Genomic DNA, 128,577 nt, shown 5'->3' with positions numbered 1-128,577 from the left:
CAGCAGCCCCAGAAAATGAATACAGGTGCTTTTTCTAAGGCATTTCAGGGGGCAGGGAAGCCTTTTTATAAAATTCTACAGAAGTTTCTGTAGAGCTAGCAGTGCCTGAGTCCCATTATGTGACCCCTGCCCACCTCTATGGTCACTGCCTGGCATTCTCTCTCTTCGCCCCCATTCTCTTGGCTAGGTCCTGTTTGCCAGGGACTTAACCTTCAAAATTCAGCTCAGGAAACTCCTCCTTTGGGAAGCGTTCTCTGAGTGCCATTTTCCTACCTCTAGTTACACTTCCCCCTGAGTACCTCCAGGTCGCGTCTGTTCCGTCATCTACTTGCAATATCACGTTGGGTTCTCTGTTTACCTGGCTTGCTCCTCCTGCCGTCTATGAGCTCCTTATGGACAGTGTGGATGCTCTTGGAGCTCTAGCACCTGGCAAAGCTCTTGCCTCATGGTAGGCACTTCCATGTTGATGGAACCAATGGAAGAAAGATTGGGTGGCAGGGCTACCAGGATTGTGAGTTGAGCATTGGCGAGAGCAACTCCAGCATGTGTTCTTGTCTTTCCACACCACCAAGCGATTCTCCACGTCTCAGCAGACACTGACCAGGTGTCCCACGAATTTAACTCAAGTCCGATACTATCTACCTGGAAATGGTATTGGGTCTCATAGGTTAAAGGCTTAGTCTCACAAGACTGCTGTCACTTCAGATGCCTGTCACCAGTCCAGTTGTTTGTGACCTGTGCTTCTGACCGACTGGCTGTAAATCCACGACCCCTTCCCTGAATTCATTAATTTGCCAGTGTAGCTCACAGAACTCAGGAAAACAGTGTATTTACTACATTACCAGCTTACTAGGATATAGGTCAGGAACCACCAGATGCAAAAGCTGCAGAGGGCAGGGTATGTGGGGAGAGGCACGGAGCTCCCATGACTTCTCTGAGAGCACCCCTCTCCCCAAATCTCCATGTGTTCACCAGTTGAGAAGCTCCCCAAACCAGGTACTTTGGGGATTTTTATGGAGGCTTCATCATGGAGGCATGATGGCTCATTAGCTTGATTCGCAGCCCCTCTGTAGAGAATGGGGGCGTGCAGCTGAAAGTTCCAAGCTTTTGATCATGGCTTGGTCTTTCTGGGTAACCGGCTCTACATACAGGAGCCCGACCGAAGTCGCCTCACTAGAACAAAAGATAGTCCTATCATCCTGGAAATTCCAGGGAATTTAAGAGTTCCTCATTAGGGATCAGGATCAAAGACCAGAATTAGAACAAAAGATGTTCCTGGTATTCTTTTCACTTATGAAATTACAAGGGTTTTAGAAGCTCTGTGCCAGGAGCTGGGGGCAGAGACCAATACATATGTTTTCTATTATTTCACAGCAACAGAGGCTAAGCCATGAGATGCATCTGTCCAGTGGAAGGAGTGTCTTTTTCTAGTTCACTATGGAAGGTGCCTGTGGGCTAGAGATGGGCACATGGTGAATGGAGGATTGATTTATTTGGGGTAGTAGCAATGCTGTGGCTCCAGAATTTTTTTTTTCCTGTTAGTAAACTATCCTGGATAATTCACCAAGCAAAGATAGGACCCTTTAGGAAATTTATAGACTAAAAGTGTGGTTCCAACTTCAGTAAGTATGGAGATTTTCCTCAGTAGTAAACATTCGTGGAGTATTTCTAACAAACAGGAAGTTAGGAGGTCAGAAGTTCTGTAGAAGGAGAAAGGAATGATAAGACTTGTTTTACTTCCAGGCTGCTTAACTAAATGTTTCCTACCAGCACTTTTCCCCAGTGAGCAGGTAGGGTTCTGATGTTGCCAATCCTTTCCTATTCATCTCCAAATTCTTTAAATTAAATTAATGTTGTGTATTTAAACAGTACTTATAACCTTATTCTTCAGTTAACTTTGTAATGATTTCATCCCCATCATTGTGGCAAGAAACACAGGTCGTCACCCTAAAAATATGGGCTCTAAGTCAAACTACCTGGGTTTGAATTCTACCTTTGCCACTTACCATCTGTGGTGGCTTATATTTTCCCAGATGGCCACAACAGTTCTTCTGTCCCTTATGCTCATCTTAGAAGGAGATATCAACACGTCTTAGAAGGAGATCTCAACACGACTCTCATCAAGGTTGGGCGGGGTGGGGGAGGGGGCAGGCAGGGGGCGAGGGGGGAGATTTCTCCCCTTGAATCGGGACAGGACTGTAATTATTATAGAAGTGAAATTGTATGGCTTCCAAGATGAGGCCTTAAAAGGCACACATGGACTATTACTCAGCAGTAAAAGGAACCATCAGCCCTAACTATTGATGTGTGCACAGTTGGCTGGATCTAAAGGGCAGTATATGTACTGAAAGAAGTCAGTCTCAAGAGGTTACATACTATCTAATTTCATTGAGGTAACATTCTTAAAGTGATAAAACTATAGAGATGGAGAATGGGTGGTTGCCAGGGGACAACTATGGGGCTGGAGAGAGGTAGGAGAAACTATAAAGGGATACATGGGGGAGTACTTTGGTGGAACAGTTTTTTAGGTTGACTGTGGTGATTATATACATTGTAACATGAAATCAAATTGCACAGAACACAGATATACACACATGTACACATGAGTACACGTAAAAACTGGTAAAACAGAGTAAGATCATAATCTAATTAATAGCATTGGGCAAATGTCAATTTCTGGGTTATGATACTGGTCCACAGTTAAAGAAAATCTCACTACTGGGGGAAACTGAGTGAAGGATTCATAGGACTCTATATTTGCAGCTTCCTGTTAATCTATAATAACTGAAAAAAATTTAAAGGCAGTACAGCTTAAAATTTTTTTTTCTTAACATTTATTCAGTTTTGAGAGGTGGGGGGCACAGAATGCTAGCAGGGGCGGGGCAGAGAGAGGGGAGACACAGAAACCGAAGCAGGCTCCAGGGTCCGAGCTGTCAACACAGAGCCCAATGTGGGGCTCGAACTCCCAAACTATGAGATCATGACCTGAGCTGAAGTCAGCGCTTAACCCCCTGAATCACCCAGGCACCCCAAGGCAGTACGGCTTTTACCTGTCCTCTAGAGACCCTTGCTTTTAAAGCCCAGCTGGGATGCAATAGGGGAAGTCCAGGCAAAGTGGAAAGGTCATGTGTGGGGTTCTTGATGATGACCTCATCTTAGGTCCTAGCCACCAGACACACGAGTGCGGGAACACGACAAGAAACAACTTCAGCCACAGCCACTGTCTGACTGCAACTGCACAGCAGACCCCAAGCAAGAATCCCTAAGTGAGAGCTGCCTAGCTGAGTCCAGTCGAGCTTTAGAACCAGGAGAGGTAACAATGAAGTAACTAATGTGGTCTTTACAAAAATGTTTCTTTATTCTGAGAGAGAGAGAATGCGGCGCGCGCACATGTGAGTAGGGAAGGCGCAGAGAGAAAGGGAGAGAATCCCAAGCTAACAGCACGAAGCCCTACTCGGCCTACAGGGGACTCACAAACTGCAAGATCATGACCTGAGCTAAAGTCAAGAGTCAGACGCTTAACTGACTGAGCCACCCAGGCGCCTCTAATCAATGTGGTTTTAGACCACTGTGTTTTGAGATAATTCACCATGCAACAAAAAGATGAGCAGAATACCATCAGTGTGATCCAGGCACGTCTGTGCCTCAGTTTCTTTATTTCTGAAATGAAGAAAATAGTAGTACCTGCACCACAGGGCTATCGCAAACATGAAACAAGTAAGACTTGAAGGCAGTGTTTAGTGAGATTGATAAATATTAGCTATGGTTATTATTACTGTGGATCCAAATTATAACAAAAGGGCAAGCAAGATATGAAATAGCCCATTTCACTCTGGGTCAGCTCCAGAATGACACTAAATGACTCGTCCTCTCTTATCCCCAGAGATTGAGAGTGAACAGCAAGAACTTGGCAATAGAGTGGCTTCTATCTTGAGCACATCCTTAGATGACCTCTATCCTCTGGTTTGCCTGGGGGATAAATATAAATATAAATGATGGTTTTATTAAGTTATCCCTTCCCCCTCAGCCTCAGAGGAAGTAACTTTTTTTCTTCTATATGGATAGAAACCTTTAGAGCTAAAAGTGTTTGTGGGTGCTAATCTGCTCCTTGCGGTCAAGGGATGTTCTTTTATGGAAAATATCTGCTGCTTGAACAACACTTGAACTATTTGGTAATACACAGCATTATGAAAGGCCTTACTAGCCGTTTGCCCGATATGTCATTTTGGTTAGAGAAGGAGGGAGCCAAAACATAAGAGACTCCTAAAAACTGAGAACAAACTGAGGGTTTATGGGGGGTGGGGGGTGGGCGTTGAGGAGGGCACCTGTTGGGATGAGCACTGGGTGTTGCAGGGAAACCAATTTGACAATAAATTTCATATTAAAAAAAAAAAAAGAAAGGCCTTACTTCTCTTGTTTTCCAAGTTGAGCACAGGGTGTGCTAAATAAGATTATCTTTAAGGCACCCTCTTCACTATACCATTTATTTTAAAAGAATTACAATTCCCACCCTACCCTTATCTCCTGGTTACATAGTTCCTGCCAGTTTCCCTATGGGTCAGGCCAGCAGACAGACAACTTTGGAGAGAAGAATCCGCAAAAAAGGGAGGCAGGATTGATTACAAGGAGCCCGGAGCCCGGGGTCCTGAGACCACCCTACCTAGGGAATCTGAATTTCCTTTCCAGGGCTAATGTCTGGTCAGAAAGTAAGGAGGGGCAGTTTCACCCAAGGGTGCTGCCTTGGTGCAGACCAAGAGTGAGATACTCAACCAACCGAGCCACCCAGGTGCTCCCCAAAGTGGCTTTAAATGCAAATGTGCATTTTATCCAGGAGATTTGGGGGCGGGGGGGGGGGGGCGGGATATCATAGAGTTGCCTGCAAATGAGGACAAATATCCCAACAGCTAGAGAATCAAGAACTCCTGACTTACAAATGACCCTGCTTTACAAAGGACCACAGCTGGCCCTGCCAGGAATGACAGTGACACCAAATCCACTTTATTATTTGAGAGAGTTTCTGGGTCCAGAAGTGGAAGAAAAGAAAGAAGTTGAAAACAGTTTGGAAAGTGGACCTTAGAGAATCTCCCACAAACAAAAGCTGCCGATGCCAGCAAGGGGGGGGGGGGCGGTAAATAATACACCTTAAATCAGATCCATCAGGAATTACTAATCATCATCATCATCCTCTTTTTAGAAAGAATGCTATTAGCCAACCAAAACCTTGTGTAAATTTACTCTAGCTGGTGGCCTTTTCCTAAACCCTTTCCATAGTTCTCAAATTTTCCCATTCATAACAATCACCTAAGATGTTTGTTAACCTGGAGATTCCTGGAGTGCTGCCTTCAGAGGCTGGTTCACTAGGTGGAGCCCAGGAATCTGCATTTGTATATCCCATTGGGAGTCTCCAATTAAATTCTCCAATTGAGTGTTCTGCCCATCCTGGTGAGTCCTCTACGGGCCTTTGGTTCATAATTTGGGAAACATTTTATCTAGATGCACAGAGAAAATGGTAGTTTGGCTTGTATTCTGCTACTTACTAGCTAACCCTGGGCGCCTAAATTACTTTTATTCTCTGGGCTTCAGTTTCCTCCTGAGTAAAATGCAGTGAAAGATTGTGGCGGGAATGAATTAAAAATGCATGCAGCAGACCACACACACAAATGTGAATTCCCTCAACCTTTACCCCAGCTACAGACTGAAGATTTACTCCACTGCTTCTGCAAGAAATGGTGTTCTAGGGCCAAACAACTGATTTATCCAAACTTTTGAAACGTGGTCTGATTGCAAGCTTGCTTCTTGAACCTGGGACAAGGTTAACCTTATTTATGGAATCCCATGTGTCCAGAAACAACTTACTTTCTCTTTTTTTTTTTTTAAATGTTTATGTATGTATGTATGTATAAATGTATTTATTTATTTATAGAGAGAGTGAGCAAGTGAGCAAGCAGGGGGTGGGGCAGAGAAAGAGAAGAGAGAGAATTCCAAGCGGGCTCTTTGCCTGTCAGTGCAGAGCCCGACACGGGGTTTGATCTCATCAACTGTGAGATCAGGACCTGAGCCGAAACCAAGAATCACCCAAAACACTGAGCCACCTAGGCACCCTGAAACAACTTATTTTCTAATGCTACAGATTGTCAGCATAAATGCTGAGGACAATTATTTTGCAAAGAACTGTCTCTCTACTGCTTTTCCATAACTCGTTTCCATGGGGTATTTCCAATTATGCCTCCCCACCACTCCCACATGCCTGGAGTTTGTCACCCTCTCCCCCTCTCAGAACTCTGTAGGGATTCACTCTTTTCTTTGTATTTCTTTCCTAGTCCACCCTATCTCCCAAAATATTAACTGATTTATTTTCCATAAGGTTAACACATATACTTAAGACATAATCATGCCAATTGAGACTAAAAGTTCAAAAGTGCCTTGTCACTTTGTAGCCCACTGCCTAGGCCGGTGCCTGGCACACAGTGGGCCCTCAGATAGTTTTGTCTAATGAATGCATAAGTTTAGAGTTTCAGTAGGAGCCGAGGTTCTCTTAAGAGCTTTATTCACTTGCTCAGGTGATGCCCTTTACTTTGTTCCCACGCCGATAATGATTTATTTCACTGCCTTTGTTCAAGGTCATTCCTAATCAGAGATGGCAGAGAACGTCAGTTCTGAAGATGAGAATGTTGTAAGCTTCATACACATGAGTGAAACATTTATTTAAAAACCTTGGGATGAGGGATACAGGAGTACTGATGCATAGGGGCACTTGCACCCCAATGTTTATAGCAGCACTCTCAACAATAGCCAAATTATGGAAAGAGCCTAAATGTCCATCAACTGATGAATGGATAAAGAAATTGTGGTTTATATACACAATGCAATACTACTTGGCAGTGAGAAAGAACGAAATATGGCCCTTTGTAGCAACGTGGATGGAACTGGAGAGTGTGATGCTAAGTGAAATAAGCCATACAGAGAAAGACAGATACCATATGGTTTCACTCTTATGTGGATCCTGAGAAACTTAACGGAAACCCATGGGGGAGGGGAAGGAAAAAAAAAAAAGACGTTAGAGTGGGAGAGAGCCAAAGCATAAGAGACTGTTAAAAACTGAGAACAAACTGAGGGTTGATGGGGGGTGGGAGGGAGGGGAGGGTGGGGGATGGGTATTGAGGAGGGCACCTTTTGGGATGAGCACTGGGTGTTGTATGGAAACCAATTTGACACTAAATTTCATATATTGAAAAAATAAAATAAAATAAAATGTTATTCAATTGCAAAAAAATAAAATAAAATAAAATAAAAACCTTGGGATGATCAAGAGTTGCCAGTGATTTTTTTTTTTTTAGTTTATGTTCACCTTGATCTCTAACATCTGAGTGCCTACCCCTTTCTGTGTGAATTAGCTGTTCCCTTGACTTTGACACTGACCTACCCTGTCTTTCAGATTGTTCCTTCTTTGTCCTTCACAGATTTTTCTTCTGGCTTCCTAAACGTGGCCAGCCAGTGACCATCTATTGTTGTCCTTTTGCCCCTTTTTTCCTACAGTGGATCTGTTTGCAAGACTTCAACTATTGTCTGCGCCTCTGGCCCTGACTTCAATCCTTCCTCAGATGCTGCTTGAAACTCCCCCGCTGGGTGTCCTGTCTCCAATTCACTGTCCATGACTGAGCTCGTCTTTGGTTTGGAAGCAGCCATCTTCTTGAGACTTCTCTTTTTTGACGGTGGTCCCTTAAGTGACTCACTCATCCAGCCTCAGAAAAACAGATCTTTAAAATGCATTTTCTTCTTTTTATTTTGAAGACTATCAGTGAAATCTCTGACTGCTGATTAGATAATGTAGAATCTAATATACTGCCACTCCAAAGACATGTAAAGCAGCTTCTACCAAGATAGAAGATGTACTGAATGTTGTATATTAACTCTAAAAACACAGTTGAGGGACGCCTGGGGAGTTCAGTCGGTTAAACACCCAACTTCAGCTCAGCTATGATCTCATGGTTTGTGGGTTCGAGCCCCACATCGGGCTCTGTGCTGACAGCTCAGGGCCTGGAGCCTGCTTAGGATTCTGTGTCTTCCCCTCTCTCTCTGCTGCTCCCCTGCTTGCACTCTGTCTCTTTCTCTCTCTCAAAAATAAATAAACATTAAAAGAAAAAAGATTAAAAACAAAGTTGATAAAGAGATTAAACAAAATGGTTCAGAGCTCTAGACTATATAATACTTCTTCCTAATATGTTTACAATAGACATAAACTAAATAAGATAGATGCTGGATGTTTCATTGGGATATATCCATTGGCAGGTTTTTAGGCTGAACAGATTCTGGTAGCAAAGAAGGGAGTTCAACAGTAATCCAACTACCCTCAGAAATCATTCCAATTGGAACTCATTCCTACATATAGATTCAACTATTCTCAAGTGTATCAGGGCTATTTGAATATATCCATCCACTGCCTTCCAGGCTCCATGACTTCCGATGAGAAATCAGCTGTTCATCTTGTTGAGGATCCCTTCCTTATGCATGACAAGTAGCTTCTCTCTTGCTTTCAAGATTTTCTCCTTGTCACTGACTTTTGATAGGTTCTTCTTAACGGGCTGTGGTTATAGCTATTGCAGGACCAGATGACCTCACAGTTATTGATTGCAGTGGCCTTTTATCTTTAATCCGTGGCTTTGAACCATATGAGGTTTACATCAGAAAAAGCACACGGTATTAGCTGCATAAAAGATAACCCACTGCCCGGATCCTCCTATGCTATTTACAAGCAAAATAGTTAGTGGCCTGCTATACCTCAAAGGTGACTGACACTTCATGTAATTAAAATAACCACCTGCAAACTATTTCAAGTGGAAAGGCTTACGTCTTCCGACTCTGAGAAGGTATCCCATGCGGGTCTTTGTTTCTTATGCAAGCACTAAAAGCATTCCAAATGTACTGAGAATCCAAACGGGTTACTGTCTCATGTACAATGCAAGCAGTAAGATTCAAATGCCACATCTGTATATAAAATCACTAGTGAGTCCACTGCTGGAGACTTTGAGAAAGCTGTGGCCTGCAACCATTTCCCAAAATTGGAGAATTGGACTAGGAGTAAATGTGTGGGCAGGGAAATTCCATCCTTTGTCTCAAATCTCCTCCCATGTTCAGCTTCGAGTTTATGAAGCAATTGCATCAGGCCTGACACTTTTCCAGCAACTGACTGAAGAAGTGAAGCATCACCAAACCAGGTGAGTTAGTCACAGCTGTGCTAAAGGGCAAGGATTACAGCACTCATAGTCCAGATAAAGATATTGCTTGTCCTGCCATAGCTTTAGGAAATCTGGAGAATATATTCATGGAAAATGAGACCCAAGTTAACTCCAAATAAATTCTAAAAGTCATCCCCATTTTAGTAGTAGAGAATCTTACTAAGACACTGTAACAAAGTCAGTGACTCAAAACCCAAACTGCTTGGCTCCTAGAACTAGGACAATGTGAGTACCTCGTATAGCCTGACCTGGAGGGAAGTACCCCCATCTAGAGGTTGTGGGTCTTTGGAGACACTGGTACACGAGAGATTGTCAGGATTAGAAGACATACTCCAGTCTGTTTGTTGGGTGAATTGTGTTCAAAGATATAAGAAAAAAAAAGGCATATAAAGAATTTGATCCAGATGCCAGAACCAGATGAACAACTTTGGCTGAGATCTAAGTTGTAAGTCTGTATGGAATAGTATAAGTAACTAATTTGCAGCAATGTGTAGGCTGCCCCAAACAATAAAAAGAGCCACATGATTGAAAAAAATAAAGTCACTGAGTAATTCTAGCAAATGGGGTGACTGCAACCAGAAAATACGGCACATTTTAAATGGGTGAAAGTAGCTCTACGGTATTAGAATCAGAGTTCAGAGTGAAGGTTAAATGTTTAGTTTCTATTGTACGATGTAAACATTTCAAGGTTTACTTGGGAAGATCACAGTATTAAAACCCTGTGGGACATGCCTGAGAGGCTCTTGAAGTAGGAAGGAAAGTAGGAGAAAAAAATTTCTAGGGATTTGAAAATAGGAAAGTAGGATTCAGTTAGAAAATGTCTCTAAGCTTAGTCTCTGAACATGTAAATAGTGCACAAGCACCTTGCAAAAACAGAGCAAGGCCCACCGGCAAGAGAATTCTTAAAAAAAAAACAAAAACATTTATTTATTGTTGAGAGACAGAGCATGAGCAGGGGAGGGGCAGAGAGAGAGAGAGAGAGAGAGAGAGAGAGAGAGAGAATCTGAAGCAGGCTCCAGGATCTGAGCTGTCAGCACAGAGCCCAAAGCAGGGCTTGAACCCACCAACCACAAGACCATGACCTGAGCCAAAGTCAGATGCTTAACAGAATGAGCCACCCAGGTGCCTCTAGGGTGAGGTGAATTCTTATGCAGAGATCAAATGAGCGCTTTACACCCAAATACTCCTAATAAGAAAGTGTCATGGATTCATCAAGGTGAAGGAGGGTCCAAAGAAGGAGGGTCCAAAAAGCCAACTAAGGATCCTCACACATATCTGCTCTTCTTAGTGTGTGATCCAGGTGAAATTACAGGGAAAGAGCACCTTCTTAGAGAGACACCTCATAGCTTATGTTTGAAAAGGTTAGAGACGGTGTGACCAGCATATGTCACTCAGAGGCAAACCAGAGGCTTTGACAGGAGGGTAAGTGGACACTGGAGAAAAAGTTCTTGATTTGCCCCAGGAGAATGTGGCCCTGTGCAATTTGTCCAAGAGATTCAGAACAGGTTTCCTAATATATTTGTTAACCTTTTTATTGTGAAATAAAGTTGATAGAGTTAACCACATAAAGCAAATAGGCACAAGGCACTCTTGTAATTATCACCCATGTCAAGAAACAGACACTGGAAGAACCCTTCAAGCTCTCCAAGTGCCTGTCACAATCATACTCTGCCCTTGCCCCCATTAATTATTACCCAAGTAATAATTATATTATAGGTGCATCCCACACCCTATAGCCTTGATAACAGAATTTAAAAACATACCCATCTCCCCAAAGGATCCAGGAATTAGTGACCCTAGCACTCTACTGCCTTCATTTGCTTCTAACCCGCACCTGTCCGTTAATGCTAGCCTTAAATTGTGAAATAGGTCTCTAGCATCCAGAGAGCCATTTTGAAAATGACAGTATTCCAACACATTCTACAGAGCCAGTGGGGGTGGGGGTGCTGTGGGGTCGGGGGTAATGGAAAGGAAGGAAAGGACCAATACATTCTATTGGTAGAAAAGGAAGATCACATCTAAAGGCCCATCTCAGAGACAGTCTCACGAGAAGTCTTCATACTGCATAGCGAGCCATATCAAACAGTGTCTTTCTCTACTCAAGTGAATTGCTTGCAAAATGCTGTTACAATGCCAACAGGACCTGGTTTGATGAGATTGCCAATGGCCAAATCTGAGGCAATTTAAATATCAAAATATATTATGATAGTGTTAGATTATAACCCATTGAATAACATTTTATTTATTTATGGGCTCATTAGCCCATATTGATATGACTGAATGAAAAAATAAGTGGGGATGTCTGTGTGTGCCTGGGTCGCTCAGTTGGTTAAACATCTGACTCTAGATCTTGGCTCAGGTCATAACCTCATAGTTTTGAGATCAAGCCCTGCATCAGGCTCTGTGCTGACAACATGGAGCCTGCTTGGGATTCTCTCTCCCTCTCTGCCCTCCCCCTGCTTGCATGCACGCTCGCTCTCTCAAAATAAATAAACCTAAAAAAATAAGTGGGAAGAAGGGACAATTGCTCTTTACAGTCAAATGTAATATTTATAATATATATGACAATTACAGAACATACGATGGAGTTATAAAATCATCAATGGACGTTAAACTATGGGCACACTGTGAGAATGAACAGTATAGTTACATAGCATCTCCCTACATGTAACTTCTGCTCAAGAAGGGGAAAATAGTAAATTCACAGTGGAGAAGGCCAATGACTACCTTATCCTAATGAGCAAAGCCAGCTTCACCAATATTGGGACAAACTAATATATGTCCTTCTCCCTTTTTCCCACTGTAGTCCACTGTGGATACTATTATCACTTCAATGGTATTTCTGCCAGAAATGCAGAACTTGAATCTAATTACAAGGCAACATCAGATAAACCCAAATTGAGGGACATTCTACAAAATAACTAGGCTGTACTCTTCAAAAATGTCAAGGTCTAGAAAGACAAAGGACGGCTTGGGAACTGTCATAGGCAAAAGGAGGCTTAAGAGATGACAACTAAATGATATGATCCTGGATTGGGCCTTCAAAGGAAACCTGTAAAGATTATTGGAGCAGTTGCTGAGATTTGAATAGGGACTGTATCGTGTTATATTAATGTTACATTTCCGGACTTTGATAATCCTATTGTGGTCACATTAAGAGAATGGCCTTGTTCTTAGGAAATACACACTGGATTATCTAAGGGTAAAGGGGCACAATGTCTTCAAATCCCTCTGAAATGGTTCAGGAAAAAAATGTGTGTGTGTGTGTGTGTGTGTGTGTGTGTGTGTGTGTGTAGGAAGATGAGAAACAGAATAACAAATGGTGCAAAAGTAAAAAATAGGCAAGAGATTATGGGACTTCCTCATACTATGTTTCTGTAAGTGTGAAATAATATCAAAATGAAAAGTTACAAACAATGCTATGCTGTCTACATACATTGAGTCTGAGATACCATCCAGAGTTATTCAAGTTTCTTGTTCCAGAGGAATTAGCAGTTTGGATGCTGTCTCCCTAATATTAAGAACAGGGACTATGAAATAAAATTTGATAGTAGACAGGTAATAAAGGTACAAAATTTTTATCAGTATTTGTATAAACACTCAAAGTCATTCTTAATATTTTTTATATTAGTTTCCTATCTTACCTCCTGAACGGAACAGACAAGACACTTAATTTGGAGGAACTTTTCATGATAGAAATATTCAAGTGCAGGATGGGAAACCACTCGTCAGGAGTGACTTAGGAGGACTGTATGTATCCGGGAAAAGTACAGGGGAGCTGTGATTCTAACTGTGAAGATTAATTTTTAAGTATTTTCAGTTAAAATTCTACTTAAGAAACAGTGCTTGCAATTTAGGGAGTTTCAAAGTCTGGAACCCCTGCCTTCTGTCCCTGGATCCTGCCGCCTTCAGTGTTCTGCAAAGCCAACAGTCATTTTCCAGGTCAACAGTTCTGATCCTGATGTTGTTACAAAATAAACCATCAGCCTCTGGATGTATTGGTCAGCAGCTGTTCATTTGCTAATTATTTTAGGACATTAACTGGTTCATGGCCAAATACAGATCCTGATAGACATGGGGGCGGGGTTTGCAGCCATGATCACTCATCTGATCAACTTCAGGATGTTTGTGAGTGCTGGAGGGACTCATCCAATCCAATGTCATCACTCTGTTCCATGTGATGCTTTCTTCCTCCATCTAAACCTGCAAAAGGGCAGATCTAGGAGAAAGAGCCCGAGCTTTGCTACAAGGATTCCTGGCTTCCAGGCCAAAATGGCCATTGATGTATCGTGTAAGCCTGATCAAAGCGCCTCTGGAGGCCTGTTTCCTTCCCCATAGTACATGGGTAATGCTGGGATGCTGACCAGCCTTTCTCCAGGTGGGAAACCTCCTTCCCCTCGTCCCCTGGGACCCACCAATCCCCATCCATTCTTTCCTCTTCTTGGAGACCCTGCTCCCTCCACCCAGTGCCATTGCCCCAGTTCAGAACCTCATCATTTCCCACCTGAAATATTACAATACCCTTACAACTGGCCTTCCTTCCTTGATTGTGGCCACCACTCCCTCCTCCACTACTATCCGTTCTTCATAAAAGCTGTGCTATTTTTTTAATTAAAATATGATCATGTCCCTCTCTGTCTTCCTATTAACTTACATGATCATACCTATACTCCTTACCATGTGCCCAGACTTGATTCCCTAATATTCCAGTTACCCCTTTGTTCTGTCTTTGGTCTTCTTTCCCCTTCACTGTAGGATCTACCTCTTACTGTTCACATACCCATTTCCCCCACAGTAAACTCCTTCAGGGCAGAGACTTTTTAAGATCGAATTCCTGTGCCTAGGACTTAGCACGGTGCCTGGTACCTAAAATATACTCGATAAATAAAAACCCAAGACTAGTCGTTAGCACTTGATTTTAATTAACATTAACAGTTCAGATGAAGAACAGACTAGAATAGTGTTTAATAATCAACTTCTGAAAAATCACATTTTATAGAAGGGAAATAAAACAGGCCAACAGAAGTCCAAAAAAGGTACAGCTTGCATTATTGCACTTGGAAGAAATACGCTGCTCAGGGTAGCAGAATACTCAGGCCACACAAGGCTGGGAGGATGAGACAAACACAGGGGACAACCCCCAGGTAGTATTTATTTTGGATTACAAATGCTCCGGTGGCCTCAAAAATATTTAGCTTTTTCCAAACATTCAAGAAGAGCTCATTACAAAAGTGACTGCGGCATCTCCAACACGTTTTAGTCACACCTATGCTCTTCGTCCCAAATTACAGGCAAGTTTAACATAACAGCTCTACCTCCCGTAATGGGACATCTGATACACCAAAACCACCCAGCGCCCGGGCCACGGAGAGTGGGGAAGGGAGTGAATTTTTACTTCACATATGTTTTAGGGAACGATACTGTGACTAGAGGTTACCCTTTCAAGCACTCTTCATTTTGGTCATTTGTATGGGAACATGAGAAAAAGTGACAATGAGTACAAATGAGTATTAAAGTAATTCCTAGGCTACTAGTAGAAAATAAAATAAAATTTTAAAAAGTCCCCTGCCACGTTCACGAGGGTGGCCTAACCATATGTGTAAGAAAAAGGCTGTAAACTTATAGAAAAGATACACTCTGGCTTCTAAACAAATTACAAAATTGATTTTACCTTTACCCTTGAGTGTTATACAGGAAAATGTAAACCAGTGGACCTAGTTACCAAAAAAACACATATCCTCCTTAGGTGAGGGACGGCCTTAAAGTTTGGCCTGAGCTAGTTTTATATTCAAGTTTTCTCCGAGTTTGTCCATGAACTCAAACGTATTCAAGTAGTCAGAACGCTGCACGCTAATAAAGGAGGAAAAAGAAAAGAAGGTTAATTAGTTGGTCTGTGATCTGGGAGCAAGCAGAGGAAAAGTCCTAGAAATGCTACGTAGGTGACATTTTATTTATGTCTAGAAGAAAACTATTTAATGTTAACAAGCTATAAATGTATGGCTGATGACTGTGCCCAAGGCAGATGGGGCTGACCCAGGCTATAGACAGCAGGCCCGCACGCACCTTCATAGGATGTCTCTTGCCCTGAGTCTTTGGGGGTGAAACTATCAGAGAGGTTCAGTTCAGACTAATGCTTGGGAGACCGAAATCATCCCATTTGTTATTCCTCTTCTTAAAAATAACAAAACCACTGGCCGCAGTCACTTACTGGATAAGGCATGAGCCTCCTTAAAAAGAATAAAATCTATTCAGCGTACAGCCATGCTTTTATCTACATTCCCACAAATTGTTACATGTCCTGAAAAAAGGTTTAACGCTCTTATTTTTATCATTGTCTTACTTAAAAACAATGTATATATAAGGGACTGGCTAACAAAACCATGCTGATAGGTGCCTATTTGAATAGGCTACAAAGATGGGGCGCCCGCGTGGCTCAGTCAGTTAAGCATCTGACTTCGGCTTAGGTCATGAACTCGCGGTTCGTGAGTTCGAGGCCTGTCTCGAGCCCTGTGCTGACAGCTCAGAGCCGGAGTCTGCTTTGGATTCTGTGTCTCCCTCTCTCTCTGTTCCTCCCCCAGCTCGCACTTTCTCTATCCCTCTCTCAAAAATAAAGATTAAAAAAAATTTTTTTTCAAGTAGGCTACAAAGGTAACAAACTGATAAGAACATTTGGAACACTGTCTTCCTGCTAGAAATTTAGGAAAGAAGTAGTGACTGAGTGAATCTCCATCACTGAGGTATACTGACCTGAACTGAGATCTCTGAGCATGCATGCTGGGGACATGAAATGGGTGCTAAATTTTAGTAGGGTTTCTTGAAGTGAGTCATAGTGAGCAACTCTGAGGGAGAGGTTTCTCTGATTAGCAGCCAATCCAGCAGGGATATGGGTTACCATGTTCTCAGAAAAATCCTGGGCAATACATAGACCTTGAATATCTGACTGTCGGTTATAGATAATTATGAAAGGGACTATGACCAGTGGGCATCTAATTCTTGTGCTGTTACTTTTCTTATCTGTAAACTGAAGAAAACAATAGCCTTGGAGGTCCCTTTCTTTCAACCGCCTATACTTTCTTGTTAAATAAAAACGGAACCTTGTCATCCAATAACTGTCAACTAGATCAGAGGTCAGCAAACTGCAGTTTGGCTCATGGACTCAATCCAGGATACAGCCTGGTTTTGTACATAGTTTAATTGGAACACTGCCACATCCATTAGCTTCTGTGTCATTGGTGACTGTTTTCCTTCCACAGTGGCAAAGTTCAATAGCTGTATAGTTTTGAAAAGGCTCTATGTTCCACAAAGTTTGAAATGCTTATGGTAGACACTTTACATATAGTTTCTGTTGACCTCTGAACTAGGTAGTAAATAACAATTTGTATATTTCTGAAAAGCACTGATGTTTTTGAGCCCAATAAAGATAAGTGGTAATTTGGCCACGGGGCTCAGGGAATCTCATACTTACTTGGGCAAACCTTTAATACAAGCAGCCAAGTCCTTGGTCATGAAGCCAGCCTCAATGGTCTCAATACAGACTTCTTCCAAAGCCTTTGCAAAGAAGCTGAGCTCTTTATTGTTATCAAGCTTAGCTCTGTGGGCTAATCCTCTGGTCCAGGCAAAAATGGAAGCTAAAAAGGCAAAACAAAACAGCACTCAGACCAGACCAAGAGGGATTCCCAAATGTTTCACAGTTTTCAAAAACAGAACAATTATTTTTTCTTTTTGTTTAGGTGACTGATTCCATTAGATGTTATCCACATAGGCTATAAGTTTTATAAGAATTGGAAATATTTTGGGGTGCCTGGGCGGCTCAGTCGGTTAAGCACCCAACCTCAGCTTAGGTAATGATCTTGTGGTTCATGATTTTGAGGCCTGCGTTGGGCTGAGAGACTTGGAGCCTGCTTCGGATTCTGTGTCTCCCTCTCTCTCTGCCCTCCCCGGCTCGTGCTCAGTCTCCCCATCTTTCTCAAAAATAAGCATTAAAAAAAAAAAGAATTGGAAATATTTTACTGAATAGAAACTTTAAAAAATGCCTTTTTGTAGAGGAGATGTCTTGGGTTTTGTTAGAGCCTTAAAGCACATTTTCACAGTGTGCTTGTAGCACTTGAAGCTTAAGGGATTTACTAATTTGGAATAGGTCACAATCTCTTCTCTCTCTTGTCTATGTTGGCCTCCCTTCCTCTTTCCAAACTGTAATCTCTTTTTAAAGTGCCGCCCTTGAAACCCAGTTAGAAGGATCTATCTGTGTGGCTTTTAGATTCTTAGCCATCTGGGACGTTTCGCTGTACCAAAGGAAAAGGAAAATGCTTGCTGACAACATTCTTCTCTGTAATGTACATTCTACCACAAAACGGAAAAGCATATACTACATTGTGTATATTTCAAGAAGCACATTCATGGGAGCCTGGGTGACTCAGTCGGTTAAGTGCCCAGCTCTTGATTTGGCTCAGGTCAGGTTTGTGAGATTGAGCCCCGTACCGGGCTCTGTCCTGACAGTGTGGATCCTGCTTAGGGTTCTCTTCCCCACCCCCACCTCCCTGCCTCTCTCTCAAAATAAATAAATAAATTAAAAAAAAAAATAGTACATTCAAACAGCTCTTATTAGAACAGACCCGATGCTTGGTGAGGACTTTATATACAAAGCATTGGGTAGCCAGAGGAACATGTCTGATTTCCTTCAGAGATCTCCACTCGCTGGCTGGAAATCAACGTAGCAGAAAACACTATCTTACCAATGGGATTGGTGGACGTCTCTTGTCCTTTCTGATACATGCGGTAGTGACGTGTTACAGTCCCATGGGCAGCCTCCGCTTCCACTGTCTTGCCGTCTGGACAAACCAGCACGCTGGTCATCATGCCAAGGGAGCCATAACCTGTATGCGGCAGAGCGTGAAGTACTGGGTACAAGTGTGAGAAGAACACTGGGTCTCTCGGAGAGGAGAGGTCTCAGCAAACCAAATAAACATAAGCATGTGTAGTCATCACCGATCCTTCTGCCTTTCAGAAAGACGGTCTCTGCTCCACACCCCAGGATCAGGGAGTCTGGAGGGGCTGCATTTCTTCCTCACTTATCTATCTCAGAAGCACCTGCCCCATGATGGAGAGCTCAGGGTCCACCTGCTTATACTGCACCCTAGTGCTGGGACTTCCTCGCTACTGGGGCTTGATTTTCTTATCTGTAAAATGGGAATAAAAGCACCTCCTTCATCGGGTTGTTGTGAGAATTAGATGAATATACATATATTTGTGAATATATGTGAAAGGACTATATATTAACATTCCTTAGAATAGTACCTGCCACAGAGTAAGAGCTCTCAGTATATTGCTGCTATTCGTATGTGCAGATGCTCTGCCGTTCTGGGAAAATAAAGATTAATGGGATGTGTGTCCTGCCATCTTTCTGCTCAGATTCACTGAGGCTGGAAAGAACAGCAGGTTGAAAACAGGATGAGATGATCCAAGCACATCCCTCTTGCCCTTGCTGTCTGTAACAGCCCCACGAACAGTCCTATTCTGTCAGAGAAGGACATTGCCACTTTTAAGTCCAGAAAATTGATTTTCCATCTTTTATTCATTTTTTTTTACCTTTGAATTCAAAGAATATTTTCCTCCATTTTTGCTACCTCCCAATAGCCTCTGTAGAGTTAATAATGCAAATGTATCATAGGCTGTTACTTCTGTTTTCTGGCTTGACAGTACATAAATAAACAGTGGTTTTGTTTGCTTGTTTGTTTTCTTTTAAACTCATCTTTGAGTATCGTTAAAACTTCTGCAAGGGATTAGTAGCTCCTTTCATATCATTGTGTTGGTCTGAGGCTTTAGTAGACTCTCAAATGTTTATTGGTTGGAGAAGGTCAGGAACCATATCCATAGTGAGTGTGTCGATCTTTAATACTAGGAGACACTCAGTACCACTGTCAAAACTGGGGACAAGAAATGGTGTGAGTCCAAAGTAGTTCATACTCTAGAAAAGAATGCACGTGAGGACGGCCTTGCTGCCTTTTGACTGTTCAGCTGCACTGAGGTCTCATTTATCTATAGGCTCTGCTCCAGGTATCTCATCAGTGCATTAATGGACAATACACTTCAGAAGTCCTATTCCAAAGTCCTTTGAAATATCTTGACAACATCCCTCCAGAGACACTCTTCGCTGCTACAAGGACATTTAGAAACAGTGGAGAGATTTGGGTCCCTTTCCAAGAAATCCAAAAAAACAAGGAACAGTTTCCTTTATCCACCGTGGAAGCCTCGTAAAGCACCACTCCTTCCTCTATGTACTCAGCACAAAGGATTAGGAGGATGTGGAGAAACAGAAGGAGAGTAAAGAGAGTCGTCTAAGTCATTTATCGGACATCAAACTTCTCTTTAACTGGGTTCATCTACTGATTTTCAAACTGGTAGGAGATACTTAACTTTTCATAAGAGAAAAGAAAAAGTAGCACTTCCTGGGGAAAAGCAAACATAATTAAGGTTAACACACCATTTATCAGGGAAGATTCGAGTTTGCCATGGGTAACTGAAATTGAAGGGCAACTTGGTACTGAAGCAATCGGGGCAGAGAGAGTTTCTGCCGATCTGGCCCTTCCCTCTGGCATGGAGCCCCCGGTTCTTGGAATTTCTGTGAACAGCCCGGGGGCTTCTCTGCTCAATTCCTTGTGTCAGCTGAGAAGATGGAATAGAATGGCCTGCACTGCTGACACTTTGTGATTTTACAAACAATGGGCTGCGAACTAGAGAGCTATCCCGCATGACCAACGTGATGCAGGCTGAGTTCCACCTCTACTTGGTCCCTCAGCTCCTTACCTTGGGCCACGGAGTCCGACTGCACATCGCCGTCATAGTTCTTACAGGCCCAGATGAAGCCCCCCTCGGATTTCATAGCTTGGGCCACCATGTCATCAATGAGCCTATGCTCATACCAAATATTTTGGGCTTCGAATTGGGATTTGTACTGCCTAAGAAGCAAGAGAGAAAAGGGAATTAAAAAGGAACTGGTTTTGGTAGGGACAGCACCTGCTTCTCCGAAGGGGGTGGGGATGGGGCTAGAAGCAGCATTTTTTAGTGGCAGCAGCACAGACTTGAGAAGCTGATAGACCTAAGCTCAAATCCTGCCCATTTTCTAGCTGTCATCCCCCAAGTCCCCTGCCTGTCAGAGCAATTTCACCTCCTTTGCAGAGATGTGAGAATGTCCCCAGCATTATTTTTAGTTTTCACTACACTGCTGATCAGATTCTAGAGACATAGCTTACTTTAAGAATGTAATAATGTATCTCTTGGGAAACTAGGACAGCTCCTGGAGTTGGTATGGATGGGTAGCAGAAGAGGAATTAAGATGTCTTAAGAAAGATACCTAAAATCCAAGCCCTGGCCTTAACACGTGCACCTGAAAGGGAGTTGTGCCATCTTAAAAGTTAACACATGCTCCCGTGTTGTTGAACCTGAAGCTGTTATAAAAATAGACTTGAGTTCAAATAGCCCCCGCAGAGTTCTAAATCACAACAGGCTTCAGAAAGAGTGAAAATGTGCCCAACTTAGAAACTCATATATTTGAAAAATCAGAATTTTCTTTCTTTCTTTTTTTTAAAGATTTTATTTTTGAGTAATCTCTACACCCAACATGGAGATTGAACTCAATCCCGAGTTCAAGAGTTGCAGGCTCCACCAACTGAGCCAGCCAGGTGCCCCGAAAAATTAGAACTTTCTATCAGTCACAGGGCACCTGCATTCAAATATTAAACAATTCTGGCTCTGAAAAAAATAAATGTGGGACCCTTATTTGAAAACATTTACCTTGTAAAAGCAACTCAGAAGTGCTTTTGTTTCATGTCTGTTAAATCTTAGTTTTGCCCTTAACTTTATGAGACAGAGATGGTTTTCATTCCATTTGTCCCAGAATCAAAGGGATAAGGATGCAAATTCTGTACTACAAATGCCAGCTTATTGTAGAAAAAGGAAAAAAGGAAAGAACTGTAGTTACTTGTCATATATTTCCTGAAAGATGTCTTTAAAACGTCCATCATATTTCTTCAGAATAGTGTTTTTGGTGCTCAGATACAAAGGCCAACTCTTAGACAGAGCCATCTGGAAAGAACTGTGTGCAAAATCTTCAATCGACTTATCTTGATTGTACATCCCCATGGCAACACCACCACCTTCTGTTGGGGGGACACCAATGAGAGGAGAAAGGAGAAGGGTAAATGGGGTAGAGTTGTAACAAGTCCAAATCCACCTACCACCACCCAAGCACCCAATCCCCAGCTCCCGTGTCCGGGCCCAGGCTTCCAAAAGTCCCAGCCAGGCTTCAAACGTGAATATTCCATGAGTTCCTGGGGCAAGTGATTGGAACAAAGTCACCTCTCAGTAAGGACATTCTAACTTGTTTTGAAAGGGCAATAGAAGAGAGAAAAACATGGTCTATAGGATCCTGAAGATACCAAGATACGAAAAACTACTGATATGAACCAGAAATACACTCAAGAGGGGGTGAATATCTAGGCTGTCTTTCACACTTTTATTATTTTTTTAAGTTTATTTATTTTGAGAGAGAGAGAGAGAGAGGGAGCATGAGCAGGGGAGGGGCAGAGAGAGAGAGAGAGAGAGAGAGAGAGAGAGAATCCCAAGCACTGACAGTGCAGAGCCTGATGTAGGGCTGAAACTCACGAACCGTGAGATCATGACCTGGGCCGAAATCAAGGGTCAGATGCTTAACTGACTGAGCCATCCAGGTGCCCCTGCGTTTCACACTTTTAAAATTTCATGTGTTTTAAACTCTAAGTGTGTGCTCCATCCTCAGCCATTGAAAAAAATTTGCATTTCAAATACTGAATGAGAATTCTCCTAATTTCCTGGAGGACACTGAAGATTCATACCCCACTGGCAGAAATAATTATGTTACATGTAACCACTAGTGTTTCACAACTCTTTATTAGTTGAACTCTGTAATTACCGGAAATTTAGAACTTGAATCTGTGCCACTGCCCAAGGCCAATTTAGCCTCAAAATGTGCAAGGCCAAATCCTGCAGGACTAGATTCTATTAAAATGATATTATTTAGAGGAGGCAACAAGAACACAGGCTAAGTAGGCTTTGAGCTTTTGTTTGTGTGAGTGCTTTCAACAACTTCAATAGTGGATAAAGAGGTTTCTCTGTTCTTTCAGCAAACTTTGGGTGGCATTTGCCATAACGAACCTTTGAGACAGCAGGTGGGCAAGAAAAGGCAAAAGACAAACGTTCACTTAAACCGGATAACTACTCGGACCAAGAAGAAAATTCAGCACATCTATAACGCAACCATTTTCAATACAAACCCTACCAGAGCAAACAGGCAGATTACATGATAGGTGACATGGGATTATTAATGTCTGATTCATACAATTTATGCACAACAGATTCCTGCCAACCTTCCCTCCATGTTTTAAGAGAAGTGCAAGTATCTACCTGTCTTTGCCCACATGCGTTTCCAATTAAGTGGCTAGTCTCTCTTGTGTCTTTATTCCACACCGTGGGAAGGCACGGAAGTCAATTACTTCTCCATGCTAGATTTTGGGTCCTATAGAAATGTTGTAGATTCCAGGTTGTATTTTTGGCAGCCACATAACTAAGTTTTAAGGAACAGCAATGACATTGTCTGAATGATCTGTAAAAAATTAAAAGAGGGAGCTCGCTACGGACCTACCTTCAAAGTTATGTACCAGGTATGTCATTTTTTTGGATCCATCACTTGACGTGTAGGTTATCTCTACTTTTCCAGGCCCAGGAACGACAAAATCAGTGGCTCTATACTGTGAAGGGGGTGGAAAAGGTATAAAGAAAATAAAATAGCATTTCAAGAATTGTAAGAAAAACAAAAATCACAGAATACAGAGCTGGAAGATACCTGGGCAAAAAGGGCAGTGTGGCTCAACCTTCATATATTTGAGAGATGGGGAAAAAAAGGTCCAGAGCTTTCCCAAAGCAAGTTAATCCTAGCGTACGTTGAAAACCAGTATTTACTGGCTGCCTACCATGTACAGGGCAGTTTTCTGAGCATTGATAAAAAGAGAATAACATCAAGCAGTTTCTCTTAGGAAGCTTATAACCCAACAAAGACATACGAAAGTGAGAAGCAACATAAGAGCTTTCAAATGGCAGAAAAGGGACTTAGATAAGAAATGCAACATGATGACAGAGAGAGAGAAATGACCATGACCTGGAGGTCAGGGAAGTCTTCCCACAGGGGGGGTGACAGCACACTAGCTACAACATTGATGGTGGTGAGACACAGCTAATGCTTTGTCCTCACTATACGACAGGCGCTTTAAGTGACTGACTACAATCATCTCATTTCATCTGAGTATTACATTGGTCCTACAAGGAAGGAACTGTGATATGGTAGAGAGAACACATCTAACACATCTAGGGTCTAAAGACTTGGGATCCGATTCTTAGACCCACAGGACTCAGTCTACTATAATTCATGGTTGTTATTACTACCAACACCAGTCCAGGATTTATCCAAAAGCAGCAGTGATTGCGGAAGTAGCTGTGACACTTTGGTGGCCCTTAGGAAAGGACCTTACGAGGACAGTCATCTTGCTCACCAGAGTGAGCTACTCTAGGGAAACACGTGCCCAGCCCATACTGGGCATCTGTCAACTTTTGCTGCACTGTACCCTCTTTGATGATTTAAATTAGAATAGTTTCACAGTCAGGTACCAGTCAACCCTACTTACTTATGTTTGTATAGAGTAACACTGACAACAGCTGGTAGAAGAGCTGTAAATATCTTTTCTACCGAGAGTGTGTTTCTGCCATGTAAAGTCCTTCCCTATGGGTGGTCATTTATTCCCATTTCTCAAAAGGAAGACATGGAGGCACCAAAGCACCACGGATACTTTGTAGAGGTTTATGTACAGTTAAATGATTAGGGTTGAATCAACCTGAGGCTTAGAATTTTCAATCTGGACTTTAATAGAGAATGACCATTCTTCCAAGTGACTGATACCAAAACAATTCAGACAGGCGGGAGGAGGGGGATGGGGGAGATGAAAAAGACACCACTGCGCTCAGAAGAACTTAAAAGCAGTATTCCCAGGATTGGTGAGTTTGTAGCGCTGCGGTCTACATTTTCTCTCCGGGGTCTCCAGAGGGACCTGTGAAAGGTGTGGCCAGGACGAAGGGGTAGTTTGAACCACAGGGTGGAGCAGAGTGAACTGACCCTCAAGGACTGACCCAGTGACTCTGTCCCCAGGAACAGAGTGGTCAGCCCTGGCCACACTGCTTTTGAGAATGGCTATGTCGAAGCCTCTGGATCTCAGTGTTAGAGGTTCTTGTTTGAAAGGCTCTTTCAAGACATAAGCTGTGCCTGTTTCGGCAGTATGTATACTAAAATTGGAACGATACGGAGAAGATTAGCCTGGCCCCTGCACGAGGATGACGCACAAATTCGTGAAGCTTCCATATTTTTACAGAGGGTTTCTGGAGGGGAATGGGCTAAATGGGTAAGGGGCACTAAGGAATCGACTCCTGAAATCATTGTTGCACGATATGCTAACTAATTGGATGTAAATTTAAAACAACAACAACAACAACATAAATAAATAAAGCTAAAAAAAAAAAAGACATTAAGCTGCTTTTTATGAAAGACTGAAACCTCTCTTTCAGCACCGTGTTTGTTCAGTTGGCAATTTTTCTGTTTAACTTGGCAATGAGCCGACTTGTGTGAAAGTACAGAAACTATACTTTTTTTTGTCCCCCCTGTAGGAAAAGGAATATTTTAAAGAGAATGCTTTCAACTACTGCATCAGTTTTCTTTTTATGTATAAAGTCATGTTCAGTACAATCTTTGGTGGTTCTCAACCCTGCCTGCCTTCTGGAATCGCCTGGGAGCTTTAAAATGCCTGAAGCCCATGGAATTCTGATTCAGTTGGTGTAGGGTAAAACTCATGCACTGGAATTAAAACAAAAAAACCACATTTGTTTAAAAAGCAAAACAAAACGAAAACTGAAAAACCCAGAAAGGGATCTTATTGCATAGCAGGGCGAAGGACGACTGAACTGGTTGAACCATGGGAAAGGACACAAAAATGGCAATATAATACAGTTTAAGTGCAAAAACAGATACAGGAAGAAAAAAACCCATCTGAAAAAAAATCACTTGTGTTGACACAGGTACCTATCTGTAAGTTTATCTATATTTAGGTATACCTAAATGTGCCTAAATATACAGATATACACATACACATTTCTCAATTTGGCATCTCGCTTAAAGGGAGTAGACACCAAAAGAATAAAACAGAAAACCAGAACTTCTAGGCAGCCACAGGTCAGGAAAAAAAAAAGCATGGAAAACCAAATCATGCCAACATGACTTACTTGATCCCCATAAGCATGACGACCTATGATGATAGGTTTTACCCAACCGCTCACAAGACGGGGGATATTTTTGCAGATGATAGCTTCCCTGAAGACAGTGCCGCCCAGAATATTTCGGATGGTGCCATTTGGTGACTTCCACATTTGCTTCAACTTGAACTCCTCAACCCTCTTCTCATCGGGGGTGATGGTAGCACATTTGACCCCAACGTTGTACTTCTTTATAGCTTCTGCAGCATCCTTGGTGACCTGGTCACCGGTGGCATCGCGATTCTCTATGCCTAAATCATAGCTGGGAGGGAAAAACCGTGAAGTATAACTCTCCAGGCAAACTGATGAGTGATGGAGGTACTATGGTCTACGGTAACTCATTAGTTACCATTCTACCACCACGCACCATTCTATGCATGGTGATGGCACGCGGAGCCTGCCCCGCAGAACGTGATGGCTCAAAACACACCCAAATCTGCCGACTTTTGGGTCAGTGCACCCTGGACACAGAAGATGGTTGTCAACCAAACAAAGCACAAAGAGAGGCTAAGACTCTGGGCCTCACCTGCCTGTGGTGTGGGAAGACGTCTAGAAGGCACCTGAATAGAAACCATTGTGCTCTGGCCTTTTGTGTGCTCTTTACCATAAAGAGGCAATAATAGCACAGGAGCAGACTTCCATAAAATTAGCATAAAAACAGAAGCCTAAGCACCTTATTTTTTCCTTGGTAAATATTGTGTGTAAAAATAAAGGGGTCAGAGGGTTTAAAGGGTTTTTTGTATTCAAGTGCTGGGAGCTATACATGTGACAGCTCACTCAGAGAGTTATAGCTTAATATACACCAACTCCCAGGCCGCAGGTTATTCAGAACTGGAAAGAGTGCTGATTGTTCATCAGGCACAGAGAACAATCAAAGGCTTATCTAAAGTATGAAACAGTTTGTCAAAAACAGGAGAGACAAAACGGTGACATGACATAACAATTCGTGTTGTTTTCTGAGGCTTTAAAAACGTTTTTCAGCTTTCAGAACTTGTGAAACCATTAACACTTTGTTTTTCAGTTCCTTTTAGTTTTTGTTTTCCTTTCCTTAGCTATCCCAACTTACAGTGTAAACGCCAAGGTAGCAATCTTAAGGTATTTCCAAATAAAAATTATTCCAAACTGCTTTGACCTTGGGTAATTCACGGAAGTCTAACAAATCCATGGACTCTCTTATCTTCTGGCATAGGAAATGCTGAATGTTTACAAATGTCTAATCCTAACTCAACTAGGGACTGCAGTCAGCACTTTTCATGTTCGTAGGAACCATTTTTCATCAGCAGCATCTACCAGCAAAATAGTGGAATTTTTGTTTCTCTTTTAATATTTCTAACAGAAAAGAATGAGTAAGTGGTCTGGACCCCTGTATAGCCTGCAGAAAACAAAACAAACAAATCACTCCACTCCCCTCAAAAAGAACCCATGATGTAATAATAGCAATTTTGAAACAACTTAAAACTTGTTTGAGCCTCCCCAAATTCTTTACTCTGCAGCTAGTCACTGTTTTCCTTCTAGGCATAATGACTGTCCTCAAAAAAACTTTTTTATAACGTTTATTCATTTTTGAGAGATGGAGAGAGACAGAGTATGAGTGGGGGAGGAGCAGAGAGAGAGAGGGAGACATAGAATTCGAAGCAGGTTCCAGGCTCTGAGCTGTCAGCAGAGAGCCTGATGCAGGGCTCGAACCCACGAATCGCTAGATCTGAGCCGAAGTCGGATGCTTAACCAACTGAGCCACCCAGGCACCCCATAATGACTGTCCTTTAAAAGTCCTTATGCCCCTAAGGCTAATGAGGCTTAAAGCTTCTTTGCAGCTATTATACAATTTGCAAGAACTCTGCAAATTCACTTATTGCCATGTCAAGTCCTGAAACAGGAGAGTGCTCATAAAATGCTTCTTTAACCCACTTGGATGATGTTTTTTATGCTTCATTTCCTGTATGCTTGGTGGACCTCTGCAGGTATTTGCTTCTTCGCATGGTTGCAATATAGACCTTATCAACTCCTGAGGCTTAGAATAATTAAAAAGGGTGTCTAGTGACACCACGTGAATGAAGTATCTACACCTAAGCAAACAACAGGTCCTCAGGATACAGTCTTATGAATAATTCCGGGTCAATGCAAACACACTTAGAGGTGCCAGTAGTCCGTCTGAACTGTGTCGGTCAACATTTTGCCATGCCAGGCTTCAGCCACGGCCCCGTTGGAAAAATTCTGTCTCTACCTTGTTCAAATGCACACAGAGCATGAGCAAGGTTATGAAAATCACAGGGAACAAAGCAGAAAGAATTCCACAGAGACTTTCATGCCTATTTCCAAACATGGTAAAGACAGGGCAAAGGCTCAAATCTTTAGAACACGAAAGGTTTAAGGGATTGTCTACTGAAAGGTGGGGGTTGTGTTAGATAATTTCAAGTGTTCTTTCTGTGCTACAGTTGTGTGAAAAGGGCAAGAGCCAAGGAATGAACAGGCAGAGAGGTCCACTGACTAGTTAAGCAGAGTGATGGAAAACAGCGATAGAAAGGACAAAACTGTGTGAACTACATTTACTTTACTGTTCGGTAGAGAATGTACCTCTATTATTTTCCCTTCCACTGATACCTTGTGCTACTCTTAACCACGGATTTATATAAATAGAAGAGGCTTAGAAAGAGCTGAGAATCTTTGTTCCCACCACAATTCTCTTCTGTGGAACAATGACAAGTCCAGTTTTTCTAGCAATATGTTAAAATTAAAACAGAAGATTCATGCATAGGCATCCCTCCCTCAAAAGTTTTATTCCTAAGATACAGCGCTAGCTCTGTGAAACAGCTAGTTATATCCTGAAATCACTTAGATTATGCTTTCTGAGCTTGCTGCTTGGAAGACTGATTCATTTACCTGTGTAGGTCCAGTTCCACGTAGGGAAAAATGAGTTTTTCTTTAATCAACTCCCAAATGATTCGTGTCATTTCATCTCCTTGCATCTCTACCACAGAACCGCCACGGATTTTTTGAGACATTTTGACTTCAAGAAAACTCTCAGAAGAACAAAAGAGAGGACACAGGTCTTCTCGTTTATTTCACTATAGTATAAAAACAAATTCAAACATTTTGGTGACTCCTAAACACGAAACTGCATAAGAAACTGTAACAATATATTTACCATTAGAATTCAGCACGTTCTCTGTAAAAAGCACTGTTATGTGCTTCATGTGTGGTTTTTGAGCCAGCCCTCACAACCCTGTAAGCTGGAAATTATTTTCCCAATTTACTTTGACAGAAGGAAAAGAACTTTCTCAAGGCTGTCCCATTAGAGCGTGGGGGAACCAGATTCTAACATGTCCTTAATGATGTAATCACCACTCCTGATGGGTCATCTTATAAAATGAGATTATTTCTGCAATACCATGTCTAGTTGAATCCTTCTATCCAACTTCTCATCTTACTGTACCCTCAAAATGAGCAAAATGATAGGTGCCAGTATTTCCCCTCCTTTAAGAGGTTGTTTTATTTTAAAACAAAACAAAACAAAACAAAACAAAAGAGCGTCTGACTCTTGATTTTGGCTCAGGTCATGATCTCATAGTTTGTGGGATCAAGCCCCATGTCGGGCTCTGTGTTGACAGTGCAGAACCTGCTTGGGATTCTCTCTCTCGCTCTCTCTCTCTCTCTGCCCCTCCCCTGCTCATGCTCTCTCTTGCTCTCAAATAAATACACATTAAAACAAACCAACCAAAATAAAACAACTATGATTGAAGGGATTCAATGAGTTCTTATAAACCACGTTTAAGACTAAAAGTAAAATATGAAAAATTTCTGGTGGAATTATGTTTTCCTAGAGACAAAATGGATATTGGGGATGTCACACTAAATATAGAAGTGATTTCTCAATTTAGAAAAATCTGTATATAGAAGGGCTGCTGCCCAGGACCTAAGCATGTCCTGTCCTGTTCCTCAGTATCCTAACTCCTGGACTGTTCCTGGGCAAATGTAAGCTGCCAGAAGGTAGGACAGAGAAATGGAAATTTTCCAGGAAGAGAGGTCTTCCTGGGATGTGAGGGTAGCAAATGCAAATTAATCTGATTCCCAGAAGGAACAGGGTACACCCTCTGGAAGAAGTCAAACTATGAGGCTTAACGGAAAACCGTGTCCTGGGTGTGTTTCCAGAGAGGAGGAGGGGCCCTGAGTCCACTGCAGGTAGGTATCTGTTCCCTTTCATGAGGCTCTAATGGAAACTCTTTCCCCAGGACAATATAACTGAAAATTGCTTTTATCCTCTGAAGTTATCAATAAGACTGAGGCCTGAGAACTGATTTAAGCAACTATTAGGTAAGGGGCTTATAAGCAGTATCACTTGACAAAGTTGAACTGAAGTAATTTGACCTTTTTTTTTTTTTTTTTTAAGTTTCTTTATTTTTGAGAGAAAGAAAGCACAAGTGGGGGAGGGGCAGAGAGAGAGAGAGAGAGAGAGAGAGAGAGAGAGAGAATATCCCAAGAAGGCTCCACATTGCCAGCATGTAATTTACAAGTGTAATTTACAGTGGAGCTTTATATGATTCAGTCATGCTGAGCCCACTGTCACATCTGTCCTTGTATTTAAAACAAAACAAAACAAAACAAGAGGCAGCAAACTTATCTTAGTCTTGATACAGTTCCATGGCCACATTCCTACATAATATTATATAAGAGTTATGACTTGGCTATTTTTCCTTAATGGCAAATACAATTGATAGGTCATATAGCATCCTTGAAATTTTGATACTGAGTAATTGCATTTTTAAAACTACTTCCTTCTCAGTCAAAACAAACATTTACTGCAGTAATTTTTCTGTATCTTATAATGCATAACTGAAACATTTCAGGAGTTCCTCACATTATCCATTAAAATTTTACCACGTCCTAACTAAAAAAGTAAAGTCTTTTTGGGGTGCCTGCGTGGCTCAGTAGGTTAAGTGTCCAACTCTTGATTTCAGCCCAGGTCATGATCTCATGGTTTGTGAGTTCCAGTCCCACATCAGGCTCTGCACTGACTGTGTGGAGCCTGCTTGGGGTTCTCTCTTTCTCTCTCTCAAAATAAATACATAAACTTAAAAAAAAAAAAAAAGATAAAGTTTTTTTTGTAGACCATTGTTTCTTTCAAGGTCGGATATTATTTCTTTTAGACTTAAATTCCATGGGGGTAGGCTTCAGGCCCCACTGGATTCATTTCTCTAACCCTTGCTCCCCAGATTCTCCCTCTCCACCCAAACCCTGACTTCAGAAGGAAGGACTTTTCCAACAGGCCAGTTTAGTGACTCTGAAAGCAGGTGAATTCCCATCTCCTGACACACTTGTGTAATTGCACAAGATACACCTGGACTAATACAGAGTAGTTTAAGGAGAAAGTTGCTTGAGCTTAATTTTCTTTTCATCAACCCCAAATTTTTAGCCACATGTTTTTTAAAAAGCAGAGTTCATGAACTACAATAATTTCTCGGCCAAAAATGGTCTCTTGCAGAGAAGAGCTGTGCTGAAAGAAACAAGGAAGCAGTTGCAGTTTGTTGTTGGAAATATCCCTGACTCATTCCCTTGCAGTGCCTCCACCTACTCAAGACCTCCAGGACCAATTAAATGCAGCATTGCCACATCAAGAAGTACAGAAGGGGAGAAAGTACTAATTCTCACCTTTACAACTTCTAATCACCCCAACTTCCTTCAATCTTGCAGACTCAGATGAGTGCAGTTAATTTCCTAAAACAAAACAAAAGAGGAATAGAAAAACTTAACGATCAAAATACGCCTGTCAGGAGGACTTAGCTGTTTTTAATACCGGCCAGACAGCCCAGTTTATCTGGTTTAAAGTACAGAGCTGAGTGTACCCAGTGGAACAAAGGCCAGTTTTAGGTGCGCGGGCACCTACCAAATAAAGGTTAAGAGCGCACAAATATCTCTGCCTGCCCACACACTGGAGGGCACGTCAGTGGGCGCGTCCCGGGTTCGTCGTCCGTTAGCTGGTCTTGGGGTTTGCACGTCCTTAGGTGACGCTGTGACCAGCGGGCTCTAGGCCTGCATGCGTCCTTGTGGCCGTTGTGCAAGAGGGCTGCAACCACGCTCGCTCCGCTCCTCTCTCCAGGTCTGCAAGCCCACCCCTTCCTTCTGCTGCGCAGGAACCTTTAAACCTCTGGCGCCAGTAGCATGCCGGGGGAACTGGAGATCCGCTTGGGGGCGGAGGGGTCTCCTCCACCTCCTCTCCTCCACCTCCACTCCACCCCCTCCACGCCCCCGAGAGGACGCTTCCACTCTACCGCACTGCTAGTTCCAGCCACCTGAGTTCGCTGCACACGCCCAAGTCCATGGCTTCCACCTTTCTTTGCATGCAGCTCCCCACTGCCGCACGTTTTCTTCTCCCTAAACCCAAAACTTAGTCTTCCACTCATACAGGCATTCTCCCACCTCTCGATTTTCCTTTCTGCATGCAAACCCGGCCTTCTTTGTGTCACTGCAAACAACTCTGTGCCGCTCAATTTCACCTTTCCGAGACCAAGAGCGGGCCTTCTCCACATTCTGGCATCTAGGACCTTCTTCCCCACGTCTCTTTCCCATACACAGGGATCCAGCACCTTCCTCCTCCCCACGTCTCTTTCCCACTCCCAGCCTGGATTTTCCCCGCTTCCTTTCGACCAGGGCTCGCCGCTAAATTTCTCCCTCCAGACCCAAGATCTGAGCTTTCTTCCTTTTTTCCCCACTCCAGCCATTGGCGGGCTCTCAGAGCCTCCCCGCAAAAGCCAGGGGCCCGAGCTGCCCCTCGAAGTCTGCGGTTACCTGCAGGAGAAGGTACGCGGGAGATTAGCCGGGGGCGCCACAGCCACTCACACGTTGAAGCTCACAAGGGTCTACACTGGTAATGCCAGCTGGGCCCCAGCTGTTTCGGCTTCTGACACCGCCTCCGCACCAACCCAGGAGGCGGCCGACAGGGCGGAGCCTTGGCACCAACACGCTTTTGTCCCCTCCCAGGCCCGCCCCCTCAGCCCACCCTCCCGGAGCCCCGCCCCCTCCACACCGCCAATCATCGCGCGCCGATCGCTCTGGGTGGGCAGGGCCGGGTCCCGGAACTTCTGGGCGAGATCTGCTGCTGCCTTCTCTAGGATCGCGGTGTGGGAAGGGGTCGCAGCGCCCCCTAGACTCGGCCCCGGAACCCGGCCGCGGAAGGACGTGAATGACATTTGCAGTCCTGCGACCAGGGAGCGCCAGGGCTGTAGTCTAAGACCCACGCCGCCTAGGGCCTTGCGGAGTGAGTTTCCAGGTTCTCAGTGACTGCAAAGGAAAGACTTCCGGCGCTACTTCGGTGTGCGGTAGACCGGAACGAGCCTTTGGCAGAAGGAGGAGTGTGGGCGGGGGTAGGCAGTATGGGGTCGCTTTGGGGGCTTCTCGGAGCAACTAGAATGCAAAGAATTAAATACACAGGTAGGCATGCCACGGTAAATTTCCGCTACTACGTCTTCAGAACTTCTGTACCTATATTTCTAATTACTGCTAAGTACATACTATCAATAAGCCCAGGTGTCATTTGCATTAGAAGATAAATATAGGAGATTATTGTCTGGATTCCAGTGAAGTTGGAATAAAGATGTGAAGCCTTAGGAAACACTGGAATAAAAAGATTCTGTCAGCTACAGGAATTATTTTTGTGTATTCCTTACTCTTGAAAACATGGGGGAGGGGCATTTTAGACAGTGGCTTGTAGTGGTTGTAATGCTTGTATATTACTGCCCAGGATTCAGTGTCCCAAAACTTATTTTAAAAAATTTTCTCGGGGCGCCTGGGTGGCTCAGTCGATTTAAACAGCCCACTTTGGCTCAGGCTCAGATCATGATCTTGGGGTCGTGGTCCTTGGGTTCCAGCCCTGCGCTGGGTTCTGTGCAGACAGCTCTCTGCCCCTGCGTCGTTCTCTCTCTCTCTCTCAAAAATGAATAAGCATTAAAAAATAAATAAATAATAAAACATTTTTTTCTCTAATATCGGATTACAATTACTCTGAAGATAAACCGGTATGAAGGTCATTGCACAAGGTACATTTTGAACACTAGAGGGCACTGGTATTTTTCCCAAGAGAAAAGTAAAGGGGGGGGGCGGGGGAGGGGGGGAGGGGGATACATAGCATTGCATGTGCTGATTTTTTAAAAAATATTTTATTTTCAAGTAATCTCCACACCCAAGGTGGGACTCAAACTCACAACCCCTAGATCAGGAGTCACATGCTATGCCACTGAGCCAGCCAGGTGCCCTGCACTTGATTTTTGAAGTGGATTAATGGAAAGTAGCAGTTACCTCCATTTATTCTTGTAGAAATGATTATAGAGGTATATAAGCTTGTATTTTCATCTAGAATCTGAGATCCAAAGTCACCTGAGATTGTAAACTTACTCTCATTTTATATCAGGTTCACCCTTTGCCTACTACTGAAAGTATATTCTTTCTTGTTTCAGAAAGGATTTAGGGAAGCCTTCAAAATAACACAATATAGCACGATAAAACACATTGAATATATGTGAGGAAAATGAGGAAAAGGTAGAATACATATAGTAAATTATACAGAACCAAGATGAATTGAATCACAAAATGTATTCCATCAGATCCTAAACACTTCTAGAGATGGGCTGCAAATTTGGCTCTGAGCCACTGTGGGACACTTATGGATGGGAATCTCAGCATCCTAAAACAGTGTTTCCTAAGCCAATAACACAGCCTTTTTCACTGAAAATATTTTCTTGTAGGTCCCTAGAATTGGTTTTTTTACTGCATATATGTATATGCAAAACTAGGTATATATATGCTCCTTATGCTGATAGCTCTTATACAACTAAAAAATAAATTTATAGACAAAATGACTAGAAACAAAACTATAAGATAATACATTACCCATTGACAACATTAACTAAATGTAACACATGATGTTTGCTTACATTCTTGCTGTTTTGAATTTAGCTTGCCTATTCTGGGTGTTGTGTGAGAATTCATTTAGCACACCATTTTTCTGTTTTGTTAATATTGCATGCCTTGACATCTTTTGTTTTTCATTTGGCCAATGAAAAAATCTGGATATTTTAATAGGAGCTGGTCCTATTTACTGTTGTACACACAAATAGAAACATGGGCTATGAAATTTCTGTCAGTATTTGGTTATGAGACACTCATCCAGATAACAGGATTGTCAGAAATAGTCTAAGGCATTTGTGTTTTCATTTTGATGATCTAAAAAAAATGCAGTGCAACATTCTACCTTGTGGAAATTCACTTTATTGACATTTATTGGCCATGAAGATTATGGGAGAAAGGACAGTAAAGGTGATTTCTGGGCATGGGGTTTGAGTGACAGGGTGCCCTTCAACAAATACAGAGTCACAGATTTTCATGAGTTGAGTTTAAGATGTGTTAAATCTGAGATGCCTGTGGGACAGCCAGATAGAGATGTTATGGAGGCATTTAGCTGCATCTGCAGTTCAGGAGGGGTGTCTGGGCTAGAGAGAGAAATCTGAGACTCTTTAGCATTGTTATGGGCTAAAGTGTGTGTCCTTCTTTCCCTCAAATTCGTATGTTGTAGCACTGATCCCTAGTACCTCAGAACGTGACTGTGTTGGGAAAGAGGACCTTTAAAGAGGTAGTTAAGGTTAAGTGAAGTGATATTGGTGGACCCTAATCCAATCTGACTAGTGTTTTTTTTAAAGTTTATTTATTTTGAGGGGGGAGGGGCAGAGAGAGAGAGAGAGAGAGAGTGTATTAGAGCACTATCATAGAGCACTATCAGTGCAGAGCCTGGCATGGAGCTTGAACCCACAAACCATGAGATCATGACCTGAGCCAAAATCAAAAGTCAGACGTCAGATGCTTCACCAACTGAGCCACCCAGGTGCCCCTGGACTAGTGTCTTTATAAGAAGAGGAAGTTGGGACACATGTGCATGCACGGAGGGATGATCATGTCAAGAGGCTGCAAGAGGGTGGCCATTTATTGGCAACCAATGACAGAGGCCTCAGGAGAAAGTAACCCTTGCAGGCACCTTGATCTTGGACTTCCAACCTCCAGAACTGTGAGAAGTAAATTTCTGTTAAGTCACCCGATCTGTGGCATTTTGGTATGGCAGCCCTAGCAAACGAACAAGCATGTGTTGATAGTCGAAGCCATAGAATTTAAGAAGTCATAAACTAGAAGTATACAGTAAGAAGGAAAGTCTACCTCAGTGAGAATTCTGTGGAATACTCAATACCTTTAACAGCTAAGTGGAGGAAGAGTGGCCCCCAAAAGACAATGGCAAGGATTATCTAGGAGGTGGTAGAAAAATCAGCACAGACTGATGGGAAACAAAGAGAAAGTTTCTAAAAAGGAGGGGGTACTACAGAGAGGGCAAGGAAGACAAAGCCTGAAATTAATTTTAGCAAGTAGGAAGACCTCACGAATGCACCTTAAGAAGCATAAATCTATCAGAATGATTCTGATAGAAGCCTTACTATAGAGGATTGAAGTTTGAAAGGGAGGTGAGGGAAAGGAGACAAAACTTTTTCAAGAAGATTGATCATGAAATGAAGAATGCTCTAGAAAGTCTTGGCATAATTTTTAATGATTGCCTAATTGCCCATCATTTGACTATATTACTTTCATGTTATTTGTGTTCATTGGAAATTTGTTTCCTTTTTATTACTGTTTTGAATAATTGTGAAAAACATATTTAGCTATACTTTGTACTCGACTCAGTTCCTTAGGCACTACTGATAGAATTGTAATTGTTGGATCAAGGAGTATGAACATTTTAAAAGCACTTGTTAGATCTGTCAAATCATTTTCTAGGAGGGATATACCTATTTATGTTTTCATGTGCAGTGAATGTGAGTGCCACTTTCATTACTTCCTAGCCAGAACTGAATTTCATGATTTTTTTTAAATGTTTATTTATTTTTGAGAGAGAGAAGGAGAGGGAGCATGAGCAGGGGAGGGGCAGAGAGAGAGGGGGACACAGAATCTGAAGCAGGCTCCAGGTTCTGAACTGTCATCACAGAGCCTGACGCGGGGCTCGAACTCATGAAATGCAAGATCATGACCTGAGCTGAAGTCAGAAGCTCAACCCACTGAGCTACCCAGGTGCCCCTGAATCTCATGATTTTTAAAAATATCTTTGTGTTCCTACTAAAGAGAATCAGGGATCCTTACAGAACTAATTTTAGATCAAGGATAGTTCAAGATGAGTCTGGCATATTTTATTGGGTAAAAAAGTAAGGAAGTGCTCAAAAAGTGATGAAGGCATGTCAAATGTACACAGGAGCTGCTTGAAGGGCCTCTCACTGGGCAAATTAGGGACAACTTGACTATCAAAAAGAGTGGTGGCAGTAATGAATCATAACAGTGTAAAAAAAACACAAGTCTGTACTGATACCGTTAAAAGATAAACTGAGGCATATTAAAATTTCTAAGAGTTTATTTGAGCAGGAATCGGACACTGCCAAATGCGAAATGATCGGAAGCACTCCACCGACGGGAGCTAGGGGAAAGACTTGTAGAGGCAGAAGCAAAGCAAGAACATTATTTGACTGACCACATCTTAGGCGGTTGCATATTTAGGAAAGCCTAGGTGGCTGTTGGTGATTGGTTGTCCTTAGGTTTCAAATTCATAACTTTTGAGGCATTCTAGGCTTTGGTTTTGGTTTACTTACAGAGGCTACTCAATCATTAGAACCATCTCATTCTGGGGCCTTCTAGGTTGTTTGGGCATCCCACTCTTGATTTCGACTCAGGTCATGATCCCAGGGTCCTGGAATTGAGCCCCGAGTTCGGTTCTGCACTGGGGGCTGCTTTGGATTCTCTCTCTCACTTCATCAGCCCCTCCCCAACACATGGGCATTCTCTTTCTCTTTCTAAAAAAAAAAAGAAAAAAAGTCTCAGACTAGTGGCCTGATGGCCTCCTTGTTTAATGAATTGAACAATACGAATCAATATAAAAAAGAAGAAAAGGAAAAGCTATTTTCAGTACAAATACAACTAATACATAATACAGGAAGGAATATAAGCATAGTACCATCATAATAATAGACTCAGAATCATAAATATGTGGGAGGTTTGTTAGAGGTCACACCCAATAGCTTGTGCCTTTTGACTCAGGTAGGTGAGATTCTCTGCTGAGATCAATAGTCCAGGTAATGGGGCATGAGGAACAGTGTGATGTGGAACAGTAGTGACGGAGGGGAGAGGGGGCAGACTACCCACTCTGAGGATGATTGCCGAGGGACCCAGCTGAGGATGGTGATCGGGATTTCCCTGTAGTGATATCAGCCTTCAGGTTTTGACGCCATTCTCCATCCGCTGAGGAGGGCAACTCGAGGAAAACTGGGTAGGGATTTGCCAAAACTCTTGAGGAAAGGGCCTGGAGAATTGAATTAAAATAGCACCTCACTTTGGGTTTCATTAACTTTCTGACCTCCCTGCCAAGTCCCACCGTTGGGGTCAGCAGGTTTTGGCGTGTTGTCTTCAGCTAAGGGCACAACGCTCACAGCAGGACAAAAAGATGGATTAATGCTAGCCAGGCTGAGCAAGACCAGGCTCGGTAATTTTCTTGGCACCCAGTCTTGGCAACACACAACTTGAATGAAAACACTAGCTGTAGAGCTCCCATGACTTACTCTGGGTAAGGCGCTGTGCCAAAGGCTTTACGTGCCATGTTTTCCTTAATCTTCAAAAAAACTGTCCGTGAAGTGGGTATTGTTATCAGCCCCATTTTACAGTTAAGAGGGCAGGGGCCTAAGGAAGTTAGTAATTTGCTTAAGGTCATCTGGCCAGTTATTGACGGAGTCACTTAAGTGTGACAACAGTCGTCGCTCTCCTGAGTGTCAGTCCCTAGGAACGCTGAGCGCGGTAACACATTACGAGAGCCCATGTCATCGAACACATACGGTAACCGCGGTGGCCCAGCCAGCACCCGTCCGGTGACCCGACACGCGTGACGCTCACGCATGCAGTCGCCCTGCCTTCCTCTGGGAAGGAGGAGGCGGCCTAACCAGCCAAGCTGTCGAGGACGACTCTATCTGAACTCGACTCTTTTTGCCTGGGCGTCTGATCCAAACGTGGCGCGGACGGGAAGAAGAGGGCGGAGCCGGCGGCCGGGAGAATTGCGGATTGGAGAGAAGGAGGGACAGGGGGCGGAGCCTTCGGGGGAAGGGAGAAGCCGCATCAACCATGTAAGTGGCTTTGCTTCCTGCAGCAACCGCCGGCGGCCCGCGTACCCCCGTCGCTGCGCTCCGGAGCTGGCTTTCCGCGCCTGAACGGGGTGAAGCGGCGACCGGGGTGGAGGGTGGCCGGCGGGGCCCAGGCGGGAGGCGCAGGTAAGGGAGGGGGCCTGGCGCGCGGCCGGCTGGCGCTGAGAGTGAGGAAGAAGGCCGGTTTGGGGAGCTCCGGGGCCAGAGCCGAGGGGAAGGCTGAAGTGAAGGCGAGAGCTGAAGCTTCACCACCGTGGCTGGAGGCCGGACTGTGGCCGAGGCTGGGCAACGAAGGGCAGAGAACCGGTACCCGCAGCAAGCCGGCTCCCCGATTCCCCGGTTGCCCCTGGTCTGGGAACCGGGTGCGGCTGTACTTGAAGAGGTTTCCTTGGAAACATTTGAAGTTCTCTTGCCCCTCTCTTGTCCCACGTCTCTCAGCTTATTTCGGAGGTGCACAGTCCCGTTCCTCCTCCCTCTCTGATGGATCAGCTCCTAGTCTGTGTGTCAGAGGTGCATCCGTAGACTGAAAAAGAAAGTTCTTGAGCTGCAGAAAACGACACCAGTAGTGGGTTTTCAAATATGAACAGACCTTTTTAAAAATATTTGTTTCTTCTACTTGAGTCCATCCCATTACTACCTATGTTTCAAAGTCTCTTGAGGAGGAGACTTGATTTCCCATTTAGTATTTTACCTTTGCTTATAATGTTCCCAGCAAAAGCGTGAGGATGAAATGCGATGGATGTTTTTAGAGAATTAAGATATGCCCAGTATAGAGATTATTTTTAAGATATTCAAGAAATATGAGAAGTGCTAGAATTCTGTAGAAAGCAAGTTATTTATGTTTATCTGAGATGTGTAGGTATGTGTTAAATTATCATTTATTGATTCAGTGCATACTCTTTTAAAACCAGAGGTAGTGGTTTGGTTTTGCACTCTCTTATTTCAAACTTATTTGAATCTCCTTTTCTGCCACTCCAAAACTTTCATTCTATCAGGATTCAAAAATAACCTTAGTTGTTTGTTTGTTTGTTTTGGTTGGGTTTGAGCTTTTGACAAAGATTGGGCAGGTCGTCTGTTCTGTGGAGCAAAACAACTTTCCCTTTTTCTTTTCCTGTGGGCTCCCATTTTCTGCTTTCTGGGAAGAGTAATGTGGATCACGTTGTGGTCTTCCTTTAGTGTTTCTGTTGGCATGTTGGTCAAAAATTGAACAACAAAATCTTTGTTGATGGAAACTGACAATTCTAGTATTCAGCTGGCCTGCATTATTAGATATGTCTTGAGTATTTTTAAAAACTGTATTTAGAAATTATTCAGCTGATACTTGGATTTTTTCATCCACTATATTTTGAAATTGGCTAGTGGATCTGGCCTGTGTTCTACGTGTAATACCTGATTAGCCTTCACATTGGCTTCATCACCGAGATAGTGTGTGGTGGGGTAGCCTTGAAATAAGAGGCAAAGTACTGGCATTTGGAAGGCCAGGTTAATATTTCTAATTGCCTGTCAGCAAGGAGGCCTAGTTTATATCCCAGACAGTAATTAAGCTGCCAGAGAATAAGAGTTGTAAGGCAGTTTTTTCAAGATGCTGGTGTCATTATGAAATTGTTAAGATTAGCTGTGTGATTGTGTTTATGTTTCAGAGACTGCACTTGCTGAGCGTTTTCATGGTAATTTTTATGCTCACATCTCCAAAGCTTATTAATAGTTTTGTATATGGGTGACCCTCAGTAGTAACGCTGAGATTCTTCATGCAGATTGCTAACTCTGCTTCAGATGCTACTTATGTCACAGTAGAATGTGGACTGTTTTTCCAAGCCTGAGGGTGGTTGTTGCAATCACACAATCCTTTGTCTTTAGTACTCTTTTTTCTTCCCCTTTTTCTCCCTACCCCCCCCCCCCCCCATTTTGAGTTGACACAAATTCGTTTAGCAGCTTGCTTCAGAATCTTTTATGCTGGAATATGGATTGTCATGATAATTTAGAATTGTTGACTATTCTCCCCAATAGAAGGTGGTATTAGAGACCCTTTCTGTCTCCCTCCATCTCCCTCACTCCCTCCCACCCTCTCCTCCTTTCTCCCTCCTTCCTCTCTCTTCTCCATCTCTCTCCTTCCTCCTTTTCCTCAACACTCCTTCCTCTTTTTCTTCCTCCTCTACTCCCCCCCATACCAATAAACATTTATTGCCAAATCATGTTCAAGTCCATGGTTTCATTTCTGCTTTAATCAATTAAATTATTAATCAGGAATTTAGATAGGCTGGAATTGAAGTCTGTGAAGAGCTACAATAATAATTTCGATCTAAAGAGGAATTCTGGGATAAAACTTGGGGTGTAATTACAGTTCTACCACTGACTGACTAGTTGTGTGACCCTCAAGAAAGTCACTTTAGGTTCAGTGTGCATTGGTTGCCTCAAAGGCAAAGTGTAGTAAGGCCAGCTCTGTGCGCTTTCCAGGATTTTTGTAAAATTAAAACAAGGTGGTAGATACGATTTTGAAACTGAAAAGCGTTTTGTGGGAGTGTGATGTCCTCTTTGTAAGATATAAAGTAGATGACAAAAATCAAAAGTCATCTGTAGTACTTTAATGACTACAGTTATGCATAGTTCATGGTTGTCATTAATTTGAAGTGTTAATACGGCAGAAAAGAGACATCAGTGTTTTTCTCTACCCTCCATCTGGTGATGTGCTTACCTTTACTACTTTGGTTGAACTATCATTTTTGGTTATTTAAAAAAAAAAGCTCTTGAAGATCTTCATTTTAATGTCTATATGAGGTTATGCTTAAAAGGAGAAAAACCAGATTCACGTGCCTAGGAGGAGAGATGACAGGAACAGTTTGTTGATTTGAATAGTTCTTGAGGAGATGAGGCACAGTTTGAAGAAATCTTTGAGGTTGTACAGAAATGTCATTAAGGGATGACTTTCATTTTCTTTTCTTGGAAATATTTATGTTTTATATTTTTAAAAGAAAAATTGAAATAAATTAAAAATTTTTTGAGGAATTAATATGGTTGTGTAAAACCAGTTTTCCTTATAACTTTAAACAGCTGTTGAGTTATCTCTTTTTCCAAAAAAAATGTTAAAATGGAAAAGATATAAATTATGTGAAAATGCTTTTTATTTCTTTTTTCCTGCTCACATTTGTGCCTTACCTCCAAATTACTAATAATTTTTATATTTTCTGTAGATTAAATAGCAATGTTGAAAATTAGATTGGCTGTGTAATCGTAGTTTCAGTTGTCTGACACCCTTCCTTATGATCTAGACTGCAGTGTTTTTAAGCCTTAATTTGCAATATATACTAAACTAGATTTATTTACTCTTTGGTTTCAGAGATCAGAGTTTTCAGAGTCAGATTTCCAGATATTTAGGTATGCTGTTTGGAATCAAATTTTGGGCTTCCTTAGCAACTCCTATCTTTTGTTTTTTAGACTCATGAAATGGCCACAGATGATAAGACTTCCCCAACATTGGACTCGGCTAATGATTTGCCTCGATCTCCTACTAGTCCTTCTCATCTCACACACTTTAAACCTTTGACTCCTGATCAGGACGAACCTCCTTTTAAATCAGCGTATAGTTCTTTTGTAAATCTCTTTCGATTTAACAAAGGTAAGACTTGTTCTTACAGATCAGAGAACCTGTAATTTTGATTTTCTAAAATTCTCTTGTTCAGCTCAGCTTTCATGCTGTGTCTTTGCAAGAATGTGAAATATCAACAAGGAGATAGCTTTAATCATCGGTCACTGGGGTTTGCTGCTCAAGAGAAGAAAGCTAGAATTTTCCCTGTAATCTTATTAGTTATTGGTAACTGAAGGTCTGAATTGAAAAATAATGTTAAAAGGAGATCCCTCTTTGAAGGTAGCATTTTTTTTTCGTTTCTTAATATGTTTCAACTTTCTTAAGTTCACAGAATGGACTTTGTTTTTATGGGGGTAAATAGCCAAAAGATTTTAATTAAAGCCATAAAACTAGAAGACTCAGCACCTGGGAGGAAAGATTCCTATTTTTCCAAAATTGAAACTGTCAGCACGCTTCTTGACTTAAACCTGTTAGATTAAGATGTAAGTGTAATAATATCAAGTGAAGAGATACTTTTTACCTATTTATATAAGGAAATTTAACATCATGCAGGACTTTTATTTAATCAACAGTCTGTATTCAAACAAATGCATTGCCCTCAAAACTTCCATTCCAGGATCAGGTCCAGGATTACATACTGCATATAGTTTTCATCTATCTTTTGTCTCCTATTCTCTGTCTTGTGAGATGGACATTTTTGTAGAGAACACGCCAAATATTTTACAAAATGTTCCTTAATTGGGATCTTGCTTATTTTTATTTCTTTAATTGAAGTATAGCTGACGCCTAATGTTACATTAGTCTCAGGTGTACAGCATAGTGATTTTGACAAGTTATACCCCGCTCCCCCAAGTGTAGCTGTCATCTGTCACCATACAGCGTTACTGCAGTACCATTGACTATATTCCCTATGCTGTATCTTTTATATCCATGACTTGTTCATTCCATAACTAGAAGGGAAAAGGTACTTTTTAAGTGAGCTCTTTTGAAGTAAGGTATTTTTTACCTGGAAGAAAAATTTTAAAAAATAGGGGCGCCTTGGGTGGCTCATTCAGTTAAACATCTGACTCTTGACTTCAGCCTAAGTCATGATCTCACGGTTCCCGAGTTGGAGCCCTGCGTTGGGCTCCGCACTGACAGCATGGAGTCTGCTTGGGATTCTCGCTTTCTCTGCTGGTGTTTTCTTTCTCTCTCTGTCACTCAAAATAAGTAAATAAACATTTAAAAAAAAATTTAAAAAAATATGGCCTATTATCTCTGCTTTATATTTGGCTGTATTATTTGAAATGCATTAGAAAGTAATCCCTCTTGTAAGGAACTTGAGGGTTAATAGTTTAATTAGTTCAGAAGAAATTTTAATGGTATTAACAGACTTTTTTAAAGTTTGTTTATTTATTTATTTATTCATTCATTCAGAGAACAGGGGAGGGGCAGAGGAGAGAAGGAGAACGAGAATCCCAGCAGGCTCAGCACTGTCAGCACAGAGCCTGACAGGGGGCTTGATCCCATGAACTGTGAGATCATGACCTGAGCCAAAACCAAGAGCTGGAACTGACTGAGCCAACCCAGGTGCTCCAGTATTAACTGACTTTTATTAGTAGTCAATTTAAAGTTCTATGAAATCTCCTGTTAGTCCATTTTTAAGGTAATGACTTTTTAGAAAAATTTTATTGTTTGCTTTTAGATTTACAGAAAAATTGGGAAGATGGTACAGGATTCTCATATACCCCCACACCCAGTTTTCCCTGTTATTAACATCTCACGTTAGTATAGTGCACTTATTACAATTAATGAACCATTATTGACACAGTATTATAAACTAAAGTATGTGTTTTATTCATTCTTCAGTTTCTACCTAAAGTCCTTTTTCTGTTCCAGGATCTCATGTGGGATTACACATTATATTTAGTCATCATAAGACAATAATCTTTTTCTTTATTCAGCAAATTTTTATTGAGTACCTATTATCCACTATTGCACTGTTTTAATAGTGCATGGGATCTATCCCATAAATAAAGCAGATAAAAAAAATTTTCGCCTTTGTGTGAAGCTTACATTCTATTTCCTTTAATATGCTCAAGGTATTTCTAATGAAAAGTAAAACAAACTGAAGATCACATGCCAAGGAAGAAATATTGGCCCATAATTTTGCCACTTTCTTGAATATCTTTTTTTTAAGCTAATTTTTAGTTATGCATATATTACGTATATACATTATCTTCAGAACAGTTTTATCTATTCCTTCTCTTTGCTGAACTCTGAGTCTTAGTTTTGCAAATAATGCCAAGCTTTCCTTTGCTACAGAGCGAGTGGAAGGGGGCCAGGGAGAGCAGCCCTCTCTAAGTGGAAGTTGGACCAGCCCTCAGCTCCCTTCAAGAACACAGTCTGTGAGGTCACCTACACCTTATAAAAAACAGCTTAATGAGGAACTCCAGCGGCGATCTTCAGCAGTATTAGGTGAGACAGTGTTCTTATTTCATTCTTCTCTGTGTGTTAGATTTTTCCAGACATTGTGTTTCCCAGGTTATTTAGTGACTTAACTTTTCTGCTGTTTGGAATAGTCAGGTGCTCTTCAGAATTCATGAAACTGTTACCTAGATAGTGAAAGAATTTGTTGATACCTAAAAAAAAAATTCTTAAGCATTTTGTTAAATTTTAACTTAGGCCAAGCACAGATATCTTGACTGTTTTTTTGATTAATTACTTGCTTGGGTTTCAGAAGAGAACAGTTTGCAACATCCCCAGGAGAATACAGGTTAGTTTCAACTTTGTGAATTAATTCTGCATCTGTTCTTGGGATGGCTAGTGTAATGTGGTGTGCATGCCTCTGGCTGCAGAACTCTCAACTCCGTTAGTGGGCTGCCCCTTGCTCTTGTCCTTCTGTCCTTGTTGGGATGCGGACTGTCATTGTGGCTGGATAAGCTGAGCTCTTGCCTGTTTGTTCTCTGTCCTGGTCTACTGTAGTCATCTCCTTCATTTTCATGCTTTTCTGATGAGTATAGGCTGGGGATCAGTGTCTGAATGAGAGACTAGACAAAGTCAGTTCTATGTTAGATTCTATGTTAGAGTTCTATGTTAGTCAGTTTCTGTTAGATTATTAAACTCAGCACAGTGGCTTGCCCAGCTCAAGGGGGCAAAAGAAAGGCAGTGAGAGGTGACATAATAGAGGAAGAGGGGGCAGCATTAGAAGTCAAGTGTCCCTGAACACCAGATCTTGTCTTGTCTGGCCAGTCTTCCCCGTGAGATCCTCGAGTGAAAAGTGGGCAGGCATAGGTAATGGTGGTTGGTGAGAGAGCTCTTCTAGCTAGTTCAGACTCAGTTTACGACCTCCTAAGGACTGGAGTGGGGCGGGCTGCATCACCACTGCAGGTTTCCCAGAGCAGTGAGCCTCTGCCTGGGTTACATCAGCCATTTGGAAGGAAGAGTCAGAAAGTGGGAAGTGGGGGAGAGAGAAAGGAGGCCATCCTTACTTTAACCTCTAAGCTCAGTAAGCTCCTTTGCTTTTGAACCTGACCTCTGGCAACACTACTGTTTTTGTGGAGGGGTCTGACTAAATCCTATGCTGAATTAAGCATAGAATTTCTTTATTTGTCAAATTGAGGAGTTGGACTAGAATCTAATCTCTTAGGGGTTACAAACTGACAGCCTACCACACCTTGTCGTGGTGTTTTGATGAACTTGAATTTAAATATCACAAGGTGGAGCTTGTAATGTCTAGTTTGCTGCAATCTCCACTACTCCTTACTTTCTTTTATCAACTCCGTTTGATTCTTTGATTCTACCTTAGCTGCTAGAAGCATTTAAGCTTCAGAAGCCTGAGACTGACCAATCAAGTTCATTTTTCTTTCTTTCTCTCTTTTTTTTAAATGTTTGCTTATTTTTGAGAGAGAGAGAGGGAGAAAACGAACATGAGCGGGGAGGGGCAGAGAGAGTGGGGGCCAGACGATCTGAAGCGGGCTCTGCACTGACAGCAGAGAGCCCCATGTGGGGCTTGGACTCACGAATTGTGAGATCATGCCCTGAGCTGAAGTCGGACACTTCACCAACTGAGCCACCCAGGTGCCCTCAAGTTCCTTTTTCTAACAAAAGGCTGCAATTCCACAATTTACTTGCTATATGACTTTAGGAAAGTCATTTAATTATGCAATATCCATTTTACAGGAGAAACAACTAAGGTTATTTAGGGCAGAGTGCTAGACCAGATTTCCTCTCAGATCTCTGTCACCTCCATCGGATACCTGTGATTCTGTTGGTTCCAGGAACAGTGTCGCTCTTCCTTCTCCAGTGAATGATGCTATTAGTACTCTCTTATACCTCTAAGCAGCTAGAAGGGGCTTCACGATTATTTGTTGTCCCTGCATGGGAGCACAGCTATTGGAATTCTAACAGCTTCGTCTACCTCTTTTTTCAACTCAAATTACGGAGAGTTGCTTTTTATTATATTGTGATATTCAAAATTTTGGTCATTCTAATACTTGTACCTTTTATTCTAGTAACAACACATCTGAGTTATCTGCTGAAATTAGGGTAATACTATTTATAGAAAGGTAAAGTTTTTAAGTTTTCTAACAGGTACAGTTTCAATAATCACTTCTGTGATTCAGTTGTCTTTAGAGTTCTTTGTCAGTTTAGAGGCCAACCTCTCATTTCTTGGTAATCCTTTCTGTCCCATCCAGCCCAGACAAAGAACAGCTAAGGCAACTAGCAAATAAGTGAGTTTGAGAAGATTTAAGGTGGTGTATTTTCCATCCTGATCTGCCATAGGTTATTAGGTTAATGAGTTTAAGCTAACAGAGATGTCAGCCTTTTTGTCAAGCCACCTTCGCTTGACTTAGGTTTTGTAACTGCCAGAGCCAGGAATAGGTGGTAGCTTCAGTGGTAATCTGGCTGCAAAATGAAATAACATGACAGCTTTGGTGGGCACACCCATTTTGGCTACAAAACTGAATTTGGGTTTGTTTTACTGTTGATAGGACTGGCATAAGTATTGCTATTTAAAGTGTAAGTGATCCCTTCCAGTTGGAGATGCAGGGTTAAGGAGGTGGCAGGAAAGGGTAGGATTGGAGTTCTAGCAATTCTTTGGCATTTTTATCTGTTTAGACTTGATGGAGGGACTTTTGTGGGTAAATTACCACCCTGGATGTTCTGAACTCTGTCAGAGTCTTTGGGGGCTGGGTTATTAAACTTTCTGATCATCTGCTCAATGGGGCTTAGGTGGTTTGTATGTAGACTGAACTGGACTGTTGCTTACTGTTTGACTATATAGGCTAAGCTAGGTTAACTCACAGAGGTTGCCTTTTCTTCTGCTAAATTTCTAGCCGGTATTGATTATGGCTTGGGACCAAAGAGCCCAATAAATCATTAATGAATTTTGGGGCCATTTAAGCAGTACATCTGGCAGAGGCCTCAAAACTCTCAGTGGTCTTATTAGACAGTGCTTGTGTTAGGTAGCCCTTACTTGCCTGTGAAGCAATGTTTTACATGGTAGTAAGAAATACTTCCAACAGCCTCTTACCTTTATAAAGACTAGTTTTTGGGTTTTTGTTTAATGTTTGTTTATTTTTGAGAGAGAGGGAGACCGAGCACGAGCGGGGAAGGGGCAGAGGGAGAGGGAGACACAGAATCAAAAGCTGGCTCCAGGCTCTGAGCTGTCAGCACAGAGCCCGACACAGGGCTTGAACTCATGAACCGTGAGATCATGACCTGAGCCGAAGTTGGATGCTTAACCGACTGAGCCACCGAGGCACCCCCTATAAAGACTAGTTTTAACTCTCAATCCATATCACTGGCTGGGAGAACATAAATTTATGTAAATAGTAAAAGGCACTATACATCACATATATATCTTCACACATGCCTTATTTTTGCATAGACAGTAAGGACTAATAACAAGGTTGCTTTTTTTTTTTTTTTTTTTGGTAAATCTGACTCAGACACAAGAAGGAAAGCAGAGCCTGCCTTTGGAGGTCATGACCCTCGTACAGCTGTTCAGCTTCGAAGCCTCAGCACAGTATTAAAACGCCTCAAGGAAATCATGGAGGGGAAAAGCCAGGTACTTGAGAAGATCATTTATCAAATATTTCTATGGGCCTCATGCCATACCCACTAAAATTGGCATAATGCCGCCTGAAAGAATGTCCAGTTAGTACTTCCTTCAGCTATGAATGTGTATTTTTACGTGTAAATTCTTAAGTTTATAAATTTTTTTCTCCTTTATGGTTAGTGCTTTTTGTTTTAAGTCAGTGCTTTTCTGTTTAAGAGGTATTTATTTAGCCCACCGTCAGCGAATAGTCTTCCATAGCTTCTTCAAGAAACTTCATTATTCATGTGAAGTTTTGGGGTCAAGCTTTATTTTTTTCTCATGGATGTCTAGATGGACCCAGCACCAATTTTGGTTTTGAAAGACCATTCTTCACTGATTGCATTATAAATCTTGTCACGAGTCCACATATCATGTGTGCGGGTGTACCAGGGCTCTCTTTTCTGTTATATAGCTCCCGTTTTTTTCTATCCTTGAACTGATTTTCTGTCTAAAATTACCATAGTTTCAGAATAAATTCTGATGGCTGGTAATGTAAGTCCTTCAACTTTGTTTTTGTTTCAGATTGTCTTGGTCATTTTGGCCAATTCCCACATGAATTCTCGAAATGGTTTGTCAGTTTCTGCAAAAGAAACCTCGTAGGGTATTGATTAGCACTATATTTGTCATTGCATCCTTTCATATTTTCGATTTCGCATATTTTTATTGTTATAGGATAGCGACCTGAAGCAATACTGGATGCCAGACAGCCAATGTAAAGAGTGCTACGACTGTAGTGAGAAATTTACAACCTTTAGGCGCAGACACCATTGCCGCTTGTGTGGGCAGATTTTTTGCAGTCGTTGCTGTAATCAAGAAATCCCTGGAAAATTTATGGGCTATACGGGTAAATGCATTTCATTGAAAGTTTTACAGTTTTTAAAGATCGTAACTATAAGTCGTTGTAATACAGGACCAATGTGAAGCCAGTTTTTATTTTGGAGCTTCATGTGTGAGACATGGGGGACACAAGTGAGGGAGATACAGCTTTGTTTTAAAGGACTTTACAGTCAAATAATAAAGCAGGTGGACATGTTCATAAATAACTAGGGTAAAAGATAGTGTGCCATAGGTGCTAGCAAAGACCATAGGAGTGTTAATATTTGTTAGACAAGATGGTTAGGGGACATTACTAATGTATATTACCACGAGAGTTTTCATTTTACAAAGTGCAGATCTTCCTTGAGTTGTATGATACTGTGCTTTAGAAAATTGCATCTTACTCATGTTCTTTCATGAGTTGTAGCAATATGGAGATTTAAAATTATATGTTGAAGCAGAAAAAAATAATGATGTGTGGATTTATACAGTGACTTGGGAGTGCAAGGTGGACAGAAGTTTCCAAAAAGAGAAACCCTCTCGGCATCTCTCAAATTATTTTTGTTACCATGCAGATCTTCCTCTTAGCTTTGCTCACTTTTTTTCCCATCACTAAACTGCTACAGATTTCAGAGTTCAGTTGTCTCTCATCAGGATTATGGCTATAGCCTTTAAAAGATTTTTTTTTTTACCTTTCATTTTTTGCTTTGTCTAATTCCTTTTCCACATTCTGGTCATTATTCTTTGTTAAATGCTAATTTGATCATGTCAGGATATTCCCGTGCCTGAAACCCTTTCAGAGCGACCATTACCCTTAGGATAAAATCCGGTCTTGTTAATATGGTTGGTGTGTCAGTTTCCCAGGGCTGCCATAACAAAATACCACAAACTGAGTAGCTTACAACAACAGAAATTTACTTTCTTACAGTTCTGGAGGCCAGAACTACCATAATGGCTCTCACTCCACAGGTCAGGGAACTAATGTAGAGATTCTGCCATTTGCTGAGTATGTTTATTCCAATTATACATTTGAGAACTGAGGAATAATGACAGAATAACCACTGAACCCACTAGAAGATGGATCTCAGCTAAAATGCTGTTGATCAGCTGACCTCTGTAAGCCCCTACTCTGACTGGCAGACTACAGTAAAATGTTGGGTCCCTTGGAATTAGTGTCACTTAAGAGCCAAAGTCCAGTAACTTCCCCAAAGTTTGACTGTTAACCTTTTTCTCAATGCACAGTCACCCTGATAAAAGGCTGTAGGTCCCTTTGGGGAAGGCTGTATACATTTTTGGCAGTGTAGTGGAGTTCTTCCTCAAGGGGACCCAGCCTTCCTGCTTCATTCATGGAATTCTAGGTCTATAAATGGCTCAAGTCTGAGAATTGGGGAGCCATGACTGTTTTTGATTTAAGTTAGACTACTGTCCACTTGATCTAGAGTTCTACAAATCAAGTAAGAATTTAGTGGACTGCCCATTGAATTCGCTTCTAGGAACACCATGATCACTGCCACAGGTCCTATAAGTCAGACTATTCTGATTGCTGCTTTGACTCTACTGTCTATTGTGGTATGCATGCCCACCTTGTCATTGGCGATGAAGTGCCATCACTTGGCCCCCGCCACCCTGGGATCTAATGGTCTCCGTTGCATTTAGGTTTTCCAATTCAGTGGCAGCAGTTTTCCCACTGTAATTTCTGACCTACAGAGAACAGTGACCACAAAGCTCTACAGGGATGCTGGGGCTCCCCTCACAAATTTATTTCTCATGGTCATGAAAGGCATGGGCTCCAGATCCTCCTGGGTGAGTGAGCAGGTCTTGCTTGGTAAATCCTCTCTTGACATTATAATCTTCCTATTTCTTTGCATCCCTTCCTTCATTGTATACCAGGGCAGTTCTGGCCTTTCAACTTCTTTTAGTATAGGCTGCTTTTGGTCCATGTTTCAGCCAGCCAACCAACCAACCAACCAACCAACCAGACTCTTAGAGCCCTTTTTTTACCCCTCAAGCTATGATATTCCATCCAGAACCTTTGCTTAGTGGGCTCATATCAAAAATCAGCTTGGTCCTACTTTATGTTCTTTCCACTATTCTATATCTTTGATGTCTGCTTCCACACCTATTCCCTGAGTTTCTGTCCCTGTAAGTTAGAAAAATCATGTAGTTCTTTTGGAGTGTAGTGCACCTTCTCATGGGTCACACTATACCTTACCTTTCAGGGCTTGTGGGGACTTGAGTCATGTTATAACACTAGAAGCAAAGAGGGTGGTGGGAGTGGGTCCTGAGGAGAATAAGCAGTGTTTGGTAAGGTAGCAAACTCAGGCCATTTTGGATTTCTCAGGCAAAGCAGGGTTAATCTCTGACAGGGTGTGAAGGCTAAGAAAGGCAAAGAAGACTCAGCAGAATTTTGGGGTTTAGTGTCCCCCGCTTCATCAGGATCTTTTCATATATCCCCATTCTACTTTTCAGGATTCCATTCCTTCCTAATCAGTGCCCTTATTTTAGTAGCAGTCATACTACAAGATTAATAATTCAGTGTGCGTTGTAATTTAGCCACTTGCAGGATGAAACTCTTAGTTTGATTTTCAGCTCTTTTGCTATAGGAGATAGTGGTTTCTTTCAGGGAAGACATAGGAACTTCTAGGTAATTTGTACAGTTCTTGACCTGGGAATTTGACTTCCTGAGGTCATCCTTTTCTTTCCCCCACTTTGTCTAGTGCAGTTAGGAGCAACCAGTCTATCTCATTATACCTGCTAAATTGACAAAAATCTTTTAAGATAGGAGGCCCACCCACTTTATGGAGGGTAATCTTAATGTCAACAGATTGTGTACGTTAGTCATATCTATAAAAACCCTTCGCAGCAACAACTAGACTACTATTTGACCAAACATAAAGTTGACACATAAAATTAACCAACCCATTGCGAATGGGATAAGACATGCTGGATGCAATTGTATGTTGTAGTTGTGAGTAAACGTAAAAGTACCCGGAATAATGTGTGGCACATGGGAAGGGATGAATGAATATCGAACAGTTATTGGTGGTAGTAGCAGTAATATCTCTGTATCTGTCATGTAACTTCTTCATTAGATGTGTCTTTCACCGCAGCCGACTGAGTTCTTCGGTGGGAGAGCTGTCTCATCGATCTTTGTATCCCATCACATAACACAGGCATGTGTTCAGCAGGCACTTGCTGATAAAGATTCTTCATGAAATGAAAACTTTCAAGTTCAGGCTTGGCTGAACTGTGTTGGTGTGGTCATTTTTATTCTGATCGCTGACTGGTTAAGGGAGCTCTCCTTAGAGTAAGAAACAAACCAAGCCTTTGTTGTGGGAACTTAAAGACCTTTCTGCAGGATGTGATTTCACTTCCTTACTGCAGTTCTACTTTGGTCAGCTGATGGTGGTATGTCCTAACACTGTCATTTATCCCAGACTGGAGGTCACTTTTTGTAGTCCTGTTTGCAGTGGATATATTTTTCTTTAGTTTTAATGCAACAAGTGGTATTTAATTTTGCTTAAAATATATGCATAACTTAACAAAAACTGAGCACTACATAGTTGTAGTCTTAAAATGAAAAAAACCTAAAACACCATTTATTAATGTTTATTTATTTTTGAGGCAGGGAGAGAGCATGAGTGGGGGAGGGACAGAGAGAGAGGGTGGTACAGAATCTGAAGCAGGCTCCAGGCCCTGAGCTGACAGCACAGAGCCCGATGCGTGTCTTGAACTCACAAACCATGAGATCATGACCTGAGCTGAAGTCGGCCGCTTGACTGACTGAACCATCCAGGTGCCTCATAAAACACCATTTACTATACTTGGTAGTAATTATGGTAAAAACAGAGTACAGGTGCTTTTAAGAAATCTTCTGTTCCATGTCACTTCAGTTTTCTAATGCTAATGGTAAAAAAAATTAAGGTAGAATTGTTAAATAACATGTTATTTGTGAAGTTTAGTTATCTGACTTTTTTTTTTTTAGTACACTAAACTGTTACAAAATCAATCACATGAATAGTGGTTACAGAAAATCAGGGTAGAAATGAAAACTTATATTTGGGTGGGGCTGTGTTCTAAAAAAATTTACAACGTATGAGAGTATTAAATTACCTTGTTTGTTCTCTGAAGAATATTTCATTTCCATGCTAATGTTCATTATAAGAATTTCTGCAATAGTTTCACCTATGTGCTTCCTACTGTGTGTAAGCCCATTTTCTGTTTGTTTTTACAATGGTGCCCCCTTGTGGAGGCCACTCTTAGGACTTCACAATGGAGACCTCCATAATGCTTTCCTCTTTTCCTCTTTTCTTGCCGAGGAAAAATATGTTGTTTTCATTTGTATTGGTTATTTACTCTATTTGAATTTTTTTTTTCCTTGAGCCTACTGCCCCTTGTTTCACTTTTAGAATCTTGAAAAATACATTTTTTTTTTTGAAAAATACTCTTTTTTTTTTTTTTTTAAGTTTATTTGTTTTTGACAGAGACAGAGTGTGAGCATGAGCTGGGGAGGGGCAGAGAGAGAGGGAGACACAGAATCTGAAGCAGGCTCCAGGCTTCGAGCTGTCAGCACAGAGCCTGACGTGGAGCTCAAACTCACGAACTGCGAGATCATGACCTGGGCCGAAGTCGGACGCTTAACCGACTGAGCCACCCAGGCGCCCCGAAAAATACTCTTTTAAAAACAGAGTTTTCTAGTATCAGAGTGCTATTTTCTTAACTCATTAATAAATATTTGAGGTAATTTGGATGCGTGGGTGAATTTATCATAATGATGGTTTTTAAAATATATAAATGAGCCAACAAAATTATTTTGCATTTTTAAAACCTCTTTTTTGGTGGTCTTTACTTGAAGACGTTTTCCTGTTACTCGAGTAACTGTTAACCCAAGAATATAATGTGTTGTGTTAAATTGTTATTGTTATCTTTTGAGTTAATTTTCTTTTTTTGTTTTCCCTCCTAGGGGACCTCCGAGCTTGCACATACTGTAGAAAAATAGCCTTAAGTTATGCTCATTCCACAGACAGTAATTCCATTGGGGAAGACTTGAATGCTCTTTCAGATTCTGCTTCCTCTGTGTCTGTACTTGATCCAAATGAACCTCGAACACCTGTTGGAAGTAGAAAAGCCAGCCGCAACATATTTTTGGAGGATGATTTTGCTTGGCAAAGGTACTATCACTTAACTACAATTTTATTTATATTTGAGAGCTACAGATAGTCTTGTGACCCATGAGAGCCTTCAGTTAATATTTATCTTCTTTTATTATTTCCTACAAATTCCCCACCTTTTTCTTTGGCTTTCTTCAAAAGGATCACAGCATGTTTGTCGTGATTATATTGACTAATTAGGATGTAAGCTCTGCAAGAGGAGAGACTTTGTATCATTCTTGCTCACTGTTCTACCCACTGGCACTGAGAACAGTGTAAGGTGTATATATGATCTTGATAATATTTCTTGAATAGGCAACAGAAGTTATTGGGATTAATGATTTCTTTTTGTTTTTAAGTTTATTTATTTTGAGAGAGGGAGAGGGGGAGAGAGCACGAGCCGGGGAGAGGGAGAGAGAGAGAATCCCAAGCAGGCTCTGCGTTGTTATAAATCTTGAGATCATGACCTGAGCTCAGATCAGAAGTCAGGTGCTTAACCAACTGAACCACCCAGACGCGCCCTGAGATTAATTTCTAATGTAGCTTTCTTAGAGAAAGAGAATGCTCTTAAGGTTTGTTTTTATAATATGTGTAAATGGAATTATATTGCCTTCCTAAGGAACATTTCATGTTTTTCCATAGGTCTAAATATGCTACATCGCCTGCTAGTGAAGGATGTTATTAACTCTTAGAAGTTACCTGGAATTGTTTGAATTAGAATCATAAATTCATCAGTTTCTGATTGTTTTTTGTTAGCTAAGTTATATTCTTATGCGTAACACTAAATCTGGCCATGTCAAATAGCTTAGAGTTTTAATTAACTTCTTTCTTACAAGTTATTTTATCAATCACCGCTTAAAGGTATGAGGAATTAATATATAACTAATGAAGTTAAACAGTAGTCAAGAATTACTATGTTATAGCTACATTCTATGTGTATGAATCTTAGGGACATAATGTGGAGCACAAAAGAAAGGCCCATATATAACAGTGATTATTTATGAGGTTCAAGAATATACAAAATCACACTGTCTAGGTATACAAACGTGGTAAACTTAAAGAAAAGGAACAAAATGCTATTTACAACCATAGTTTCATTCAGAGCCCAGAGGGGAATGGGATTGGGTAGGGGAATATAAGCATCTCGGAGTCAGTGCTAATGGTGCGTTATTATTTGTGGCATCATGATTCTTTATACATTACATGTATTTTATAAATTTTAAAGATTGATTCTACATTTAATAGAACAATAAAAAAATGTAGGAATTCTCAGTTCTTGCTTACGTTAGCTAGTAATGCCTTTTAGTTGTACCTGGCCCTATTGTGTGAGCCCAGAATTGGCAAGTATCATCTAATAAACCAGATTTTGAAAGCTTCTTGAGAGATGTAGGATTAATGTCAAAGGTAGAATAATTTTAGTTCTGTGCTGATTGATGTTCATTCTCTTTTTGGTTTTCCCATCTCTGAGATAGGCACTGCTTTCTCCTTTTGACAGATGTAGAAGCTGAGGTTCAGAGAGATTGAGTGATGGACCCAAGTTCATACAGCTAGTCAGATGGAGAGCCTGCACTTGGACCTAGGTTTGTCCAATTCTGCAGTGCTATTCCAGCGGGTTATGGGGACTGAGAATAAAATACTTGAATTCAGGATTTCCCCTCAAGGTCACTTCAGTTTTGTGTATATGATTGATGAAGGAGTGCTGGGAGTACCCATCCAAGCAATGTATTATTTTAAGGGCATACTATATACTTAAACTACCAGTCTTTTGGCATTTGATGCACTTAATGTAAAAAAACATAGTTTCTACCTTAATTAAAATAAAATAAAACTGATGCATAATTTCATCATTGCAGGGGAAAACAATCAGCTTTTATTAAAAAAAAATTTTTTTTAATGTTTATTTTTGAGAGAAAGGGAGACAGAGCGCAAGTAGCGGAGGGGCAGAGAGAGAGGAAGACAGAATCCAAAGCAGGCTCCAGGCTCTGAGCTGTCAGTACAAAGCCTGATGAGGGGCTCCAACGCACGAACCATGAGATCATGACCTGAGCGGAGCCGAAGTTGGGCGCCCAACCTACTGAGCCACCCAGGCGCCCCACAATCAGCCTTTAAATGTTAAAGCACTTCATTGAAATTGGATTTGCTTGTTACTGTCCCAAAGCATCTCCATATTTTTCTACTTTCTTTATAGTTTGATTCATCCAGACTCCTCAAATACTCCTCTTTCAACAAGGCTTGTATCTGTTCAAGAAGATGCTGGGAAGTCTCCTGCTCGAAATAGGTAAGCTGCCAAATGAAAGCTTTATATTCTGTGTTTGAATTTTTCTTTTTTTCATAGTAATGAGAAGAACAAACAGATGAAAATGGGTGAGATTGATTGTTATACTTTCTTAGCTCTAAAAGCTGAATTAAACTGTTGTTTTCCCTTTTGCTAGTTAGCTCTGGCTTGCATTCTCTTCAGTGTCTCTTTTCTAGTATTTTCCACTGGCTTCAGATCTTGGAACCCACAGCCTCCTCTTTCTTCTAGCTTAGCAGATGGCCTTATTTTCTATTTCATAGGGAAGAGAGGAGGTAACAGATGGGCACTTCCTTAACTCTTACCACCACTTACCAACTTGATTACATTTATCGCTCATTTTTTTTTTTCTTTTCTACCTCTTGACCAAGCTAATTCTCCATTTGTATTCTGGATCCCATCCCTGCTCATTTTTTATTGATTATCCTATTGATGTTTGTACATTAATAGTCATTTTGCTGACTTCTTACTGTTAGCATTTAAACAAACTCAGGTCACCTGTTAAAAACAAACAAAAATTTCTCCTTTATGGTTCATCTCTAGGACCTATATTCTCAATTATTTCCTTTCTTCTTAGCCAGCGTCCTTGAAATAGTTGCCTGTAGTCATTCTATACCTGCAAACTTCCTCCTCAGTTTTCACCTTACTAGATGTTACTAATGTTCACACCTCTTCACTGAAAATGCTTTCTTTTTTATAAGCTTAAGTGTTGACTAAGTAGTTATAAACCTGGAGAACTAGACATCTGAATGACTATGGTTTAACATACTTTCAATTTGTTCTTTCAACAAGTATCATTAAGTACCCATAAACTAGATAGTGGAATACAGCGGAGAGTCAAACACAAAAATTGAAAGCACAAATAAGCAATAAAACATAGGGGTAGAGGTTGAGATGTTAAATAGTGAGGTCAGGGAAGACCTCACTGAGAAGGTGACATTTGAGCAAAAACCCAAGGATGTGAGGGAATGAACCATGTGGAATGTTGACCATGTAGAAGAATGTACCGCAAGAACAGGAAACAACAAATTCCTAGAAGGAGCACACCTGGCAAAGGGTAACAAGAGGTCCCGTGTACCTGGACTACAGTGTTCTTACAGTTAAGTGTAAGGACTTTGTCATTTACTCTGGGTGAAATGGGAAGCTACTGGAGAGTCTGTTTTAAAAAACTTAAAAAAGAATTTTTTTTTTTAATGTTTATTTTTGAGAGAGGGAGAGAGAGAGAGAGCATGAGCGGGGAAAGGGCAATGAGAGAAGGAATTAGAGGATCTGAAGCGGGCTCTATGCTGACAGCAGAGAGCCCAATGCAGGGCTCAAACCCATGAATCCTGAGATTGTGAACTGAGCAGAAGTTGGAGCTTAACCAACTGAGCCACCCAGGCGGTCCACCCCTTAAGTTATTTTACAAGGATCTTTATCTTTGACCTGGGGAGAGCAGTTTTTCAGTTAACACCTGGTTTTGAATGGCAGCCTTGTTATTAGCTGAGTTCTCTTAAATTACTTAATCTCTGATTCTTGATTTCTTTCTATGTAGAATGGATTTACTAGTACCTACTCCATAGTGTGCCTGTGCAGATTAAATGAGTCATATAGTATCTAACGTACTGTAGATGCTCCTGCCTTTTTATCCTTTACATAGAAGCTAAAATTTGGGTTCAGTTTTTCTAAGTAGATGCTAACTAAATTTCTAGCTATAATTTTTTAATAAATAGAAGCTTGCTTGATGCTGTTGATATTCCACTTACAAATCATTTATCTGGTAACTTTGCCAAGAGACAAAATTAAGGATATTATGTCAGAATATAATAAGAGAGGAAACAAATTTTCACTTATTTTTTAATTGATCAAATTCAAAATATAATTGAAGATAACAACGCAGGTCTAATAAGAAGAAAGGAATTATTTTGGAGGGGGGTAACATTTGCTTAGTGGGGTTCAAAGTTAGTATTTTATCAGAACATTATAGACGTTCATCTAAAGACACTCTTAGTTTATCAGTTATAACAAAAACTATTTAGTCTGTAGGCCATAGTTTGCTGTCGCTGATCTGCAAGATTATTTTTGCGTTTAGTCTGTGATTCTTTATATTTGTCAGCTAAAAAAACAAAAACAAACAAAAAAACCACACACGAATTTTCAGCATTTTAACAAGAATTTGTATGTTTTCTTTGAAATATTACTGATATATGAACTACATTTGTCATTACTCTCCTGTAATCTTTCCATAGTGCCTTTCCTTTACACTTATTCTGAAGTAGTTTTAAACTAACATAGAAGTTGGAAATACAGTATAGAGAATTTTTAGATAACTTCTGTCAGCTTCTCCCAATGATAATATCATACATAGCCGTCATAACTGTATTTAAAAGTACCTTTAGTGTTGGCAAGTAAGCATTTATTTAAAAATGAATTTTCGCTGTAATTTATCGATGAAGAATTTACAATTGTGTTTTCACTCTTTGTTTTTATTTCCAGATCAGCCAGCATTACTAACCTGTCACTGGATCGATCTGGCTCTCCCATGGTGTCTTCATATGAGACATCTGTCAGTCCCCAGTCTAACCGGACATACGTTAGGACAGAGACCACTGAGGATGAACGCAAAATTCTTCTGGTACTGGTCCAGTATCTTTGACCCATTGCTAGTTTGAGCATGAAGGTTGTTTATTTTATTGATTTTTCTTTTTAAGAAACCTACAAAAAGCCACTTAGCATATAAGTTAATAGAGGAAATAAAGTTTTTATTATAATCACCTAAGAAAGTGGTTAAGCATTGCATGCTCATATATTTGTATTAATATTCGCTTGACCCCTTTCATCTGGTAAGATCAGAATTCAGGTATCTATATAATAAGAGTTCCACTTTTAGTTAGGTCCCAGATTGCTTTTAAACTTTGAAAGATGTTTTGCATACACATGAAATGCTTTGCGTACATTTATTATTGTATGTTTATGTGAGATAATAATCAGTTGTTTATTGAATTTATCTGTGTATCAGATAACCTTGTTTAATCCTGTGAGTGACTTAAAGAAATGAAAATGGCTTCTGTTCTCAAGCTTACAATTCAGAAGGTAGAATTGAGGCTGATGGACAGGTCCTAAATAGTAAAACAAGTAATACTTTAATAATAAGAACTACAAAGATCCTTAGTAGTGAGGGAGTCAGGAAAGGCTTTCAACTGAAGGGCTTGACCCGGACCTTGAAGGATGGAATGGATTTAGGTTAGGCAATGAGGAAAATAAATCTTATTTAAAGGTGTGACAGAGTATAGAGGTGAAAAGGAACATGACATTTTCCATGGACCAAAGTAGGGTTTATAAGTTAGGTGAGGTTGGGGGAGAGATTAAGTTAGAGTCTGTGGGCAGTGAGAGTGGAAGTTACTTGGGGTCACCTGGTAGAACATGGTGAATTCAGCCTTTACAAGTTTAGATTTGAATCTGTAGGTGCTGGGAGTGTTTTTGAGCAGGGAGTAATGCACTGAAGGCCTTTCTTCAGGAAAATTCACCAGACAGCTAGGTATAGATGAGAATGGTGAGAAGCTGGTGGAGTGAAGGGCACAAGAAACAGATTAGTGTGACTGATGATTGTGTCCTCTCCCTTGCCCTGTCTCCAGCGAGGAGTATGCAGTGTTGTACTTAGATAACTAGGAGACTGATCATACACGCCATTGACTGAAAAAATTGATTAGGAATGGTGGTTTTTAAGAGAAAATGTTATGTTTGAAATTAGATGAGCTGAGTTCAAGCTGTTCCCCATGCACATGTCATTTCTATTAAATCAAGGGAGTTAGCTCTGACAAATTCAAGTTGAATTTCCTTTTATGAGTCTAAAAATCACAGGAGAGAATTTGAAAAGGTATGTCATATCCTTCTCAGGAGTAATTATTTGCTTATAATGTGATTTTAGGACAGTGTTCAGTTAAAGGACCTGTGGAAGAAAATCTGCCATCATAGTAGTGGAATGGAGTTTCAGGATCACCGTTACTGGCTGAGAACGCATCCCAACTGCATTGTGGGAAAAGAATTAGTCAACTGGTTGATCCGAAATGGGCACATTGCTACAAGGTAATGTAATCTTAAGAAAGACTTTTTGACATTTATTTATTTATTTATTTATTTATTTATTTATTATGAGGCTATGACATTGAGATATAAGTAAGAGGAGCAAATGTTATGTTTTGTGAATAGGGTGCTATTTGTTTCTGCATTTGGTGCTTAGGGTGCTAATTAGTCACCCCTTCTCCCTCCTGGCTTTTAGATAGTAGCAGATAGATGCAAGGAGCCAAATGGGGTCGCAATTTACCTTATTTATTAAAAGCAGAAGTTTAGTAATTCCCACAACACAAAGCTCTCTGATTAAACAGGATTGGGGAATGTAGCTAGATATTAAAAAGCACAGTGGATTCTCCTGCTACTGTTCCCTAATCTGGACATTACAACCTATCTTGGGAATTGAGTCCATAAGTTATGCCTGGAGTGTCCTAGCTCGCCTCATGATTCATTTGTGAAGAAGAGACAGGTCCTGTTACCTTTCAAAATATCACATCCCTAAGCTGTTCTACTTGATTAGATTAGCTGCTGCTCCTTTCCTGGGAAGAAACAAGTATGTAGGAAGAGAGAATAAAAGGGTTAGCAGTGAAGCCCTGGGTTCCAGTTTTGCCTGTATTTCTCTTAGTTTTGTGCCTTTACTCAGTTTATTTAATCTCTCTGAGACTTAGAGCTCTCAATTCCAATGTGAGGAAAATATATGGTCCTGTGAAGAAGCGCTGAGGATATTATTTCATAATATGGGCTAAAGAGCTTTATAAATTGCGAAATGCCGTATAAATAAAATGTGTTGTGTCTATTTCATGTATTTATGTATATATATTTCATACCTATGTCTGTAATACGTGGTATTGTCATCTCATCAAGACTGTAAGCTCCTTGAGGGCAGGAACCATGTTATCCTTTTTTTTTTTATTCTAGTAAGTACAGAGGTATGCTCGCACTGAGCACTTGAGCACTTCATACGTGTTTGTTGTAAATAAAATTAGTTTTTGGTAGGACTGCCTTATCAGCAGGTTCTCCTTTATTTTGGTATCTGGAAAAATCTTTTAATATAGCTCCAGGTCTTGCTTCTTTTACCCCTCACCTCTCCATGGACCATCTGAAATTTCAACTGATTAGAACGGAAAAAAAAATTCATCTTGTGTCTCATCTTGTACCTGTGAAATTATCCTAACTTTTAAAAGTTTTAATTTTTTGGTCTTAATTCAGGGCACAAGCTATAGCAATCGGACAAGCCATGGTTGATGGACGTTGGCTGGACTGTGTCAGTCATCACGACCAGCTTTTCAGGGATGAGTATGCGCTGTACAGGCCATTGCAGGTAGTTTTCCGTGTCCGCCAGTGAGCACATAGCTCGCTTGGGAAGTCTTTCTTGATCAGTGGGAATAAAAAGTAGTTGAATTACTCACAGATACATTTTCCTAACATGTTTTCTCTGTTGTTTGAAAGTTAAACACAGGTTTACTTGGTAGCAGTGGTATGAAAAACCAATTGGAATGAGACACTTTTCAATTGGTATGGCTTTTCTTAAGCTTGACCCCGTATTATCGTTGCCTGTTATTTACCTTTAATGGTTTTCAGTTTTACTGTGCCTGTGGTTTTAGGACTAAGAGAGAGTATACGTCATTAAACGATTGAAAAAATTTAGTATCACCCATGCAGTAGATTTTGACGCATTAGCAGTATTGTATAGCAATGGTAAAATGATGGCTGTGTATATGTCTTTTAATTAGGGAAGTGGAAATTATTTAAAATAGAACTTTTTAAGCAGATAAGCTTTCATTTTCGGTTTATGTTAATTTGTTGTGTATAATGTTTAGTCGTACCTTTGTGAGCCAAAAGTGGAAACTCAGAGGTCAGAAAAGACAAAGGTATGGTATTATTTGTTAAAATTTAACAGTTGCTTTCCAGAAAGTGTCCTAGCATTGACATAGGATTAGAATAAATTCTAAGCCATGTTCACTCTCAGGACTAAAAAAGATGAAATGAAACTGTAAAATCTGTATATTATGTTCTCATAATGTGCTGCCTAAATCTACTGATTAATGAGAATTATAATTTTAAGAGTGGAATTGTCAGCATAATGTTGGTTTGCAACTTAGTTTGTATTAATTAGCTTATTTTTATGTAAATCTCTTTAGTGGTGAGCTTTGTAGAAGTATTGGGCTAGCGTTTATTTGTAGTGTGACAGCCTCACAGCATTGCCATTGAAAGTGAATGACTTGGCTCTTGTCTTGATCTTTCCAGAGTACAGAATTTTCCGAGACCCCTTCTCCAGACAGTGACTCCGTGAACTCTGTGGAAGGACACTCTGAGCCATCGTGGTTTAAAGACATAAAGTTTGATGACAGTGACACGGAACAGATAGCTGAAGAAGGTGACGATAATTTGACTAGTGAGTTTAAACTTTCTAACATTTTAATTTTTATGACTCATTACTGTGTATGTCTGATAAAATGAATGTTTTGTTTGTTTAGTTGAAAGAATCCTACTTTAAGTTTTGGCTCCAACTAAACGTAAACATCTGATAGCAATCCTTGTTCTAGATACAGTATTTTCTTGAGAAACCAACTTGTTAGGCTACTGGCGTTTTCAGATTTTGCCATAGTCTGTAGTTTGCAGCAGCTTAAAAATAACTCTGAGCTAATAATATCGCAGCAGACAACTTTCTCACCTCTTCACTGTGATATCAGACTTTCTCTCTGCAGAACCTCCAATATATTTCTCCATTTAAAAAATTTATTTTATATTTAATATGTTCAAATTTTATTAAGGCTACACAGAAGTACGTGAAAATACTGTATCCATTTTGGTATTGCACATTGGGCTTGTATATTAAAAAAACATTTTTCTCCTTTCCTCCAATACCCTGATGAAACCCGTTTTTACTCCCCTCCTCTCCCTATATTTCTTTCCCCTCCCCAACACTAAAAGATTCTGCCAGTCCTAGCAAGCGCACATCAGTCAGCAGTTTCCAGTCCACAGTGGACAGTGACTCAGCCGCGTCCATCAGCCTGAACGTGGAGCTGGACAACGTGAACTTCCATATCAAGAAGCCCTCCAAGTACCCACATGTGCCCCCTCACCCTGCTGACCAAAAAGGTAGGAGGTAGTCACCGTCTGGAATCCAAGCACAGGCTGGAGAGCTGGGCCGTAGGATCTCACGCCAGCCTGTCCTTCTGGCTTCGTCGGTCCCACACGGCGGAGGGGACGTGGTGTGGGATTTGTTCCACCCTTTCTCATTTTCCCCACACCCCCTCCCCATACTTTTTTTGGTCGGTTCCTTTTATTTCTTGTTTTCTCCCTCAGTACCACCACACCCAATTTAAATAAAGCTTGTAGTCTTTCAAAGGAACTACATCGGACTGCTCTTCCCTGTAGCATAATGTGCAACTTCCAAGGTGGCATTTCTTGGCATTTATAACATGGACGTTCTGCTCTATTCATTTCTCTTTCTTTATTTAACGTTTTAAAGCCTATTTGCTTGTGCTATTAACCAGTAATGTAGTATTTCACTAAACCCTTTCAGGTGCTTGAACTATATTCGGGGGCGGGGCGGATATTCACACATTACAAAACATCTTTCTACTAGAATTTAAAATGCTTATTATGGAAAGAACAGACCGAGGATGCAAATTTATTTCCTGATATCATTGTATTTTTTCCATGGTTTCTAACTGTGAAGAAGCTTCTCACAGATATTTGTTTGCAGGGAAGGATTGTGTTGATCATACTCGCACGTGTACTTCCAGGCCATGTACTAGTTATTATTTCCCTTTGTTAATAAATATCATTCTTGTGTCCACCTCAGAAAAAATGCTTGTTATGTTTATGCCATATTTGTGAAAAAGTTTTCTTCTCTGAGTGATACAAAATGAATGCATTATTTTTAGCTGTCTTATTTGAAGCTGTATTCTACTGACTCACAAACAATAATAGCCATATTCAAAAGACATTTGGTATAAAAGGAAAAATAAGGTAAAGCATTGCTAAAATCCATTAGTGGCAGTACCTAAGAAATGAAATGCTTTTTTAAAATGGATGTTGAGGTTTACTCTTTTGGATATAATTAAAAGCCAAATTTGAGGTGCCTAGGTGGCTCAGTCGGTTAAGCATCTGACTTCAGCTCAGGTCATGATCTCATGGTTTTTGGGTTCGAGCCCTGCATCGGGCTCTGTGCTGACAGCTCAGGGCCTGGAGCCTACTTCAGATTCTGTGTCTCCCTCTCTCGCTGCCCTTCCCCCGCTCGTGCTCTGCCCCTCTCTCTCTCTCTCTCTCAAAAATAAATAAACATTAAAAAAATTTTTTTAAAGCCAAATTAAATTTTAGCCCTAAAGAGGCATTATGTAAAAGTAAATAAATTATGTAAAAGTAGAAAATACATAAGTAAATAAATAATTGTGAGGTTTCATTATGTTGTAGTAACTAAAAAATCATTATTATAAAGATGAAACAATTTGTTCTATGATTTCACCTGAGGTTTGGATTTTAACATTTAGCTCTCTGAAGTTGAATTGTTTCCTCAGATTGGAAATGCTTGTGTAATTCCTTGCTACTTCTTATTTTGAGTGTAAAAATATGGTCAGAAAAGAGAAATTTTTGAACCTAAACATCTATGCTAAAATAATTGGAAACAAACCCCCATTTCTACAACAAATTTCTCATGGTTGTCAATATTTTTTTTTTCAAGTTTATTTATTTAGTTAGAGAGAGAGAGAGAGAGAGCATAAGCAGCTCCGTGCGGTCAGTGCAGAGTCTGACATGGGCTTGAACTCACTAACTGTGAGATCATGACCTAAGCCGATATTAAGAGTTGAGCGCTTAACTGACTGAGCCACCTACGTGCCCCTCATCGTTGTCAATATTAACCATTATCCTCAAGGAGTGGTAAAATAGCGTTTAAGAGTTACAGTAATGGGGGGGGGGGGGGGAAAGGGTAGCAAACCATAAGAGATTCTTAACGATAGAGAACAAACTGAGGGTTGGTGGGGGGAGATGGGTGGGGGATGGGCTACATGGTGATGGGCATTAAGGAGGACACTTGTTGTGATGAGCGTTCTGTGTTGTATGTGAGTGATGGATCACTAAATTCTGAAGCTCATATACGCTATATGTTAACTACCTAGAATTTAAATAAAAACTTGAAACAACAACAAAAAAAAGTTACATTAATAAAAATGTTTGTCTTATTCAAAAATAGAAGTTTAGAGAGGATGCGGTAAAAGAGGACACCTGACTGGCATTGAACATGAGTAAGATACAGGTCTTTATGGGAATCATCAAAAATTATAAAAACGGTGGAGAGCATTTGGGCGAGTGTGAGAGGACAGTCCACTAGACACGGACGTTCGGGTGACATGAACTATAGTCTGGTCCCCTGGAGCACACTGGGTGATGCTTTTGTATTGGAAATGACAGGCGTGGGTCAGAGGTGGCATCTGTTGTGATGGAGGATATCTCTTCTCTGGACAAGTGTGTTGGCGATGCAGTCTTGTTTTGCTGAAAGTAGAATGTGAAATACATGTTTGACTTGATGTTGATTCCACATCTTGGAAAGTTAAGGAAATTATGAAAACCATGAAGGAAGTGACCAGTCATTATGGATTTTGTTATAGCAAAAGGTGGACTGCTGGGCAGTTAGACAATTTGCTTTAGGACGCCTGACCTCGTAATGTTGGGAGAGGAATGAAATAGGAAACTTCGATAATGAAATTTGTACAGTATTTTTACAACCTCAAATTGTATCCCTAAGGAAATTTAAAGGGGAAGCATCTGCAGTTGAAAAAAATCACCATGAATCTTTTGCAACCTCTCCGCTCTCAACCCTTTAAAAAGATGGTCTGCAAAAGTTGTGAGAGATAACCTTTATATGGGGTTGAATCTGAAAGTGGGGGCTAGCACTTAAAAGAAAAAAGGGATAGTAGAAGTCTAAATTGCGCTGATGGATGGACTAAATGCCAAGGACATCTCAGAAAAGATTTGGTTTTTAATGTTTATTTTTTATTTTTGAGGGGGGGGGAGGGGCGGGGGGCGGGGCAGAGGATCCAAAGTGGGCTCCACGCTGACAGCAGAGAGCTGGATGTGGGGCTCAAACTCACAAACCGTGAGATCATGACCTAAGCTGAAGTTGGATGCTCAACTGACTGAGCCACCCAGGTGTCCCTCAGAAAAGATTTTTAAAATTGTGGTGTAAAGAAAGAAAAAAATAATGCCAGTGATAACGAGGAAGTTTATATAATATTAATTTAAGCTTCCCCCCTTGCCTCCATTGAGATAATCTTATCAGGAGAGAACTTACATGGTTAAAAGGAAAGTGAAGTCCAAGATAATGAGAAGATAGGGAATGCCAGGTTTTTAAAAAAAATTTTTAAAGTTTATTTATTTTGAGAGAGCGAGAGAGAGCAAGCACAAGCAAGGGAGAGGCAGAGAGTGAGGTAGTCGTGGAGTCCAACATGGGACTCCGTCCCACAGACTGCAAGATCATGGCCTGAGCTGAAATAAAGAGTTGGATGATTAACGGACTGAACCACCTAGGTGCCCCAAGAATGCCTGGTTATTTTAGTCTTTTGTCAGGTTTGGTCAAAATATATACTAGATTAAAGAATTTAGAGCTGTGATCATGGGGGCCAGAGTTCGTTATCTTAAAATTGTGGAGAAAAGGAGAGGGTGGAGAAAAGGAGAAAAGGGTGACTGTAGTGACAGAGGCAATAAACTTTTGAAAAAGTAGGTTCTTGATTTGACATTAGAAGTTGGCAAAATTGGGGGCGCCTGGGTGGCTCAGTCGGTTGAGCGTCCGACTTCGGCTCAGGTCATGATCTCGCGGTCTGTGAGTTCGAGCCCCGTGTTGGGCTCTGTGCTGACAGCTCAGAGCCTGGAGCCTGTTTCAGATTCTGTGTGTCCCTCTCTCTCTGACCCTCCCCCGCTCATGCTCTGTCTCTCTCTGTCTCAAAAATAAATAAACGTTAAAAAAATTTTTTAAAAAAGTTGGCAAAATTGTAGAAAAATTTAATGAAAAGAATGTACTGTTGTATTTAGAAAGGGGAGTGGTAGTGAGTGGGCACCAGTGTTGGTTTACTATAATAAGTCTTTTCAAAACAACCCTATTTCCTTCTTTTATGGTAGTAGGAGATTGGTAGCTCAGGAGACTGTGGTGGATCCTGTTGTCTTTGATGTTAATAAGACATTTAATGGTCTCAATAACTTTGTGGACAAGGAGGATAGTTTTGCACTTATATACTAAGGAGGTAGTTATAGACAGTAGTCATGTTTACCTGTTAATAGCACAGACTCGAGTCTCTATGAGTCTCTGTACAAGAAACATACATAAAGAGATTAGTGTGTTTGGCAAATGTAGGAACTTAAGGGTGTCACTCTTAATACGACACATGGATTTGTACTTTAATGGTTGTGCCAGATATTGAAAGAGTAACCTGATATCAACAGAAAAGGGATGCTCATAGGTTATGCTATAGGGCTGTCTATCTGTATTCAGTTCTTGCTCAACAAGCTTGTTTTTTTTTGGTCAGCACTTTTAATGTTTTCCAGATTCACAAATTTTTAAAATATGGAAAGAATAACTAGCACATTGGATAGCAGAATTGAAATCTAAATATCTTTATTTTCTTAAGCAATCGACTGAGGCTAATAAGATGAAATTTAACACCTTTAAACATAAAATAATGTAATTAGGCTTAAAACATCTATTAATACTCTGGAGAAAGTTGTCCTTTTTTTAAAAAAAATTTTTTTTAATGTTTATTATTTTTGAGAGACCAGAGAGAGCGTGAGCAGGGGAGGGGCACAGAGAGAGGGAGACACAGAATCCGAAGTAGGCTCCAGGCTCTGAGCTGTCAGCACAGAGCCCAACGCGGGGCTCAAACTCACGAACCGTGAGATCATGACCTGAGCCGAAGTTGGATGCTCAACCGACTGAGCCACCCAGGTGCCCCGAAAGTTGTTCTTAATAGTTCGTGTGATGTTGTCTGAGAGAAATTATATTTATTTTGTATATGGCTGAAGGAGAAGCTAGGTTCAGGAGTTAGGAGTAGTGAGCTCTTGCTGCCGGGCACTGGGGGTGCCCAGGTGGTGTTGAATGTCCACCTTTCAGAGTTATTGAGGATTGATGCCTACATTGGATGAAACGTTAGGTACCTTGGTGACTTCTAAGTTTCCTTTTAATTCTGAATCTGAAAGGAGAAATCTAGATTTGACATTTTAAAAGAATGGTTAAGGAATGTAAGGAATCCTTCAGCCTATTCAGTAAGAACAGAATAGAAGAGATTCAGCATCAGAAAGAAGGTAATTATTAAGGTCATTTGCAACCTAGAGAGTCTAAAATTTAAGGACTTTCTAGGTGTTTATGGACTTAATAAATGTTTCTCGCTTTCACAGTTCTCTGCTGTTAGTTTTTAGCATACTAACAAGAATTATCCTTTGTCTGCTTTTCTTGTGAAGTTGAAATACAGTATTGTGTTTCTTCTGCATTGTGGTTAAGATTAACACTGATTACCAGAAAGTAAATATCGTCAGAGTGAACTGGTAGTAAAGTGAAAGAATAAAACACTCCTCTGCCTCCGGTTTTCATTCCTCTAAAAATACAAATGGGAATGGGTGGTTTTTTAGCTTTCCATTGAAGTTAAAGGTAATATTTATTAACTGTTTTCTTAGGAATCATCCTCTATCTTCCGAGGCTAAGGAAATTTGGATTTCTAAAATTGATTGACATATCTGCACTTAAAAAACAATCTGCTGTTTTTTTATCTTATGTAAGCAAACCCCTCATTTTCATAAGCTCATAAAACTGAAACAGTGGGATCTTGTTTAATTATTCACTGGTGGTAAAATTTGGAGAGTAGTACAATTAAAATACATTTTATTTTGTGTTGAAGCAGGATTCTGAACGAGTCTTGACAAGTTTGTGAGTAGAACCTAGAGAAGTGAAAATCATAGCTTCCATAAGCCTCTAGGTCTAACTTCCCATTTACAGGAGAACATAGGAGCAAGTTAAACTGCCCCATGAGGAAGCATTCCGATCAGATCCGGAATATGGGACATTCCACAGGACCTTTGGCCTGGGTTCTTTCAAAATTTAATATCATGACTAAATAAAAAGGTAGGGAGTTTGCTCTGTTCTAAAAGAGAATGAAGGGAATGCAATGTGTGAATCTTAGTGGATCCAGGTTTGAGGCAAAAAATTTGTTAAAGCATTTTAGGAACAGATAAATTCAAATGTGCACTAACTTGACAATATTAACACATTGTCAATTTTTTTGAGTGTATAAATGGTATTGTGGCTATGAGAAGAATGCCCTTATGTTAAACATTTTTTTAGTGTTTATTTTTGAAAGAGAGAGGGAGAGCGAGCAGGGGAGGGGCAGAGAGAGAGGGAGACAGAATCTGAAGCAGGCTTTGCACTGTCAGTGCAAAGCCCGATGTGAACCCCTGAATTGTGAGATCATGAGCTGAGCTAAAGTCGGATGCTCAACCAACTGAGGCACCCAGGTGCCCCCAAGAATGCTCTTATTTTTTTTTTTTTTAATTTTTTTTTTTTAACGTTTATTTATTTTTGGGACAGAGGGAGACAGAGCATGAACGGGGGAGGGGCAGAGAGAGAGGGAGACACAGAATCAGAAACAGGCTCCAGGCTCTGAGCCATCAGCCCAGAGCCCGACGCGGGGCTCGAACTCAGGGACCACGAGATCGTGACCTGAGCTGAAGTTGGACGCTTAACTGACTGAGCCACCCAGGCGCGCCAAGAATGCTCTTATTTTTAAGAGATGCACGCTGAAGTATTAGTGGTCAAGTGTCATGATGTGTGTAATTTCAAATGGTTGGGGAAAACCTACATATATGTAGAAAGAAATCAGATGTGGTAAGTTAACAGTTGTTGAATCTGGGTGAAGGGTATACAGGATATTCTGTATGTTTGAAAATGATCACTCCTGGGGGGGGGTTAGGAAATATATATTACATATATACATATATATAAAAGTAAATGTATATGAAAAGTAAAGCTTGCAAAGCCAATATATTAGTTGAACAAACAGGTTGGCATTATTCATTCTGTGTGGGAGGTGTAGAAATGAAGTATAACATCTATTTTTATTTGTCCACATACTTGATTTATTGTATTTGAGTTGGCACACATGAATTTTCTATGTAAAACTTTTTCTCTGCTTTCTTGTTCAAAGGATGATCATATTGGCTTATAAACATAATGACTTCTGAAGCTTGTTTGTTATAAGTGAAATCTATTTAAAATGCTTAAAATACGTTGTGGTTTAGTTTGCATAGTAGAAAGAACCTAGAAAAGTTACAGGGGAAGTGAAGAATAAGTTTCACTTGTAAGAGAAGTATTTAATATTCTGAAAGTTCTAAAAGCACACAGCATGTGTTCAGTTACCTTCTGGCAACTCTTTGGCAGTGTTTGATTAGAATTTTGAAAAACTGAAACTCTAATTCAGAAACTCCTAGAAATCCTGATGAGTTATCTCTATTCCCTGCCAGTGTCACTTGTGTATTAATTTGCTTTATAGCTTGTAGTCTGAAATTAAAAAAAAAACAAAACACCTTATATATTTTTTCAGGTGGCTTCTCTACCCAAGAACTACTTTGTGTATAGACAGAGTCATTATCTGTGAAATCATACAGCTGTTCATGAGAAAAATAGTGTAACTTTTTTGGCTTTTCATGCCTAAATTAGTGAAGATCTCAATTTTCGTAAACTGTTTCAGCTTTGATAAGGGAAAAGCAATCTGTTAAAAGATTATCCGACTTTACTGCTTCAAGGTTCTTTTGAGTTATTATTCAAGTCTTTCAAGTCTGTTAAGTTTAGTATGAAGTGTGTGGAATAAGTCTAAAGATGCTTTTTAGCCTAACGCTCTCTTGCATTGGCTGGGCAGTGTTGGGTTTAGTATGAGTAATACTTCGTGTGTAGGTGTGTTCTCTGTATAATTACGCTGGCAAGTTACAGTCATAAGTCTCTGCTTTTCTTCCCACTCTCTCTGCTCTCTCCCTGGTATGCAGAGTATTTGATATCTGACAATGGAGGACAACAACTCTCAATAAGTGACGCCTTCATCAAAGGTAATTTTCTCAAAAGCTGTACACGGGATATTGTGTCTTGTTTGTGAGGATGTGCTTAGGGCCTAGCACACTGATTGGCACAGAGTAGGTACCGCAAATAAATTTGATTGTTTTAATATAATGGGAACACAGTTTTTGATACATATGGTGACTCTGAGAATGTTGGGAGTGAAGAATATAAACTTGGACTTGGTTTGAGACAGGCTATCTGATCTGAAGGGTAATTGTTTAAAAGCTTTTAAATAGAATTTGCATTTTATTCTTTTAAAGGCATACATAGCTTATGCTTTCCAAATCATGAATATAATATTAAGTATTGATATACATATCATCAAGGATTCTCAAACCGTCAGAAAGCCTCCAAGGAGATCTCATCCAGTTGAGGACACTGCTTGCCCTGTGGAACTGGGAAGAGAAGTGGGCAGAGGAGATAAAGAACTGATTCTGCTGGTCCATATCTTGAGGATGGAAGGCAGTATGGAAGAGTACAGTCTTCTCTTACACCTTCCCTACTTAGCTTACTGTGGAGTACTGACATGCTTAATTAGTTCATAACCCTCCACAGCCTAGACCTTAGACAGTGGGAGGGCTTCAAATAAAAGAGAAAAGGTGGGGCAGGCTGGTGCACGGGGGGCCATTCGCAGCTGATCTCAAAATTTAGCAGGGTTTCTATATTCACCTCTGAACACCTGGTTCAACCAGAAGTTGATAGGCCCGCTGTTTACATAATTAAAATATACAGTTTTTGTTCCTTGCATGTGGACATGTTCTTTACTTTATAGTGCTGGACCATTATGTTGGAAGCTGTTTTGTTTGGTTGGTTGGCTTTAAGAGGGGGGAAGGATGAGAGAATTTTTGTAAACGTTTCCCACCTCTTTCCATTTATTCAGTCACATTTTTCAGTAGTTATATAGTGAACATTTTTTTTTTGCAAAACTTTTAATGTTACCTATTTATTGTTTAGATCCACTTTCATTCTTTTTAAAAATTTAAAGATTTTACAAAATTTTACATAGATTGTTACCATGTTTTAATGTTTCTTTGTAGTTCATTTTTGGGTCTGACTTATAAAAATTTGGCTTAAAAAAAGGCCTTTGTTTTTTATATTGAGAAAGAAACACTATTAAGAATTGTCTGGATAAACTTTCTACACTGTCACATGCTGGTTCAGACGTATCAGAGCTGAGCTTTTCTCTTTCAAGTTCAGCACCCACACTATCACATGTTGTTCCTCCAGCATTCAGAGTTGTGCTGAATGTAGTTTTTAGTTTGCGTTATTATAAGGAAAGCTGGCCTCCTTTTTTAATGTCCCCAGCTGAATAAAAGGACTATAAAAAAATCTCATTTGTTTCTCAGAAGCCATATTTAAAATTGTTGGCTTAAGAGTCCTAGTCACTTACGTAAATTTGCTTTCTGGTGTTCTGTCTCTGATTTTGGCTGTTATGAGTTGATGATCTAAGTCAGACTTAATTTTTTTATTTGTGTATTGACACATGTCCTTGCCTTTTTATACCAATAGTTTGAACTGACAGACTTTAAAAAATTTGAAAGGATAACTTGGCACTTTCTAAACCTGTAAGTATATGGTATAAAATGCAACAGCGAAATACAATTTCTTATTTTATACTTAGAATCCTTATTTAATCGTCGAGTTGAGGAAAAATCCAAAGAGCTGCCTTTCACACCTTTGGGTTGGCATCATAACAACCTGGAGCTGCTGAGGGAGGAGAATGGAGAGAAACAAGCCATGGAGAGGTTGCTGTAAGGCAGTGAGCTTTTTGATTTTAATTTTCCATTTTTATAATGTTCGGTGACTTGGTGGGCATATGCAGAGTAGTTTTTCTTCCTCATGAAATCAAAAATACTAAGATTACTTAGGAAATAAAGCCTATTGTGATGAACTTTCTTGTAAGAGTCCTCAACTGTGATTGTCTGTGCCCACTGTAATTTATGGGGTAAAATTTCATTGAATGAAAGGGGTTATCTTAACTGAATATACTCACAGATTTCTTAATTGAATATACTCACAGATTTCATTCATGTGCAAGATCATTAAGGCGCAGATAAAATAAGATTGACTCAAACAGATCTTCAAGCCCTAATTCACATGCTTATGTCTTTGTAGAGTGCCTGTTGATTTTCAGAATTCTTGTCTCTGGCGGTATTAACTCTGCAAACTTCTTTCTTGTGACATTTTTGTAGCTCAGCTAATCATAACCACATGATGGCACTGCTCCAACAGTTGCTCCATAATGAGTCATTGTCACCATCTTGGAGGGACATCATTGTATCACTGGTCTGCCAGGTTGTTCAGACAGTCCGACCTGATGTCAAGAACCGGGATGATGACATGGACATCCGTCAGTTTGTCCATGTTAAAAAAGTGAGTTCCGCTAATGCTTTTCTAATGCTAGGTGCTGATCGGTGGGCCTGGCAGTCATTTGGCTCTTAATGGTCATCTAAAGGGGGTTCTCGGTGAGGAGGGGAAGGTTTTTCTGCCTGATATGTTTGTTAACAATGAACTCAGTGGTCATGGAAGCCACTCATGGGAAGTGAGAGGTGAATAGAAGGGGTGAGTTGGGCATGGAGTGAATTGGGAAACCAAGCAAATACGGTTTCTTCCCTTCTTGCTTCCTTTTGCTTGATGTGTCGTCTATGAGAAGACCTCTTCCCACAGATTACTGTCACTGTTCTGAGGAAAAGCAGTGGGTAATTGCTTTATTTAGCTGGTAATGGAGTCCTGTATGTATTTTTTGCCTATGACGTTTGACTTAGTAATGGTTTTAATTGCCAATTTGTTCGGTCAGATTGGTATTTTAGAGCACCAGCTAATACTGTAGAGAGTGGGAAATGGGTAAATAGACAGTCGTGCTAGATGCCATTAATTATTGGTTGAAAGGAAGAGCTATATTCTGGAACTTCTTTTCTGATTTGATTACATAATAGTTAAAACTAAAAATGGAACTAAATAATAACATCCAAACGACTGGATTCTAAGGATATATTATTGAGTTTTGTTTTCTTATTTCATTAGATTCCAGGTGGAAAGAAGTTTGATTCTGTGGTTGTCAATGGATTTGTTTGTACCAAAAATATTGCACATAAAAAGGTAATGTGATCTTTTCCGACAATGAGGGTCAGCAAACTATGATTGTGTACCAAGCCAACAAGTTGGGGTACTAACTTCTAATCATAGAAGAGAAGGAGAATGGATATCAAGGAGTAGTTTAGCAGTGTCTGCTATAGGGGTGAAATCTTGGAGGTTCAGGAAAGGTCTCCCAGAGCTGATGATGATTAGGATTTGGGTAATAGGAACTCATCGGACAAAAGAAGATAGGGGGAGGGTGGGTCAGGCTTCCAGACCAACAGAATGATAGGATACTGGTATCATTTCTCCCTTGACCCTGCCACATCTTAGGGAGACAAGGTTTCTCTAATAGCCTGGAGTCCTTCCAGAGGCCTAGAATTTTAAAACTTTGCTGTTTTAGGGCTGAGCTGCAGAATTATCACTGATACTCTGTTATCTTTCTTACCTTCTATCTCTGCCGTCAGGCCTGAGGCCTCTTTCTAGCACTAACACAAAGAAATGGGGTGAAATAACCTGGTGTGTTAAAGAATCTCTGAGATCCTAAGGTGCAAGATGAGAAAGGAGATGAGGTTGGAGGAAGCAGGCAAGGGCTTTGTATCCCAGTAGGGGCCTTGAACTTTATTCTGAAGGCCACTGATTCTCAAAGTGCATAGTACATTAGGGTCACCTGTGGACATAGTTAAATATGTAGAGTCCTAAGCCCAACCCCTAGAAATTCTCATTCAGTATAAGGGAGTTGGTGGGGTGGGGAGGTGGGGTTGCTTTTAAAGTAGGCGTTCCAGATGTTTCCAGTGTCATTTGTTGCTCCTCACGTTTTGAGAAGCCATCAGTCTAGCAGTGCTCTCAAACTTGCTGTGCTTCTGAATCACTATGGGAGCTTACTGCAAATAGAGATAACCTGACCCCCCACCTCTGGGAATACTGATTTGGTTACTATGAGAGCTTAGGCAGATTTCTAGCCTGAACGACTAGGTGGGTGAACTGCAGTCCTATCTTCACTCTTTTCTAAGCAGAGACTAATTCATTTTTGGTAAAGGCATTAGGCTCCTGAAAATTATTAGTGACCATAGATAAATAAAAGTACGCTTGGATTTGAACTATTGTCATTATTTCTACATAGAATCTTATTAAACCAGGCACATTACCCATCAAAGTAGTAATTTAAGCCAAATGAAATGATCTGTGTTGAATTAAAAGGTAAGTATGTTGAGATTATCTCCAGAATTGAAAGTTATATGTGGGTGTGGTAGAAACATAGGCATGAATGACTGTCTTGCTCCACTGACCATATTTAGAGGTAGTCTTTAATTTATAGTTGGTAAAAAATCCCTAAATGTAGTTCCCCAACTGATGAGTCACTGTTTCAAGATCATTTGCCAGTTTGGAGTCTACAGCATGGTCAGTCTGAAACCTCCATTGCGGGATGGGATCCAGGCTCTTCTGCCTGTGGTTTTAGTTACATGGATAGGGTGTATTGTTGGAATCTGTGCTTCTGGATATGCTTTAAGGTTTTCCTTTTTAAACTTTTTACCCACTTTGGCTTGCCAGTTTATAGTTTCTTGGAATCTATTCAGGGGGCATTTTCATTCTTTTCTCCCTCCTCTGTCCTTGAATTTTAGAAAGGTTAAGTTCGGCTTTCAAAGTTGCTGATTTCTATGAGTTTATAAAGTATCCTGTCTTTAAGCTCCTCTCCTCCATACCCAGGGCTTGATATCTTTTCTTGCAATATTAAAAAAACAAAAACCTTTTAAGAGAGTATAGAGCCAAGTTTTTAGAAGTCTGCATTGCTCTGAGCTCATTATTTGTTTTGAAAAAATATATAAGAGAATACCACAAAAGAACTAAATGAGAGTATTTCATTACAAATATAAGGAAATAATCTATTTAGGAGGAATTATAAACAGTGTGAGTTTAGTGATTAAAGGAGGTCTGTAACATAATAGACTTTAAAATCTTTTAACAAACTTCATCTTTTGTAGATGAATTCTTGTATTAAAAATCCCAAAATTCTTCTGTTGAAATGTTCCATCGAGTATCTCTACAGAGAAGAAACTAAATTTACCTGCATTGATCCTATTGTGCTTCAGGTAAGAACTTCTTACTGAAACAGTGATCTGGAGGGATGTTTGTGTACTGTAGTGCCTGCAAACACTTAGAACTCTTTCCAGCCGCTTAAATTGGAGGGGCAAAGAAACTCAATTGCATTTGTTTCATTAAAAACATTTTTTTATAGGGGCGCCTGGGTGGCTCAGTTGGTTAACCATCTGACTCTTGATTCCAACTCAGGTCATGATCTCATGGTAATGGGATCAAACCTCTTGTATGGCTCTGCACTGACAGCGTGGAGCCTGCTTGTGATTCTCTCTGTCTGCTCCTCCCCCGCCTATGCTCCCTCCTCTCCCGCCCAATAAATAAATAAACTTAAAAAAATTTTTTTTAATTTATTAAATCATTATAAAAGACATTTTAATGTATTACTTTGGAAGCTTACCAAAACCTCTGTCACTCCTCATTTTTATTTATATTTATTATTTTTTAAATGTTTATTTTGAGAGAGTGCATGCACTTGCAAGCGGGGGATGGGGCAGAGAGAGAGAGAATCTTAAGCAGGCTCTGTGCTGACAGCACAGAGCCCGACACTGGGCATGATCTCACATGCTCACATGTGAGCATGAGATCATGACCTGCGCCGAAATCAAGAGTCAGATGCTTAACCAACTGAGACACTGAGGCACCCCTGTCATTCCTTATTTTTAGAGTTTCAGAGTGTTAAGGGGAACCTAGAACTTTTTGGGAATATACGGAAGAAAAAGTGAAAATCTGAATTCTGGCCTCTGTGTGCATTTGGGTTGTTGATTTACTTCAAGTATTTTTCTAACTTACCAGATTCCCAGTGGCAATACCTGGCTTTTCATATAGTCTGTTCTACTAAACCACTTGTTTCTGGAACACCGGTTACCTTGTACACAGCTGGTAAAGGGGAGCAGCATCAGATGGAAGTTGTGTTGGTTTCTATGTGATTTTTCTTAGCTAAGGGGACCCAGCATGGCTGCAGTAGGATCATAACCCTCATAACCCTCAACTGGAAAGAAGAATCCGCCTCAGCTTGGCTGCTACCAAGGCAGGAACCCTTTTGGCTCTTTTTAAGAAATTCAAAGTGCTCTGCTGTTGGAAGGACTCTCTCCCTGGAGGGAAGCACCCCTAGCCCTGGGTGTTTCTTAATGGCTCCACTGCTCAGAGCTCCTTTTGTGGTTGCACTGTTGCAGTTGCTTTTGTACACTTAAAATTTCCCTTGAGGCATGAGGCAGCCTCCAGCTGTGCTGAGCTACCCATTGGGGCTGTCCACATTCTCTCTCAAGGTACTGATTATTTTTGTTAGTGCACTGGATATGAAGTTATATTGGTTTAAAAAGTTTTTTGCCCCGACTTCTTTTCTACCATAAATACTATTAATTTTAATCAGCAGTTGTTCAAAATGGGAGGTTTTCAGGAATGTGTCTGTAATATTATAGTAGAAACACATTCAGTTCCAGAAACATTTAGAGAAACTTGAAAATTCATGGGTGATAGGCACATTTTTCTGAGAGTGGTAGGAGCAGTCACTTTTGTACTGAATTCATAGACACCAACAGAAGAAACTTCGTTGTGGTTTATGGAACTCTGCTCTATTGCTTAATGAACTCTGTTACTTGGGGCTCTTTCTTCTTTAGAATTCAGTTATAAATAAGGGCAAATCAGGGGTTCTGCCTATATCATACCCTCCCTACTAGCTCTGATGTACTGTGCCTTCTCAGTGGTGACATGAAATAAGGAATTAGGGGAAACACAATTACTGTCTGTGTAATCTCAGATTCTTTAATGCTGGGAATTTTCTTGATCTCAATGAAGCGGTCCGTGGAAAACTTTTATAGGATCAGATCACAACTGCATTGATTGTAAGGCTTATCCTGGTTGCATTTGTTAAAATGTATAAAATTATAGGTCTTGTAATTGATGAATTGGGTAGCTGAAATCCACAGGTAATTATTTACAGAACATTTATACTTAAATTTATTCACTCCATTTTAACTCCATTCTTGCAAGTAGGTTAAGATACTAAAGTCTTTTTGTGTTAGAGAAGTTTGCTCTGGGAAAACATGTATCTAAGAGACATGATTTAATTCACATAACCTAAAGCATCTTGGTTGTGCTTTGAAACATAGTTTCTTATACCTCTAATACCTGCCCTATAGAAGCTTTTAGTTTGAATTAATATAAAGCATCAGCTTATTTTTTTCTCCTTTTTTGTTTGGTCCAATCAATGTGGAATAAGCAAAGAAGAAGCTGAAATTTTGGTTCATACAGGTGTACCTCAGAGATACTGCAAGTTCGGTTCCAGGCCACTGCAGTAAAGCCAGTATTGCGATAAAGCAACTTAGGTGACTTGTTTGGTCTCTCAGTGCATATAAAAGTTATGCTTACACCGTACTGTAGCCTTTTAAGTGTGCAAATAGCATTATATCTAAAAAAAAAAAAAGTATACATGAATTAAAAACACTTTACTGCTAAAAAATGCTGACCATCATCTGAGCTTTCAGTGAGTTGTTCAAAATCACTGATTACAGAGTACCATAACAGATATAGTAAGAATGAAAAAGTGTAAAATACTGCGAGAATTTCCAAAATGTGACACAGATATGAAATGAGCGAATGCTGTTGGAAAAATGGTGCCAATAGACTTGTTTGACACAGGGTCGCCACAGACCTTCAATTTGTAAAAAGTGCAGTACCTGCGAAGCACAGTGAAGCAAACTATAATAAACAAGGTATGCCTGTAATTAGAAAGAGGGTGAGTGACAGAGGCCAAGCAGGTAATTACCCTGGGGCTTTACAGTGTCTTCACAAAGCTGGCACTACTGGTGAAATTATGATATTTGGAAGTTTTGGGTTTGAGAACAAACGGCTAAGAAAGAATTCTTGAGACATTTTCGGTGTAAAGAGGTGATTTTCTTACAGCGTGGGGAGAAAGAGGGAAACAGAGGCAAAAGAAATGTAACTGAGCAGAAAGAGCTGCCCTGGGATTGTGAGGAGTGACTGATTATATACTTTTTAATTAGTGAGGGTTAGGGATAGCAGAAGTCTCTAAGGAATTTGGAAGCAAGACTTTCTGGACCTTGACGGGCTAGTTGCTGTTAAGATAAGGTTACATTTAGTCTTTAGTAAAACATAAACATTGAGGCACTAAGGCAGCCCTGAGTTCCTTGAAGAAGGTCACACTCTGCATGTTCAGGTATCAGTGTGCTGTAAGCTGTTAGGAAATTTCATTTAAGTTACAGTTCTTTTGCCTTTGTTTCCCTCATCACTACTAGGTCTGTTGGTGTGCTTCTGCTCCATTCCATGCTCATGGCCCACTTCCCGATATTCTGTCCTTGCTGGGCCTGGCCCAGGCCTCCTTTGAACATGGTGCTTCATGTGCAGTCACGATAGCTGATTATAGTTGGGACTGAGAGGAAGTGTATTTGCCATCCCTGTGCCAAAGGCCAGAAATTAAAAAAAAAAAAAAAAAAAATCAACTTATTATAGTTACACTTTTGAAGCTGTACAGATAAAATCATTGAAAATGCCATTAAATGACCATTTGGTAAGTAGAGTAGGAAATTAACACGTTTCAAGGGAAAAAATCCATTTCGTTAATAATTGGAGATGTTGAAAACGTACGATTTCTATCAGTAAACAGAAAACGGTAGAAATGTACTTCATAGTGGTGGGTTCATTGCAGGGAGTAGGCTCATCCATTGCTGGCGGCACTGACCATGAATACAGACTTGCTCAAAAGACACTTCGGGCGTGTGGAGCAGAAGTGACAGACATGCACACACATTCAAGTGTCTCCTTTCTGGAGCCCATAAATTTTATGAAACAGTCAGTGATTTGTATTGTTTTAACTCTGGTCATTGTTGGTAGTATTCATTTGCTTTGAAAATAAGCCTTCGTCAAGAAATTGTATTAAGTGGTATGTTTTAGGTCTTTATAGCTGTACTAAGTAGAAGATGATCTTCTGGGAGATTGAAATGAGGAAGAAGCTGAAATAGCATCTGTTAGAGAGTTATTTATTCCAATACCCAAAGAAGAGCTACTCTAGTTAATTTCAGAATGTAGTAGGGGGATTCTATATTTAAAGAATGAGAAATTGCTTTCATTGGGGAGTTAGGTTCACTGAGGTTAGGTTTGTTTGTTTTCTTTTAATCTCTAAGAGCAAACTAATTGGATTCTTGGCTTTCACATTATTAGTTATTAAGAATTGAAAATCCTTCAAAGTACAATTAGTGAGTCAGAAAATGGAATTTCTCCTAAAACCCTTTTTTATTAGCATAACCAACAGTTCAGATTTATGAATAATATTCTTGGTTGTGTTTGAAGTGACTTGCTTATAGACTTATTTGGAGATGAAGAGACTTAGTCAAACCCTCCTGATGTTTTAATATTTGTAGATCTTGAATTGAAGCAGGTATAATATTTTTGATGTTTTTTTTTTTCCTTAGGAAAGGGAATTCTTGAAGAATTATGTTCAGCGAATAGTTGATGTTCGACCTACATTGGTTCTAGTTGAAAAAACAGTGTCTCGGATTGCCCAAGACATGTTACTAGAACATGGCATTACTTTGGTCATTAATGTAAAATCAGTGAGTGTTCCTATTTTTCTATCATTTAAAAAAAATCTCTGTTTTTAAATTTATATGCATCATATTGATATGCAGGGATCTTTGATTATCTGTTTGGTCTTCCATATATATTGAAAGTACGACAGTAAGCACGACAGTCGTTTCTTTAAGACTAGAGAATCTCAGACTGGAGGAAAGGGTAATAAATTATATAGCACTCATTATAGTTGTAACACCAAAGATGTAATAGATAATTGGTAATGAGTAGTATTTGTTGAGCCTTTGTTTTGTTTGGGGAATTGTACGAGTAGAAGATGCTCTCTCTCCTGAAAAGTTACCCTCTTCAGAATAGAGGCCACTTCTAGGAAATTTCCCGTTTCCCCCAGTCCTGTGCACGATGCTCACATGTCTTTTAATAATGTTATTAATATGAGTCTGGTTTGTTTTCGTGGGAACATATTGATCACTGAGCAACTACTTACAGTGTAATCTAGAATCAAAAATTATTATATAATTAAAATTAAGAAAATTAATTGTGAAGTTTATGTCTAAATTTTTCCTATTTTCCAGATAAAATTTACTAAGAATTTTATTCTCTAATTTTGTAATAAAACGTTTTTCTGTGTTCTAGCAAGTTTTAGAACGAATCAGTCGGATGACCCAAGGTGATTTAGTAATGTCGATGGACCAGCTGCTTACAAAACCCCACCTGGGCACCTGTCACAAATTTTATATGCAGATCTTTCAGTTGCCTAATGGTGAGTGATCATTAGATAGATTGACCTGAGATTGGAGAATTGAAGAAATGAGTAAACTCATCAGTACTACAGTGTTTACTTTTTCCTAATTTCTAATAATCCATTAATAATGTTTAGTTATAATACTAACATCTATTAGCAGTGTTTGTTAAATGAGGATTGGTAACTGTGGTCTTACTTGAAAGTTTTTCTTTTGTAGAGGTCAAGATAATGAAATAATTCTGTCTGGGCTTGTGGAATGCCAACTATGTCTTCTTAAACTTTTTATATGTTTATTTGTAGAGCAAACCAAAACACTGATGTTTTTTGAAGGCTGTCCACAGCACCTGGGCTGTACAATCAAGCTTAGAGGAGGCTCTGATTATGAGCTGGCTCGAGTTAAAGAGATCCTAATATTTATGATCTGTGTAGCTTATCATTCTCAACTAGAAATCTCCTTCCTCATGGATGAATTTGCTATGCCTCCTACGTTAACACAAAACCCTTCCTTCCATTCTCTGATTGAGGGGCGGGAGGATGAAGGGACCGCACAAGAGCCGTTCAGCGGAAGTCCCCTCCCCCGGGAGCCTGACTTTCCTCCAGAATTTCTGCCCTCCGATGATAGCAGTTTGCTAGAATCAAGGATTGTGTTTGAGAAGGGTGACCAGGAGAATAGAAGCATTCCACAGGATGTTGCCTGTTTGAAGCATCAAGAGTATGCCACAACGGCTTGCCCTGCAGGGATCCCCTGTGCTCTCTTTCCATCGGTCCCAGAATCGTTGTTGCCGCTCCATGTGGACGACCAGCAGGATGCTGTGGGCTTGGAGCAGCCGGAGGCTTTGCAGCACCCAGATGAGCTACAGGATCCCAAAAGCCAGATGAGAGCCTTTAGAGACCCTTTGCAGGATGACACTGGATTGTATGTTACTGAGGAGGTTACCTCTTCTGAAGATAAACGAAAGACTTATTCTTTGGCCTTTAAACAGGAATTGAAAGATGTGATCCTCTGTATCTCCCCAGTGATCACATTCCGGGAGCCCTTCCTTTTAACTGAAAAAGGGATGAGATGCTCTACTCGAGATTATTTCGCAGAGCAGGTTTACTGGTCTCCTCTCCTCAATAAAGAGTTCAAAGAAGTGGAAAGCAGGCGGAAGAAGCAGCTGCTTAGGGATCTCTCTGGTCTTCAAGGCATGAACGGAAGTGTTCAGGCCAAGGCTATTCAAGTCTTGCCCTCGCACGAGCTAGTGAGCACTAGAATTGCTGAGCATCTTGGGGATAGCCAGAGCTTGGGTAGAATGCTGGCTGATTATCGGGCCAGAGGAGGAAGAATTCAGCAAAAAAATGCAGACCCTTTTGCTCATTCAAAGGATGTACTTGGTACTTCAAGTGGCAGATCAGGAAGCAAAACTGATGGTGACGAGGAGAAGGGGTTGATTCCGAGTGATGCAGTGTGGTCGACAAAGGTGAGGCAGACCACTTTGGGAGCTTGTGCAAATTTAGAAAGTGTTGAAAAACTTGCTGTGGCAGGGTTAAAAAAAAACCCATGAATATGACAGATTGCCTGCAGATTTATTATGTATTTCTTCTTTTAGTTTCTTTTTTTTTTTTTTTTGCCCGGAGTCTGTTGGCTCATGTATTGCTTTCAAATGTATAAGGTAGGACGGGGCACCTGGGTGGCTCAGTTGGTTGAGCATCCAACTCATGATTTTGGCTCAGGTCATGATCCCAGGGTCATCGGATAGAGCCCTGGGTCGGGCTCTGTGCTGGGTGTGGAGCCTGCTTGGGATTCTCTCTCTCCTTCTCTCTCTGTCCCTCCCCTGCTTGTTCTCTCTCCCTTTCTCTCTCTCTCGAAATAAATAAACATAAAAAAAAAATAAGAGTATAAAGTAATGAAACTTGACTTTTGAATGTTTCATGCTGAGCTCACAGTAAAGTAGGAAGAGCTTTGCCATGGGGAGAAGGGTGGAGCCATGTAAAATTTGTGGCAGGGTGACTTGGGTGTGGTGTGATGCATCCTTGATCCTTTTAATGATTATGAGGGAGAGCAAGATGAAGCTTACTATAGAAAATTGATGTGTTTTTAGAAAATCAGATTTATTTCTTTAGCATAAAACACTTTGCATTACTTAACTATGATAGTGCCCTTCTTTTTTTTTTTTTAATATTTATTCATTTTTGAGAGACAGAGATAGAGTGTGAATGGGGGAGGGGCAGAGAGGGAGGGAGGCAGAGAATCCAAAGCAGGCTCCAGGCTCTGAGCTGTCAGTACAGAGCCTGACGTGGGACTTGAACTGACGAGGGACTTGAACTCACGTAGCATGAGATCATGACCTGAGCTGAAGTTGGACACTTAACCCACTGGGCCACCCAGGCGCCCTATGCCCTTATTCTTTTTAAACAGCAATTGAGGGGAAATTAAGATTTGCTTATGGAAATACTGATGGTGGTTGTAATAAAACTAATGAAAACATCCATCTCTAAATGAGGATATGAAGTTGTTTAATAGAATAAATAAGATGTTTAATTTCACTGGTAGTTAGGGAAGTGCTAAATAATAATGGTATATACTGTTTTCTGTTCGGTACATTATTGTTTGTGAGATTGGCAAAAAAAGAAAGTGGTAAGAGTCATGGTTAACATGGTGTGGAAAAATAGCTATAATAAATTTTATGTAAATTGTGTTTATATACATTTATGTAAATTTATAGAAAATGATAGGGAGATCTGTTTTAGTTTGTGTGTGTGTGTGTGTGTGTGTATGTGTGTATGTATATATACATACACACATACACATACCTATGGTCCAGGATTCCAATTTTTTAAAATTTTAATTTATATTTATCAAATTTTTATTTAAATTCTAGTTGGTTAACATGTAGTGTAATATTGGCTTCAGAAGTGATTAAGCACTTACATAGAACACCCAGTGCTCATCACAGGTGCCCTCCTTAATACCCGTCACCCATCTAACCCATCCCCACCCACCACCCCTCCATCAAACCCTAGTTTGTTCTCTGTCGTTAAGAGTGTCTTATGGTTTGTTTCGCTCACTCTTCCCGCCCCCCTTCCCATGTTTTCATCTGTTTTTCTTTTTAAATTCCACACATGAGGGAAATCATATGGTCTTTGTCTTTCTCTGACTTATTTCGCTTAGCATAATTCACTGTAGCTTTTCCATGTTGTTGCAAATGGCAAGATTTCATTCATTTTGATGGCTGAGTAACATTCTCATTATATACACACACACACACACACACACACACACACATACATGTATACACACATATACACATACATACACACATATATATGTACATATATATAAATATATGTATGTGTATATATATGTATATATACCACATCTTCTTTATCCGTTTATCATTCGATGGACATTTGGGCTCTCTCCATAGTTTGGCTGTTAATAGCATTGCTATAAACATTGGGGAGCATGTGCCCTTTCAGATTTATATTTTTGTATCCTTTGGGTAAACAGTGTAAGAGTGTAATTGCTGGGTCGTAGGGTAGTTCTATTTTTAACTTTTTGAGGAACCTCCATACTATTCTCCAGAGTGACTGCACCAAGTTTGCATTCCCACGAACAGTGTGAGAGGGTTCCCCTTTTTCACATCCTTGTCAACACCTGTTGTTTCCTGTGTTGTTAATTGTAGCCATTCTCAGGATTCCCATCTTTTATAACCTATTCTGCAGATATAAGTAAGCATCTTATGTAAGGATGCTTACAGTTTGTAGGAATATATATGCGAGGATGTTTGCTGAAGCCTTGTTTCTAGTTTTTTGCAATAAAAAGGATGAGTTGGATCTCATTGAATAACCCAGGTAGAGCCTGTGATATATTTTCAAGGGTTAAAAAGCAAGTAGTGTTATATGCGGAATCCTCTCATTTTTATAAAAACACTGTCCCCTGTGTATTCTTATGTGGGTGTTTTTGTGTGTACATGCGTGCGAGCTAGCAAAAAGAGGTCATGTTTTTAACCATATAATGAAAGCAATCACTTTGGGAGGTAGGGTGGCCTCAACGGAGGAGAGGCTTTATGTACTTCATGAATTTCTTCACTTACCTCTGTACTATTTGATTTTTGACAGAGAGCACCTGTTGCCTTTGTAATGCTCAAGAACAGGTATAAAGTATAAGTAAATAAATACTTGAGAGTTTTTCTCAGATTGATGTTATATCCAGCCATCAGTTCAGACTTTTTTTTTTTTTTTTAATTTTTTTTTTCAACGTTTTTTATTTATTTTTGGGACAGAGAAAGACAGAGCATGAACGGGGGAGGGGCAGAGAGAGAGAGGGAGACACAGAATCGGAAACAGGCTCCAGGCTCCGAGCCATCAGCCCAGAGCCTGACGCGGGGCTCGAACTCACAGACCGCGAGATCGTGACCTGGCTGAAGTCGGACGCTTAACCGACTGCGCCACCCAGGCGCCCCCAGACTTTTTTTTTTTTTAAATGTTGGTCTATTCTGAGAGAGAGAGTGCATGCGCTTGGGTACAAGCGAGAGCAAAGGAGGGGCGGGGGCGGAGGGGGAGAGAATCCCAGGCGGCTCCATGCTTCAGTGCAGAGCCTGACCCGGGCCCAATCTCATGAGTCTGGGATCATGACCTGAGATGAAATCAAGAACCTGATGCTCAACCGACTGAGCCATCCAGGTGCCCCAGTTCAGACTGTATCATATGGACTATTTAGTCAACTATTTACTTCCCAAATAATTTAATGCACTTTTATAAGTAAAAAAGAGTATTGAAGAAAACAAGCTATACATCTGTTTGTATTTTTAAGTTAGCTTAAGGTTTTTGCACTGGTTTGTCTCAAAAATGAGCTGCTCTTCTTCCTTATATTTAGTTTCTGGTAGTTTTCAGTCCTCTGTGGAACCCTTACAGTGATGACTGGAGGCTTCACAAGTCAAGAGGAGTGTGTTGGATATTAGAAGCTTGCGTTGGGGTTGGAGTGTGGTGCCACTTGGGGTGCTCATCTGTTTCTTCCCTTTCAGGTGGACTGTCTGAACCCTGTTAACCACCAGAGACTGTGCGTGCTCTTCAGCAGCTCTTCTGCCCAGTCCAGCAACGCCCCCAGTGCCTGTGTCAGCCCTTGGTAGGGTTTTCCTCTTGCACTGTTGCATTGTTTTTAAGAACAGAATTCCAGCAACTTAAAAAAAAAAAAAAAAAAAAAATCAGCCATTACGATCTGTTTTTAGGTACATGGCATGCTGCTCGTTGTATATGAATTGATAGAACTTTTAAACTTGTGAATTAAATATGAAATTTGTGTTGGTTCATGAGAAGTAAATGAAAGGTACCTTGAGTAAGAGTGAAAAGGATGTGAGGGATGGAAGGACATTTGTACTTATAAAAGTGAGAAAGTTGATACATAAGAGCTATTTTTTTTTTTTTAAGATTTTTTATTTTTAAGTGATCTCTACACCCAACATGGGGCTCGAACTCACAACCCTGGAGATCAAGAGTCACACGCTCTACCGACTGAGCCCACCAGGTGTGCCTGTCAAAGCTAGTTTTAAGCATTTTGATGATAATGTACAATTTAGCCAAGTTTTCCATAAGGCATCATTTTCAAAGAAGTGGTCAGTCTTTTGCCTTATTAACGGATTTTGTCCTAAAACTTAATTCTAAGTAGATTGATAGAAAAAGGCTAGTTATTGCATAGTTTTATCTTTAGTTTTAAAAGTACTCTGGAATGTAGCTGCTTGTTTGTGGAGCACCGTTTCCTTGACAAAATGTGTTCTGTATTTAATCTTGGTCTCCAGAAACACTTATTGCTTCCAGTGAGATCAGGGATCCTTCTGGTTCCCGTATAGCTCTAGCGGACTGACTTGGGGCTGGGGAACCCACAGGAATTTTCTCTGGGGGTTTACGGACTCCTTAGGTCAAGGCTTGAATAAGGTTTAGGCTACAGCAGGGCTATAACCAAATTCTCTTATTTGTGGGCATTTATAAGTCAGGAATTGGCTCTCCCGGAAGAATATGAGCTGCTGCTGTTCTTGCTCAGCAAAGGTATGAGGACCAGAGAGCAAGAGACAGGAGTTCTGTTTTATGGTGATAGAGCAGAAGGGCTCTGTGAAAGAAGCTTTTATCTCTTCCTGGCTCATATCTGTTTTACTCATTTAATGTTATTGTTTATGCATCCTGATGTAGTTTGATAAGATGCTAATGGACTGGGAACGGATAAGGAGCTAGTCCAAACCTGTTTTATCAGCTGAGGTCAAACCTGTTCTAGAAGAACAGCAAAATATTACCTACTCTAATACTGCCTTCTAGTCACATCTAACAAGTAATCAGTTTGTAGTCTCATGAAGTATCTTTGCTGTGTGGCAATTCTTACGATATGTTCCTGAGAAATGTTGTCTTCTTTTAGGATTGTAACAATGGAATTTTATGGAAAGAATGATCTTACATTAGGCATATTTTTAGAGAGATACTGTTTCAGGTAAGAACAAATTTTCTCCTTATGTTTCATGTATGCTTTTCAGATACCCAGGATTTCATCCTAAAACGTGAACATTAGTTGGAGTATTGTGTGGCCTTCACTCTGTATACCATACAGAGAAGGAATTTATTTCACATTCAGCTCCAGGATATCTTATCCAGTTTGTTCCTCAGTCTTTGTCTAATTACACTGCCATCCCTAAGACTTTATTTTAGGATGTTTATCTTTAGAGTGATTGAAATGAGAGGCAGGAGAAGCATGAGAACAGCTAGACCTGGGTTTGAGTCTTAGTGCTGTCACCTGCCACTTAACATGATCAAGAGCAAGTGATTTTTACCAGCCCCCTTTACAGGGAATAACAAGCTCCAGATGTGATATGGACTTGACTAGGTAAAAAAATGAGTTGATACTTTAAAAATGCTAAGCAAATAGAAGGTGCTCAATAACTGGAAACTATCACTGAGCTGTAGCTGAAGACAGGATGCTCGGCTGCAGGCTCCGAGCAGTGTGGGTGGCACCCCGTGCGTATCGTCCACCGGTCAGCGTGACTCCGGAGAGGATGCTGCTCTTTCTGGAGATGGGGTCCAGTTAGCCAGTATTCATTCTACATTGCTCCTCGGTTTCATGGTTAATGTGAGGACTTTGTTTTTGTCAAAGGCCTTCTTATCAGTGTCCTAGCATGTTCTGTGATACCCCCATGGTGCATCATATTCGGCGCTTTGTCCATGGCCAAGGCTGTGTGCAGATAATTCTGAAGGAGTTAGATTCTCCAGTACCTGGATATCAACATACAATTCTTACCTATTCCTGGTGCAGAATCTGCAAACAGGTAAACGTGCCCTGTTACTGTAAATTTCACACAACATTATTTCTTTTTTTATTTGCATAGTTCTTTTGGGAGGGGGTGGTCTGTATTATTTTGGATTTATTTGTCATTGGGCTCTTATTTATTTTATCTTCCAGTGCTGTGTATTCCATTTAGTGTTTGTTTATTGAAGGTTCCATTTTAGAATTTATCAGTCATTATACAAAATATAAATACCTTGTTTGGTAAAATTATGGAGATTATATTTTGACAATTCTCAATTATGCTTATTTATTCAGCACTTATTTAAGCACCATCTGTGTGCCAGGGACTGTGTAAGGGCTTGGCATGCCGTCTGTCCTCTGGGGAGGAGAAAGACTTGTAACACAGTGATTACAGTACGCCAGGATGTTTGTGGCTATTTGAGCCTATACCAACATTTCTATCTTAAGAGATAGAGCTGAGACCATGTTTAAATTGATCTCTGCTGGTTTTCATGTGCCATGTGAAAAGGACCATTTTTGAGAAAAAGGATCATGTGTTTTATTTCTTCTTTTCTTGTTTAACTCTGGAGGATATACTTGGTGACAATGTTATGCTTTCAGTATTTACTTTTTATCCAAATTATTTGCAGCAAACTTATGCCAACTTTAACCTCATTGGCTTATTTTGGAGTGTGTTTTCAGAAGACACATATGAGAATTACAGATAAAATAATAGTGTGACCTATGTCAGCATCAGTGGTTGAGGAAGCCAAAATCAAAGTCTTCCTTCTGCAGTAGCACACATATAGCCGTGAAATCATTTCTTGCAATGATCTTACTTTTTATACTTGTTCTTACAGGAACAAGTATGGTTCCTGTTAGACAGCTGGTAATATTTTGTTGCGGAATATGTGAACTTCTATAGATTGAGCAGTGAACTAAATGAATAACTTAAATTTTATTTTTGTATCTTACATGCTTTGGTGTATATACTTCATTTTAAAACAAAAACTTCTGCCTTTGGGGCTATGTTAGAAAGGAAGAGGTAAACAGTTTTTGTTACACAAAGATGAAAGATTTCCATGTGTAAAAAAGTTATAATATGACCAAACAGTAATATACTTAATACTAAACTCCTGTAAGACATGATAAAAAAAGGGCACAAAGCAGTTTCACACAAATGGCCAGTAGACGTATGCAAATAAATGAGTTGTTAGTAGAGAAGTATAAATAAAACCAGTGAAGTGCGGTTTTATTTTGTTTTGTTTTTAAGAAACCACATTTCAAAGATTTATAATTCCTGAGGTTGGTAAGCAAGTGGGGAAATTGGTATTCTCAGATACTGTTGGAGATTGTGTAAACCAGTGCACCAATTTTGGAAGACAGTGTGGCAAAAAGTCTCCAAGACCTCATAAATATTCATGCCATTTGACCTACCAATCCCCACTTTTCTTAATTTATTCCAAGGCAATAATTATGGATATTTGTAAGTGTGTGTGTGTATATATATATATATGTGTATATATATATGTATATGTATATATATATGTATATGTATATGCATATGTATATATGTACGTATATGTATATGCTTATGTATATATGTATATGTATATATATGTGTGTATATATATATATATATATATATATATATATACACACACACACACATACACACACATATATTCATTCATCGGAGCATCATCAGAATAAAGAAAATCTTGTAACGTCTTAAATGTATATCAATAGGGATTGGTTTAATGTGTCCATATAATGGGATATTCAGTGGCCATTGAAATCAAGTTGTATAAGAGTATTTTATGTGGGAAAATATGTATGATACATTGTTAAGTAAAAACACAGGGTTATGAAACTAATTATAGGAAAGACTTTTTATTTACAAATATGCTGGCTGGGTACCTTCTATGAATTCATTTATGTGTATTCGTATGTATGTACGTCATGAAAGTAAAAATACTAGCATATTGATGGTGGTGGGATCACCAATGATACTGCATGTCCAGCTATCCCTAACTCTACCCACTTTAAACCTTTCTTTCTTTTTCCAGTTTTCTGCAGTCAAAATATATTAGATTTGTACTAGAAAAGAAACATTATTTTTTAAAAAAGAGATTCTCAGTATGTGGTTGCGTAACAAGTGATTTATATGAATTTCAGGTAACACCAGTTGTTGCTCTTTCCAACGAGTCCTGGTCCATGTCATTTGCAAAATACCTTGAACTTAGGTTTTATGGGCACCAGTACACTCGCAGAGCCAATGCTGAGCCGTGTGGTCACTCCATCCACCATGATTATCACCAGTATTTCTCCTATAATCAGATGGTGGCATCCTTCAGGTAGGAAAGTGACCTTATACATAGTCACCTAGTCCCTAAAGGCTTTGTAACATTTCTTCTCTAACTAGATTGAATTAATTTGTGGTGTGTGTTGTTCCCCACTCCCACCCTTGCAAATGCAAAGGGTCATACTCTGTGCTAAGAGCTTTCAGTGTTGTCATTTTATTTAATCCTTATTTTAAGAAATCGGTATTATTATTAACCTCACTTTTGAGCTTACAGGTCACCTAGAGAGCTAGCAAGGGATGAAGTCATGATGTGAACTAGTAGATCTGCTGTACATGTTAATCTTAACACTGTTTTACATGGAAGCATTGTCAGAATTTTTGTTGAGACATTAACTAGCATAAGGTTAATTGGATATTCCAGATAGAGCTAAAATCACCAGTTCAAAGAATGGGTCCACTGTGGTGCTAAATGATCTGAGAAAGCCTTCGGGTTCTGCCTTCAAAATATATCCAGAATCTGAACACTTGTTACCATCTCTGCCACTCCCACTCTGGACTGAGCCTCTGTTGCCTTTTGATAGATGATTGCAGTGGCCTCAACCAGTTTCCCTCTGGCCTTGCCCCCTGCAGTCTGATCTCAGCAGCAGTCAAGTGATTTCCCTCAGTGAAAATCCGCTCAGGCCACTCCTCTGCTGTAGAGCCTTCTTCTGGGTGTCTGTTTCAGTGAGGGTGGAAGCCAGAGCCTATTTATGGGCCTGTGAGCTCCCGCAAGCTCTGACTGCTCAGTACCTCCTCTGGGTTCTCACCTCCTCCTCCTGTCCCCTCACTGCAGCCTCATTCGTGCCAGGGAGGATCCTGCTTGGGAGCCTGGTGCTTGCCCTTCCTTCTCTGAACCGCCTACTCCCCAGATATCTGCCTGCTTTTCCTTACTTCCTGGGTCTTTGTTCATATTTTACCTGAGCTGACTCCTCACCCCTAGCACTCCCTGTCTCCCTTTCCTGCTTTATTTTTCTCTGTAGCACTTACCATCTGCAATAATGTATATTTTAAGTATTTGTTTATTCCTGAATCTCCTTATTTCTGAATCATGAGGGCAGGAATTCTGGCCCTTGTTGAATGCTGTATCCTCAGCATCTAAAATAACATCTGACACAAAATAGGCCTTCAGGAAATACTTAGAATTAGAGCTTATTTCCTTTGGGAGCAAGAGCTTTAACCGTGAACCTACTGTGTGGACAGGTTATAGCATTTATTAGACAACATAAACTCGTGGGTGGAAAGACTCTTAAGGGACTCATGAGAATAAAGACTGATGAGGAATCCTCAGGAGCTGGGAAAGTGATGTGCTCATGAGCTAATTGTAGAAAGGGATTCCTCTCATTCATAAAGTTTATTTCCCAGCCATTGTTTTTTATTAGCCTCAGGGGATAAATGATGACATCACAGTACAATGAAGAAATAAACAAGACAAAAACCCTTCTAGAATTGGGGAGGGTATTATAATGGATGAAGTTGTCTTCAATATTTTTATAATTGTTGTAAAATGCTATTTTACAGAAACTTTTTCTTATGCCTCATAGGATTTATGATTACCTCTACTCAAGATATTAAAGTATTTTTTACTTTTCTACTATTACTTGTATTTTTTTTCTCTCAGTTATTCTCCCATTCGGCTTCTTGAAGTATGTGTTCCTCTCCCTAAGATATTCATTAAACGTCAGGCCCCATTAAAAGTGTCCCTTCTTCAGGATCTAAAGGACTTCTTTCAAAAGTAAGTTTTAGTTTCTTTGATCATCTTTTTTTACAGATTTAAAAAAAATTGTAAATATTTTAAAATGTCAGGTTTATTCGTGTAGCTTTTTTTGAAATCATAAATATTTTTAAAGTTTTTATTTATTTATTACTTTTTAATATAATTTATTGACAAATTGGTTTCTATACAACACCCAGTGCTCATCCCAACAAGTGCCCTCCTCAGTGCCCATCACCCACTCTCCCCTCTCCCCCACCCCCCCATCCACCCTCAGTTTGTTCTCAGTATCCAAGAGTCTCTTACGATCGGCCTCCCTCACTGTAACTTTGTTTTCCCCCCTTCCCCTCCCCCATGGTCTTCTGTTAAGTTTCTCAAGATCTACCTATGAGTGAAAACATATGGTATCTGTCTTTCTCTGACTTATTTCACTTAGCATAATACCAACATAAATATTTTTCTAAATAAATGTTGCATATATGCCTGTTACAAAAAAGAAGTAAGACTGCATAAAAGTATAAAAAAAATCAAACCATCTTAGACATAAAAACTGTTAAGATTTTGATGTACATCCCTTTAGGTCTTTTTTGTTTTGCAGAATTGTATATGATTCTTAATTAAGTTAAATACAGTTAAAGTTTTGTGTGTGTGATTTTTCTTTTGATAAGAGATTAGAAGATTTAATTCCAACTTTTCTGAAGTGTTTAACATCCGTGTTTTTATCAGAGTTTCACAGGTATATCTTGCTGTTGATGAAAGACTTGCATCTTTGAAAACCGATACGTTTAGCAAAACAAGAGAGGAAAAAATGGAAGATATCTTTGCACAAAAAGAGGTAATTCGTTTCTCTGACAGAAACTCAAAGGTTAACTGTTAACTGTTACTCAGAAGTTTCCTTTGGGGGTGTGTGTCCTCACCTGCCCGAATTGTTTCTGTTCTGTGTAGATGGAGGAAGGCGAGTTCAAGAACTGGGTGGAGAAGATGCAAGCCAGGCTCATGTCCTCCTCCGCGGACGCCCCACAGCAGCTGCAGTCTATCTTCGAGTCCCTCATTGCCAAGAAGCAGAGTCTGTGTGAAGTGCTTCAGGCTTGGAACAACAGGTATGCTTTGCGTGCCTGGGGCTTCTTTAATGTTTGTGCAAAATTTGCTCTGCCGTGATGCTTTTAATGTAAAGGCCTTTTGGATAATGGATGTTACATTTTGCTCTCAAGTTGTGGAAGTTTTTGTTTTTCTGTCACCACCCCCCCTTCACAATTTAAAATATATATGCTAGTCATGGGGCGCCTGGGTGGCTCAGTTGGTTAAGTGTCCGACTTTGGCTTAGGTCATGACCTCGCGGTTCATGAGCTCAGGCCCCGCATCAGGTCATGCTCTGTGCTGACAACCCAGAGCCTGGAGCCTGCTTCAGATTCTGTGCCTCTCTCTCTGCCCTTCCCCCACCTCACGCTCTCCATCTCTCAAATATGAATAAATGTTAAAAAAAATTTAAGAAGTATATATGCTTATCTTTAGGTAGTTTGTAAAGATAAAGAAACAAAGATGAGAGCAGCTTTCAGTGCTGTTTCAGATACTGAGGAGTGTGTGTGCTTATTGCATGTGATGTCACTGAATTAGTATTCCATGGAGTGATTATTGGTTTTTAGGCCAGGACTTTCAAGTATGTTGTTGTTATTTTTTTTAATGTTTATTTATTTATTTTTGAGAGAGAGAGAGAGAGAGAGAGAGCGCACAAAGAGGGGAGGGGCAGAGAGAGAGGGAGAGAGAATCCGAAGCAGGCTCCAGGCTCTAGGCTGTCAGTACAGAGCCCGACGTGGGTCTCAAACCCATGGACTGTGAGATCATGACCTGAGCCGGTCGGACGCTTAACCGACTGAGCCACCCAGGTGCCCCTCAAGTATGTTATTATTTATACCTTTATTTAAATGTTTATTTGGGGAGATATTTCCCTTTAATGCTTATTTAAAAGTCGAGTTGGATTATAATAGCATTTGTTTATTGAGCACTTGCATTATGCTAAGCAATAAGTAAGGCACTAGGTGGATGTTTAATCTTTTTTTGGTCTTATGAATCCTACAGTGTGTATATACTGTTTCCATTTTACAGAGTGGGAAACAGTATCTTTAAGAGACCAAGGCATTTACCCAGGTTGTGTAGTTACTAATTATCAGAGCTGGTTTGGAGCTCAGGTCTGTTGGTCACTCAAGCTAGTGTGTTTTGGTTACATTATGTTGTTTCTTATAATAACTTGCTGTTCTTTTATAACTATAGTCCTATGGCTAACAGCTCTTGATTAGTTGATTAGAAAAAAAACAAACTTATACATAATTTTCATATCTATTGCAGTCAAAGTAGGAAATCTAATTGTTTTGGTTTCACAAAATTTGTAAATGTTATTCAGGATATTAGAAACAAACTATTCTCTTCCCCCCGACCCCTTTAATTATAGATTGCAGGACCTTTTCCAGCAGGAAAAGGGTAGAAAGCGACCTTCAGTTCCTCCAAGTCCTGGAAGACTGAGACAGGGGGAAGAAAGCAAGGTAATGAAATGTAGTCTTTAGTCTTCCATTGATATAAATATTATAGTTAATTTCATTTAAGACGCTCACAAGTAGTAATTTAATACGTAGATTTAATAATACTAAATAGTTTTTCATTTTGCAGTTGTGAGGTTTCCAAGAGACATGACCTGGATGAATTTTTTATCTTGCTTGAAATAAAATTGTTATAATTTGTTCATTTCAAACATTTGTCAAAAGCTACTGTCTATGGGCTTCACTGGAGAGAGCATCATGGTTGCAGTAGGTCTCTAAAGGAGAGATTTTGGACGTCCTGAGTATATAATAGAGTCCTAATTTATTTTAATATGTAGTTTTGTGTGTTCTTTATTTCTGTGCTTAAGTGGGAAGTTTTTCTTGAGGGTTAGTTTTGCACATTGATTTCATTGGCTTTTCCTAACTGTATTAGTTTTCTCTTGTTACATAACAAATGACCACAAACTTTGTGGCCTAAAACACAAATTTATCTTTATGGAGGTCTGGAGTCTGGCACGGTGTGGCTGGCATGTCTGCTCAGTCTCACATAGCTCCAGACAAGATTTGGTTCAGGGCCGTTACCTGAGGCTCAGGGTCATCTTCCAGGGTCATCCAGGCTGTTGGTAAAATTTAGTTCCTAGTTGTTTTAGGACTGAGGTCTCACTTTCGCTGCTGGCAGTTGACCAGAGCCCATTCTCAACTCCTAGAGGCTGCTTGCTTTCCTTGCCGCGAGCCCCCTTTCATCTTCACACCTTCAACAATGCATGGAATCCTCATGCTTCAGATTCCTTAGTTCCTCTTCTCTGACCTTTAGACACAGATTTGAAAGGACTTGTGTGATCAGATCACTGCCTGGATAATCTCTCCCCATTTGAAGGTTAACCGATTTGGGACCTTGAATACATCTGCAAAATCCCTTCACAGCAGTATTTAGATTAGTGTGTGAATAACAGTGGATGGGGGATGTGTATGGGGGGGGGGCAGGATTCTCCGGGGCCATCTTAGAATTCTGCCTATCATACTAAGTAACCATATTTTCAGAGAAGTTACTAATGTTAGTATAGTATAAGGACTTAATAATACGATGAGGGACTTTGAAAGAATTTTTTTTTTTTTTTGTACAAGTGTGTAATAATATCTGTAGAGAAGTATTTTCATGGAATGATAAATTCAAGTGCCTTAGATCTTTGTGTTGTTCAGAAATACATAAATGAATTCTTCCTTTTTGTCTCATAGCTGTGTAGGAATTACTTTCCCTTAAAGTTAGGTGAGAGTAAGAGTGAGGGTTACTGAAGATGGTTTGTGTATTAGTATTTGTGAAGTAATCTGGGGCTATTAATGGCTAACACAGACTGTTAATGGCCTTCCCATTTGCCCACAGAAGAAACTGCAAAGCTAGTTGTGTAAGACCTTTGATTATAATACGTACATGCAGAATTAAAAATACAAAATCATTTAGTAGATGATCATCTTTTTGAAGACTTGAAAGTTGATTTGAAAGTCTGTAGCACTGCCTGTATTTTCACTTGATAACTAGTTTTTGAATACTTTAGGCACTATTCTAGGTTCAAGACGTATAGCTATGAACAAAGGCCGTGGTTACTATCCTTGTGGAACATTTGTCTGATTAGGAGGAGACTGATTATAAACCAGTGGACAATAAGCTTTTTAAAAAAATGGAAAAAAGGCTATGAAGAAAAAAATAAGAGAGATGGAGAGTATTGCTAAGGGAGTGGGTGGTGGTGGGTTATTTTATATAGGGTGGCCGGGGGTCTCTCTGGAATGGTGAGCAAATCTAAGAATGTTCTAAATAGCCATCTAAGAAATGACTTTGTAAACAAATTGTACACAGGATTTATAGTGATTCTAAATATATTTCACCTATGTGTAATGGGACTTGAGTAAGTCCAGTGGAAAATAAAAGATTACTAAGTTTAATGGGTAATCCTAAGTAGCTCTTAGATGCTTTAATGCTAGGAAGTGAGCCACTGTTTAGAGCACTATTCACAGAGTGTAGTTAAAGGACTCCTGAGGGTTTAAGTTCCTTCCAAGGTCTCTGCAAGATTTCCCTTTTTCAATTACATATCTGTGTGAGGCTAGATTTTCTTTATATTGTTCAGTCATGATAATATAGCTCAATAAATTAAGTGCAGAAGCCAGAGATAATATCTAGCTGTCTGCTAGACATTAAAGTATTTGTAAAAGTGTCAAACAATGCCACTTTTACCAATTTTTTGATAAGTATTTTTTAATTAAATGTTTACATTAACATGTAAGGGTTTATTATTTTTAAAATGAACTAATAAATGTATATTCTAAAACTTTCTCCGTTTTAATTTTTTAAAAAAAGTTTTATTTACTTATTTCAAGAGAGAGGGAGAGAGAGAGAGCAAGGGAGGGTCAGAGAGAGAGAGAGGGAGAGAGAGAATTCCAAGTAGATTCCACACTGTCAGCAAAGAGCCCGATTCAGGGCTCAAACTCACAAACCGTGAGATCATGACCTGAGCTGAAAGCAGGAGTCAGATCCTTAATCGAATGAGCCACCCAGGTGTCCCAGTTTTCATTTCTAATAAGGTAAAAATCAAAAGCTATAACTCACATAAACAAAAGCTGAGTATCTTAATTCTTAAGAGGTTTAAGATAAGGGGCGCTTGGTGGCTCAGTTGGTTAAGCATCTGACCCTCGTATAAGTAAGTATCTGATTCTTGGTTTTGACTCAGGTCACAATCTCATGGTTCGTGGGTTTGAGCCCTGCATCAGGCTCTGTGCTGGTGGTATGGAGCATGGTTGGGATTCTCTGCCTCTTTCTCTGCCCCCTCCCCTTGTGCTCTTTCTCTTTCTCTCTCAAAATAAATAAATTAATTTAAAAAAAAAAAAAAAAGAAATTAGACAAAAAAAGAGGCTTAAGGTTAGAAAATTTTAAAAATGTGATTTTAATGTTTCCTTAAGAGTAAGGTATTTACTTCTCTGCAGATAAGCGCAATGGATGCGGCTCCACGAAATATTTCTCCAGGACTTCAAAACGGAGAAAAAGGTGGGTCCTGGAGTCTGTAATCACTTGCCACTGGATTTAAAGAGATTCCTTAGTCTGGAAGTTGTTTCCATGGCTAATTTTGAGAAGATTTTCTGATGCAGTTGTTACAGACTTTTTTCTCCCTTCCTGTATTATAGCACTGTCAGTGTATCTTAGAGTATATTGCAAGAAGATCAATGAGGAGGTAGAAATAACACGATCTGTTGGGGGAAGAGCAAAGAAAAGAAGGAAATTGAATTTTTGTTTTGCTTGTTCCCAAGTCAGCAGGTTTCACTGCAAAAATATTAGAAAGTTTAATTTCTGTTTTCATGTCACTAAAATCTTTTTCTAGACCTAAGCTGTTTTTCACAGTATTTCATTGAATAACTTGGTTCCATCCTAGAAAATTTGTAGGGACATTTTCTTGGATCGTCTTTGTGGAATGTGAGCTCAACTCATAATTCTTGATATTTTTCTATTATGATTCAGTAAACTTTCCCCCTGAGAATGAGCACGTGATTTTTTTCTTCCAATGGTGTCTTGATTTTATTCCCTATTAAATTGAATGAACTGGGATTTAGGTAACCAGTTATAGTCTAGTCATAAAGAATATTAGATAGGAATCAGACTTGGGTGGCCAGCCACAGTGCTGTCACTAAGAGCTGACTGAGGTCAAGTCATGTAACCTGTTTGGATATTTGTATCTATGTCTATTAAAAACATTTTTTTTTTTAAGTTTATTTATTTATTTTGAGAGAGAGAGAGAGAGCATGAGCAGGGGAGGGGCAGAGAAAGGGAGAGAGAATTCCAAGCAGGTTCCGCACTGTCAGCGCAGAGCCTGATGCAGGGCTTGAACCCACAGACCCACGGGATCATGACCTGAGCCAAAACCAAGAGTTGGAGGCTTAACCGACTGAGCCACCCAGGCGCCCCTGTATCTATTTCTAAAATGTGTGCTAAAATGGCCTAAGTAATTTTTAGGAAGCTAAAATTCTTTGGTTTAGGAGGCAGAAATATGAGTTGGCATTTAAAAAACATTCCTATTAGGTAGACATGGGCTCAGCGTTTTTGAATGACTCACTGAAGTCTGTTTTTCTTTAGAGGACCGCTTCCTGACCACCCTGTCCAGCCAGAGCCCCGCCAGCTCGGCGCATCTGCAGCTGCCTACCCCCCCGGAAGCCCTGCCCGAGCAGCTGGCGGGAGCGCCCCCTGAGCTCGATACAGCCAGCAGTTCCGAAGGTACAGTTGAAGTCATTTTTACTGTACTTCATCCGAAAGAGAACACTGTGAATGCTTTGATACGACGCTTTCTTATCTCTTAGAGTTTGTACGTTTTATCTTTCCTGGAAGTGCTATTTTAGTTCCAGCTTTTTACCGTATCACTTCTTCAGTTGGCGCTCCTTGACATAGGAATATCTAAGGAGTAGAATGTTATTCTGCTTCATCTGTTTTCTGGAATATTACTTTCTTGAGTCCCACAAAGCACATGGTTTTGGCCTTGTAAGAAAATAAGAGAAATTGCAGCCATTTCTCCCACAATAACTGTTTATTTCACTAATGGCAAATTTATGCCTCGTTTCTCTTTCCTTGCTTTCTGTTCAAAGCAGTAACTACTTAAGTAGTGTAAACTCTAAAAATAACTTTAGTTTTTAATTTTTTTAAAAGTTCACTTATTTTCAGAGAGAGAGAGAACGAGTGTGTGACTGGGGGAGGAGCAGAGAGAGAGAGAGAGAGAGAAGAGAAGAGAAGCCCAAGCAGGCTCCATGCTGTGAGCACAGAGCCCAATTCAGGCCTTGCGGCCTGTGAACTTGAGATCATGACTTGAGCTGAAATCAAGAGTAGGACGCTTAACTGACCGAACCACCCAGGTGCCCCCAAAATAACTTTTAAACTGCAGTTAAACTCCGATGTCACAGCCACAGTGCATATAACTGAGTTGAAGTGATAATAAGAAGAGCTGTGGCTACGTTCACGAATGCTCAGGCAGTAATTTCATCATGGCTGCTGCCCGGCCCCTGCAATGATAAAGCATCGATTATGGGATGGTTCCAATTTCAGAGAGGGTGAAATGTAAAACAGTGTGATCTTTGGAGTCAGTGCTATGTATGCTTCACTATTGTTTTCTCTTTCATCCCCAAAGAGTCCTTATTCCTAGATCAGAAATTTTGTACCATAATTGGTAATTATGGTGTGAATACATGTCTGTATTCCAAAACTGGCAAGAAATAATGTTGATACTTTATACTGTTTTTTACTTGTTCTGAATATTAACTTATAAGTAGAATATTTTTTATCCTAGATGTGTTTGATGGACATTTGCTGGGATCCACAGACAGCCAGGTGAAGGAAAAATCAACCATGAAAGCCATCTTTGCAAATTTGCTTCCAGGAAATAGCTACAACCCTATTCCATTTCCGTTGTAAGTACTGTAAAAGTCAGTGGCTGTTGTTGGGTTGTTTTGTTTTCACTTACTTTTGAACACCTCGTTCCAAATATTTATCCTTTATGTATTTAAATATATTTATTTAACATTATGCATACTTCTCAAATTATATTTCCATCATAGTAAAAGAAGTGTCTTTTGGTATAATGTAATTTATAGAATTATTATATAGCAACCATCATCATATAGTAGATGAATGAGTGAGAAAAACATTAATGTTGCTTAATGCTCAAGATTACTAGTGCTGAAAATAATTGTTTATACCTATATATAAATATTATATCTATCTATCTATATCTATCTATCTATCTATCTATCTATCTGTCTATCTATCTATATTAAAGACATACTGCTACATCTATTGATCCCATGGTCATAAAAACATACTGCTGGTTGTGTATGAAGATGACAGTACTGACTTATAACTTTCTGGGACATGGTACTTTTCGGTCAATGAATTACAATGACCTGTACAAATTTTCATGTGATCTTGTTTGTACTGGGCTCACTGAGTAAGAAAGAAAACAGGTTGGCTGTGAGTTTTTTCCCCACTGGTTGATCTGTGTAGCCATCAGATGCTGCTCCTGTATGCTGCTACAAGTGCATCCAAAAGGTGGACATTTGTTCATAAGACCTTTGTTCTTAACTTTGTATTAATTTATTAGTCAATATTTAAGTGTACTGAGTGCCAGTTCTAGTGCCCCAGGATGTAGAACAAGATTAATAAGGAAAATCACTGCTCTTGGGAGCTCACCGTCTCAGGGAGGAGACAAGTAGAGATTTACACTACAGTCTGTGAAAGTCCCTGTTTTCTCTGCTTCAGACTTGACTTAGTTTCTTGACTAGGTTGTTGTTCCTCCTATTGTATGACCTTTGCCCATGCCCTCACTTTCTTCTTTTGTCATTACTCTGAATTCTTTTTCAGGGAAACTTTAGACTGTCCCCACTAGCTCCCTGCCTCAGCCAGATTAGGTCTCCTTGTTACATGCTCTCATGATTTCCTCGTGGCGCTTACCACAGATAGTGATTGTATTTATTTGCAGGATTATTTGATGCTTTCACATCTTGTTCACGTTAGGTGCTTAGTAATGGTTTTTCTTTCCTTTTTAAAAAAAATTTTTTTTTTAACATTTATTTATCTTTTTGAGAGACAGAGACAGAACGTGAGTGGGAGAGAGGCAGAGAGAGAGAGAGGGAGACACAGAATCTGAAACAGGCTCCAGGCTCCGAGCTGTCAGCACAGAGTCTGACATGGGGCTTGAACTCACGAACCGCGAGATCATGACCTGAGCTGAAGTCAGAGGCTTAACCGACTGAGCCACTCAGGCGCCCCAGTAATAGTTTTTCTTAATACTGTGTTTCTGGAACAGCAAATAGCTGTTAACACAAATGAATGAATGCCTCCCTAGGAGATTTAGGGTGGAGGTCAGGGGATCAAGATTTGGGTTAAAATGGAGTCACACCATTGAGTTTCCATATGATAAATAGGAGAATGGCTGTGTTATATTATTTCTTGTTGGACTACTACTAGACTTGGAGCTGTGTTCATCTCAAAAAGTATTTATAATGGATAGCAGAAGTGTGAAAGATTTTGTTCTACTATAAGCCTGAACAAAAAGTCTTGTAGAAACTGTGTTATATTATTTCCTCTTGGAAACGTGCAAAGTGTTGTATAGAGTAACTATTCCGGAACCCTCCGATTTGAAAACTGATCTGACAATTTCCAATTACCTTTAAAAACTTTCTGTTGATAACATTTTCCTTGGCTGTTTGGTTAAATTCTACATACATTTTGGCTTACTTAGTTATATTCTTGTAATTATGCAGTATTTACCTAACTTAAAATTGTCATGAGATTTACTTATAATGTGTTAGTGGTTTGTGTATATGATTTTCTGCTAATTTTGTTCTTCTTTATTTATTTGAAAATTTTGAACAGTGATCCAGATAAACACTACTTAATGTATGAACACGAACGGGTACCCATTGCTGTTTGTGAGAAGGAGCCCAGCTCCATCATTGCTTTTGCTCTCAGGTATTATTCATGGGACTTTTCACCTGTGATTAGATCTTTATATTTTATGTATATTTACTAACCATCTTATTGTTGAGATCTTTTATAGAGAGTAGGGAAGAATGGTTAAATATAAACAAAAATACATATTCTTAGGGCACAATAGCTTGTTTTCTTTGTGTATGAAAGTGTATTCTGTACCCAGATAATAACAGGATGATTCTTAAGCAAGCTTCTACTTAGTAAATTGACTAGGCAAGTTATTTACTCACCTTTATATCCTCTAAACATTCTCTGTTCTACTGTGTATCCCTTCCTTACGTTTACTTACTGATATACTAGAACGTCTTATGTCGTCTGAGTTCCTTTTTGTGCTCTTCCTTTCCTTCCTGCTTCCCACACGTAGCAGGTAGTTTCCTTACTAGAGTAATGCCGTTCCTATGCCTTAACCCACTTACATGCCCACACTTATCATGTGTTTTAAACAAGCATTCCTCTATAAAAGTATTTATATCTTCTGTCTAAAAAGACAGCACTTTTAATTTAATTTATTTATTTATAATGTTTTTAATGTTTACTTATCTCTGAGAGAGAGAGAGAGGGAGAGATGGAGCACAAGGCACAAGGTGGGGAAGGGCAGAGAGAGAGAGAGAGAGAGAGAGAGAGAGAGAGAGAATCCAAAACAGGCTCCAGGCTCTGGGCTGTCAGCACAGAGCTGGGAGATCATGACCTGAGCCGAAGTCAGACACTTAACCCGCTGAGCCACCCAGGCACCCCTAAAAAGACAGCACAGACAATATCTTGGTAGTGACAGAACTTAGTTTAAGTATAATCTAAGATGTTTAATTAAAATTTTTTTTTCTGTTGGAAGACATTGAAATTTAAAATTTTCTTTTTATATATTATTTACAAGAAGGCTGCTTATTCAACAAATACTTAAATGTCTATAAGATGTGGTATACTAGGTATTGGATATGTAAAAGTAAACAAGGTAGATTTATATGCCTTAGCATTTATTAGAGTTCACACGTTTGGGTAATGAGCAATTTCTTTCCTTTAGGAGATTCCATATGACAATTTTTTTTTGTTTGTTTTTGCCTTTTGGCCTTTATGAAGTTAGTATTTGCTTCTTACTTTATTGCTTAGTCTTGCTACATTAATAGAAAGGTAAGAAAGCCAACTAAATAAAAAATTCCTATTGTACTGTTAGGAATGGAGTATACTAGTAGAAGTCACTTTCTTCTAATGTGTTGGAAAAATAATACATGCTTCTCTTGTTCCCTGACATCTGTCTAAATCAGGGCTCCCAGACTGCTAGTCTAAGAGTTGAATTTTTTTTCTTAAAGTTTAGTACCTCTAAGTAGAAAACCATTCTCACGTCCCTTTTCACAGTTACACTAAAGTCTGAAGTTTTATACTTTAAATTACCTGTTGTATTCCTGAAGATATTTGGTCTAAATATTAATACGAAGGCTTTCGCAATCACCGTTTAGGATATTGATACTGGTTAGTGTGTTGGTTTGTATTTTGCAGTATTATCTGTGAAGATGACCTTCTTCATGAAGCTTCTACTTGATAACTTTTGTTAGTTGACTCAAACGTGTTTAGTTACGGGTACACAAAACGATTGTATTTCTGTAATGCAGAGCTTATTCTAAAGTATATGATTTATTTTGAAGAGAAGTTTAATGTTTAACATGTTGCAACCTATTTCTACCCTAAGTTGTAAAGAATACCGAAATGCCTTAGAGGAATTATCCAAAGTGACTCAGCGGAACAGTGCTGAAGAAGGGCTTCCAACAAATAGGTAATCTGTGATTGAGTAGAATTTATTTAATTTGGCTATATGTCATCATTTTTTTAGTTCTTTATTTTTATTAAGTTTATTTTGAGAGATAGAATGCGAGTGGGGAAGGGGCAGAGAGAGAGGAAGACACAGAATCAGAGGCAGGCTGCAGGCTCTGAGGTGTCAGCACGGAGCCCGACATGGGGCTTGAACTCACGAAGTGTGAGATCGTGACCTGAGCTGAAATCAGAGGCTTAACCGACCGAAGCGCTCAGGCGCCCCTATGTCATCATTTTTTAAATGCTCATACTTCGATTTTATTGTAATATATTATTATCAGCATGAAAGTTTCTAGGATACCGACAGTGGCATTCAAACTTTAGCCAACAATTAACAGAACAAAATTCAAGGATAGCAAAAGGCCTTCAGCGGTGCTTTTGGATAGTAGTTTTCTGATCATGGCCATAGACGTTCAGTGTATATTGCAGATTTAAACTTTCAGCATTTTAAATTCTCCTTATTGTTTTTATTTAAATAATAGTAACTTGTGAAATTAGTAACCCACTGCTTTACTTTGTAATTTAAACTACTTGTGAATTTTCAATAATAACTAAACGTTCTAATAGTTTAAAAACAACCCCCCCCCCCCCAAACTGGTTCTTTTAGTATGTTCGGTATTTTACACATGTAGACAGAAATTGTCGTAGGCTCATTATTTTCTTATTGAAATAGGTTTTTGACTTTCACTAATGTGACACAATTTGATCTGATTTATTAATGTGGTAACTAGACTGAGAAATACGAAATTGGTATTTTCTGTAATTGTTTGACTTACAGGTGCTAATATAGCTCTAATGGACTTGGGGAAAGTATTATAAAAGGCTCTGCTGTCATATATTTTCCGTATACTTTCATAGTTACAACATTTTGCTTCAGAGGAAGATCTTTCTTCTGTGTTATAACCTGTGTTTGTATGAGTTATGAATTGAATTTTGGATACTGTGGGTGGGGTTAGGTGGGGAGTCAATTAATGTAGGAACCATTTTCTGTGTGAGTAGTATGAATCTAACTTTTCCTTTTTTTTTTTTTTTTTTTTCAGTACTTTGGACAGCCGACCAAAGAGCAGCAGCCCTATTAGATTACCTGAGGTCAGCGGAGGACAGACAAACCGTACAGCAGAAGCAGAACCACAGCCAAGTAAGATTATACATAGAGGAGTAGTTATTATTAGTTTTATTTATAATTATGGTTTGAAGAAGAAAACATTAAATAAGAAATAGCATCTGGCAAGAATTTATTACTTCTGGTCTTTACAGTATTATACGTGTTAATAAATTTTTGTATGCCCTCTTTTATACATACTTTGATTTCGTTTGATCTTTACCTGATTATTGGATTTGAAACTTCTAGAAACTCATAGGTCCTGCAAAAAGAAGCAGAATCTGCCTTAGAGTTTTCAGTTTGAAGTATACAAGCTAAGAGTGGCTTTAAAAAACTTAAACTTTTGTGTTTTGAAACTTAAAAAAGTTTTTACAGTATTGTTAGCATTGTGAAAAGAACTTTTCATGTGTCATGTCCTTTAACCCCCATAATAACTACTAAGAATTATTGTATATATCCTCAGTTTTTAGAAAGTTAAACTTAAGTACCTTGCTCAAGATTACAGAAGTAGCTGGAAGGTGGGATTTGAACATGGATCTCTTTGGCTTTGTCAGGAATCTATTCACTACAAATAGCAGAAGACTCAAGTGACTACTGGGGCTTAACCAAATAACAGTTTATTTTTCTAAAAAAGCAACATCTGGAGACAGGCAGTTGCTGGCATTGGTTCAGTTAGTCAGCATTGTCATGACAGTAGAGGGGGTAGTTTCTTTATGATTCTCTTAAATTTTCCTCATGATCAGAATGTTCCAGTTCATGTCTCCATTTGAGGCAGAGAGAAGGGAAGTAGGTATAAGCTGCAGCTGTTTCCTGTGATGAGGAATGCAGAGGCTTCCCCTGCGGTCTCATTGGCTAGTGAGGAATCTCGTGACCACCCCTTCCTGGAAGGGACAACAGCGCTGTCCTGATTGCTTATACAAATCGTGATTCGTTTTCTGGGGTTCTCCACATTGCCACCCCAACCAGAATTGCAGTTCTTTCAGCAAGGAACAAGGTGGGCTTGGATATTAAGGAGGCCATAATGGGGTCTGCCACCCTAAACTAATAAGCACTTTATGAATGACATTTTATGTGGATTTTATAGATGGTAAATTGAACAAGATTAGAATCATATATGCTAAGCTCAGAGATGATACATAGATGATATATATGTATATACCAAATTCAAAACTAGGAATAAAATTACAGTGAGCTAGGGCGCCTGGGTGGCTCAGTCGGTTGAACGTCCAACTCTTGATTTTGGCTCAGATCATGATCTCATGGTTGGTGGGATTGAGCCCCTGCCCTCCCTCCCCCAACAACCTCCCCCCCCCGCCTCCGGGATCTGTACTGACAGTGCAGAGCCTGCGTGGGATTCTCTATTTCTCCCTCTCTGTCTCTTCCTCTCCCCCCACCCCAAGTAAATACATTAAAAAAAGGTATGTAAGCTTTGGCCATCTTATACTAATTTCAGAAAAATACAGAAAAATGCTGAAAAAATCTTATATTTTGCTGTGTTAAAATATAGGAACACAAATGGTACAGAGATATTACCTTTAACTCTGAATTCTGTTTTTCTGTAGAATTTCTCATTTTGATATATAGCTACCTGAACATAGCTCTTCTTTTATGTTTCTGATAATAAAAGTGCTTGACTAACCACCTCCCCCCCAAACCCATAAAACATATGGAATAATGTTATTACCTTCGTGTAATGGGTTCTTGCTAAGAAAGGAATGAGTTGAAAATCTTTTTTCTCTTTTCACCTGTAGTGACCTGTACTGAATATGTTACCTTTTATTTTTAGCCAAAAAGACTTCTGGAATGCTGTCCTTCTTCCGAGGGACAGCAGGGAAAAGCCCTGATCTCTCTTCCCAGAAAAGAGAGACCTTACGTGGAGCAGACAGTGCTTACTACCAGGTTGGGCAGACGGGCAAGGAGGGGACGGAGAATCAAGGTGCTGAGTCTCAAGGTGTGTTAAAGGAAACCAAATGAGCTTATTTTAGCTGCTTGTGTTCTTTCTAGTCTTAAGTAGATAATTCTTACTGCTGAAACTCAGACATTCGCTGTCTTCTCATGCCTCAGTATGGCAGAGTGGAAAAAGCATGGTGCTGATAGAGGCCAGATGTTATTGCTGTCACTTACTGTGTGGTAGAATCAGAAATCCTTAGTTTCCTCCATACCTGTAAAGTGGCAAAAGCAATGTCTTCTGAGGCTTACTAGGACTGAGTGACATTACACACGTAGAACATGTAAGTCACAGTATATATTCAAATGTTTTCACTCCACTACCCCCTTAGACATTTCCTTTCTTTTCCAGTCTCTATAGGGTTGAGGGCATTGATGTCTGCCTTCGTTTTGATATTTTATTTTATTTTTATTTTTTGAAAAAAAATTTTTTTTAAGTTTATTTATTCTTGAGAGATAGAGACAGAGTACAAGCATGGGAGGGGGAGAGAGAGGGGGAGACACAGAATCAGAAGCAGGCTCCAGGCTTTGAGCTGTCAGCACAGAGTCCAACATGGGGCTCGAACTCATGAACCATGAGATCATGACCTGAGCTGATGTTGGACGTTTAACCAACTGAGCCACCCAGGCGCCCCCGTTTTGATATTTTAAAATATGTCTACTTGATTATGTTTGGATATGAGGTTAGACCAGGCATAGGCAAATCATGCTCACCTGTTTTTGTAAGTAAAGTTGTATTGGAACATAAGCACACCCATTCATTTACTTATTGTCTGGCTGCTTTCGTGTTATATTGAAAAATTGAATAGTTTTGACTGAATAAAATACTTACCACCTAGCCCTTACAGAAATAGTTTGGTGACCCTGGGTTAGATCATGAATTAGTAGTCTACAAGATAGCATAACATATTTTCATTAGTACTTAAGCTATCTGTTTAGGATTCTGTAGGCTTCTGTTGGGCTGTAATCCTTGGAAGACATTGGTGCTTAGAAAACTAATTTTGAAATGTGAGACATAGAGGATTATTTCTTCTAACTATTAAAGTATGTTCCAAACTTGTAATAATTAGAGTAGATCTAGACACACAAATCAAATATAAAAAATTGCTCTGAGGTAGACACTAGTATATTTTATGTATTGTATATATATCTTAGCGTATAACAAAGAAAGCATCTGGGAATGCAAGCTGGTGCAGCCACCCTGGAAAACAGTATGGAGGTTCCTCAAAAAACTAAAAATAGAACTACCTATGACCCAGGAATTGCACTACTAGGCATTTTTCCCAGGGATACAGGAGTGCTGTTTCGAAGGGACACATGCACCCCCATGTTTATAGCAGCACTATCAACAATAGCCAAAGTATGGAAGGAGCCCAAATGCCCATCAATGGATGAATGGATGAAGAAGATGTGGGATATATATACAATGGAGTATTACTCGGCAATCAAAAAAAATGAAATCTTGCCATTTGCAGCTACGTGGATGGAACTGGAGGGTATTACGCTAAGTGAAATTAGTCAGAGAAAGACAAAAATCGTATGACTCCACTCATATGAGGACTTTAAGAGACAAACCAGATGAACATAAGGAAAGGGAAACAAAAATAATATCAAAACAGTGAGGGGGACTAAGCAGAAGAGACTCATAAATATGGAGAACAAACAGAGGGTTACTGGAGGGGTTGTGGGAAGGGGGATGGGCTAAATGGGTAAGGGGCATTAAGGAATCTACTCCTGAAATCATTGCTTCACTGTATGCTAACTAATTTGGATGTAAATTTTAAAAAATAAAAAACAAAATAAATACAAAAACACTAACTCTAAAAGATATATTCTCCCCTATGTTTATTGCAGCATTATTTACAATAGCCAAATTATGGAAGTAGCTCAGTGTTCATCAACAGATGAATGGATAAAGAAGTAGCATCTATACCATTTATATATGTATATATTGCAACAACATGGATGAATGTAGAGGCTATCATCCTAAGTGAAATAAGTCAGAGAAAGTCAAGTACCATATGATTTCACTCACATGTGGAATTTAAGAAAACAAATGAAGAAAGAAAGAAAGAAAAAAGACAAACATTCTTAACTATAGAGAACAAACTGATGGTTACCAGAAGGGAGGTGGGTGTGAGGATGGGTGAAATAGGAGAGGGGGATTAAAGAGTGTATTTATCATGATGAGCACTGTGTAATGTAATTGTTGAATCACTGTATTGTACAACTGAAACTAATATAACACTATATATTAACTACACTGGAATTAAAATTAAAAAAAGATTATCCATCAAAAAAAAAAGCATCTCAGGCTGTTGGAGAAGCATGATTCCACACACAGGGAAGACAGTCATAAACTGAGAAAGAAGTAATGGAAACTTGATGTAAGAGCGGAGTTAGTATATTACTCTCAGAGGCATCAAATACAAGAAAAAGTATTCTTCAACCTGAATTTCTCCATTTTTCATATGAAAATTGATGTTTCAAAAGGTACCTATATTTTTTTTTCAATATATGAAATTTGTTGTCAAATTGGTTTCCATACAACAGGTACCTATATTTTTGTAATAGTCTACACAAGCTTAATTGTACATATAATACTTGCTTGAGAGTGATTTGACCAGGATAACAGGGGGTTGACTTGTTAGTTTTTGTTATTATGTCGCGGGTGGGTGGGGGGGGAAACAAAATGAACTGGTAACCCATTTAAAACTTTGGCTTAACTAACGATATTAAACCTTGTAGATGAGGTAGATGGAGGAGATACACAAAAGAAACAACTCATAAATCCTCACGTGGAGCTACGTAAGTAAGAGATAAAATACTGATGGTGCAGGGACGGGGACTGTAATTGAGGAAACTGTTATTTAAGGCTTCTAGTTTTATACTAGATAAATATCCTGTTTCTTAGAATAAATATTAAGTCTGTGTCCTGACATAAGCTTTATTTAATCTAGATTTAGTTTATAAAATAAACATTATTTAGTTTATAAAGAAGCTTAGTTTAAATTATAATTTAATTTATAATGATTTGATTTCTCACGTTTAAGTAATTATTATGTAGTCTAGAGCTATAGCCGTGACCAGGTGTCTAGCATTTTGTGTGTGTGTGTGTGTGTGCCAAAAACGTATCATCCAGAATATGTAGTAAAATTTAAGATGTGAAAGCACAATGAGGAAAATACAGTAACCTATAAAGTTAGAAATGGGTCTTATTTTATGTTTGATTTTTCTGTAAGGTCATAAGGTGTTTTTTAATTTTCCTTGAGGGTTACTTTAACAGAACTGTGATAAACAGGGATGTAGATGTGGCGTGAGAAATGCTGTCATGAAGAAAACCAAATGGTCACATTTGTTGGTGGTGGGAGTGAGCAAGAAGGAAGAGAGATTTTTGGCTCATAAAAGCCCCTCACCCCCCTTTTATCTTTAACACTTCTGTTTATAGAATTTTCTGACGCGAATGCCAAGTTTTACTGTCGGCTCTACTATGCGGGAGAGTTTCATAAGATGCGTGAGGTGATTCTGGGGAGCAGTGAAGAAGATTTCATTCGTTCTCTTTCCCACTCGTCGCCCTGGCAGGCCCGTGGGGGCAAATCAGGAGCTGCCTTCTATGCCACGGAAGGGAAGTCTTTTTATCTTCTACTGACTGAGTAGTAGCTATCTTTTGCCCTCAGATAATTTAGGACTCACTTAAATTGAGGTTGTATGATACTGCCAGTTGTCAAGCAAGGGTTTCTTTTTTTATGGTTGAAAGGATGTAATAATTTTTAAGAGTGTACATATGTGTGGTGCGTATTTAGAGACAGACATTGATCCGATCCTTGCTAAACTCTGATCTGGTTTTGACTTCTCCAAATGTAAATAGTAACAGAGAATTTCTAGAAGAGTCAAAAGGGGTACCTCAGAGCTGGTGAGAGAAAGATAAAAATACAAATACTTAACTTGAAAATCGGAAGCCCAGGTTCTTCACCTGCAGAGGTTTACAGAAGGTGATGACCGTTTGTACTTTATGTTCCGTTCTCCATACCCTGAGAGCAAAATTATTTGAGAAAATGCCGCAGGAGGAATGTTGCTTGATACAAGCCTTCATAACTGTGACTTACTGCACTGTTAACAAAGGAGTTTATAAAATTTTACATAGTAGTTAGCACTCAGTAAGTAGTTTTACTTAGTATCTAGTTATGAATTTAGGTGTGGTTCTTGACTACATAAATCCTCAGGAACCTCTTGAGCCCTCAATTACTTGAGAACTATATTCTTTTTATTTATTTATTTGTTTATTTATTTATTTTTGAGAGACTGAGAGAGGGAGACAGAGGATCCGAAGTGGGCTCTATGCTGACAGCCGAGAGCCTGCTGCGGGGCTCGAACTCACGAACTGTGAGATCATGACCTGAGCTCACGTCAGATGCTTAACCGACTGAGCCACCCCAGGCGCCCCATTGAGAACTATATTCTGATTAAAATTTTCTCTTGACATTAGAAAATATCCCTTAAAGCTATGAAGCAAACAAATCATTTGGCATCTTTGCAATGATTTATTATAGATTACCTCAGGAAATACTGTGACTGAATAAACGCATATGACACTTCTACCTTTTAGATGATAGATTCATTTTGAAGCAGATGCCTCGTCTGGAAGTCCAGTCTTTCCTCGACTTTGCACCACACTACTTCAATTATATTACAAATGCTGTTCAACAAAAGGTAGAAATCCCAAACCTTGGTCCGTAATTAGAGTTTTTTGGGCTTTTTCACATCCTGAGAATTCATCCCAATGGCAGTCTTTTCCATGCTAAAATAGGGACAGGACATGACTGGATCTCTGTTATGTTATTAAAGTGTGAGAGAATGTAGTCATTTCAAACCCTCTTTCCTACCTTTGCCAGCCCGGAACCAAGAGATCTTGAGCAGGTTGCATTTAGTGTGTGTGTGTGTGTGTGTGTGTGTGTAGAAACATTAAGATTGAATGCTAATGCCTGCACATTAGAATTTGTAATTTTGTGAAGACAGAAACTAGAAGTGTTTGTTAAGACAGGTGTATGGATCCTTAAGTAGAGAGAGAGGCAGCCAGTGGTTCAGGTTTGCCCACTTGACATTTAGCCATGATCTTCCCAGTGAGTGTATAAGGGAGTCACATAGATTGTTTTTCACTTATGGTTTATTGCATATTTTAGGGGAAATTATATGTCATAGTAAAATTTGTGATTTTGAGAAATTGTAAAGCCTTATCCTTTGGGCGAATATTAAGGATCATTAATGTTTTTATTGGCATTGCTGTTTTACTTCTCACTTGCTTCTGAGATTCAAGGGTTTAAGTTTCTTTCAAGGCCCTCTGGTCCTATTAATAGAACATTAGTTTGGATATTACATGGATAATCCAGATATGGGTATTAAATTACAAATAATTATTTTTGATAAGAGTTGACTTTCATTTTTTTTTTTTTTCTTGATCAGAGGCCCACTGCATTGGCCAAAATTCTTGGAGTTTACAGAATTGGTTATAAGAATTCTCAGAACAATACTGAGAAGAAGTTAGATCTCCTTGTCATGGAAAATCTTTTCTATGGGAGAAAGATGGCACAGGTAAGGATATTGAACTATGCAAGCCACTTAGCTACTGGAAACTTTGGCACTTCTGGTTCCTGATTATAAGGAGTTAGAGAATAACATCTTATTTAATAGAATTAAGCCTTTGTTGCTAGGCCAATTTTAACTTTGGAATTGTTGAACCCTGTAGGAAAGAATAAAGAGGAATATTGTAGATGGGTCCTCAAATTTAACCTTTCCAATATCCTAGAAACACAGAATTACAGAATTAGAAGGCAGATCTGTCTCCATCTCTGTTTTAAAGAGGAAGAAACTAAGACCCAGAAAAATTTAACTTTTTGACAGTCACACAGATACTACCAGAACTCAAGTTGTTTTAGATTCTAGAAAAGTACCTTTCAAGAGTGTTGGTCCTTGAACTGTTTGTCCCTAGGCTGGTGAGGTAAGGAGTTTATACTAGAATATAATTCAATGCACTGCTTTCTTCATTGAGAGTGTGGTGCTGTGCTGAATGAACAGTGTGCTTAATGATGCAACTGTTTCACATTCTAGCACTAGCTCCTTATGTTGTCATGAGCCAGCGACAACTGACTAGCATTAGTCTGCAGAATACACTTCATGTTGCACTGATCTAGGACCTAAGTCCCCTGACCTTTGAGTGTGTGGCTTTTACTACCCCAAAATTTCTAGAGACCTGCTGTTGCTTCTATATTGCCGTAAGTATTGCATAGGGTTTTGGTATCAAAGCTGTAAGTTTCCTAAGACTGTTTGCATCTGTATTTTAACTGCTTTACGATTCAGTGATATACTTTTGGAGTTATTTGTTAATGTTTCTTAAAGTTGATTAAGTGTGTTAGTGTATTTCTGAAATGTTTGAGTAGTTGACTACCTAGGTATTAATTTTCAATGATGAATCATATCACCATTTATATTATGTATTGAACAGTTATAATGCATGCATTTAATGGCTTCTATAAGTTATGATTAAGTTTTATAATTAAATTTAACAGTGTATATAATGGTATGGGCTGTAAAGAGTCTTTATGCATTTCCAATTTAATTACATTAATTCATTGCACAACTCATGCATAAATAACAGAGAATTTCTTTTCTGCTAGGTTTTTGATTTGAAGGGTTCACTTAGGAATAGAAATGTAAAAACTGATACTGGGAAAGAGAGCTGTGATGTAGTCCTGCTGGATGAAAATCTCTTAAAGATGGTTCGAGACAACCCCCTGTATATCCGTTCTCATTCCAAAGCCGTGCTGAGAGCCTCGATCCGTAGTGATTCCCACTTCCTTTCTAGCCACCTCATTATAGATTATTCTTTGCTGGTTGGACGAGATGATACCAGCAATGAGCTGGTAGTCGGAATTATAGGTAAGTCGGCAAGCATACCTTCTAGTTCATGATTGAAGCCAGAGTATATTTGAAGATTATACTCAGCCTGGTCTCGTAATAGCTTGTTAAATATTTTCACCAACTTACACTTGAAAATTCACAATCAATAGCTTTTAAATTCTAGTTACCTTCTATTCAGTGTCCTCATTTTCATTTTCATTATCTTTACCAAAAACAACCTGTATTGAAAAAGTTACTTGTAAATGAAGCGCTGTGAAGTTGTAATGAGGATTGAATGAATTAATATGGAGACAAACCTTGGGGGCAGCACCTGGCAGTGTTGTTAGCACTCAGTAAACATGGTAGAAGTAATAGTAATTCCTGTCGTTATTTTCTTACACTTACTAACGTAGCTTTACTGCCAATATTGCCTCCTGTAACAGATTATATTCGAACATTTACATGGGACAAAAAGCTTGAGATGGTTGTGAAATCAACAGGAATTTTAGGGGGACAAGGTGAGCAGAATTTTTGTTTATTCTTTAAACTGTTCTTCTGCCTTCCTTATCAGTTAACATTTAAAAAATGGATACTTTTTTGGGGCACCTGGGTGGCCTCAGTTGGTTGAGCATCTGACTCTTTTTTTTAAAAAAAACTTTTCTAACGTTTATTTATCTTTGAGAGACAGAGCACGAGCCGGGAAGGGCAGAGAGAGAGGGAAACACGGAATCGGAAGCAGGCTCCAGGCTCCAGGCTCTGAGCTGTCAGCACAGTGCCTGATGCGGGGCTCGAATTCCCGAACCATGAGATCTTGACCTGAGCCGAAGACGGATGCTCAACTGACTGAGCCACCCAAACACCCCAAGCATCTGACTCTTGATTTTGGCTCAGGTCATGATCCCAGGGTCGTAGGATCAAGTCCTGTGGCAGGCTCTGTGCTGAGCATGGATGGAGCCTCCTTAAGGTTCTCTCCCTCTCCCTCCCCCCCCCCCCCTCTCTTCCTCTTTCTTTCTCTCTCTCTCCCTCTCTCCCTCCCCACCCCCCGCTGCCTCCCTCCCTCCCTCCCTTTCTCTTCCCGCTCCTCTCCCTGCTCATGCTCGCTCTTTCTCTAAAATAAAAAAAAAAAAAAAAAAAAAAAAAAAATTAAAAAAAAACCCCAGAAATAAAAAGTGGGTACTTTTTTAAATTCTAAAAAAGTAAGTGGTTATCTCTGATTTTATCATTTCCCAGATGATCAAATAATAAAGGGAATTGCGTAGGTGGGGGAATAATTGGTTTTAAATTTGTGTTAAGTTGCCAAGGTTTCTCAAGTTGAGAAGTTACCCAAAAAAGGCCATAGATTCTGAATAAGAGGTTGTCTCTAATTAACGCTTCAATCTTCAAAGTTCTCTGAGCACTGCCAGCTCCATTTGTGCTTTCATACATTTCGCATCTCTAGGCAAGAGCCAGTCTTCTAAAATGGAACCCCCTAGCAGGAAGGACCTGTCCCATGTCGTGGGGCACAGTGAACACCCCTCTGTCCTTTCTGAGACTGCTGTGGTGTGTGTGTCTTTATGGCAGTTTTCATGAAAGAACATAGCTGTTCAGATCAGTTGTTGATCAACTATGTAACAGCTTTTTCCCTTTGCTCTTTTCATAATCTCAGGTAAAATGCCCACCGTGGTCTCTCCAGAGTTGTACAGGACTAGATTTTGTGAAGCAATGGACAAGTACTTCCTGATGGTACCAGACCACTGGACAGGCTTAGGTCTGAACTGCTGAAATAGACCATGAGTGAAAAGGTGCCTGGAACAAAGGACCAAAAATAAGCTACATGTTTTATTTCTTCATCACATTCTCCACAGTATGCCAAGGCCTTTCCGTTCTGTGGTTGTGTGGGCTCCGTGTACCTGAAGTGTTAAAACTCCATGGATTTGCACTTTGGTTTTGATACCTACAAATTAGCTGTCCTTAGGCCGGGAGGTTGCATGAACATTTTTCCACTTAAGCGGGAATATAGACCCGTTTCAAAGGATTAAAGACAAATGTGTGGTCAGAGATGAGATAGGGTAAAAAACAGTTGTCAGACTTGTTAACAATCCTGTTAAGAAAATAACGTCTCCTAGATTGTGAGTTTCCTGGCATCATGTTGGACGTATTCTTTACTTAGAAAGCATTTGTAGAGCTGGTGACTTTGTGTTTCTTATGTGACAATATAATGTTATGTATTATCAGAATTTATGAAATCTTTAAAAAATTCCAAATTATACTATTAATGGCCAGTCAAACAGATTGACAGAATCTGTTCTTGTTTTATTGAAGAATTTGACTTAAATTGGGAACCCTGTTGTGTGTTCTTATCTTGCTCTGGTTTTCAGTATGCTTGATGTTGTTTAGGTTCTCTCTTCTCTGTGGATGACAGGAGACTATAGCTATTAACCCGAAGCCTTCTTTTGGAGCTGTTTTTTAAGCTTGTTTGTAACTTTTTTGCAATTAATATGTTCAACTACACTTATCTGCACCTGCTCATCTTGTAGGTTTTCCTCCACTTTCAGGGAAACAGTAAATGAGTCTATAGTGACTAAATTCCCAAAGGGAGAATTACTAAGGATTTTTTTAATGTAAAAAAGGAATTAGACCTTATCCAAGAAATTGGGTGAGAGGTAGGCACTTGCTTGTTTTTTGTAAAGGTAAAGTGTCTTTTTCAATACAGATAGCAATTTAAGTGGCATCTATAAAACTAAGAGGTTTCTAGTGTGGACATCCCTGTTTCTTAACTTTCTGTGCCAGTTTCTAGGCCAGTTCTGATTATTGAGAACTGTTAAGAGATAAAATATTTGTAGTAAGGAACTTCTTGTTTAATAGAGTTTTGTTTGTTTTAAAATATGATCAGATAGAGTACTAAACTAACTATCTTTGGGGAAATAACAGAACGCCAAATATTTCCTCGTGGCTTCTTTCCCTAACAAGGATACTTGGGGGATTTATAAAGTTTTATATAAAGTTCTGTTCTTTTCAGGCTTTCCTGTAAGAGCACATTTCTATTGTAACTTTCACAAAACAAGAAAAAGGAATCTGGGTACATTCCGGTTACAGAGACTTATAAGTATGTGAAATAGGAACATTTTGGAAAGTTTGCTTTAGAGAATGAAAACATTAGTTTGGTATTTGGTGCTTATTGGAAACCGTGGTTTCTTTTGAACTAGAAACATGTTGGCCAAGGACTTAAAACTGATGATAAGCTTAAAAAAAAACCCCCAAAAACCTGGGTGTGCCTTTTGAAAACACACAGAACACTGGTGGTTTTAGAGGAGAAAAGGACCGCGTCCTGCAAGAGAAACATTGGAAAATTGTTAACTTCTTGTGAGTCCAGGAACAATGGATCGTGCATCTCATTCTGAATGTAAACACGGTTTTGTCTCTGTTCTTTTTTTCTGTCAGGATACTTGGGAGTATTTATCTTGTCCGTTTCCTGCACCCCCCAGTCACGCACACCTCCACAAGTTATCTTCCCTCAGCTGTAATCAGGTCGTTTCTCAGTTTTAGTCTCAACACTATGTGTATGTGTAGCTTGGATCCTTCACTGGAATAACTCCTGATAATAATATGTCACGTTGATTTTGTTTGGCTTGCTCATGACTTGAAAGATTATTTTTTAAAGCACTGCTGCCTCTTAGATAATTCCGTGGCTAAAAAAATTCCAGGATAATATAATCTTGAAGCAATACTTGCTGCCTTGAAAGGGTGACCTGTCCTTTTAAAACTGTCTTAATGCAAGGGAAGTTAATTTGTCATGAGTGGTAGAACTATATCCTCAGCCCTTGCTGCTTTTGTTGAGGCCACTACCATATATATATACATATATAAGGTGTTTCAAATAGCATGCTCTTCAGTGGTAAGCATTGAATGACTGCTCGCCTCTCTTGAATTCCCTTTCGAGGCTTGGAGGATGTCAATGTTGGAAAGTTACGACTAAGGAAGATACCTGAGTACTTTCTTCCTTAGAATAAAATATGAATCCTAAGAATAACTGATAGTAGCACAAGAAAACTATGTGAATGTGTTGCATTGTATAAAAATACTATTTATAAATGTGAAGGTTGTTGATGCCATCAAAACTTTATGGAAAAATAAAAAGGATTTCCTTTTTTCTTACCCAAGCCTGAGAAAAATAAGGGGAACCAGCTATTGCAAGCCCTTTTGTAGTCTGTTGAATAATTTAAATTTCTAGACATTCAAAATTTCCTACAAAATATGCTGCTTATAATTTTTTTCTTGATCCAGTCGTGAGTGCTTTTCTAGCCTTGGCTTTTATTGGGTTTTGTAAATAGGGTCGTATTGGTTTTGGTGGCATCAGTGTCTCCTTGGCATTTTACCCACTAGCAGTGGGCTTGTATAAAACTGCCAAGGAAAAGTAACCTACCTGTAGAAAGTTTGCTTAGCTAGCAGAGTGAAACTGTTGTGAATGAGCCTGGTGGGGAAACAGGTCAGGCCATTCATTATTCCTCAAGTGTTAACATACTGACTTATGCAGTATTCAGACCATCTAGTGCAATGCCTTTTTCTTTGTTTGTTTTTGTAACACGGGTGCAGTGTATTATAGAAAAATAAAGATTACAATCATGAGCAGTTTTATTAATGCTGCTGTGCTGGTTTTGTAAAAAATGTACATTATGCCTTTTGACAGGTTTAATTTTAACTAGAGAAATGACATTGTAAATCACAATATCCTCTTTTAATTTAATATGAAAAATTCAATTAACAATATTGAAAATACTTACTGTATTATATTGTATATATTTCTCTACCTTGGTTCTAGCTGTTTTATATGATTGACATGTTATTTAAGAGATAAAACTGCCTTGACCTTTTGGAGACATACTATAAATAAAGAAGACTTACAATAAACTGAGAATCAACTTCAGTTTGTTTTGAATCGGCTTCAGGAAATTAACACGGGGAGATGGAGTTTGGGGCCCAAATCTCGCCCCTCGCCCCTCGCCCCTCGCCCCTCGCCTCTGGCCTCTGGCCTCAAAGCGTTGTCTTCTGTTCATTCTCTTCCCCATCATTTTTCCCCCTGGAGAATTTAAGTCTTTCACTAGTAAACAGCCCTTCCTTCTTAAGTCTCAGAAAGGGGGTCTTAAACCTGTGTGTTTGCGTCTACCACTAATGGCCTCGCCTCTTCTGTCCTCCTCCTGGTCTTCATATGTTTCCGTTTTCTTGGCGGGACGCTCAGGAAAGCCAGGGAGGGCCGAATTCACCTCTCTGGCAGGCTCTCAGCTGTTGGCTGCTCTCAGACGTGTTCAGACACGACCCGCCTGCCTGCGGTGGATCCGCTGTGCTGCAAGCTCGAAGCTGTGGACGCGCGCTCCCCTTCACCGCGCCTGGGCTCCCCCGGGGCACAGCGTCGCAGCCTGGCGGCCGCGTCGGCTCCTGCGGCCCCGCCTCTGCCCTGCGGGTAAAGAGACAGTGCAGGCACCTGCCAGCCAGTGCTCTGTTCCCACTTACCTGAAGGAAGTGTCTTGTGTTGGAAATTCATTTCTTGTACAATTCCTGGGTCAGTGCTTAACAAAGTTAAGATTGTTAACCCACGTTTAAAAACTGTGGTTAAGACAATCCCAAATGTATCATCTTCACCGCGTTTAAGTATATACTTTAGTGGTAACTATACTCACGTTGCACATTATACCCCCAGAACGTACTCATCTTGCAGGCCTGCAACTGTATCCATTTAACAACTCTTCCTGCTCACCCTGGTCTCTCGTGACCATCCTGCTTTCTGTTCCCGTTAATCTGACCACTTCGGGTACTTTACGAGAAATCAGACAGGATTTGTCTCTCTGGGGCCGGCTTATGTTGCTTAGTGTCCTATCCTCAAGATTCATTCATGTTGTAGCATTTCCTCCCTCTGTTAAGTTAAATGCTATTCCAGGTTGAATGATATTCCATTGTATGTAGGCACCACATTTCTTTTTTCATCATCAGTGCACCTTTGAATTGCTTCTGCCTCTTGGCTGCTGTGAATAATGCTATCACGAACATGGAAATTCAAATGTATGTGCAAGATTCTTTTAAAAACTTCTTTTAGATAAATATGGAGAAGTGGGATTGCTGGATCACAAGGCAGTTCTATTTTTTTTAAATGTTTTGAGGAGCCTTCACACTGTTTCCCCTAGCAGCCGTACTGTTTTACGGTCCCACCCACTGTATACAAGGGTACCAATTTCTTCACATCCTTTTTTAACACTTAGATACTTATTTTGATGGTAGCCATCCTAATGAGTGTGACATAATATCTCATGTGCTTTTTCTAAGTTTTTTCTTTTTTAATTATTTTTTAAAAATTTCTTTATTTTTGAGAGTCAGAGCACGAGCAGGGGAGGTGCAGAGAGAGAGGGAGACACAGAATCCGAAGCAAGCTCCAGGCTCTGAGCTGTCAGCACAGAGCCCGATGTGGGGCTTGAACTTACAGACCACGAGATGATGTCCCGAGCTGAACTTGGATGCTTAACCAGCTGAGCTACCCAGGTGCCCCTCTAAGTTTTGTTTTGTTTTATTTTTTTTTTTAATTTATTTTGTTATTTATTTTTGAGGGAGAGAGAGAGAGGGGTGTGTGTGTGTGTGCGTATATGTGCACATTTGTGAGTTGGGGAGGGGCAGAGAGGGAGAGAGAGAATCTCAGGCAGGCTCTGCACTATCAAGGCAGAGCCCGATGCAGGGCTGGAACTCTCGAACCGTGAGATTATGACCTGAGGAAATCAGACACTTAACCCACTGAGCCACCCAGGAGCCCCTCATTGTGGTTTTGATTTGCATTCCTCTCATGATGAGTGATGTTGAACATGTTTTCATATGCTTGTGGATCATTTGTACATTATCTTTGGAGAAATGTCTATTCAAGTCCTTTTGCCATTTTTATTTGGACTCCTTGATTTTTTTTGTTGTTGGGTTGTAGGAGTTCTTACATGTTGTGGATGTTAACCCCTTACCAGACATAAGATTTGTTAGTATTGTCTCTCATCCCATAGACTGCCATTTCAATCTGTTGATTGTGTCCTTTGATATGCAAACATTTTTAAGTTTGATGTAGTCCCATTTGTCTCCTTTTGCTTGTGCTTTTGGTGTCATAACCAATAAATCTTTGCCAAATTCAGTATCTTGAAGCTTTCCCCCTGCTTTCTTCTAGCTTCACAGTTTTAGGTCTTAATGTTTAGGTCTTATCAACCCATTTGAGCTTTTTTATATGGTGTAAAATAAGGGTTCAGCTTCACTCTTTTGCATGTGGATATCCAATTTCTTAATACCATTTGTTGAAGAGACTGTCTTTTCCCCATTAAGTGATTTTGGCACCCTTATCGAAGATCACTTGGCTATATAAGCAAGAGTTTATTTCCGACCTCTTTATATGTATCCCATTTATTTATGTATCTGTCCCTAGGCCAGTACCACACTGTTTGCTTCCTGTGGCTTTGTAATATATTTTGAAGTAAGGAAGTGTGAGATCTCCAACTTTTTTTTCTTTTTCAAAATTCTTTTGGCTATTTGAGGTCCCTTGAGATTCCAAATGTGTTTTAGGATGAAATTTTCTATTTTTACATTAAAAAAATGCCATTGTCATTTTGATAGGGATTATGTTGAATCTGTAGATTGCTTTGAGTAATATGGATATCTTTTTTTTTTCTTTTCAAAAATATGTATTTATTTGGAGAGAGAGAGAGGGTGCAAGTGAGTGTGAGTTGGGGAGGGGCAGAGAGAGAGATATAGAGAATCCCAAGCAGGCTCCAGGCTGTCAGCGCAGAGCCTGATGCAGAGCTTGATCTCATGAACCGTGAGCTCATGACCTGAGCTGAAATCAAGAATTGGACGCTTCACCAACTGAGCCACCCCAGGCGCCCCTGGACATCTTAACTATATTAAATCTTCCAACCTGTGATCATAAGATGTCTTTCCCCTTTTTTTGCTGCCTTTAATTTCTTTCCCCAGTGTTTTGTAGCTTTCAGAGTACAAGGCTTTCACTTTTTGGTTAGGTTTATTCTTAGTATTTTATTCTTTTTGATGCTGTTATAAATGAACTTGTTTTGTTAACTGCCTTTTCAGATTGTTCATTGTTAGTGTGTAGAAGCACAACTGATTTTAGTGTGTTGATTTCATATCCTACAATTCTCCTGAATTTATTTTAACATGTTTTGTGTGTGTATATACTCTTCAGGGTTTTTTACATATAAGATGATGTCAATTGCAAATAGATCTTTTTATTTCTTCCTTTTTAATTAACATGCTTTTCTTTTGCTTTCTTGCCTAATTGCTCTGGCCAGGGCTTCAGTACTATTTTGGATATAAATGGTGAATGTGCACATTCTTGCTTTGTTTTTGACCTTAGAGGAAAAGGTTTCAGTGATGCTAGCTGTGGACTCTTCATATATGACCTTTATTATGTTGAGGTAGTTCTTTATTTGCAGTTTGTTGAGTGTTTTTATCATGAAAGTGTGTTCAGTATTGTCAGATGCTTTTTCTGCATCGATTGAAATGGTTAAGTGGTTTTTATTCATTCTGTTAATGTGGTATAGTGTGTTGATTGATTTTTGCGTTAATTAAAGCATCCTTGCCTCCTGAGGATAAATCCCATTTAGTCCTGGTGTCTGATCCTTTTAATGTACTGTTAAATTCAGTTTGCTAGTATTTTGTTGAGGATTTTTGCATCTATATTATCAGGGATAGTGGCCTATAGCTTTTTTTTTTTTTTTTTTTTTTTTTCTTGTAATGTCTTTCTTGGGCTTTGACATCAGGGTAATGCTGGCCTTATAAAATCAGTTTGGGAGTATTTTCATTTCTTCAGTTTTTAGGAAGTGTTTGTATAGGATTGGCATTACTTCTTTGAATCACTGGTAGAATTCACCAGTGAAGCCGTCTGGTCCTGGATTTTCTTTGTTGGGAGGTTTTTGATTATTGATTCAATCTCTTTACTATTTATAGGTCTGTTCAGACTCTCTTTGATTCAGTGTTGGTAGATGATATATTTCTAGGAAATTACCATTTCTTGTAGATTACCCAGTTTTTTGGCCTATAATTGTTCATAGTATTCGCTTACGATCCTTTTCATTTCTGTGACATTAGTTGTAATGCCCCTCCTTTCATTTGTGATTTTACATATTTGAGTCTTTTATCTTGTTTTCTTAATCCAGCTGAGGGATTGTCAATTTTGTTGATCTTTCCCAAAACCCAACCCTTTTGTTTTTTTCTTAACAATTTTTTTTTCATGTTTATTTAATTTGGAGAGAGAGCAAGAGAGAGACAGAGCGTGAGCAGAGGTGGAGTAGAGAGAGAGGGGGACACAGAATCCGAAGCAGGCTCCAGGCTCTGAGCTGTCAGCATAGAGTCCAATGCAGGGCTTGAACTCACAAACTGTGAGAGTATAACCTGAACTGAAGTCAGATGAGCCACCCAGGCACCCCTGTGGGGTTTTTTCTATTCTCTACTTTATCTCTGTTGTCAATCCTTATTTCCTTGCATCTGCCAATTTTGGGTTTAGTTGTTCTTTTTCTAGTTCGTTGAGATGTAAAGCTATGTTGTTGATGTGAGACCTTCCTTTTTCAGTGTACATGTTCATGCCTGTGAACCTCCCTCTTCATTCTGCTTTCACTATATCCCGTAAGTTTTGGTATGTTGTGTCTGCCTGTGGATTTGTCTCAAGATATTTTCTAATCTCCCTTGTGATTTCTTTCTTGAACTTGTGGTTGTTCAAGTGCATGCTGGTTATTAATTCTTGTGTATTTATGAATTTTCCAGTTTCCCTACTGCTGTTGATGTGTAGTTTTATTCCATCGTGGTTGATAAGGATACTTGGTATGATTCCAATCTTAACAATTTGTGCCCAAAAGAGAACTTCTGTTCTAGAACATGTATTCTGATGTCTTAGGTTAAAACAAAAGAGAAAGTAGATATCCAAGGAAAGTGTTTTGAAATTGAATGTCATGGAGTGAGAAAGTGACTAAATTACCAGTTGTTAACCCAGGAATTTTCCCCAGTGTCTTGACCTATTGAAAGAAGTCTTTTCCTTTTTTTAAAATCTCTATTCCTGATTAAAAAAAAATTTTTTTAACATTTATTTATTTTTGAGAAAGAGAGACAGAGCATGAGTGGGAGAGGGGTAGAGAGAGGGGGAGACACAGAATCTGAAGCAGGCTCCAGGCTCTGAGCTGTCAACACAGAACTTGACACGGGGCTCAAACCCACGAACCATGAGATCATGACCTGAGCCGAAGCTGGAGGCTTTAACCGACTGACACCCAGGTGCCCCTCTATTCCTGATTTTTAAAACTGAAAACAAAAGCTATGAGATGATAATTTTACTGTAGTAAATGTCCTTTAATGCATCCTTGGAGTTAGCTGTCTTGAATTTGGCTCTGATTGGTTATTATTTACTGACTGATTACATTTAAAATTTTCAAGTTTGTCAGAATATGTGTAACAGGGCTGAGAAAACTTTTAACTTTATAAATTCTCACCTTTAAGACATTGATTGCACTTATATGGCTCTTAGCAAGGTATCATAAAAGCTGCCCCTGCTTTTATGGTTGAGGGAGGAAGGTACTTTCAGGGAGTTGGCTAGGGTTAGAAATGAACCCAAATGAGGTTGCAATGGTGAGGAGAGGCCAGTAGAGGGCTCTGAAGCACTTGTTTCTAAGATTTCTGAATTCTTTCTTTAGAGCAATAGGAAACCCCTGAGACAAGGGGACCCAAGTCCCAAAAATCTTTACCAGAGTCCCAAGTGCCTTCTAAGCTACTTTTTGACAAGAGTCTGTTATATCTTAGAATATGTAGTTTTCAGATGGAAGTGTAAGTTAGAAATAGTTTAATATTTTCTACTCAGAATTGTAATTCTTTTTTTCAAATGAAGGTAACATTAAAAGCTTTTCATTTGAAAGAGCACGTATTTGATAAATTTGCTGTCCATACACCACTGAAATAGAGTCATAAGTACAAATGAGTGACTATCAGAAAAAGGACATTAGGAAAATCTCACAATATGAACTTTAATTAGTAAGAATATCAGTATTGGTTCATTGTGACAATCGCCCCTTAGTAAATGTAAGATATCAATAGTAAGGGAAGCTGGGGGTATGGAAACTGTCTATACTACCTTTGTAATTATTTTTCTGAAACAAAAAAACAAAAAATCCAAAACAAATAAGTGATGATATTGTAGATAGGGATAACCTCACTTTAGAGATGTGATCTTAATGAAATTAAATGGGGAGGGGAGGTCTTTTTGTCCTTTACTGCTATTATCCTATTAAAATACTTTCTTCTTTCCCCAATTCAAAGAACCAACTGTTCTTTAGAAGGATATAGGCAAGTGAAAAGAGAATACACTTCCATTTCTGATGGCTTCTTCCCGCCATCTTGCCATGGGCAGTTTCCTCGTGTAGATAAGAGCAGTGCTGTGCTGGGTACCTATCATCTGCAGATCTCTGGGGCTCTCTCGCTGCGAGGCCCTCTCCCTTCCAGACTCTGTCCCATGAATTCAGCTGCCTTAGGTCTTCCCTCAAGGACTAGAACAGGATCCTCCTCAGTTGCCCCTTCCTCTGCCTTGACCTAAAAGCTTTTTGAGCATAATCTGGGTCAAACTGGGCTCAACCTCATTTGTTTCTCACCTCTCAAGGATCCGCTGTCCTATATCAAATGTTTTCACTCATATGTGGATCTTGAGAAACTTAACAGAAGACCATGGGGGAAGGGAAGGGGAAAAAAAAAGTTACAGAGAGGGAGGGAGGCCAACCATAAGAGACTCTTAAATAGAACAAACTGAGGGTGGATGGGGGAGTATGGGAGAGGGGAAAATGGGTGATGGGCATTGAGGAGGGTACTTGTTGGGATGAGCCCTCGGTGGTGTATGTAAGCCAATTTGACAATAGATTATATTCATAAAAAACCATTCAATATGTTTAAAAATTCTAAATAAATGACTTGGTTTAAAAACAAAAAAAGGATCCACTTTTTTTTTTTTTTTCCTTTTCCTTTGCTGGCTGACAACCAGTTTTGAAAAACATCGTTCTATGTATTTTTCCTGGTTTTCATGATGGTTTCAGAAAATCTGGACCCTCCTACCTCACTTTGGTGGAAGCAGGAGCCCAAAGCAGATGGAATTTATAAAGATTATATCTAAGTGCTGTGTTGAAATTGATACAATGTTCCTCTGTCAAAGTAAAAAGTAATACCCTATTTATGACTGTTTTAAAAATGATTAAAAAAACCCCAATCTCTTCTAATTGAAGTCCTATTATCTGCAACAAATTAAAATAGAGAGATAATAATGTAACTAGGAGAGAAGATTTAAATTCAGTGTGCAATTATATGCCTTGAGGTACCAGCAGATAATTGTGATCCTGTACACAGTTACGCATTATCACCTGGGCAGAGCATGTTCTGGGGAGCAAAGAACCCTGAGCCGGATCCCTGGTGTTGCCACCATGTCTGCCTTTTAGCTTCTCATCTTGAAAATGCTGGGGAACTTCAAGGTTGTTTAAGAATATATAGGCATAACTAATTGCTCTGTAGCTTATTGGCCACAGAGCTTGGTAGGTACCTCTAGATTTTTCCACAGAGAATTTCATGGGCATTTCTATTGCTAACATGCCGCGCGATCGGAGAGAAACCCATCTGGCAGTTCCAGCCAGTCCCCCCCCCACCCCCCCATACTCTGATTGTCATCATTGCCTACGGTAATATCCCATAAAGTGCCAAACTACAACATACCATTAAGGAAGTGCTGCGTAGGAGAGACCAGCTCAAACTGCTAGCGAGAGAGCGCACCCTGATTTTCTAGAAGTGATTCCCGTAGCAACATCTGTTTCAACTGGTTTCACACCACCAGTGCAGAGGGGCCCTCTTTTATCTTCTCTGTGCCCACCTCTAAAGACCCATCGGCGGAAATTGCAGAGATTTTGCTCTTAATATCAGAGATCTTGCCTTTTCCTTCTGCCTTTCAGAAGTGAATGCATTGTAAGTAATGCTAAATAAAATGGATGTGATGGCTCTGAGAGATCCAAGCTCTTCAATTGTAACAGAAGGTGGACACTCACCACCTTCGTCTTAGTCCAAGCCTGGAAGCTGCTGTCCGGTGCATTCTGTCTGGCTGCTGCAGGAGTGGGACTTTTATCT

General features: G+C 39.8%; 2 protein-coding genes and 1 non-coding gene across 6 annotated transcripts; 2 read left to right on the top strand and 1 right to left on the bottom strand.

The window, feature by feature from the left end:
• Nucleotides 1–14,135: 14,135 nt before the first annotated feature.
• Nucleotides 14,136–32,560, bottom strand: IDH1 (isocitrate dehydrogenase (NADP(+)) 1). 3 transcript variants are annotated; one of them, XM_060623286.3, is made up of 10 exons: nt 32,454–32,560; nt 31,266–31,331; nt 28,500–28,684; nt 25,590–25,881; nt 22,912–23,017; nt 21,214–21,391; nt 20,040–20,191; nt 17,969–18,109; nt 16,702–16,864; nt 14,136–15,086 (listed from the first exon to the last, which is right to left on the bottom strand). In XM_060623286.3, the coding sequence occupies exons 3-10, from the start codon at nt 28,619–28,621 to the stop codon at nt 14,996–14,998; spliced, it is 1,245 nt and encodes a 414-aa protein (XP_060479269.3). In that variant the 5' UTR covers nt 28,622–28,684; nt 31,266–31,331; nt 32,454–32,560; the 3' UTR covers nt 14,136–14,995. The 3 variants fall into 3 exon arrangements, with proteins under 3 accessions (XP_060479269.3, XP_060479268.3, XP_060479270.3); XM_060623285.3 differs by having other exon boundaries at nt 32,403–32,557; XM_060623287.3 differs by lacking the exon at nt 32,454–32,560 and adding an exon at nt 31,501–31,721.
• On the top strand, nt 24,578–24,682 carry LOC132673988 (U6 spliceosomal RNA). The gene has a single exon (XR_009608317.3). It is a non-coding gene; the product is annotated as a U6 spliceosomal RNA (small nuclear RNA).
• A 6,131-nt stretch (nt 32,561–38,691) lies between the features above and the next one.
• Nucleotides 38,692–120,324, top strand: PIKFYVE (phosphoinositide kinase, FYVE-type zinc finger containing). 2 transcript variants are annotated; one of them, XM_078450944.2, is made up of 43 exons: nt 38,693–38,800; nt 42,251–42,431; nt 44,706–44,858; nt 45,121–45,156; nt 48,335–48,453; nt 49,156–49,327; nt 54,263–54,470; nt 56,638–56,727; nt 59,218–59,356; nt 60,650–60,807; nt 62,002–62,113; nt 63,040–63,187; nt 63,727–63,894; nt 71,818–71,877; nt 73,509–73,638; nt 74,080–74,260; nt 74,912–74,986; nt 76,945–77,052; nt 81,487–81,627; nt 82,238–82,364; nt 82,647–83,806; nt 87,353–87,453; nt 88,732–88,803; nt 89,461–89,632; nt 91,771–91,949; nt 93,555–93,668; nt 94,374–94,482; nt 94,593–94,747; nt 96,094–96,184; nt 99,152–99,212; nt 100,293–100,430; nt 101,491–101,611; nt 103,575–103,670; nt 105,373–105,456; nt 106,535–106,632; nt 108,383–108,547; nt 111,292–111,351; nt 111,992–112,168; nt 113,150–113,253; nt 114,004–114,132; nt 115,215–115,476; nt 115,881–115,955; nt 117,083–120,324. In XM_078450944.2, the coding sequence occupies exons 2-43, from the start codon at nt 42,260–42,262 to the stop codon at nt 117,196–117,198; spliced, it is 6,336 nt and encodes a 2,111-aa protein (XP_078307070.1). In that variant the 5' UTR covers nt 38,693–38,800; nt 42,251–42,259; the 3' UTR covers nt 117,199–120,324. The 2 variants fall into 2 exon arrangements, with proteins under 2 accessions (XP_060479263.1, XP_078307070.1); XM_060623280.2 differs by lacking the exons at nt 71,818–71,877; nt 73,509–73,638; nt 74,080–74,260; ... (25 more) ...; nt 115,881–115,955; nt 117,083–120,324 and having other exon boundaries at nt 38,692–38,800; nt 63,727–63,905.
• Nucleotides 120,325–128,577: the final 8,253 nt, after the last annotated feature.

This window comes from Panthera onca, chromosome C1 (assembly GCF_046562875.1).
Source record: "Panthera onca isolate mPanOnc1 chromosome C1, mPanOnc1 haplotype 2, whole genome shotgun sequence".
Taxonomy (NCBI): domain Eukaryota; kingdom Metazoa; phylum Chordata; class Mammalia; order Carnivora; family Felidae; genus Panthera; species Panthera onca.
This window is presented reverse-complemented; position numbering and strand designations above follow the sequence as displayed.

What these genes read in the sequence shown, in the direction of transcription:
- IDH1 (XM_060623286.3), bottom strand. Translation starts at nt 28,621, where the DNA reads ATGTCTCAAAAAATCCGTGGCGGTTCTGTGGTAGAGATGCAAGGAGAT. An exon ending in GTGGAACTGGACCTACACAG is followed by an intron (nt 25,882 to 28,499) that starts GTAAATGAATCA and finishes TTTCCCTCCCAG; the next exon opens with CTATGATTTAGGCATAGAGA. An exon ending in TGTATTAAAGGTTTGCCCAA is followed by an intron (nt 15,087 to 16,701) that starts GTAAGTATGAGA and finishes CTCCTTTATTAG; the next exon opens with CGTGCAGCGTTCTGACTACT.
- PIKFYVE (XM_078450944.2), top strand. Translation starts at nt 42,260, where the DNA reads ATGGCCACAGATGATAAGACTTCCCCAACATTGGACTCGGCTAATGAT. An exon ending in AAGTCTCCTGCTCGAAATAG is followed by an intron (nt 56,728 to 59,217) that starts GTAAGCTGCCAA and finishes TTTTATTTCCAG; the next exon opens with ATCAGCCAGCATTACTAACC. An exon ending in ACTTCAAAACGGAGAAAAAG is followed by an intron (nt 99,213 to 100,292) that starts GTGGGTCCTGGA and finishes GTTTTTCTTTAG; the next exon opens with AGGACCGCTTCCTGACCACC.